Below are 144179 nucleotides of genomic sequence, written 5' to 3'. Positions count from 1 at the left end.
CGACAACCCAGCCTTTCCCCCGGGTCTTTTCCTAAAAGATCCTGCCCCGGAGACCCTCGGCTCCCCAGCCAGAGCACAGAAATTCTTCCTAAATGGGTCTTTCCTCTCTTTCCCGACACTTGTCACTACTCTACCTAACTACGACATTCCCTTTTACAAATACTTGCAAATAAGACATTTCCTCCAACCCTCCAACCAAAATTCTCCCTGGCACAGAGACCTCACGCCGTTTGAATTGCTTTGCGCCTCAACAGAACCACAAGGCCATCTCATTTCCTCAAATTACGCACTATTGTTCTCAGGCCACAAAATTAAAGATGACACCCTTATACAACAATGGGAAAAAGACCTAGCCATAGACCTCACCCCCTCAGAGTGGGAACACATATTTACCCTCATGCACAAGGGCTCCATTAATGTCACGACGCAGGAGAATAGATACAAAATTTTCTCAAAATGGTACCGGACCCCCGACAAAATACACCACTTCCACCCCTCTGTCCCTTCTACCTGCTGGAGGTGTAATACCGCTAGAGGTACTCTACTTCACATCTGGTGGGAGTGTCCCCTTCTCCAACCCTTCTGGTCAGACATTCATGAATTAATCTCCCGAATCACCACATATATTGCAGACTTCTCCCCCGCCAGATACTTATTGCACCACAGACGAGGGTCCCCCTCCTCCTACAAAAAGACCCTAACTATACACCTGATTAATGCAGCCAACCTTTGCATACCGGCACGTTGGAGGAACCCCTTCCCCCCCCACAGTTCAAGAATGGACTTGCAGGGTAGACCGAATAGCGGAAATGGAGCAACTCATCGCTCAAGCAGCGGATACTCCTACCAAATTTCAGGCCACGTGGGCCTGTTGGACTGAGTATAGAAGCTCACAAAAGCAACAGGCCTTGGCCCAACCAACCCCTCAGACCCCCTGAGAGGCACACACGACAAGTGCACTAGTGTCCACTTTTGTTAACACACCCGCCCCTACTGTCCCCCCTCTCCCTATACCGCCCCCCACCAAAGATATAGACCTGACACTCTCAGGGAACCTAATGCTTGCCGTATACATGCATATCATAAACGCCTTTTACTCAACAGCAACTTCATAGATTCCCCCTTTGAGCGACTGATTCATCCTCGGTCCGCCCTACACCTTGGACGACCTCAACTCCTTGTACTGGTTTTGCATTCCAGGCAACAGACCGTTAGGTTAACTACTATTCATGCCTTGTCAGGTATCCCGTTCTCGTTCACAGCTAAGATCCCGTCAGGGGTGAACGGAAGCGGGATTGCTTATAAGGCGGTCTGGCCCTGCTCTGCAAACCGCACCCGCTCACTCTCTATCTGCATTTGCCTCCATAGTGGTAAGTGGCGATCCCTACTTTGTTAGACTGTTGAGCCTCATGCAGGATTACTAAGATATATATTGGCTCATGTTTATACTCTGCTGTTCTATAAGCGCATGCTACCCATTGTTTGTTTCTTTCTCTAAGATGTATGGCAAACATTACATGTTAACCTGTAAAATTTCAATAAAATCTTTTGAAAAAAAAAAAAAAGATCTAGCGTGCCTTTCAAAAGTATTCACCCCCCTTGGCTTTTTACCTATTTTGTTACATTACAGCCTTTAGTTTTTTTAATCTGAATTCTATGTGATGGATCAGAACACAATAGTCTAAGTTGGTGAAGTAAAATTAGAAAAAATATATACATAAAACTATTTTTCAGAAATAAAAAACTGATAATTGGCATGTGCGTATGTATTCACCCCCTTTGTTATGAAGCCCATAAAAAGCTCTGGTGCAAACAATTACCTTCAGAAGTCACATAATTAGTGAAATGATGTCCACCTGTGTGCAATCCAAGTGTCACGTGATCTGTCATTACATATACAGACCTTTTTGAAAGGCCCCAGAGGCTGCAACACCTAAGCAAGAGGCACCACTAACCAAACACTGCCATGAAGACCAAGGAGCTCTCCAAACAAGTAAGGGACAATGTTGTTGAGAAGTACAAGTCAGGGTTAGGTTATAAAAAAATATCCAAATCTCTGATGATTCCTAGAAGCACCATCAAATCTATCATAACCAAATGGAAAGAACATGGCACAACAGCAAACCTGCCAAGAGACGGCCGCACACCAAAACTCACAGACCGGGCAAGGAGGGCGTTAATAAGAGAGGCAGTACAGAGACCTAAGGTAACCCTGGAGGAGCTGCAGGGTTCCAGAGCAGAGACTGGAGTATCTGTACATAGAACGACAATAAGCCGTACGCTCAAAAGAGTTGGGCTTTATGGCAAAGTGGCCAGAAGAAAGCCATTACTTTCAGCAAAAAACAAAATGGCATGTTTTGAGTTTGCGAAAAGGCATGTGGGAGACTCCCAAAATGTATGGAGGAAGGTGCTCTGGTCTGATGAGACCAAAAGTGAACTTTTTGGTCATCAAAGAAAACGCTATTTTTGGCGCAAACACAACTCAAAGCCCAGACCTCAATCCAATAGAAAATGTGTGGTCAGACTTAAAGATTGCTCTTCACAAGCGCAAACCATCCAACTTGAAGAAGCTGGAGCAGTTTTGCAAGGAATGGGCAAAAATCCCAGTGGTAAGATGTGGCAAGCTCATAGAGACTTATCCAAAGCGACTTGGAGCTGTGATAGCCACAAAAGGTGGCTCTACAAAGTATTGACTTTAAGGGGGGTGAATAGTTATGCACATCGACTTTTTCTGTTATTTTGTCCTATTTGTTGTTTGCTTCACAATAATTAAAAAAAACATCTTCAAAGTTGTGGGCATGTTCTGTAAATTAAATGATAAACAAAAAAGGATAAATGGCGCAAGAACATACAAACAAGCTAAAATGAAGTACAGAATAAAAAGGGGGAATGTGACCTAAATAAGCAAGATCAGAAATGAAAAAAATATATATATGGGGACTCTGCAAAACCGTCCAGGGGATAATAGTTAATGAAAAATATATGTGTATAAAATGATAGTCACTGACAATATGTAAATCACAAGAATCTGATACTAAGCACCAGCGGCAGCTCACTTGCGAGTGGAAGCAGACAACTCTGAAAAGATAATGTGAAAAAAAGGCAAGAAGCGCCAATCTGAGTGCAGTATCAGTAAAAACTTTAATAGGGTTATATAAAAGAACGACAGCCAAATGGCTACTCACAAAACTGGGGTTAATAAAAGCAAGGACACATGGTGGGTCCAGGGATGTCCTCCTCAGATGTTGAAAAAGTGCATGGTGCAGGTTCGAATGGAGGCGCTCTCAGCGTTGTGATGTGCGGGTGGTCCGAGGGGTCCCTGCTAGGTGCTGGGCTGCAATAGCGATGAAAGTGTCCGCAAGGAGAGCCGGCATCTAAAGGGACATTAGGAGCCAGAGCCGTAGCAGTAGACCGGAACCGGATGAAGACAGGCGTGGAGCGTAAACACTGATCCAGGAGCCAAACAGCGGAAATGACGTGTGGACGTGTCAGATGACGCGTTTCAATGCTTCCGCATTTTCTTCAGATCCACACGTCACTTCCGCTGTTTGGCTCCTGGATCAGTGTTTGCGCTCCACACCTGTCTTCATCCGGTTCCGGTCTACTGCTACGGCTCTGGCTCTGGCTCCTAATGTCTGTTTAGATGCCGGCTCTCCTTGCGGACACTTCCATCGCTATTGCAGCCCAGCACCTAGCAGGGCCTCCTCAGACCACCCGCACATCACAACGCTGAGAGCGCCTCCACTTGAACCTGCACCATGCACTTTTTCAACATCTGAGGAGGACGCCCCTGGACCCACAATTTGTCCTTGCTTTTATTAACCCCAGTTTTGTGAGTAGCCATTTGGCTGTTGTTCTTTTATATAACCCTATTAAAGTTTTTAATGATACTGCACTCAGATTGGCGCTTCTTGCGTTTTGTAAATTAAATGATGCAAATCCTCAAACAATCCATGTTAATTGCAGGTTGTGAGGCAACAAAACACGAAAAATGGCAAGGGGGGGTGAATACTTTTGCAAGGCATTGTATACCTATTTGCTCGTAACTTAAGGTATAAATATATGTTTGATTCAGAATGTAAAGTAAACTGAAAAAGAAGTATCAGAAAAAGTTAAGGGCTTCACTATGAAAGACTTTTAAGCTCTGAGAGACTTGATGATTCTATATGATGAGGGAAAGATAGACCTTGACCCCCCACTTGAGGTAACAAATGACACTTCTGAATCTAACATGCACAGGGTGAAAAAATTGAAGTCTAAATCAGGTCACCTCCCTGAACTATCCCTGTCCAAATGTGTGGATGTTCCTCCAAAAATCCATTAGGGATCTCAAGAATGTGCAATGGCCATCCTTTTCCTCTCCATCTTCTAATATTTCTGATCAACAACTACTTGCACTGCAACAACTCAAAACGCAAACACAAATAGTAATTAAAAAATCAGGCAAAGGTGGCAACATCGTCTTGATGTTCCACCTACAATACCAATGTATGTGTTATGATATACTAAACAATAGGGAATGGTATTGCCCTATTGATTCGCAAACGGTGTCCTCATTTGAGAGCGATTTTCGAGATCTCTGTACTCAGGCCAATATCAAAGGACTGATTCACAAAGATACTTTGGAATATCTGGTCAACCCCTTCCCACGGACCCCCACATTCCACACTTTGCCTAAGGTCCATAAAAATGTAAACTGCCCACTAGGAAGACCTATTATTTCCGGTATTGGATCTTTATCTGAATGTGCAAGTAGATATGTTGATTCATTTCTCCTTCCACATGTAACTAGTTTGCCATCCTTTATTAAGGATACACCTTATCTACTCAGACATGTGAAGGGTACTCATGTCCCTCCGGGTGCCGTGCTCGTTGCTATCGATATTGAGTCTTTGTATTCGAGTATCCCACACAAGCAGGGCGTCCGAATAGAATCCTTCCTCATGGAGGAAGATAGACATTCTTGGCCACTAAATCGCTTCGTTTTAGATCTATTGTCTTTTATCTTGACCAAAAATTACTTTGTTTTAATGGAAGACTGTACCTGCAGGTGCAGGGGGTAGCCATAAGCACATGTTGCGCTCCATCTTACGCCAATCTCTATTTAGGGGGATGGGATAGAGAAGTTTTCTCCAGCGATATATATGTGCCCCGGCTCCCTTGCATCCTGTGTTGGTTCAAGTACATTGATGATTTGTTGGTCATCTGGACCGGCACAGAGAGGGATCTACATGCGTTTATGGAACAATTGAATTGTAATTGTTACAATCTAAAATTCACATATATAGTGAATGAGTCAAAAATATACTTTCTTGATCTCAATATCTCGATATTGAGATCAATATAGTGTCCCAGAGGGTTACATGCAATCTGATCTCTACTGCAAGCTGACTGCCGGAAACACCCTACTCCATGCCAGCAGCTTGCATCCAAGTTCGCTGATTCAGAGCATTCCATATGCCCAGTTTCTCCACCTACGGAGGAACTGTACTTCTGATATAGATTTAAAAAAACAGGCAGACCTGATATGTGAAAGGTTACTGGCACAAGGGTATTCCCGTACACTCCTGAGATACTCTTACAATAGGGCATGGACAAAAACAAGAGGGTCCTTATTGTACAATAAAAACGTAATCCCCAAACCGTGGGTTTGGTCACAAGGTTCTCTACTCATGAACCACAGTTGCGAACACTGATTGCAAAAAACTGCCATTTCCTTACTGAGGATTATACCATTTCCAAATATGTAAGATCCACTCCAGAGCTGATCTTCAGATGAGTGTCCACCCTAAGAGAACAACTAACTTCCAGTCATTATGTACCACATAAAGACAGCAATTCCTCACCACAAGGCACTTATCGGTGTGTCAGCTGTCCATATTGTCCATGGATTAAGGAAGGCCAGGGTATTAGACTACCAAATGGTCAATGGCATAGATCTAAAACCTTTGCCAATTGCTCCACTAATGAAGTCATGTCATGCAGATGTGGTGTATTCTACATCGGCAAGATTGTCACGCCTGTCACTAGACATATAGGCGTATAACAAAAATACAATACTGAAATGGTCTCCTTTGTCCTTGAGGTGGTTCCAACAAACCCCAGAGGGGGAAATTGGGACAAAATCATAGTCCAACGCGAGACGCTCTGGATAGAGTGCCTCAACGCAATGACTCCACCGGGCTTGAATAAGGCTAATTCATACAAACCCCTTTTGTAATATTTTCCTTTGTTTTGTGTTGTCTGTGTTTACTTATCTTTTTTTCTTTTTCATCTCTTCTTTCTCCATGATAAGCAATTGTTTGAGGATTTTTAGGGATCACGTGTTAGACAGACTTAAATGAATGTAACCAGTATGTTTATTAAAGATGTCTTATGATTTAATGTTTTTATTTTTATCTTTTTTATATGTTTGTGATATGCCCCTGCTGTGTTGTATATGCCCCTATTTGGGTCATCCTGATGCATTTTGGAGCATCATATCCTTTTGGGCCCCCCATTATTGTTGTTTAGGTCATGGGCATGACCTTCTCCATCATGGCTGCCCCTTACTCACTGCCCTAGAGCACGGAGTCTGCACGGCGGCCTGGGATTATGGTTCTCCCTGGCGGGCATGCAGCCCTTAGGGGGAGCGTGCATAGTTGCTTGGCAATGCCTGGGCCCTGTTGTCTTGATGGCAATGCACTCATGATCGTGATATGCAAGGTGCCGTTTTTGGACAACGCGCATGCGCCGTTTCAGCACATGCGCACTCTGGGTCCAGTGACGTCAGACACTGGATAGGAGCTCATCTGTGCACAGGCACATAAATAGAGAGGAGATGACATGTTTATCATCTCCACATTCATTGGGGCAGTGTTCAACCAAAAAAAAAAAACAATCCCATATACACAAACCTACACCCACAGTTGATCCAGAGGAAGGCAAAAAACCCCAGCAAAGCATTCTCCAATTTTCTACAGCAGGGGAAAAAATTCCTTCCTGATCTCCCGAGAAGCAATCGGATTTTCCCTGGATCAACTTTACCTATAAATGTTAGTACCCAGTTATATTGTGTACATTTAGGAAATAATCCAGGCCTTTTTTAACGCAATCAACTGAGCTTGCCAGAACCACCTCTGGAGGCATTCTATTCCACATTTTCACAGCTCCTACTGTAAAAAACCTTTCCGTATTTTGAGATGAAATCTTTTTCCTCTAGACATAAAGAGTGCCTCCTAGTCCTCTGTGATGACCTTAAAGTAAATAACTCAACACCAAGTTCATGATATGGACCACCTATGTATTTGTACATGTTGATCATATCCCCCTTAATCTCCTCTTCTCAAGAGGGAATATATTCAGTTCCTCTAATCTTTCCTAATAGTTGAGCTCCTCCATGCCTCTTAACAGTTTGGTTGCTCTTCTCTGCACTTTCTCCAGTTCCCCGATATCCTTTTTGAGAACTGGTGCCCAAAACTGAACTGCATATTCCAGATGATGTCTTACTAATGATTTGTACAGGGGCAAAATTATAGCTTTTTCTCTCTGGAGTCCATTCCTCTCTTAATACATGAAAGGACTTAACTTGCCTTGGAAGCCGCAGCTTGGCATTGCATGCTATTATTGATCAGATGTAAATGGAAATCTCCCAGGAAGAGGTGCCCTTGTGATCACATATGGTACTCTTGTAGCTCATAACCCTCTCTTTGTTGGCAACTAGACACTGTAGACACAGGAGAACTCCTCCAACTGTGTGGTATGTGGTTCATCATTGCCCAATGTGGAAGCCATCAGTTTTAATCAAGGAAGGATTAAGCCATTTAGCACTCAAATAAAGAAAGTGTACTTAGCCATCCATGTGGATCTTGAAAAGTATAAGCTGCACTTGTAATAATGGAAGTTTATGAGTCCATATCCAGAGAGATCTTGGTCCCTTAGAAGAAAGGAGGAGGTAGGGGAGGAGGTATCCCAGAGGCTGGCAGCATGAGAGCAAAGCTGGACACCTGACTAGTTTCGCCAGTCACGTCGGCTGCTTCAGATGCAACTGTCACCCATCTATGTGAAAAATGTTGTTTGAGCTTTACATAATGGAACACAAAGCGCAAACATTTCCAGTGCCCATATGACTATGATCTTTTATTAGGGTTTACTATACATAATTATAAATGGGTATTATTTTGATAGCGTGAGGAATTGTTAGAACTTCTAGAAGTGTTTCTCCAGTCCTCACTTAATGTCCTGAAGATGCAGAAAAAGAAACGAGGAGTAAGTGTCACCTCACCAGAATAGCAAATAAAAAATGTTTAAAAAGTTTAGCTTAAGAAAACAAGTATAACCTCTGTATAACCTTTGTACAACCTTTTTCAAATTTAATAAAGAAACATTGGAATGAAACATTTTTTATGAAACACCACAAAAATTGTTAAAGTCTCCCGCTCCTGTGTACACACGCACACATGAACCTAGACACGTGCATTGGTTGTGCAGACTTAAGAAATACAATTGTGCCACAGATATTAGGTATCATCGTGCATGCTGGAGTAAGAGCAACTATTCTAGGGCCACTGAACTCCAGGGAAAGTAAAAATCCTCCCTTGCAGTAGGGCTGGTATATGCAGTGCAGCATAGGGAGGAATGCAAAGACCTGTACATTAGTGAAGGAAGTAACCTCTCTACAAATGGACGGCTTAACGTAGGTGGGCAAATTCTACTGGTCAAGGCTCAACAGTTTTGCTACACTTACAAAAGGACATTCTTTAGAGGACAGTACAGTGCACATTTTGGACAGAGAGAACAAATTATTCTCAAGAGGAATGAACAAGGCCATCTACATCAAACCGGAACAGCCATCATTGAACAGGTGTGGGGGTGTTCAAAACCATCTGTCTTCCACATGCCTTGTACAACTCTGCCCCAAGCTAAATCACTAATCTTGTCTCCAAATACCACTCAAACTGTCCTCTCTGCTCCTCCCAATACATCCTGCTCTCTCTTTCTCTTGTCTCCTTCTCCCATGCTCATCTTGAGAACTTCTCCAGAGCCTCTCCCATCCTCTGGAACTCTCTACCTCAATCTGTCAGGCTATCTCCTACTCTGACCAACCTTTGAAATCCCTGAAAACTCCATTAGCTCATCCCCCACAGTCATTACCATTTGTACCACTTGCTCCACCCTACTAGATTGTGAGCTCTTATGAGCAGAGCCTGCTTAACCCTCATATATTTTATCTTACTAAAATTATACTGTCTCCCTTTGGATCGTAAAGTGCTGCGCAAACTGTTGGCACTGCTGTAAAAAAATCCTGTATAATAATACTAATAAGGATAATAATAATGCTGTTTTAACTTCTCTAGCCTGGAGCTTTAACAACAATTCAAACCTGCAGCCATGTACATTGAAGAATTAACACCTGTGAAATTTCCCTTATACTAAAGATGGGAGTATTTAACTAGAAAAAACATTTGCCTTTCCATGGTGATTGGATCGTGGTGTCAGTGCTACCCATTGGGTACAAATGCTGGGGTATTGAAAAAAGGGAATTGTCCCCCATAAGGGGTTTTCTAGGCAGCAGAAGGGTATGAAGATGATATTGTATAGTTTAAAAATTATTGAGCTTTATTAATAGCATAATCTCAAAGAGTGACAATAATAGTCAAAATAGGAGTGGTGATACAGGAGATAACACAAGTGAAACTGGCACAATAATACACAAGGTTCAAGCGCTAAAGTAGGATGTTAATTCTGATGCGTTTCAACCCCCTCGGGTCTTCTTCAGAGTATTTGGGCGCTGTAGGGAAATTTGCATTTATTGAGATTCATGGATATAACCATAAAATAAAATAAGGAATAGTAGGTATACATTTATCGGTATAGTTACCAATCATATTGTGTTAAGCGATTTCTCCTGAGCCTAAAATTCTCCAAAAACTCCCTCACTCAGTCCCAGCAGGGGGCCCCGGCCAGCCACCACATCGACAGAGGGAGCCAACTGCTCATGCGTGTCTTGCGAGGAGTCACAAAAGTGGATAAATTCCCAAGGCCAGGGAGGGGCGTGAGGGCAAACGAGCAGCACCTGCAGTCGAAGCATCAAGTAACAGTGCTATCAGTGCATTTCGTTTAGCACAGATAGAAGTATATGTATCATTACCAATCGTATAATATTAGAAGTAATAAGTCTGTTTATAAAATTATTTTGCATTTTTAACTGTTATATATATTTCTAGGACCAACAGCATGTAGTTATTCACATACTCAGGTAAAATGAAAATAGTAACTGTAAAAAGATATAGGTGTCAGTGTGTCAAAAATGGATGGCGGTAAGTATGTTGTATAGTGAGATTGAAATAGAGAGAATAGCATGATAAATGGAACAAGAATAATGCCCCGTACACACGGTCGGATTTTTCGATGGAAAATGTGTGATAGGACCTTGTTGTCGGAAATTCCGACCGTGTGTAGGCTCCATCACACATTTTCCATAGGAATTTCCGAGACACAAAGTTTGAGAGCTTGCTATAAAATTTTCCGACAACAAAACCCGTTGTTGGAAATGCCGATCGTGTGTACACAAATCCGAAGCACAAAGTGCCACGCATGCTCAGAATAAATGAAGAGAGGAAGGCTATTGGCTACTGCCCCGTTTATAGTACCGATGTACCTGTTTTACGTCACCGCGTTCAGAACGATCAGATTTTGTGTGACCCTGTGTATGCAAGACAAGTTTGAGCCAACATCCGTCGGAAAAAATCCATGGATTTTGTTGTCGGAATGTTCGATCAATGTCCGACCGTGTGTACAGGGCATAAGGATGTAAAAACATACAAGAAGAAATAAAAGAAAGGTGAATGGGAAGGGAAGGAAGAAGACCCAGACACGTGAGGGGTGAAAGGGAGGGACGGAAAAAAAAAAGGGGGGGGTGCGGGGGTGGGAAAGAGTGGCAGGAAGGAGGAGGGACGGGTGGAGTGGGGAAGGGAAGATTGGGGAAAGGGAAGAAAGGGGCCAGAGAGAAAGAGCTCAAAGAAAGGATGTAGAGAAATTAGGGAAATGGTGAAAAGTGAAAAGACAGTGAAGTGTGAAAATGGTGCAAGTGAGGGAATGAAAGTATAGATAGAAGAGGAGTCCAATAGTTGGGAAAGTGTGAAGAAGATGTGAATGCAGTGAACAGGGCCAAAAAGAGGCCACAATTGCAATGAAAAACAAGGAAAACAGAACAAAACATTATAAAGTGAGTGATAAGAGAGTGTGAAATGCTTCAGTGATTAACGCTGGCAAACATAAAAAGTGAATAATAGGTTGTGTGAAATAGGTTGTGTGAAAGAGAAAGAGAAATAGAACAACAATGGAAATGAATCACAATGTAGAGGTTCCACAATGGTAAGATAGGTGTTATAGGTAGATGGAGTCAATTAAGTTATGAAGGCACTTGTAATTACCTGTCTCCAGATTGTTGGTCAATAAGCACCTGCAGCTCGACTAGGCAACCAACCAGCGGCTAGCCTTCCTTATATAATGATGAAACATTGGGGGGATCACTAGTCTATCCCTACTATCCCATCAGGATGGACAAATTGACCAACAATCTGGAGACAGGTAATTACAAGTACCTTCATAACTTAATTGACTCCATCTACCTGTAACTCTTTATTTTAACAAAAAAAATGACCGTAAAAGTTGCTCACACTCTAATGCCCCGTACACACGGTCGGATTTTCCGATGGAAAATGTCCGATCGGAGCGTGTTGTCGGAAATTCCGACCGTGTGTGGGCTCCATCGGACATTTTACATCGGATTTTCTGACACACAAAGTTGGAGAGCAGGAGATAAAATTTTCCGACAACAAAATCCGATCACGTCAATTACGACCGTGTGTGGCCTGTTCCGACGCACAAAGTGCCACGCATGCTCAGAAGAAATTCCGAGACGGGACAGCTCGTTCTGGTAAACTTAGCGTTCGCAATGGATACAGCACTTTCGTCACGCTGCAATGTTAAAAATGGTTTAATACAGCGCACTCTCTTCTTCTTTATAATGTGACAAGAATTAAGTAGTTTTGCTGCTCATATTCACACACACTTCTCACAAACTTATTTCGTTACTATTTATCGGGATTCCCTCAATATATTTTGATTTCTCACATCTGACAACATATTTTTGTATATTTTTTATTTATTTTTTGGTTTTAATGTAGAATCTTTTTTTGTGTTTCTATTTTTTTTTTTTTTTTTTGCGATTTTGATTTGTACTCCAGAAAATGTTTGTGTGTGTTTTTTGTGACAAGTTCCCACAACACCATTGATATGTTGTTCTATTTAATCTGTAGGAGATTGTTTGGTGTTGTTGTCCCTTGTTAATTTCACATTTTATGTTAGAAATGTACCTGAATCCTCACCAACAAACTGTCATTTTTGGATGAAAACACACACAGGAGAGTAGAATTTACCCAAAAAATTTATTAAGGGGTCACAACTAAACAAAGAGGGAGGCAACGCTGGAGAAACTGCAGAAGTGGGTGAAGCCTTGGACCCCCAGGGCAGACATCAATTATTTAAAAGCAAAATTGGTGGCCTGAGGAGTCCATATCTAAGGGAGGACAGTCTGGTCCAGAAGTCCCAGAGATCCGGAAAGCAGCAGATGACATCTGTGTCCCCAGGCTGTGGTCATACGAGAGACTGCATCTTCTGTCAGACCAGACTGAACCCAGGGTCATCACTCTTTGGTCTTCTTTCCACGCCTCCTTCCACGCGGTGGTTGTGGTGGTGGAGTTGTGGCAGCAGGAGGAGGAGGAGGAGGATCGTCCATCTCAATGACATCCGTCTTGGGTGTTAGTTCCCCACTCAACCCCTTACGTAGGACTTTATAAATCAGGTCCTCAGAGAGCCTGCGTTGACCCTCCTGCATGCCCTGCAATTTTGTGGCAGCCATGCAGGCAAAGGCCTCTTCAGGACTGGGGAAGGCTCAGAGGGACGCAGAAGCCTCCTGGATCAGCCTGTATGCCGAATCCTGCACGGGACTCGGAGTCGTCTTCCTGACTCGTTTATGTGGCAGGCGGAGGGGAGGGACCTGAGACTCAGTCAGGCTGCGACTGGTCCCAGGCTTCTCTTGGCTGCCACTTAGCCCCGCCTCCTCCTGGCTGCCACTAATCCCCGCCTCCTCCTGACTGCCACATTCCACAAACTCCTCCTGGCTGAGGTCTTCCTGTGTATGAAAAAGGGACATAGTTTTAGTATTTTTTCAATCAATCACACACAATTTTCACCTCCTGACTGCTGCAAATTGAATGTTAACAAATATAACAGACTATCATTCTGAGCCCAGCATTTTTCATTCTTGTCCCAATTTTGGGTGCTCACTACTGTCTATTGATATGTAAAACACTTTTTTCAATCAGCAATTAGTGATCAATACTAACATCTAGTAAACATCATTTATTTATTGACCAGAAATCTGTAGAAGAATGCTATACCTGACTCCAGCTGGGCTCCTCCATTTCTTCCTGGCTGGAAGGCCCAGGTTGGACATCGGAAGCCTCAGCTGGTATGGAAGGAAGAGTGGAAGGAAGAGTAGAGAGTGATTCCCTGACTTCAGTGTGGTCTGACAGAAATCGCAGTCTCTCATAGTACCACAGCCTGGGGACATAAACGTCATCTGCTGCAGCTCCGGACCTCTGGGAATCTGTGACCTTCTTGCGCTCCCTAAGATAAGTGCTCCTCAGGCCACCAATTTTAGCTTTTAAATAAGGGATGGTTGCTGTGGGGACCACCGGCTTCACCAACTCCAGCAGTTTCTCCAGCGCTGCCTGCCTCTTTTGTTTGTGGTTATAGTGGGGGTGTCTCACTTGCCACAGACAGGGCAGCTCCCTGTACTTGTCTATGAACAGGGGCAGGAAATTGTGGTCATTGAACCCATCCATTTTCTCTGCAAGACACAACATAAGATAAACCCTAATGTCAGGCCAAACTCCCCTAATCTTGTTACAATATAGGCTTCCATTTCGAAGCAGTATAGGCGCAAGTTTAGATCTTACCTTCGTTATCATGATCGGCGTCTCCGATGCTCCTTCCTCCGCTCACAGATCGTACGTAAGACGCACGTGTGTTACGCTTTATACACACTGCGCATGCGTATAACTCCGCCCACCCCCGACGTTCTTTCTAGTCTATTCCCCGCCCCTTTTCGTTCGGCGCAGTGGGGGAAGAGCACATGGCGGATAGACAGCAGGTGCGTGCTAATTGTAGCAATGAGGAGGAGGAGGGGGAGGAAAGGCCGGAGCCTGAAACGTCCCGATCCAGAAGGAGATTTAAGGACTCAAATATGTCCTTTGGGGAGATGTTGGAGATGGTGGACATCCTGAAGAAGGCCGACTATGATGGAAAGTATGGGCCTTACCCCAACCACAATCTCAGAAAGGCCAAGATCATGGCGAAAGTGGTCAGGAGTCTGCACCGGAAATTCGGGGTGCGACGATCGAAAAGATCAGCTCAGGAAGCGGTGGTCGGACCTGAAATTACGAGAACATGAGCAGTACAGAAAGATCCGGAGAGTGCTGCAAAAAAGTAAGTAGTTGTGCTGTGTTCCTATTGTTTTTGTGTTTATTACGTTCGTGCTGCTCCATGTGCTTTTAGGAACTGTTGTACAGTTTAAAATGGCAACTTTCATGTTCATGGGCACATTATTCGTTCGGATCAAACATTTTTCGTTCCAAATATAAAATAACATTGTTTAGCCCATATGCATTTGGCCACCATTTTGACGCCCTATACTTGTCTTCAAAGAATTGGGATGTGTAGATGGCTTTGTTACTAGAATGAAATGCAAACTAGATTGTGTGTAAGGAGAGGACACTGAGCAGCTGTTTTCACATCTGGACACTGGAGCACTAGTGTGGGACAAAAGAACACCATTTTTATTAGGGGGGCCACACAGGTGCTCCAGTGTATACTATAGGGGGGTCTCCATCTGTGAAGCTTGTACCAAACAGGTAAAGTATTGCAGGTTGACAAAGGGCATTAAAAAAGCTACATGTTGGAACTCTGATAAAATAGATAATTGTACCCCACTTCCAAGCAATGTTTCATCTTTATAGTTCTGACATTAAATATCTGTGTGCTAATTATACCATTTTGTTTGACATAGAGGAGAAAAGACTTGGAGGACACCCCTCATCTGAGGAGACCAGAGCCCCCCCCTCTCTTGAAGAAGGTGAAATCCCCCCAACACAAGCTGAGCAGGAGGATGAAGATGTGGTGGAACTAGTCACCACAACAGGTGAGTGTCTGCGACCACAGGCTCCGATAAGAGATGAATGGCGGCATTTTTTTAAACCAAATTTATTTTGGGGTTCCTCTCTTTTTAGGTGATCGTGAGGTTGTGGATGAAGATCCTTTCACATCCGAAAGTGCCCAGATCCTGATCGGGGAGATCATGGGGTGTAATTTACAATTGGAAAACATTCTTGCAAAACATCAATGATGTTATTCCAAAATATAAAAACACCATTGATGTTTTGGGGCGAGTTTAAAACCCCTCCAAATCACTTTCTTCTTTTGTGTGCTACAATGTGCTAAATGCTTTTGTGATTTTTCCCAAAGCCAAATTTGGAGGATGCACACAGTGTGTCAACATGTGCTATCTGCCATCACGGGAGATCAATGGACGCGTTTTGGGGGTGCAACCCCTTCCTCAATAATAAAGTAGCGGTGAGGAAGGGCTTGCTCCCCCAAAACACATCCCTTGATCCCCCGTGATGGCAGCTAGCACATGTTGACATTGGGAAATTTGTGTGCATCTTCCAAATTTGGCTTTTCCAGGGGTGATTTCCCCCCATCTGAACGCAATATCAAACACAGTTCCTAAATACTCATGTCTGATATTGCCTTCAAGTTCTACCAAATGTGAACTTTGTAAGATCAAGATTTGTGTCTTTCTTGTTGGTTTTACACAGGCCTGTTTTCTATAAAATGGACATTTTAATTTTGGATAATGCCACCACCAAAATTGGTATACAACAAACATGTTGGTTTGTCAGCAAAACCTTTGGTAAATGCACATGTGATTGTGCAGGTATTAAAAAGATTGTTAATCAAGAATGTGTGGATTATTGTCTCAACGCTACAACACTTTTGGGGTGATGTAATTGTTGTTTTATGAGAAAATGGGGGTTATTTCCTAAGGGCAAATCCACTTTGCACTACAAGTGCAGTTTCAGTGCAGTTGCAAGTGCACTTGTAGTGAAATGTGTTTTTGCATTTAGTAAATAACAGCCAACAGTGCTTTGTATAAGGTTACACAATCACGCCATTTTCTGCACTCAACACATTTCTGTCAGGGTCAGCTCAAACAAACACAAGCAGTAAATGTCCAGAAAGATTTTTCTTTTTTTTTTTAATTTGAAAAAGGCTTCACATATTGTCTGGCATATTGATAGCCCCCCTACCCGCAAAGAACTCCAGGTAGCGTAACCGGACATCACGGGCACTCAGGGAGGGCAAGCCAGGACGGCCATTTTCAAGCGCCGTCAGTGTGGTTTGATGTAGGATTCCGGCCTCAGGCCCAACTGAGCCAGCATAGTTGGCCGAATGTTTCCGTAAAAAGTTATGGAGAACACAGCACGCAAGTATTATATGGTTCAGTTTATACTCCGCCATATGGATAGGTGTCAGAAATAGGCGGAACCGGCTGGCCAGGATTCCAAATGTGTTCTCCACCACTCTTCGGGCTCTGGCCAGCTGGTATTTAAAATCTCTCTGTTCCGGGGTGAGGGTCCTCATCGGGAATGGCCGCATCAGGTGGTCCCCCAGCCCAAATGCTTCATCAGCAACGAACACAAATGGGAGTCCTTCCACATTGTCCTCTGGAGCTGGCAAGTCCAAGCTGCCATTCTGGAGACACCTGTAGAACTCCGTCTGGGTGATGACTCCACCATCGGACATCCGGCCATTCTTCCCCACGTCCACATACAGGAAGTCGTAATTAGCCGACACCACCGCCAACATCACTATACTATTGAACCCCTTATAGTTGAAATAGTATGACCCCGAGTTGGGTGGTGGGACAATGTGGACGTGTTTCCCATCAATTGCCCCTCCGCAGTTAGGAAAGTCCCACCGCTGGGCAAAGTGGGAGGCCACAGTCTGCCATTCCTGTGGCGTGGAAGGAAACTGTTGAGGAAAAAACAATAAACATTACTATTTTTACTCTGAAACATGGCAAGCAGATTAGACACAAACATTATGGGGCAACCTCCATATAGCATTTAGTAAGGGGAATTTAACAAGGCCAAAGTATAAGGTACACCTATCATATTCCCCCTCCCCCCCTCTCATGGGCCATTTCTAACATTATGGGGTGTGTGTAAATCTTGGACAGGTAACCCTCTTCACTTCATTGAGAGATGAATGCCTAAATAATGGGTATTACTTGGAACAGCCCCTCCTTAGTTACACTATTGGCAGCCCACTGGACAGGTAAGAAGTGTCATAATACAAAGATATAAATACACATTGTACACATTTGAGGACATTTGGACATTCTGCTATTACCTATCAAGATAATAATAGGATACAAAAACTTTAAACAGTACCATTGGAAAGTATACAGGCAGGCCCTTGCACTACATGCTTTGGGTAATTCATCCATAAATATGACCAGTAAAGAGGTGGGTATAGTCTGTATGGGTTTGGCAAAGTCAGCAGATAGATGATTGAGGATAGAGAATTGGGATCAGCTGACTTAGCAGTTGGGGGTTGGGAGGGTTACTAAAAATTATTCGGGGACACCACAAAAAAAAGCCTCTGGCACTCTGCCTGAATTTAAATCAAAAATTACATTTCCAAACATTTTAGGGGGTGTTTGGGGTAAAGCACTACTATGGAGCTGATAAAATACATTGTTAAGTGACTACATGAGGTGAGTATAGGGCAGGAGACACCATGCTGGGGAGGTTAGTGAAGGGCAAATATGTATGAAGGACCTAAAATAATAATTACCTAAAAATCCAGCATGCATGAGGACAAAGGGGACATTCACAGCATATTACAATCATGGTAATTAGGGAATGAGGAAAGAAATACAATATATTAGCAAACATTCAATACAATAAAATGTGATATAAAAGGATAAAAATCTTACCTTCATATACTCCTTCTGCAGGACCTGGATGATGGCAGAACAGGTCTCTGGGATAATGATCCCCAGAGCCTGGGGCGAGATGCCTGTCGAGAACTTCAAGTCCTGCAGACTTCTCCCTGTGGCCAAATACCGCAAGGTAGCGACCAACCTCTGCTCCGGAGTGATGGCTTGCCTCATGCAGGTATCCTGCCTGCTAATATAAGGGGTCAGCGAAGCCAACAGACGGTGAAACACGGGGTCCGTCATCCTGAGAAAGTTCCTGAAATCATCAGGATTATTCCCACGGATCTCACGGAGCAAAGGCATATGAGAGAACTGGTCACGCTGAAGCAACCAATTCTTGGTCCATGAACTCCTCCCCACCCTGTTCATGGACTGGACTTGTGTCAAAGTCAGGACCCCAACACCAAGCCCCCGCACAGCACGAACTCTACGAGGAGTACGCATATGAAACATGGCTAGAAAACAGTCGGCTGCTCAGAACGAAGTAACAGAACGCACTGAAGAACAGCAAGGCCTGTGAAGAGCGACCTGAAAAACAGCAACGAGCAGGCAAGATCACACAGAAAACTCTGATACGAACTGACTGCACGCACTGAAGAGCAGATACAAACCCACAAGCACAAACTGAATGGCAGAAAACGACCTGAAAGCCACGAGTCTGAAAAAGCGCGAATCGTCTCTCACCAAACTTTTACTAACACGAGATTAGCAAAAGGAGCCCAAAGGGTGCCGCGCTTGGTTCTGAACCGGCCTTTTCTAGTCTCGTCGTACGTGGTGTACGTGACCGCGTTGTTGGCGATCGGAAATTCCGACAACTTTGTGCGACCGTGTGTAGGCAAAACAAGTTTGAGCCAACATCCATCGGAAAAAATCCTAGGATTTTGTTGTGGGAATGTCTGAACAAAGTCCGACCGTGTGTACGCCCTATAACAGTTAGATGACAGTTGGTTGCTCGCTGCCACTCCTCCACTTCAGAGGCTCTGGCCGTAGCCTATATAACATAAAGAAATAGAAAACTATCCCAGGGAGATCAGCAGATTGGATATCCCTGGGATAAAGACAGCTACTTGTGGTCAGAGAGGGCAGTCAAAAGGGCAATATATAAAAATAAGTATCAAATTTTATTAATGATTTAAACAAAGAAAACACAGATATATAAAAATGATGTTACTTTCCAATAGGACTAGTAAACCATAAGTCCTCTGAGACCAATCATAAAATGGTACACTGAGTGTATAAGTTTACAGATGGTGTATCAATGAGACAGATAACAAGACAGTGACTGACAATACACACACAGTGACAGACAAATACCACATGCAGTGCAGGCGCCTGAAGTGATCCACACTTGCATAGGAGCCCCAATGGCTAATCGCCAACTGGACCTATAATATTATAGGTCCAGTAACTATTGCTTCCAACTGCATCTTTAACCTTTCCCTGACCTATGGCTCCACATATAGGATTGTATCTATTTAGTCAGCTTTAGGTTACCAGTACCCCCGGGGACCACCCTTGCATAGCAACCCCTATATTTTTTTGTATATTTCTACAACCCCTGGCAAAAATTATGGAATCACCAGTCCCGGAGGATGTTCCTTCAGTTGTTTATTGTTGTACAAAAAAAGCAGATCACAGACATGGCCAAAAACTAAAGGCATTTCAAATGGCAACTTTCTGGCTTTAAGAAACACTAAAGGAAATCAAGAAAAATAATTGTGGTGGCCAGTAACAGTTAGATTTATAGAACAAGCACAGGGAATAAATTATGGAATCACTCAGTTCTGAGGAAAAAATTATGGAATCACCCTGTAAATTTTCATTACAAACACTAACACCTGCATCAGATTAAATCTGCTTGTTAGTATGTAGGTAAAAAGGAGTGATCACACCTTGGAGAGCTGTTGCAACAAGTGCACTGACATATAGCATGGCTCCAACACCAGAGATGTCAATTGAAAAAAAGGAGAGGATTATCAAACTCCTTAAAGAGGGTAAATCATCATGCAGTGTTGCACAAGATGTTGGTTGTTCACAGTCGGCTGTGTCTAAAACATGGACCAAATACAAACAACATGGGAAAGTGGTTAAAGGCAAGCATACTGGTAGACCAAGGATGACATCAAAGCGTCAAGACAGAAAACTTAAAGCAATATGCCTTGAAAACAGAAAATGTACAACAAAACAAATGAGGAACAAATGGGAGGAAACTGGAGTCAACATCTGTGACCGAACTGTAAGAAACTGCCTAAAGGAAATGGGATTTACATACAGAAAAGCTAAAAGAAAGCCATCTCTAACACCTAAACACAAAAAAACAAGTTTACAATGGGCTAAGGAAAGGCAATCGTGGACTGTGGATGATTGGATGAAAGTCATATTCAGTGATGAATCTCCAATCTGCATTGGGCAAGGTGATGATGCTGGAACTTTTGTTTGGTGCCGTTCCAATGAGATTTATGCAGACGACTGTCTGAAGAAAACATGCAAATTTCCACAGTCAATTATGATATGGGGCTGCATGTCAGGTAAAGGCACTGGGGAGATGGCTGTCATTAAATCTTCAATAAATGCACAGGTTTACATTGAAATTTTGGACACTTTTCTTATCCCATCTATTGAAAGGATGTTTGGGGATGATGAAATCATTTATCAAGATGATAATGCATCTTGCCATAGAGCAAAAACTGTGAAAACATTCCTTGAAGAAAGACACATTAGGTCAAGGTCATGCCCTGCAAACAGTCCGAATCTAAATCCAATTGAAAATCTGTGGTGGAAGTTAAAGAAAATGGTCCATGACAAGGCTCCAACCTGCAAAGATGATTTGGCAACAGCAATCAGAGAAGGCTGGAGACAGATTGATGAAGAGTACTGTTTATCACTCATTAAGTCAATGCCTCAGAGACTGCAAGCAGTTATAAAAGCTAGAGGTGGTGCAACAAAGTACTAGTGATGTGTTGGGGTGTTATTTTGTTTGTTTGTTTTTCATGATTCCATAATTTTTTCCTCAGAGTTGAGTGATTCCATAATTTATTCCCTGTGCTTGTTCTATAAATCTAACTGTTACTGTCCACCGCAATTATTTTTCTTGATTTCCTTTAGTGTTTCTTAAAGCCAGAAAGTTGCCATTTGAAATGCCTTTAGTTTTTGGCCATGTCTGTGATCTGCTTTTTTTCTACAACAATAAACAACTGAAGGAACATCCTCAGGGACTGGTGATTCCATAATTTTTGCCAGGGGTTGTAAAACCATATTTATTGGCGATTAGCCATTGGGGCTCCTATGCAAGTGTGGATCACTTCAGGCGCCTGCAATGCATGTGGTATTTGTCTGTCACTGTGTGTGTATTGTCAGTCACTGTCTTGTTATCTGTCTTATTGATACACCATCTGTAAACTTATACACTCGGTGTACCATTTTATGATTGGTCTCAGAGGACTTATGGTTTACTAGTCCTATTGGAAAGTAACATCATTTTTATATATCTGTGTTTTCTTTGTTTAAATCATTAATAAAATTTGATACTTATTTTTATATATTGCCCTTTTGACTGCCCTCTCTGACCACAAGTAGCTGTCTTTATCCCAGGGATATCCAATCTGCTGATCTCCCTAGGATAGTCTTCTATATCTACCTGTAACACCTATCCTACCATTGTGGAACCTCTACATTGTGATTCATTTCCATTGTTGTTCTATTTCTATTTCTCTTTCACACAACCTATTATTCACTTTTTACAGTATGTTTGCCAGCCTTAACACACCATCATTGATGCATTTCACACTCTCTTATCAATCACCTCATAACGTTTTGTTCTGTTTTCCTTGTTTTTCATTGCACTTTTGGCCTCTTTTTGGCCCTGTTCACTGCATTCACATCTTCTTCACTCTTTCCCAACTATTGGGCTCCTCTCCTATCTATACTTTCATTCCCCCACTTGCACCCTTTTCACACTTCACTCTCTTTTCACTTTTCCCCATTTCCCCAATTTCTCTACATCCTTTCTTTGAGCTCTTTCTCTCTGGCCCCTTTCTTCCCCTTCCCCAATATTCCCTTCCCCACTCCACCCATCCCTCCTCCTTCCTGCCACTCTTTCCTGCCCCCCCCCCTTTTTTCTTTTTTTTCCGCCCCTCGCTTTCATCCCTCACGTGTCTGGGTCCTCTTCTTCCTTCCCTTCCCATTCGCCTTTTTTTATTTCTTCTTTTATGTTTTTACATTCTTATTCTTGTTCCATTTATCATGCTATTCTCTCTATTTCAATCTCACTATACAACATACTTACCACCATCCATTTTTGACACACTGACACCTATATCTATTTACAGTTACTATTTTCATTTTACCTTCACAAGAGTATGTGAATAACTACATGCTGTTGGTCCTAGAAATATAGATAACAGTTAAAAATGCTAAATAATTTTATAAACAGACTTATTACTTCTAATATTATACGATTGGTAATGATACATATACTTCTATCCGTGCTAAACGAAACGCACTGATAGCACTGTTACTTGATGCTTCGACTGAAGGTGCTGCTCGCTTGCCCTCATGCCCCTCCCTGGCCTTGGGAATTTATCCACTTTTGTGACTCCTCGCAAGACACGCACGAGCAGTTGGCTCCCTCTGTCGATGTGGTGGCTGGCTGGGGCCCCCTGCTGGGACTGAGTGAGGGAGTTTTTGGAGAATTTTAGGCTCAGGAGAAATCGCTTAACACGATGTGATTGGTAACTATACCGATAAATGTATACCTACTATTCCTTATTTATTTTATGGTTATATCCATGAATCTCAATAAATGCAAATTTCCCTACAGCGCCCGAATCCTTTGAAGAAGACCCGAGGGGGTTGAAACGCAACAGGATTTAACATCCTACTTTAGCACTTGAACCTTGTATATTATTGTGCCAGTTTCACTTGTGTTATCTCCTGTATCACCGCTCCTATTTTGACTATTATTGTCACTCTTTGAGATTATGCTATTAATAAAGCTCAAAAATTTTTAAACCATACAATATCATCTTCATACCCTTCTGCTGCCTAGAAAACCCCTTATGGGGGACAATTCCCTTTTTTTCACATTACTCGGGGTGTGCAGCATCCAAATCTTCTCATCATGTGTCTTCCCTGTTCCAAATGCTGGGGTATTTTCCTGACACTCATTGGAACTGAAGAAGTGGCTTAGATAAGCTATGAAACATCTTCAACATTACATAACAAGTCCACTTGAATGTGACAAACTACTACTAGACAGTCTGATTGGTATATCATTCACACACATTTGCTCCTTGAGACCAATAATGATTGATATATAGTATGGAGGAAACAAGTAAATTTGCTTTTACAAACTGTTTTCCTGTCCACTTGTTAAGTGTTATTTAAGTTCCTGTGGGTTTCTTTGCATTTTGTGGTTGTGGTTTGTTAACTGTGCATGCAAAATACACCTATACGGTTTTGTGAGACTCTTACAAGCCGCATGACTTTAACATGGAGGACGAAAATAAACTGACCAGCTGTTAACTACAAAATGTGCTTTATTGCATTGAATCTTTTATCAGTTTTCTAAATTATTGCATTTGTTACTTTGAAAAACAAGTATAAAGTAGTAGTAGGGTTTAAAAAAAACTAATCAGACATGTGGCAGAGGGGTGTCCTTGTTCTAAAACGTGTCTCTCTCGTCTCTAAAATTTAGGACACTTCCTGACTAGCAGAAGTGTTTGTCTTGTCAGAATGGCTGGTCAAAACTACAAATTCTTCAGATGGTAAAAAAGTAGGCATATATGTATTTTAGGGATGAGCCCGATGTTCACCTGTTTGCTGAACAGCAAACAATATGTGGTGTTCGCGGCAAATTCGAAAACCGCTGGAACACCGTTAAAGTCTGTGTTACACTAACATGAAAAATCAAAAGTGCTAATTTTAAAGGCTAATATGCAAGTTATTGTCATAAAAAGTGTTTGAGGACCCGGGGGACATGTTTCAATGCAATTTTTTTTTTTTAAAACGGACGTTTTTTCAGGAGCAATGATTTTTTTTAATGCTTAAATTGAAACAATAAAAATGAAATAATCCTTTAAATATCATACCTGGGGGGTACCTATAGTATGCCTGTAAAGTGGCGCATTTTTCCTGTGTTTAGAACAATACCACAGCAAAATGACATTTCTAAAGGAAAAAATGTCATTTAAAACTGTAATGTATTGTCGGGTCTCAGCAATATAGATAAAACTCATTGAAAAAAAAGCATGGGTTCCCCCCCAGTCCATTAACAGGCCCTTCTGGGGTCTGGTATGAATATTAAGGGGAAAAACTCTAACATCACCTGACAATACAAAAGAGGCTAGTGTGGCTGCACACCCCGAAGTAAATATTACCAAAAAAGGCTGTAGAGATTCCCCGTGGGGTTTTTCAGCAGCAATTATCAAAATGGAAAATTTTTTGTAAAAAATGTTTTTTATTAGAAAAATACTCCGAGCATAGTTTAACCGCTTCAATACCAGGCATTTAGACACCTTCCCGCCCAGACCAATTTTCAGCTTTCAGTGCTGTCGCAATTTGAATGACAATTGCGCGGTCATGTTACACTGTACCCAAACAAATTTTTTATCATTTTGTTCCCACAAATAGAGCTTTCTTTTGGTGGTATTTGATCACCTCTGCGGTTTTTATTTTTTGCGCAACAAATAAAAAAAGACTGAAAATTTTGAAAAAAAACAAGTTTTTCTTTGTTTCTGTTAAAACTTTTTGTAAATAAGTACGTTTTCTTCTTCAATGACGGGCACTGATATGGCTGCACTGACGGGCACTGATACGGCGGCACTGATGGGCACCGATGAGGTGGCACCAATGAGGTGGCACTGATGAGGTGGCACTGACGGGCACTGATGATGGGCACTGATAGGCGGCACTGATGGGCACTGATAGGCGGCACTGATGGGCACTGATAGGTGGCACTGATGGGCACTGATAGGTGGCACTGGTATGCGGCACTGATGGGCACTCATAGGTGGCACGGATGGGCACTTATAGGCGGCACTGATGGGCACTCATAGGTGGCATTGATGGGCACTCGTAGGTGGCATTAATGGTTACTTATGGGTGGCACTGATAGTTGGCACAGATGGGCACGGATGGGCACTGATAGATGGGCACTGATGGGCACGGATGGGCACTGACAGGTGGCATAAACGGACACTGATGGGTGGCACTGATGGCATTGCTTGTTTTCAGTGATGCCCCTAAGGGTGGCATTGCTGGGCATCACTGCAACATAATTGTGCCAATCAGTGCCCATTTGTGGGCACTGATTGGCACAGCTTTGGCACACTGGGCACATGTGGATGGCCATGGGGTACATACCTGGCCATCCACATGTTGCCCCTTCCCTGGTGGTCCTAGTGGCGATCCCTGGTGGTCCAGTGTGGTGATCTGAGGGGGGGCTGTGCTGATAAACAATCAGCACAGACCCCCCCTGCCAGGAGAGCCGCCGATCGGCTCTCCTCTACTCGCGTCTGTCAGACGCGAGTGAGGAAGAGCCGATCAACGGCTCTTCCTATTGACAGCGTGATCAGCCGTGATTGGACACGGCTGATCACGTGGTAAAGAGCCTCCGCCGGAGGCTTTTTACCAAGATCAGTGTAGCGGTGTGTCAGACTGACACACCGCTCCACCGATCGCCGCGATGCGCGCCCCCGGGGGCGCGCTGCGGCATGTTATCCTGCTGGACGTCATATGACGTCCAGTCAGGATAACACAACCACTTCCCGGACGTCAATCCGCTATAGGGCAGGCGGGAAGTGGTTAAAGAATACAGAAATTTAAAATATGAGCTCCGGTTTCACACATAGCAAGACATATTGGGTACATGTGCCAATCAAGCAGATAATTTGTCGCATAGTAGGTTGCAGGGAGTGTATAAGTACTACCACTCCAAGCAATGTCATTTGTGATTATGGTAGGTGTTGCCAATAATAGAGGAGACCCCAATGAATTTCGACGTTTATAAGGTCATTGTCTTCCTCAGGGGGTCCTTTAAGCTCTGTAAAGGCATCAAAGAAAAGTGATCATATATTCTTTGTATATCATTAGATGTAAATATTCTATAGTAATCACTTGATATTTACCTTTAGTACCGTATATGCTCGTTTAACCAGAGATATCTTAAAAACACTGAAGAAATCGAAGAAATTCCCCACTCCTGATGCTGGACTCCCGTTATACCGTTGTCCCTGCCTGCGCCTCAAAGGGAAACAAAGCCAACCCGTGGGGCTTACGAGCGATCACAGGTATGTGGCTCTCCTCCACAAATGGAGGGGGAAGCAGGAAAAACTAAAAATTTTCCAATACACCAGTACTATGGTGTATAGTAGATTAAATATAGTTACAGTATTGCCCAACATTTACGCCAATAAACATTTAAATATTTTTGGTGATACACACAGGCTACCTGGCTTTATATTGCCATATGAATATAGACTCTTAGATACTCAATATCTTGCTGTCACATTAACCTTTCTCTATACCCAAGCAAACTAATTTACATATTTGACATATAGTCTTTTGAAAGACAGATAAGATACTAAGAAACTTTTTTCATTATGATAAATTTATAGGTGTCCGTTTTTTTCCTGCTTCCCCCTCCATTTGTGGAGGAGAGCCACATACCTGTGATCGCTCGTAAGCCCCACGGGTTGGCTTTGTTCCCCTTTGAGGCGCAGGCAGGGACAACGGTATAACGGAGTCCAGCATCAGGAGTGGGGGATTTCTTCGATTCCTTCAGTGTTTTTAAGATATCTCCGGTTAAACAAGCATAGACGGTACTAAAGGTAAATATCAGGTGATTACTATAGAATATTTACATCTAATTATATACAAAGAATATATGATCACTTTTTCTTTGATGCCCTTACAGAGCTTAAAGGACCCCCTGAGGAAGACAATGACCTTATAAACGTCGAAATGCATTGGGGTCTCCTCTATTATTGGCAAGCACTACCATAATCACAAATGACATTGCTTGGAGTGGTAGTACTTATACACTCCCTGCAACCTACTATGCGACAAATTATCTGCTTGATTGGCACATGTACCCAATATGTCTTGCTATGTGTGAAACCGGAGCTCATATTTTAAATTTCTGTATTCTTTAAACTATGTTCGGAGTATTTTTCTAATAAAAACATTTTTTACAAAAAAATTTCCATTTTGATAATTGCTGCTGAATATTAAGGGGAACCCCGAACCAAAATTAAAGAAAAAAATTGCGTGGGGGTCCCCCTAATATCCATACCAGGTCTGATATGGAAATTAAGGGGAACCCGGCACCAAATTAAAAAAAAATGGCATAGGGGTCTCCCCCCAAAATACATACCAGACCCTTATCCGAGCACGCAACCTGGCAGGCCGCAGGAAAAGGGGGGGACGAGAGAGCGCCCCTCCCTCCTGAACTGTACCAGGCCACATTCCCTCAACATGGGGGGGTCTGACCCCAAAGCACCTTGTCCCCATGTTGATGGGGACAAGGGCTTCATCCCCACAACCCTTGCCCGGTGGTTGTGGGGGTATGCGGGTGGGGGGCTTATCGGAATCTGGAAGCCCCCTTTAACAAGGGACCCCCAGATCCCGGCCTCCCCCTATGTGAATTGGTAATGGGGTACATTGTACTTCTACCATTTCACAAAAAAAGAGTTAAGAATGGTAAAAAAGACAAGAGACAGCTTGGGACAAGTCCTTTATTAAACAATAAAAATGTCCCGCAATGTAAATTCACGCTGCTCGATGGACCGAAAAAAAAAAGCCGCAACTGCTCCGCCTCCATGACCGGTGGCCCCGCCCTCCTCTGGTGCCACGGGGAAGCCCCAGTGGTGTCAGAGGGGGTGGGGTCACCGTTTACATCACAGAGAAGAAGCATCAGTTGGCAGGAGCCTCCCATGGAGGCAGAATGGTTGCAGCTTTTTGTTTTTGTTTTTCGGTCCATCAGGCGGACCGAAAAACAAAAACAATTGTGGGAACATTTTCATTGTGGGACATTTTTATTCTTTTATTTTTTAATAAAGGACTTGTCCCAAACTCTCTTGTCTTTTTTACCATTTTTGACACTTTTTTTGTGAAATTGTAGAGGTACCCCATTACCAGTTCACGTAGGTGGGAGGCCGGGATCTGAGGGTCCCCTTGTTAAAGGGGGCTTCCAGATTCCGATAAGCCCCCCGCCCGCATACCCCCACAACCACTGGGCAAGGATTGTGGGGATGAGGCCCTTGTCCCCATCAACATGGGAGCAAGGTGTTTTAGGGTCAGACCGCAAAGCACCCTCCCCATGTTGAGGGCATGTGGCCTGGTACGGTTCAGGAGGGGGGGGGCACTCTTTCTTCCCCCCTCTTTTCCTGCGGCCTGCCAGGTTGCATGTTTGGATAAGGGTCTGGTATGAATTTTGGGGGGGACCCCTACGCCATTTTTTAAAAAAAATTTTGGCATGGGGTTCCCCTTAATTTCCATATCAGACCCAAAGGGCCTAGTAATGGACTGGGGGGGGGAGCCCATGCTCTTTTTTTAATGAGGTTTATCTATATTGCCGGGACCTGACAGTTCATTACAGCCGCGATTAGTTTTAAATGACAATTTTTCTTTTAGAAATGTCATTTTGTTGTGGTACTGTTCTAAACACGGGAAAAATGCACCACTTTGCAGGTATACTATAGACACCCCCCAGGCACGGTATTTAAAGAAATATTTCATTTTTATTGCTTCACTTTAAGCATTAAAAAAAATAACTGCTACCGAAAAAACGTCAGTTTTCAAAAAAATGTTTTGCATTGATACATGTCCCCTGGGGCAGGACACCTGGTCCCCAAACACTTTTTATGACAATAACTTGCATATAACCCTTTAAAAAGAGCACTTTTGATTTTTCATGTTCGTGTCCCATAGACTTTAACGGTGTTCGTGTGTTCTGTCGAATTTTTTGCCAGTTCGGTATGTTCTGGTGCGAACTGAACCGGGGGGTGTTCGACTCATCCCTAATCTATTTATGTATTTATCTTATTGCCTAAAGTTCAGCTTTAAAATAACAATTTCCTGAACACACTCTGGGCTGCACCAAACCTTGGCTTCCTAGAACACATGCAAATTAAACATTATATAACCCATATTTAATGCAAAACAGACCTTTCCAAAGCTTTAACCCCATTTGAAAACCTATGCCTAAGCCACATGCCCCAAGGTCATGTCATCTCCAGGATTCACAATATGCTCTGGGACAATACCCAGGCTGATGAGGGAATAGCCTGCAAGGCCTGGGCTAAAGATTTAGACACAAACCTGACAAACACCGCCTGGGAAAAATATACCGAAACGTACACAAGGGCTTCATAAATGTCTCTATCCAAGAGAACAATTATAAAATGATTTCATGATGGTACTTAACCCCCTCTATTTTACACAGATTTAATGCATCCAGCTCAGATAAATGCTGGAGATGCGGACAAGCACCGGGAGATCTCTTACACATATGGTGGAACTGCCAAACTATTCACGCCTATTGGAAACAGGTCCATGAACTAATCAATAACCACATACTCTCTGGAATTTACACCTGCACAGTTCTTACTCCATCACCATGAATCAAACGACACAGCATACTATATGTCATTGGCCATGATGCTAGTAAATGCAGCTAAAAAGTGCATACCCACACTATGGGGTACACCCAGAGTCCCCTCCATTTCAGATTGGTATACAATAATAAATAAAATTGCAGAAATGGAGGAACTCATCTTAATTTCTCGGAATTGTCTGCATAAATTCACTACTTTATGGGCTTGCTGGACCCATTTTCGATCCTCCAAAGACTACCTGCAAATCATGAATCTTCCTCCCCCCTAAAACAACGCCCTCTATATACAAAAGGAGTCTAAGACAAAATTATACTCTACTTGACGTTAATACTATACCCGTAAACGCAGCCTGTCATGCTGACAATATACAAATACCTCATCCTAAAAAACTTACTCGTCCCTCCCAATACGAACACATACATACATGTACAAGTACGCAGACTTAAACCCAGTAACACATATAACCACCACAACACACCTCTTACCTCCCTTTCAACCTCTCAAATCCTCTTCCATACCTACTCTCATTTAGTTCCCCCCTGCCATCCACTTTCCCCCCCCCATTAATTTCTTAAACAAGACCACATCTGAATACAATTGTTGTGCTGGACAAACGTATAAACATTAAAGTAGATAACCCCAATGCAGAGTCTACTTTGCAATCGCCACATATTAGCCAAGGCATCTAACCAAGACACATATATGAAAGGAGTATGGGAAGCAACATATACAACCTAGACGTCATACGCTCCATTTACATAATTGGTTACATCCTCCTGCTGGAACCGCTGAAGTGTTACCCGTTGTTATTGTTATCATTGCAACCCATTATTGTTCTTAATGTCTTACTTGTCACCTATCTTTTTTGATAAGATCTGGTCATGTTTTTATGAACGTACCCACCTTTCTATTGTTCTTGTAATCTTTCTTTCCTTTTACTCAATAAAAGAAGATTGGAAAATAAATAAATAAATAAATAAATAAATAACAATTTCCATTTCAGCTTCCAGAAATTGCCAACCACCCTAAGCCATTTACAGAAGTCCCTTAATCAAGATTCCACAGATCAGCAAGGAAAAAAATGCTTCTACATAGGGTCATGGCTACTTAGGGTTCTATAGTTCAGGGGGCTCAAACAGTTAGATATAGGCCCAACGAGGTGTGGGGGGGGGGGGGTCATATCAGATCCCTGGGACACCAAAAAAGTCCTACTTTTGCACCTTTGAAAATATCAAAAGAATACATATTTTCTTGTACAAAGGTTTTTATTAAACATAAAAATCGTCAAGAAAAATACAAAAAAACAGTGGTGAGCGCACCATGTAAACACATCTGCAATAAGATTGCGGATATATAACAGGCATAACAATATTAGACATAACAAATCTTACACGGTCTTGAGGTTCAGGAGAGTTTGCATGAGGTCTGCGGATTTTATGAATATATCAACCTGATAAATCATTGCAAGGGGTGCTTAAGATTAGAAAAATACCCATTACAGATTGGATAGACTATGGATGTTTAGTGTCTTGATGAAAAAGACCATATGGCGCTGAGTAGCAAATTTTCATGTCATTAGAATGGTTGCTCATCAGTTGTCCAACCTGACAGGGGTTGGTCTGTAAATCAGAGAAATCGCGAGAAAGAATATAAGAAGGGAGATTCGAAAGAGGAAAGGCCAAGGAAAGAGGAAAGAAAATAGTGTAGCAGAGGAGAGAGAAGAAGAAGAGGGTGGAGGGAGCGGGGGGAGGGGGGTCCCCGGGGCTGGAGGACGGAGGCATCTCAAAGCGAGAGTAGCACAGGATCAAATCTAGAAGGGTGGGCATGAGACACCCAAGGCTGCCATGTCCGAAGGAATTTATCATGCGTGTCAGATAGGACAGCTGTCAATTTTTCGTTAATCATAATATCATTTACACGATTCTTGAAGCTGAGAACTGGGGTTTTCCAAGCCTTTGCTATGGTCAGTTTAGGTGCAGTAAAAATATGCGACGCCAGTTGGCGTTCCGGTCTCAGTAATTCTATGATTGGTTTCCCCAAGAGAGCTTCATAGGGATCCCTTCTTATATTTGTATTGAAGAGGTTACGGAGAAGAGCATAAATTCTGACCCACAGTCTGCAAACCTTGGGACATTTCCACCAGATATGTGCCATTGTTCCCTCCTGGGTGCACCCACGAAAGCATAAGGGGGAATAGGATGGAATAAAGCTCGCAAGTCTAGCTGGGGTATAATACCATCGATAGAGTATTTTGTAGGCGTTTTCTAGATGTAACACATTCTTGGAGCATTTGGATAGAGCAGCAGTCATGTCCTGCCAGTCTTCCGGATCTAGTTTTTTCCCCAATTCTGCCTCCCACTGGAGATGATATGGCCTCAGGGGTGGTTTCCTGGAGCCTATTATGGCTGCGTATATTAAAGAGATCAGACCTGAGGATTGGGGTCGTGATCTGCATAAGCTTTCGAAAGGGGTCAACGTATAGGGAGATGGTTGCGATTTAATGAGTTGTTGTAGGAAATGCCGAATCTGCATGTAGCTGTAGTGCTCCCTAAGGGGAATATCGTGGGAGGACCGCAATGCTGCGAATGGGATAATCCTGGTAGGGGTAAACATAGAGTGGATATCTACAAAACCATTCTCGGACCACCACGTGAATTGCATCGGGTTATCACGCCCAGGTGGAAATAGCGGGCAGTGAAGGAGGTGGAGTAGAGGAAGATGCGGGGAAATCAGGTTCGCTGAGTATTTAATCGAATCCCATAACTTAAGTGAGTGAGCCAAACAGGGGCCTATATTGGTTGGGCGGTGAGCTTTGGGAAGCCAAGGGATAGAGGCCAGTGGTATCGGGTGAGCGTCCACCAGGTCGACGACGGCCCACAACGGCATCTGCTGTTTTTCATGGAGATGTGATAGCGGGGCAATAGCCGCCGCCGTGTAGTAAGCTTGCAGATTAGGAACCGAGAGGCCGCCATCGACCCTGCGGGCATACAGCACCCGTTTATTGATTCTGGGTCTGGTGGAACCCCATATAAATTGCATTATTTTCCGTTGTTGAATGCGTATAATATGGGGTGGAACATGGACCGGTAGGACCCTGAAATAATAGAGTAGTTTTGGGAGATAGGTCATTCGTATAGTTACAATCCTTCCGAACCAGGATAGTGGGAGGGCAGACCAAGAGTTGAGCATTGCTGTCAACTTCGCAAAGAGCGAGGGGAAGTTAGCCTGGTAGAGGTTTGAGTAACTCGGGGTAAGTTTGATCCCCAGGTAGGGTAGGGAGGTCAGCCAGTGAAAGGAAAAAGTAGCTTTTAAGTGTTCTAGTTCAAGGGGCGCTAGATTAATTGACATCGCTTTGGACTTAGAGGGATTGACAACTAGGCCCGAGATCGCGGCAAAGGTGTTTAAGAGGGATAGTAGGTTGGGCAAGGTGATTCTAGGCTTGGTAATAGTCAGCAGGATATCATCCGCAAACAGGGATAATTTATGAGGGGAGCTCGCAATTTCTACCCCCTCTATGTCCGGGTGAGATCGAATCGCCTCAGCCAGAGGTTCCAGTGCCAATATAAATAGAAGTGGAGAGAGGGGGCAGCCTTGACGGGTCCCTCTTAGGATAGGAAAGGTGGGTGACTCAAATCCATAATATTTCACTTTAGCTTGGGGGGTGTCATAAATAGCTAAAACCCATTTCATAAAGGACGCACCAAACCCATAGCGGTTTAATACCTGTATAAGATAGGGCCAGGACAGGGTGTCGAAAGCTTTAGTGATGTCCAGAGACAAAAACATTGTCTCCAGAGATCTGTTGTGTACAATGTGTTGTATTTGTAGGAGGCGTCGGATAGCGTCACCAGCCTGTCTCCCCGGGACAAAGCCCACCTGGTCTTTTTTTATTAGCCGTGGAAGGAAGGAGTTAAGGCGTTTGGCCAGAATTTTTGTCAAAACCTTCATGTCTATGTTGATCAGGGAGATTGGCCTAAAGTTGGCCCAGGAGGAGTGGTCTTTGTCAGGCTTGGGGATCATCACTATGTTGGCTGTTAGTAGATTTGGTGTGAAAGAATGACCATCTTTAACTGAGTTATACATATTTGTGAGGTGGGGAGCGATGACATCAGCTAATTTCCGATAGTAAAGAGCCGAGAAACCATCACGGCCTGTTTTTTTACCTTCTTTCAATTCTTTAATACATTGAAGGACTTCTGAGACTTGAATGTCTCGGTCCATGAGTGATTTGTGGGTCTCAGATAGAGAAGGTAAAGAAAGATTGGTCAAAAAGTCATTGGGGGATTGGGGGGAAAGATGGTCAGGAGATGAGTAAAGTTTTGTGAGACGGTATCTAAATTCATCTAGAACACGTTGTGGGTTTCCCGTTAGGATGTTGTGGCGAGTGCGCAGGGTGATGGGAGTGAATTTCGGGGTGAAGGTACGTAATCTATTGGACAACATTGCATTGGGTTTATTGGCCTTGGCATAACATTTTTGTCTGGCCCAGCGTAGTGTGCGCTCTGCGTCATCTGTTAAGCATAAGTCTAAATCTGTATGAGCCTTATCAAGGAGCCTGCGATTATCTGGAGTGGGAGATTGTTTAAAGGTCTCGGAAAAGGTCTCCAATTGGTGCTCTAACGTTCGGCGGACTTGCGCCCTTTCCCGTTTACATCGGGATGCGATCCTAATTACATGGCCTCGAAGGACTGCTTTATAAGCTTCCCAAAGTGTGACCGGGGATGAGACCGACCCTACATTGAGTTTAAAATATTCCTCGGAAGTGTCTTGGATATCTTTAAAAATGTCTTTGAAGGAGAGGAGAGAGTCATTCATGATCCAGGGGGAGTGTTGGGGTTTGCTCAAAATTGAGTGGAGCACTGTTACAATAGGGTCATGATCTGTCCATGGAGTGGCAAGCACAGAGCATGAATCTACTAGTGAGAGGTGTTTTCTTAGCACAAACATGTGATCTATTCTAGAGTGAGAGTTATGGGGATGTGAGTAGTGGGTGAAGTCCCTACCCCTGGGGTGCAATTCCCTCCACACGTCTACCAGATCGTGAGATTGTAGGGAGTATTTAAATATTTTGGCGGCAGGGGAGGGAGACTTATGATCCGGTGGGTAGTTGTCGATAGAGGGATTCAATGACACATTAGAATCTCCTGCTAGCAGGAGGGTACCCTTCTGGTGCGACTTCAAGAGGGAACAGATGTGGGTCAAGAAGGGTCCCGGATTTCTATTTGGGGCATAATAAGACATTATGGTTACATCGTTGTCCTGAACTGTGCCTTGAACTATTAAATACCTGCCATCTGGGTCAGCGATCTGTTTACTGCAAACAAACGGAACAGATTTGTGTATAGCAATCAGGACTCCTCTTTGCTTAGTAGGGCCGTTAGCTAAATAGACCTGGGGGTAGTCTGCGGCAAAGTATTTAGGGCAGGAGGTGGAAGAGAAATGCGTTTCCTGTAGGCACGCAATGTCTATCTTTTGTTGTTTGAGATATTTAAATATCTTGACCCTCTTTTGAGGAGAGTTCATGCCCTGAACATTCAGGGATAACCAGTGGAGGGTCATGGAATCAAGGGTGTGCTGCTATGTAAAACTCTATTCGCGAACCCCGGGGACCAAAAGGGGAGAGTGGGGGAGGAGAGGAGAGAGAAAGTAGCAAGAGGCAGGAGAGAAAAAAGGAGAGCATACGGTTTAAATTTACCGAAATACATTTGAAGTAGGGTGTGTAATGTAAACCAAATTGCATCAAGTTGTGAACTCTGAGGTTCACGGTGGAGTGGGTCGTTGGCCAAGACTTTCGTCGCAGCCAAGTACCTACTTATGGGGGGGAGCAGTGGTCCGCTGGAACCACCGGCCGGATCATAGAAAAATAATTACAAGTTAAACAGTATGTTAGCACAGAGCCTAAACAAAAAAAAAAAAAAAAAAAAAGAAAATCTGATTATGATTCAATCTTTAAGAACCATGTGAAGCCCTTCTGTTAACAATGTATATGGGAAGGAGCATAAAAAAGAAGGAAAACAACCAAGAAGAGTATAAAAATAACTCTAATCAAACAACAAGGTTTCTTTACCTGCAACTTCAGGACCCCAGGCGGCAGCGGGCAAAAACATGCCGCCGCCGGGTGGGCCAAAAGACCCACTCAGGCAGTGCCCACCCACGGGTCCCCCGCACCACCAGGCGTGGGCGAGGGACCCGTGGGCAGGAACAAAGACCACAGCCGCCCCGCCCAACCAATCAAAAGATACGTCTTACAGGGGTGTGTTACTCCTTAACGATATACTAGTCCCGGAGACATTGGTGCAAGGGAATAAAAAGGAGGATAAATAAAAAGTAAATAAATAAAATTGGGGAGAGGATAGTATAACAAGCCAGTTCCTGTCTTTCTAGAAAACAGCCGTATGGGAAAAGGGTAGTGGCTTTCCAAAACTCATGCTGCTAAGTATTGCCTGAAGGGGGGGTCAACATCCCTGACTGCCATCACACAACTGGGGCAGTCTATAGCGGGACGCATCACCTTAACTGACGAGCCAGGTTTAATAGATGGTGCAGGAAGAGCAGGGAGTTCTCTTCAGCGTAGCACGTTTGTTCCGGGAGCAAGTGGTTGCGGGCAGGCCAAGTTCGTCGGTCATACCTAGGGTCCGGGCTGCATAGAAACAAGTTAAGTCACTCAAAGAGGTGTTGTAGAAGCGGTTTCAGCCATTGTTGGACTTGTGGAACCTTTGGGCCTGAAGATCCCTTAACGCCTGCGATCCGAGCATAGATCGCTGGGAGACCTGTGAGAGCTGGCGAGAAGGCCCGGCAGTTCCAGGTTTAGAGGAAGAGGACGATGCTTCCGCAGGGGATGAGGGCAAATCTAGGTGTAATTCCTGAAAGTGGCGTCTCAACTCAGACTGGGAGGTAGCATGGAACTGGCGGCCCAGATAAGAAAATGATAGCTTAAAGGGGAACCCCCATCTGTACCTGATCCCCTGGGTTTGCAGAATCTGCAGGTAGGGTTTGAGGCCCCGTCTTCTGGCGATTGTAACTGGCGATAGGGCAGCAAACAGTTGTAGGGGGTTACCTTGAAAGGAGATGTTTTGTTGTTCTCTGGCGGCTTGTAAGAGTTTCTCCTTAGTACGGTAAAAATGGAATTTAATGATAACGTCTCTCGGTGGGCCGTCAGAGGGTTTAGGGGCTAGGGAGCGGTGTATGCGATCAAATTCCAATCTGTCAACCGGAATCCCAGGGGCCAGTTCCTGAAAAAAGGCAGTTGCTGTACCTTGTAAATCAGTGATGTTCTCAGGGATGCCACGGATGCGGAGATTGTCCCTGCGAGCTCTGTTTTCTGCCTCCTCCAGCTTATCCTTTAAAAGTTCAATCTCAGCATTCATTTTGTCTACTTCTTCCTCATGTCCCTCTAGTACTGTAGTGGCCAGGTCCATACGCTGTTCTAGCTGGTTAGTGCGGTGGCCTATCTCTTTGAGCCCCCTCACCATGTCAGAGGAGAGCTTGCGGGAGGCCACGGTGATCTCGTCCCTGACTATGCTGCGGAATTTAGCTAGCATGTTATCTGTGTCTGTGGGGAGAGGACTCACCAGGACTGAGGGGAACTGCTGCAGGCTGTCAGCTGGAGATGCAGGATCCTCTGCAGAGTGCTGCGTGGTATCGTCTGGCTCTGGGGGGTCGGGCGCCATCTTGCCTCTCACCTTCCCTGGGGCTGGAGCAGGCCTGTGAGCTTGCCGGTTCCTGGGCTTCGTTTTAGCCGCTTTATACATCCCCAGAAGCGGCCCGAGGGGATCCGGGAGCCGCCGCTGTGTGTGTCAGGCGGCGATATGCGCTCTGTGCTTTGTACGGCCGGTTATTGTGTGCCAGCGGCGCGGAGCGGAGATCTCAAGCAGCCATCTCCTTCACTCGCGCGAATGCGCCCCAAAAGAATACATATTTTCTTTTATTATACTGAGAAATAATAAAGAATCAATCCACCCATATTTTACAGTTGGACTGTTCAGCCCCCGGCTTACTATGGCTTAAATAGTTCAACAGATCCCCCTGAGATAATTCCTTTTTTAGCTCCATCTGTAACATTTTTACATAGTTGAAATAAATAAATCAATAGAAAAGAAGAGTTTGAACTCTTCATACTGGGAACAGTAGATGTGCGTAGTTGGAAGCTTGAGAGCTTCAAACAGACCTCTCCAATTGAGTCCATGAAAGATATTAATGACTGTCAGGTGGTTTATATATATGTAGAGTTAAAAGTATATTTTAAATAATATATAGAGAGATTGAGATAGAGTATTGATGTCTATGTCCCTGGTAGGTAAGATTCACTGTCTCTATATGTCCTGACCACCATTGTCACTGATTGTCACTGAGGCAGAAAGTGATGGGTATTTTTTATAACTGTCACCAGAACAAAATCTGAAGTGAAATCTTCCAATGGGGGACACCAGTTTTAGTGACAACTGTCCAAGAGGGGAATTCCACTCTTTTTGTAGAGACTTCTTCTCCCTTCCCAAAGCATTTGCAGGACAGGATGTGAAGGGAAATCTCCCCAGCGAGCTAGAGACAGCAAAACACAAACTGACAGGAATGTTAAAACCTTCCCTATGCCACCCAAAACAGCAACACAAGAAAATGTTTGGCTATACGTATGCTTCAATGGTCCAGCTTCTACCGAAGACTGAAATATCGCTTTTCAGTGGACAGACACTTTAGCCCATTTTCTGCCATTGACATAAGTCCCATGCTGGTGGCTGGGGGGGCTGTTGACTTTCAGGTAGAAGTTTCCACAGACCCCACGGTACATCCACCCCTGTCTGTGAGATTCCCCCCTACCATGTTTCTCGGATTCCGTTGTCTCATCTGCAGGCCAGGGACCTGCATGGCAGCTGTAGAGGGTAGAGAGACCAGCGAACACTTGTTTGCTGATCTACCCCAGAAACCCCAGATAATAAGAACCCGGAAGCTATAAAGATTTCATCCCGTCGCTTTTCCTGGCTGCTGTGTCCAGGGACTAAGCTAAAAGATTATGATCTACACGCCCCTGGGGTCTCATAAAGAGAACCTGTCAAACTAAAAATGCTTTTACATAGGGGGGCTATTAGATAAAGTTAAGTGAAAAAAAGGGTAAAAAAAATTACAGTTACACACAAACATGTATATATGTAAATGCAAAGGTTGGGGGCACCCATGTACAAAAACATCAATTGCACCACACATATTACATATCACTGCAGACATAAGAGTGACAGCAATAATTCTCATTTTACATTTATTCACAGTTAACTCCAAACTGATGTCCTGTAAAGGGTTTTAAAACGATTCTTATGGAAAATTTGGATACCAAAGTTTGGTGTTGTTTCTCAGCTGCACAATATTTTAAGGCTTGACATCTTGGGTATCTATTTACGCTAAGCAACCTCTTTTTATATTTTACCCAAAAAATGGGTAATATATTAATTTCTTACTGGGTAATAGTTCATTTTTTACTGACAATTTGCGCTTGATAAATTTTTGCTCTAAAATATAGACTGCTATCAATGTATTCTCCAGGGTGTCTGCTTTCAGAAAATATATAATGTTTGGGGGGTTTAACTAATTTTCAAGCATAGAATGCTTTTTTTTTAATAAGTATGCAAAAACAAAATAAAAATGCAAGGCAGCAAAAGGGACACTTGCACACTTTGTCAACTTCTTAGAAGCACACACACCAGTGCATTACAAAAATGTTCTGTAAAACAATGTTTTACTAAGCACCACCGCAAACACTGCAATATGTACTGCAGACTGGTGCGTCGCCATTTATTTTAAATAGCACCCTAATGCACCAACACGATGCACTGAAGCTCACATGAGATCTAGCACACAGCAACATACAGATGTGGGTGATCTGTGTATTGCAGTGCGTTGCTTTAAAAAAAAAGTGTCATTCATAATTTTAAATGAATGGGATTCTTAACACAATGCATGCAAAAGCTGAGATAACATTAAAGCTGAACTCCGGGCAAAACAATACATATATCTGCCATATATAGCCATTTCGTAGCTTACCTTAACCAGCTTTATACCAGCATGTTTCTTAAAGTGGCTGTAAAGGAAGAAGTTTTTTTATCTATGCAGTAAGGAAAAAAAACCTTCTGTATGTAGCCCCCCGCAGCCCCCCTAAATACATGAAAAACAGAAATGGAAGGCGCGCACACCTAGTGCATTACCAAAGATAATTTAATAATAAAAATGTTTTATATAAAAGTGGGTACTCACAAAATGCAACTGACAAAAGGCCATAAAAACAATGCATGGACATGCACAAAGTATAACATGTTTATTATTTTATTAAAAGAAAAAAACAAAGCTTTACAATCACTTTCATTTTTTTTTTTAAATGTGGCAAAAAAATAAATCAACTTGGATTGTCTACTTTAAAAAAAGGGGTCATTTTGAAGGTGTTTGCACTGTCCTGATATTTTTATTTGATATTTTTTTGCAAAAGAAAGTAAGGGAAACATTTTTGGCCCCTTTTTCTTCATCCACTTGACCTAGGAAGATTTAACCCCCCCCTTCATGACGGGGCCATTTTTTGTGATACGACACTGCGTTACTTTAACTGACAATTGCGCGGTCGTGCAACGCTGTACATAAATAAAATTGTGTCATTTTTTCCCCACAAATAGAACTTTCTTTTGGTGGTATTTGATCACCTCTGACAATTTTGAAAAAAAAAATTATATATTTTTTACTTCCTGTTATAAAACATATCCAATAATTTTTTTCAAAAATCAGAATTCTTCATAAATTTAGTCAATATGTAGTCTGCTACATATTTTTGGTAAAAAAAATCCCAAAAAGCGTATATTGATTGGTTTGCACAAAAGTTATAGCATCTACAAACTATGGTACATATACTGGATTTTTACTAATATATACAGTCTCGGATTGACAAAAAAAAGGAAAAGAAAAAAAAAAAAAAAAAGAGAGAGACTGTTAACCCCTGCTTCACCTTCCTATAATGTATTGTTTACTGATTGGTCTGCTGGAAGTTCCAGTCCCATGGCCACACCCACATGCTCTCCATTGTGTATATATAGCTGTCCTCCTCTAGAGGGCAGCAGGCCAATAGAAGGAGCAGTCAGCTCCGAGCGAGTAGCCTTTCATCACTGCAGCCCCGATTGACAAGATTCCAGCCCTGCCTAGGTCCAATCAGACGCCGGTGACATCACTTCCTGTTCCACGGTCCATGCTGGTCTGTGTGGAGCTGCTTGGTTCCTTGGAGAAACACTGTGATCCATTCCAGCCAGCTGCTCGATCCTTTCCAGCTATCCGGAACAGCGGTGGGACCCACAGAGCCATATGGAATGCCAGGACTGCACTTTACTTTGACGAGCATGCATTTTCTATCATCTTGTAAGGGTTTTTAATCTTATCCTATTAAAGTCATCATTTTAATACTACACTCAGGTCGGCGCCTCCCCCTCCCTGTTTTTTCCTTACATGTCTTGCAGAGTTCTGGACACACTCTAAAGGATGCCTTCCTTTTTAACCCTTAATACCCCTTTCTATGGATACATCACCATCCAGCAATTACAGCCACAGACTATACACCTAAAGATTACTCCATCTGGAGCGCCAGATAAACACTGACTATACTGCTAAATGAGGAGGAATGAGGGACAGAGGGACATTGCTCCAAATCAGGGACAGTCCCTCCAAATCAGGGACAGTTGGGAGCTATGCAGTTGTACCAAAACGCCTACGCAGGACTACCATGGTAAAATGACCCCCATAGTCTTCACTCATGCAGGGCTGACATAAATATCTGCGTGGATTGTTTATTAGATCCCTCTGTATTTCTCCTCCCTGACTGTGACAGTGGCTTGGCAATAGGGGGTGGTGACATGGAGAAAAGAACCCCCCTGTCACTGCCCAAGTGTGTCTCTACAGTCCCAAAGGTTGATGGGATATCTAGTTCTGTGAGGTAAATGGGGCTCTATTGGAAATGACTTGTGGCCCCACACAGGACCCTCCGCCCAGCATCCAGCCATGGCAAGGATTTTGGCCATTACTAGTGATGTTATTGGTAGTTAAAATCTTAATCTTTTTTAATCTAATTAGCCATTTTACAATGGACTGATGATGGGGAGAAGAGGATCTGGAGTAGGGTGAGGTAGACTCTGGAGTTCATCTCTAAGGCAATGCAATGGTGTGAATGGGCCCTAAGGCTCACCAATGGGAAAACATTCTACCTGGCACACATTGGTCTGCTGTCCTCCAGCCTGATAACAAACCTCAAACCCAACCTCCTGTTACGTCATGTTAGGCATATCTGGGTCAACGTGTATAAAGCTCTATTTACAATATCTCTACTACACTAAATCTGAGTGCGGAAAGGGTGGGGGTGTAACTTCTTCATGAAGAGATATTTCCGATGTGTAGATGAGAGTTTGTTCTTTTCTAAGGTTTTTTTTTCTGCAGCTCCAATTGTATAGAGCATGACACTTGTTTACTTCGTGCTGATCTCCGGGGGTAAGGAAAAATTTAAACAAGTTTTTGTTTTTTTAATATATATAATTAGTAATGTATAATTTATGTTTATTTCAGTTCTAGGTAGATGCTGGTGGCTTCAGCCACCCATCTACATATTATATCAACGATTGGGGAGTCATCTCATATCACCCACAATTTTTAGTGGGAATTTATTGCAAGTATACAGACTGCTAATTTTGCTTGAAATTTGGCAAAGTGAAAATTCCTGTGGATTCATTTAGCAAACAATGTTATATAGCACTGTCATGGTAATCCCTCTTAGTCCAATGCCCCAATTGCCCCAAGTATATGTAAACTTAACCACTAAACTCCCATTAAGGCTTTAACATGTTAATTTAAGGAAAGTAATGTTTAATGTTTATTATCTTAAAATCTGCAGCATTATTTAAATAATATGTGTCGATTCTGCCATGAAGGTCCTTGTTCCGGCAATTCCTGTTATAGGGTGACAACTATCTGTGAATGTTTCCTAAATGTACCCTTGCCTTGTCACCCTGCAAAGGGGCTTCTGATGCAGACTACAAGTGGTGGTTTCAACATGCATTATTCAAGGCATGGTTCTCTGTTGTCACCATAAGGAACACCATGAAACCATTGCTGGAGTGCGTGCAAAACAATTTGCAACATTAATCCCGCAAAGGTGTTTAGTGATATTGGACAGAATTTTTTACAGAGGATCTCTGTATAATGCATTACTGCACACGGTGTAGGGCTCATCACTAAGCCGGTTTCACCTTAACCGCTTGCCGACCAGCCGCCGGAGTTATACTGCAGCAGAATGGCACGGGCAGGCGAATCATCATCATATTACATCAGCTCTTAAGGCAGCCAATAGGGGCACCCGCTGCTCGCCTGCTGCTCGCCCCCTCCCGCCATCGCTCATAACACAGCGAGAACCGGGATCTCTGTGTCTCCCAGTTCTCTGAGGGGAGAAATGACAGATTGTCTGTTCATACAGAGTATGAACAGAGATCTGTCATCTCCCCTAGTCAGTCCCCTCCCCCCTTCAGTTAGAACACACATTAGGGAGCACATTAACCCCTTGATCGCCCCCTAGTGGTTAACCCCTTCATTGCCAGTGACATTTTTAAAGTAATCAGTGCATTTTTATAGCACTGATCGCTGTATTATTGCCAGGACTAGTAAAAAAAAAAATAAATAAAAATGATAAATCTATCCCTTATTTTGTAGACGCTATAACTTTTGCGCTTATTGCGTTTTTTTTTTTTACCAAAAATATGTAGAAGAATACATATCAGCCTAAACTGAGAAAAAATGTGCTTTAAAAAAAAATGGGGATATTTATTATAGCAAAAAGTACAAAATATTGTGTTTTTTTCAAAATTGTCGCTCTTTTTTTGTTTATAGCGCAAAAAATAAAACCGCAGAGATGATCAAATACCACCAAAAGAAAGTTCTATTTGTGGGGAAAAACAGACATCAATTTTGTTTAGGTACAACGTCGCACAACCGCGCAATTGTCAGTTAAAGTGAAGTAGTGCCGAATCGCAAAAAGTGCTCTGGTCAGGAAGGGGGTAAAATCTTCCGGGGCTGAAGTGGTTAAATTGATTGTAAGGGTGTTTGTTTGTTTTTTAAATAACAAACATATCATACTTACCTCCACTGTGCAGATCGTTTGGCACAGAGTGGCCCCGAACCTCGTCTTCTGGGGGTCCCGCGGTGGCTCTCGCGGCTCCTCCCCACAACAGATAACCCCCTCGGGAAAGTGCTTAGCCGAGGGGGTTACCTTGTGGGTGCGCTCCCAAATCCAGCATTCGGCGTCCATAGCTGCCGAATGTATGACTCAGCCCCGCCCCCCCTGTCATTGGATTTGATTGACAGCAGGAGCCAATGGCTGCGCTGCTATCAATCTATCCAATCAAGAGCCGAGAACCCCAGGCAGAGAGACAGCGCGTCCCCATGGGTCAAGTTCCAGGGTTCAGGTAAGTAAAACGGGGGGGGGGGGCTGGGGGGCCAGTCACTGTCAGGTGTTTTTTCACCTTAATGCATAGGATGCATTAAGGTGAAAAAAACATGAAGGATTACAACCCCTTCAATGTTGACTTTCACATGAACATGCAAACAAGAGGAGAGTTACCCCCACGCATGCACAGGTGTGGAGGCCCACCCACAAGTTGCTTCTGTTGCTACTGTCCAGTCACAGTGTGGGGGAGGGACAAGACCTACAAGTATTACTTAATTGCAGCAATGAAAAATCAGGTCTCCTGTTCTGCCAGACAGGGCTGTACTATGTAGCCAAACTGTAAATCTCAGAATGAATGGACTGAAATACACATCCTTTGACAGGTAAACCAACTTCCTTATATGCATTTCACCTTTGTAGCTATTTGCCTGGAGTTCAGTTGTAATCACTTATTTTAGTCTTTTCTCTCATAGCAGCACACAGATATGATCTTGGTATAATTTGGGAGAGTCCTTTGTGTTACAGGCTTATTTGTAGTTCAGTAGGATTGGTTTTCCTTGGATTTAGTCAGCATACTGTCAATATGAACAATCTGACCAAAGAATATTCTCCATTTTTCATACTTATACTATATTAACCACTTCAATACTGGGCACTTATACACCTTCCTGCCCAGACCAATTTTTAGCTTTCAGCACTGTCGCACTTTGAATGACAATTGTGCGGTCATTCTACACTGTACCCAAACTAAATTTTTATCAATTTTTTCCCTCAAATAGAGCTTTCTTTTGGTGGTATTTGATCACCTCTGGGATTTTTATTTTCTGCTAAAAAAAAAGACAGAAAAAAAAAAAAAAGTTTGTTTTTTTGTTTCTGTTACAAAACTTTGCAAATAAGTAAGTTTTCTCCTTCACTGATGGGCACTTATAAGGCGGCACTGATGGGCACCAATGAAGTGGCACTGATGAGGTGGCACTGATAGGCACCAATGATGGGCACTAATATGCGGCACTGATGGGGCACTGATAGGTGGCACTGATGGGCACTGATAGGTGGCACTGATGGGTACACATAGGTGGCACTGATGGGCACTGCAAAGGCGGCACAGATAAATGGAAAATTGATCCTCTTACGGGACTTTAAAGGGGACACCTACTCATGAGTAATAAGGAGTATAAATAGTATAGGTTTGTTGCAATAAATTTAGGTATTTATTAGGGTGTAAATCTGGATAGGTCTAAGGTACAAAGGGTACTCATACATAGGATACAGGATGCATAATACAAACACAAAAATTGTATACCAATACAGTATGCGGAGATCCACAATCATAGAACTCCGGTACATATGGAACACACATACGGGGAGTACCTGACGCGTTTCAAGATAAACTTCCTCAGGGGTGTCTGACTGGAATCAGCAAACAAAAAGATATGTCTATAAATCAAAAAGACAGTTATAAACCAATTGTACGGTGATATATATTCAAAATCAGCATAAACATTAAAAGAGGTATAACTCTTGTGGTACAGACATATAGTATGCATATATGATCTAACTAGAAAAAACAGTGAGGTACTGACCATATAGTATTGCTTGAGGGACATGTATTTGGGTACTGCATCCAATAAAATCATTCGAAAGGAGGGGGGTGGAGGGGATAAAACACCACTGAACTTCAGTATATAGCTCACTCCAAATCCACATCTAGCAGGCCTAGTGTGCCCAGACCCAGCAGGGCGACCAGGAGGGTATTCCCCAACAGAGGGCGTCAGAGAGCCACCAGATGAGTGGAGTGATCCAAGGTGAGCTCTATTCTGTGAAGGATCCAAGGTGAGCTCCTTCACAGATTGGAGTTCACCTTGGATCACTCCACTCAACTGGTGGCTCTCTGATGCCCTCTGTTGGGGAATACCCCCCTGGTCGCCCCGCTGGGTCTGGGCACACTAGGCCTGCTAGACGTGAATTGGGAGCGAGCTATATACTGAAGTTCAGTGGTGTTTTATCTCCTCCACCCCCCTCCTTTCAAATGATTTTATTGGATGCAGTACCCAAATACATGTCCCTCAAGCAATACTTTATGGTCAGTACCTCACTGTTTTTTCTAGTTAGATCATATATGCATACTATATGTCTGTACCACAAGAGCTATACCTCTTTTGATGTTTATGATGTTTATGCTGATTTTGAATATATATCACCGTACAATTGGTTTATAACTGTCTTTTTGATTTATAGACATACCTTTTTGTTTGCTGATTCCAATCAGACACCCCCGAGGAAGTGTTTATCTCAAAACGCGTCGTGTACTCCCCGTATGTGTGTTCCATATGTACCGGAGTTCTATGATTGTGGATCTCTGCATACAGTATTGCTATACAATTTTTGTGTTTGTATTATGCATCCTGTATCCTATGTACGTGTACCCTTTGTACCTTAGACCTATCCAGATTTACACCCTAATAAATACCTAAATTAATTGCAACAAACCTATACTATTTATACTCCTTATTACTCATGAGTAGGTGTCCCCTTTAAAGTCCCGTAAGAGGATCAATTTTCCATTTACCTTGATGCATTTGGGTTGTGGGTCCACCATACTCGCTAGACCAACATCGCACCACCCCTCTTTTTATCCACTGAAAGGTGGCACAGATGGGCACTGATAGGCAGCATGGGTGGGGACTGATCTGTGGCACAGATGGGCACTGATAGGTGGCATGGATGGGCACTGATAGGTGGCAAGGATGGGCATTGATGGGCACTGATAGGTGGCACTGATGTACACTAATTGATGGTACGGATGGATGTCAATCAGTGCCAAACAATAATGCCTGCCAATCTGTGATGCCCATTGTGGGCATTGATTGGCATCCATTCTGGGCACTGATTGGTACCCCTGGTGGTCTAGGATGGCATACCTGGTGGTGACATCCCTGGTGGTCCTAGTGGCATCCCTGGTGGTCCAGTGTGGGCATCCTCGGGGGGCCTGTGCTGATAATCAATCAGCACAGACCCCCCCCCTGTCAGAGGAGCAGCCGATCAGGTCTCCTCTACTCGCGTCTGACAGACGCAAGTGAGGAAAAGTCGATCAACGGCTCTTCCTGTTTACACTGTGATCTGTCGTGATCATGTGGTAAAGAGTCTCGGTCAGAGACTGTTTACCTAGATTGGTGTTGCAGTGTGTCAGGATATTGAAACCACTTTGTCTCCGTAATTTTTCTATATGGCGGGCGGCAAGTGGTTAAATAAATCCAAGAAACCTTTCCAGTCTATTGATTGCAGTCAAGTTGTACCATATGTTGAGAACTTTCCACACATACACACAGACACTCCGTAGTGGAGAATTACTAAAACAGGTGCATGCGGAATCTGGTGCAGCTCTGCATATTAACCAATCAGCTTCCAGCTTTTATTGTCAGAGCTTAATTGAACAAGCTGAAGTTAGAAGCTGATTGGTTACTATGTACAGCTGCACCAGATTCTGAGTGCTCCAGTTTTAGTAAATCGCCCCCAATGCCTTGTTTAAAGCAGCTCCAGAAGAGTGGAGGCTACAGTGGCACCTGATCCTCTATACATCAAAAATATTTTCAGTGATAAGTATGGAATGAATACAAATGGTGTCCAGAATAGTGAAAATGTTATTTACCTTAATGTCTTATATATATTTACTGTATGGCAGTAAAAAAATGTAAAATGTAGGTAAATAGTAACAATATAAAAGAAACGAGCAATAGTAACAATATGCAAACTACAAAAGGGAGAATTGATACAATATGCTGGCAACAAACGGGCAATCATTACAATACAGGGAATTTGCTACAATACAGTGCCTTGCAAAAGTATTCACCCCCTTGGCTTTTTACCTATTTTGTTAGATTACAGCCTTTAGTTCAATGTTTTTTTTTAATCTGAATTATATGTGATGGATCAGAACACAATAGTCTAAGTTGGTGAAGTAAAATTAGAAAAATATATACATAAAACTATTTTTCAGAAATAAAGACCAATTACCTTCAGAAGTCACATAATTAGTGAAATGATGTCCACCTGTGTGCAATCTAAGTGTCACATGATCTGTCATTATATATACACACCTTTTTGAAAGGCCCCAGAGGCGGCAACACCTAAGCAAGAGGCACCACTAACCAAACACTGCCATGAAGACCAAGGAACTCTCCAAACAAGTAAGGGACAATGTTGTTGAGAAGTACAAGTCAGGGTTAGGTTTTAAAAAAAATATCCAAATCTTTGATGATCCCTAGGAGCACCATCAAATCTATCATAATCAAATGGAAAGAACATGGCACAACAGCAAACCTGCCAAGAGGCGGCCACACACCAAAACTCAAGGGCAAGGAGCGCATTAATTAGAGAGGCAGCACAGAGACCTAAGGTAACCCTGGAGGAACTGCAGAGTTCCACAGCAGAGACTGTATTATCTGTACATAGGACGACAATAAGCCGTACGCTCCATAGAGTTGGGCTTTATGGCAGAGTGGCCAGAAGAAAGCCATTACTTTCAGCAAAAAAACAAAATGCCATGTTTTGAGTTTGCGAAAAGGCATGTGGGAGACTCCCAAAATGTATGGAGGAAGGTGCTCTGGTCTGATGAGACTAAAATGTAACTTTTTGGCCATCAAAGAAAATGCTATGTCTGGCGCAAACCCAACACATCACATCACCCAAAGAACACCATCCCCACAGTGAAACATGGTAGTGGCAGCACCATGCTGTGGGGCTGTTTTTCAGCAGTCAGGACTGGAAAACTGGTTAGAGTTGAGGGAAAGTTGGATGGTACTAAATACAGGGATATTCTTGAGCAAAACCTGTACCACTCTGTGTGTGATTTGAGGCTAGGACGGAGGTTCACCTTCCAGCAGGACAATGACCTCAAACACACTGCTAAAGGTGTTCTGCGAACACCGAACAATATGTGGTGTTCGGGGCAAATTCGAAAGCCGCAAGAACACTGTTAAATTCTATGGGATACTAACATGAAAAAAAAGGCTTATATGCAAGTTATTGTCATAAAACGTGTTTGGGGACCTGGGTCCTGCCCCAGGCGACATGTATCAATGCAAATTTTTTTTTAAAAACGACAGTTTTTTCGGGAGCAGTGATTTTTTTAATGCTTAAAGTGAAACAATAAAAATGAAATATTCCTTTAAATATTGTGCCTGGGGGGTGTCTATAGTATTTTTCCCATGTTTCTAAAGGAAAAATTTTAAATTGATCGTGGCTGTAATGAATTGTTGGGTCTCGGCAATATAGATAAAACGCATAACTCATTGAATAAAATAGCATGGGATCCCCCGTCCCAGTCCATTACCAGGCCCTTTGGGTCTGGTATGAATATTAAGGGGAACCCCGAACCAAAATGAAAAAAAAGATTGTGTAGGGGTCCCCCTAAAATTAATACCAGGCCCTTCAGGTCTGATATGGAAATTAAGGGGAACCCTGCGCCAAATTTTAAAAAAATGGCGTAGGGGTCCCCCCAAAAATCCATACCAGACCCTTCAGGTCTGGTATGGATTTTAAGGGGAACTCTGAGCCAAAATAAAAAAAATGGCGTAGGGGCCCCCCGACATCCACACCAGACCCTTATCCAAGCACGCAAACTGGCAGGCCGCCGGAAAAGAGGGGGGACGAGAGAGCGCCCCCCCTTCCTGAACCATACCAGGCCACATGCCCTCAACATGGGGAGGATGCTTTGGAGTAGCCCCCCAAAGCACCTTGTCCCCATGTTGATAGGGACAAGGGCCTCATCCCTTGCCCGGTGGTTGTGGGGGTCTGCGGGCGGGGGGGCTTATCAGAATCTGGAAGCCCCCTTTAACAAGGGGACCACCAGATCCCAACCCCCTGTGTGAAATGGTAACAGGGTACAAATGTACCCCTACCATTTCACAAAAAAAGTGTCAAAATGTTAAAAAATGACAAAACCCGGCTTGGGGACAAGTGCTTTATTAAAAAATAAAAATGTCCCACAATGTCCATTCATCCATTCATCTTCTTGTATCTCGCTGCGACAGACTGAAAAAGAAAAAAAAAACTGCTACCGACCCGCCTCCATGGGAGGCTCCCGCCGTGTGACTCTTCTTCACCTTTGACAGTTCTTATATAACTGAGGGCAGGGCCACCCGGTGATGTACCCGGGTGACCCCGCCCCCTCTGATGCCATGGGGACTTCCCCATGGCCTCCCCGTGGAGTCAGAGGGGGGTGGAGTCACCCGTTTACGTAACCGGTGTATATATATATATATATATATATATATATATATATATATATATATATATATATAGTTTAAAACTTTGGGTGGGTTATTGCCTTTACTTTGTCCTCACTATTAGACTGGAATAGTGTCAGAGTGGACTCGCTGTTCTCCACTGATATCCATTTATATATATATACCATTTTTATATATATATATATATATATATATATATATATATATATATATATACACCATAGTTTGTGGACTCTATAACATTCCTAAATTTCATAAAGAAGGGGGATTTTTTGTATAACAGAAACAAAGAATTTTATTTTTTTCGTTTTTTTTTTCATTTATTTAGCAAACAATAAAAAACCCAGTGGTAATGAAATACCACCAAAAGAAAGCTCTATTTAAGTGAAAAAAACGATAAAAATGTTATATGTGTACAGTGTTGCATGACCGCACAATTATCATTCAAAGTGCGTCAGCACTGAAAGCTGAAAATTGACTGGTCAAGAAAGGGGTGAAAGTGCCCAGTATTGTAGTAGTTAAACAGTGCATTAAGATCGGGTTGTAAGTTAGAGACTCCCTGTAAAGATGTTCTTCCACTACATAGCTTGGTGTCATCTGAAAACACTGAAATGGTACTTTTAATCCTAATCTCTATATCACCTACAGTATAAATAGGTTGTATGTAAGGGTCCCAACACTGAACCCTGGGGTACACTGCTGATAACCTTAGACCATTCAGAGTATGAATAATTAAAGTGGAGGTCCACCACAAAAAATAATTGCACCAAAAAAATCCCTAAAAAATTGGAAGAAAAAAAATAATTTTTTAACTCACCTGAAATGGCTGTTGCTAGGCAGTCTTCCTAATCTGCCTCTTCCTACGCCGCGGTGATGTTCTGTCTTCTCCTCCCCGCGTTGTCTTCTGGGGAATGGGGTGCGGTGTGTTATGGGAACTGTGTGTGTCCCACAACACATCGCGTCCCATTCACAGAGTGCTGCGCGACTCGCGTATGCGCAGTAGGAAACGGGCAGTGAAGCCGTTAGTTAGGATGACAGTGCCGGGACCCGAGAGCCGAGGGACGGGTCGGCCTCGGGCGGCCCACATCGCGGGCACCCAGGACAGGTAAGTGTGCTTATTTAAAGTCAGCAGCTACAGTGTTTGTAGCTGCTGACTTTAACATTTTTTTTTCCCGGCCGGAACCCCCTTTAACTAATACTCCCTGAATACAGTCTTTTAGCCATTTTTCTATCCATTTGAGCCTGTAGGCTTTACTGTACACAGTAGCCGTATGTGAAACGCTTTTGCAAAATCCAAGTATACTATATTCACAACCAGTTTTAGCTTACCTCTGCATAAAAAGAAATCAGCAACTGAGTATTGAAAACATTTTCCAAAGTGTTAAAGAAAACTTCAATCTACACCAACACCATTTCATCTGGCCCTCGCACCTCTCTTGAACTTCTCTGCCACATTCTGTGCTTCTCCTGCCAGATCCTGTGCCTCCTTCAGATCTAGCACCCCCTCGTCTCGGTCTTCCCTGGTCTCGCCATTCAGTTGGCTCCAACCCTTCTGGTCATCTTCTAGACCCTGCACTTTCTGTTTCTCTGCTTCATCCCCAGCTTCTTCCTGGCAGCAGCACAAGGTAAGGGGGTGCACTGTGATGTAAGGGAGGGCAGGGGACTCTTGACTTCTGATGGTGGGCGGCTCTTGACATCTGATGTAAGGGGGGTGTGGTGCTCTGGACATCTAGTCTTACAACTGGCACTTTGAGAGCAACCATAATGCCGGTGCGGCCCGCAATTAATTGGAGTTTAACACCCCTGATCTACACCATTTAAGAATGCCATTTAAATATTAACAAAAATAAATAGTTTAATATGTGTTGCATTTTCACTGTCCTGGAAAATTACTTTTACCTACAAAATAAGAACATTTGCAAGGTTTTATTATATAGTATATTGGGGAAGAGTGATTGTGTGCAACGTATATTGAGCCTAAGGTTCACTTTGTTTTTACAGCTGTTGGGATATTTCTATATCAGCCCCAGGACATCATCTTTGTACCTGCCAGTGGCACTGTGGATATCTTCTGCATCTCTAATACTACAAATGTATTAAATGACATGGGAAGAATTTTCTGGTATTGGAAGACGTGGAAAGATGGAGATATGCTGACAAGAGTTGCATCGTGTGCGCCTATGAGCCCACAAACCTATTCCTGTAAAGTGGACACAAATGGCCATACTATAACATTATTCAACATTCAGCCTGAGGACTCTGGAATGTATTACTGTTCACATCTTCATTTAAGATCATTGGTCTTTGCTAATGGAACAATGTTAATCGCTGGAGGTAAACTGTGCTCCCTTTCAGAACTGTATTACATAATTAATTTAGAACATACAAGTGTATGCATACACAACGATCCTAATCTTTGTCCATTTGCAGCTATGTTTTTGTAAAAACTTGAATGAGAGACAGAAGAAGGATGGGTAGATGAGTAGGATGAGGACTCCAGAAGTGAGATTTGCCTGTCACTGCCACTTAGAGCTGTGGTGAACTCTAATGCCGCATACACACGGTAAATGTTCAATGTGAGCTTGTTATCGGAAAGTCCGACCTTGTGTATGCTCCATCGAACATTTGCTGTCGGAATTTCCGCACACAAATGTTTGAGAGCTGGTTCCCAAATTTTCTGCCAACAAAACTTTTTTGTCGGAAAGTCCAATTGTGTGTACACAAGTCCGTCGCACAAAAGTTCACGCATGATCTGAACCAAGCAGAAGGAGCCGCACTGGCTATTGAACTTCCCTTTTGTCGGCTCGTTATACGTCTTGTACATCACTGCGTTCCCACGTTCAGAATTTTTGGCCATTTGTGTGACCGTGTGTATGCAAGACAAGTTGGAGCCAACAACCTTTGAACGAAATTCTACGGTTTTGTTGTTGGAAAGTCCGATCGTGTGTACGGGGCATTACCCTTCCAAGGCTATAAATTAAGATAGGATTCCAAAACGAGGAGTGATTACACCCAGAAAGGTTCTACATAATAGTAAAGCTAGGAATTCTGATTGGCAGATAGTGGAAATGGGATTCAGCCTGCTTTTATTTTAGTTTTGGGTCTACTAACTTTTTAAAATGTAATTATAGCCTAAACTTTTTCATTTTTTTTTTTCATTTGACAGGGATAAACAAATTAGTTGTTTTTATTGCTATTTGTGTCCCTCTCTTATTTTCTTTTAATTTCCTCTCCTAGAGATGCAATAGAAAGTGAGACAAAATTTCTCTAAACCATTCAACCATCAAATTTGGGATTTTCTATCTTCTACCTATCTATCTTCTTTTCTATCTTCTATCTTTTCTACCTTCTGTCTGGTGAAAATGGTCATCAAGGCAAACAGAAAGGGTAAATCTCCATAGACAGCAGGTTCTTATCCAGTGCTGTCTGATATCCTTCAATTAGTCCGCCTATATAAAAGACCCGATAGGAAGCCCAATGGTTAAAGGAAGGAGCGTACATGGTAGGCTGGCAATGCCACTGCTAATGGTAGGGTAGAGGTTTAATGTTGTGAGCCTGCAACAGGAGTCTGGCAGGATCTCCAGATGATACACCTAGAAACAGAGTCACAAGAAATTATAAAAAAAAAACAAAAAAAAACTATAAAGTAAGGCACAATGCTAAACATATGAAAAATGGATTTGCATCCACTTCAGCCCCGGAAGGTTTTACCCCCTTCCTGACCAGAGCACTTTTTACAATTCGGCACTGCGTCGCTTTAACTGCTAATTGCGCGGTCATGCAATGCTGTACCCAAACGAAATTTGCGTCCTTTTCTTCCCACAAATAGAGCTTTCTTTTGATGGTATTTGATCACCTCTGCCGTTTTTATTTTTTGTGCTATACACGGAAAAAGACCGAAAATTTTGAAAAAAAATGATATTTTCTACTTTTTGTTCTAAAAAAAATCCAATAAACTCAATTTTAGTCATACATTTAGGCCAAAATGTATTCGGCCACATGTCTTTGGTAAAAAAAATGTCAATAAGTGTATATTTATTGGTTTGCGCAAAAGTTATAGCGTCTACAAACTAGGGTACATTTTCTGGAATTTACACAGCCTTTACTTTATGACTGCCTATGTCGTTTCTTGAGGTGCTAAAATGGCAGGGCAGTACAAAACCCCCACAAATGACCCCATTTTGGAAAGTAGACACCCCAAGGAATTTGCTGAGAGGCATGTTGAGCCCATTGAATATTCATTTTTTTTGTCCCAAGTGATTGAATAATGACAAAAAAAAAAAAAAAAAAATTACAAAAAGTTGTCATTAAATGATATATTGCTCACACAGGCCATGGGCATATGTGGAATTGCACCCCAAAATACATTTAGCTGCTTCTCCTGAGTACGGGGATACCACATGTGTGGGACTTTTTGGGAGCCTAGCCGCGTACGGGGCCCCGAAAACCAATCACTGCCTTCAGGATTTCTAAGGGCGTACATTTTTGATTTTACTCCTCACTACCTATCACAGTTTTGAAGGCCATAAAATGCCCAGATGACATAAAACCCCCCCAAATGACCCCATTTTGGAAAGTAGACACCCCAAGCTATTTGCTTTGAGGCATGTTGAGTCCATGGAATGTTTTATATTTTGACACAAGTTGCGGGAAAGTGACAAATTTTTTTTTTTTTTTTTTTGCACAAAGTTGTCACTAAATGATATATTGCTCACACAGGCCATGGGCATATGTGGAATTGCACCCCAAAATACATTAAGCTGCTTCTCCTGAGTATGGGGATACCACATGTGTGGGACTTTTTGGGAGCCTAGCCGCGTACAGGACCCCGAAAACCAATCACCGCCTTCAGGATTTCTAAGGGCGTACATTTTTGATTTTACTCCTCACTGCCTATCACAGTTTCGGAGGTCATGGAATGCCCAGGTGGCACAAACCCCCCCCCAAATGACCCCATTTTGGAAAGTAGACACCCCAAGCTATTTGCTGAAAGGCATGGTGAGTATTTTGCAGCTCTCATTTGTTTTTGAAAATAAAGAAAGACGAGAAAAAAAAATTTTTTTTTTCTTTTTTCAATTTTCAAAACTTTGTGACAAAAAGTGAGGTCTGCAAAATACTCACTATACCTCTCATCAAATAGCTTGGGGTGTCTACTTTCCAAAATGGGGTCATTTGGGGTTTTTTTTTGCCACCTGGGCATTCCATGGCCTCCGAAACTGTGATAGGCAGTGAAGAGTGAAATCAAAAATTTACGGCCTTAGAAAGCCTGAAGGCGGTGCTTGGTTTTCGGGGTCCCGTACGCGGCTAGGCTCCCAAAAAGTCTCACACATGTGGTATCCCCGTACTCAGGAGAAGCAACAGAATGTATTTTGGGGTGTAATTTCACATATTCCCATGGCATGTTTGAGCAATATATCATTTAGTGACAACTTTGCGCAAAAAAAAATAAAAAAAATAAAAAATTGTCTCTTTCCCGCAACTTGTGTCACAATATAAATTATTCCATGGACTCAACATGACTCTCAGCAAATAGCTTGGGGTGTCTACTTTCCAAAATGGGGTCATTTGGGGGGGTTTTGAACTGTCCTGGCATTTTATGCACAACATCTAGAAGCTTATGTCACACATCACCCATTCTTCTAACCACTTGAAGACAAAGCCCTTTCTGACACTTATTGTTTACATAAAAAAATAATTTTTTTTGCAAGAAAATTACTTTGAACCCCCAAACATTATATATTTTTTTTAAAGCAAATGCCCTACAGATTAAAATGGTGGGTGTTTCATTTTTTTTTTTTCACACAGTATTTGCGCAGCGATTTTTCAAACGCATTTTTTGGGGAAAAAACACACTTTTTTACATTTTAATGCACTAAAACACACTATATTGCCCAAATGTTTGATGAAATAAAAAAGATGATCTTAGGCCGAGTACATGGATACCAAACATGACATGCTTTAAAATTGCGCACAAACGTGCAGTGGCAACAAACTAAATACATTTTTAAAAGCCTTTAAAAGCCTTTACAGGTTACCACTTTAGATTTACAGAGGAGGTCTACTGCTAAACTTACTGCCCTCGATCTGACCTTCGCGGCGATACCTCACATGCATGGTGCAATTGCTGTTTACATTTGACGCCAGACCGACGCTTGCGTTCGCCTTAGCGCGAGAGCAGGGGGGACAGGGGTGCTTTTTTTCTTTTTTTTTTTTTTTCTTTATTATTATTATTTTTTTATCTTATTTTTAAACTGTTCCTTTCATTTTTTTTTTTAAATCATTTTTATTGTTATCTCAGGGAATGTAAATATCCCCTATCATAGCAATAGGTAGTGACAGGTACTCTTTTTTGCAAAAATTGGGGTCTATTAGACCCTAGATCTCTCCTCTGCCCTCAAAGCATCTGACCACACCAAGATCGGTGTGATAAAATGCTTTCCCAATTTCCCAATGGCGCTGTTTACATCCGGCGAAATCTAAGTCATAAAATGCTCGTAGCTTCCGGTTTCTTAGGCCATAGAGATGTTTGGAGCCACTCTGGTCTCTGATCAGCTCTATGGTCAGCTGGCTGAATCACTGGCTGCATTCTCAGGTTCCCTGTTGAGACAGGAGAGCCAGAGAAAAACACGGAAGACGTTGGGGGGGGGGATTCCCTCCCACTGCTTGTAAAAGCAGTCTAGAGGCTAATTAGCCGCTAGGATTGCTTTTACATGAAAGCTGACCGCTGGCTGAAAAGAATGATACCAAGATGATACCTAAACCTGCAGGCATCATTCTGGTATAACCACTCAAAGTCGTGAATGGCGTACCTGAAGACAAAAAAATGGTTAACAATAAAGCACAGTAAACGGTAAGGTATAAAAAATTGCATACCTGAAAAGCAAACATGATAAAACATAATAACAATAAAACATTGCAGAATAGAATACAGTAAAAAAGAGCAGAACAATAGAGAGAGAGAATAGAGAGAGAGAAAGAACAATAAAACGACAACTATTTTTTTTTTATTTTATATTTTTGTATGTTTTTTTTTTTTACACTTTTTTTTGTAACTAACTTTTATAACTGTAACCGGTTCCAGGTTCGGGTCTCTCAAAATGCGATGGCATCTTGGGAGACCCTGTGAAAGTGTGTCCTAGTCTGTGCAATGCTGTACCCTACGCTAATAGTCAACTAGTGCATGGTAGCGTTCAAAACATTCACCAATGCAAAGACCAGGATTGTCAGGACAGGAGGGACAATAATAGTGGGTGTCACGCCTATATCCGCGCTTGCTGCAGACAGGACATCTTTTTTGGGGGGTTCGTTGGGTAGGGGTACTCGGGAGGACATAAAGAAAATGCCTCTCATGCAGCTGACTGCATTTGGTTGGGGATGTGAATGGGGGAAGTACGGGCGCTGCAGAAGCGGTGGGTTCCCAATTAGGATTGGCGAATGCAGCAGGAAGGGCACTATGGGCACGACGGGCCTGTGTTTGTCTTTTTGGTGGCAGCGGGACACTACTTGTGCTTGCCACCTCACCAGCTTGAACTGCACTTATGGGACTCGCCACGTCACCAAGTGTTACTGCAGTGCTGGTTTGACTACGACCGGGGTGTACTAGGCCGCTGGCGCTTGCCAGTTCACCAAAACACTACCAAAAAAACTGTTAGCGATCGCAGGGATCAGGCCTGACTCTGCGAACGCTGCAGTTATGCGTTTAGTGTTTTGTAAGTGACAGTGATCGATCGATACTGCACTTGGGTGGGCTGGGCTGGGTCGGGCGGAGGGGCAAAACGCAGGTGCTAGCAGGTATCTGGGCTGATCACGCTAACACTGCGTTTGTGGGAACCCTAAACTGCTGGGGACGCTAGTATAGATCTGATCAGATCAGATATTGATCCGATCAGATACTATACCACTAAGGGAGGCGTATGCTGCGTGCGTGGGTGTTAGCGGTACTGGCGCTAACCTGACGCTGCCTGGGGCTGGTGCTTGCCAGTTCACCAAAACGCTACCAAAAAAACTGTTAGCGATCGCAGGGATCAGGCCTGACTCTGCGAACGCTGCAGTTATGCGGTTAGTGTTTTGTAAGTGACAGTGATTGATCGATACTGCACTTGGGTGGGCTGGGCCGGGCGGACGGGAAAAACTCAGGTGCTAGCAGGTATCTGGGCTGATCCCACTAACACTGCGTTTTTGGGAACCCTAAACTGCTGGGGACGCTAGTATAGATCTGATCCGATCAGATACTATACCACTAAGGGAGGTGTACGGTGCGTGCGTGGGTGTTAGCGGTACTGGCGCTAATCTGACGCTGCCTGGGGCTGGTGCTTGCCAGTTCACCAAAACGCTACCAAAAAAACTGTTAGCGATCGCAGGGATCAGGCCTGACTATGCGAACGCTGCAGTTATGCGTTTAGTGTTTTGTAAGTGACAGTGATCGATCGATACTGCACTTGGGTGGGCTGGGCCGGGCGGAGGGGCAAAACGCAGGTGCTAGCGGGTATCTGGGCTGATCCCGCTAACGCTGCGTTTTCGGGAACCCTAAACTGCTGGGGACGCTAGTATAGATCTGATTGGATCAGATATTGATCCGATCAGATACTATACCACTAAGGGAGGCGTATGCTGCGTGCGTGGGTGTTAGCGGTACTGGCGCTAATCTGACGCTGCCTGGGGCGACGCATATCACTGCCGGGCGATCAGGGGGCTAAACCTTTATTCAGTAATAATCGGCGGGTGCCCTGACACTATAAAAAATAAACAAACTAACCAGCGTCACCCGTAACGGTTATACGGTGATCAGTGGTGAAAGGGTTAACTAGGGGGCAATCAAGGGGTTAAAACATTTATTAGGTAGTATATGGGGGTCCCCAACGCTATAAAACGCTGACGGCGAACCTAAATATTTACGTCCCTAACTAGCGTCACCAGCGACACTAATACAGCGATCAGAAAAATGATCGCTTAGCAACACTGGTGACAGGGGGTGATCAAGGGGTTAAAACTTTATTAGGGGGGTTAGGGGGGTATCCTAGACCTAAAGGGGGCCTAACACTCACTACCCTAACACACTAACTGTCACAAACTGACACTATGCAGTAATCAGAAAAAAAAAAAAAAAAAAAACCTGCTTGGTGTCAGTTTGTGACAGGGGGGGGGTGATCGGGGGGGATCGGGGGGCGATCGGGGGGGGGATCGGGGTGTAATGTGTGCCTGGCATGTTCTACTGTGTGTGTTTGTGTTGTGCACTCACAGTTCAGTCTTCTCTCCTCGGCCCGGAACAGAAAATACCGAGCCGAGGAGAGATGACATCATTTCCTCTGCCTCTGTGTACAATACAGAGGCAGGGAAATGATCCCATTGGCTGGGAGCGATCGCGAGGGGGGGGCCACGAATGGATGGCCTCCCCCTCACCTCCGATCGCCGGGGGAGATTTGCCGACCGCCGCAGGCACCGGGGGGGGGTCCGATCGGACCCCCCACCCGCGGGCAGGCAGGGACGTACAGGTAAGCCCTTTTGCCTGCCCGTGCCGCTCTGTCGACGTACAGCGTCGTGCGGCGGTCGGCAAGTGGTTAAAGCTGAATTCCAAATATGGACCAATGTATGTACACATGTTCAATACCTGGTAAATCTCTGTAGAAGTAGAAAATCACTGTAGTAGCCACCGCTATATCAGTGATCCTTGCTGGGGGTCACCCGCTTAGCACGGGCACCATTCAGAGAATGCTTTTCATTTTCATAACAATTCTCTGCATTCTGCAGAAAGTAACCAGCTATGGAATATACATACTTTCATTGGTCAAAAATGGACCAATGTAACTACGAAAAAAATCCATAGCTGGAATTCCGTTTTCATAGAGTGAGAAAAGAGTTACATTTTTGTTAGGTTTTTTTTTTTGGCCTGTGACCCTATCTGCGGCAGGGAAACAGACTGCAAAAAAATAATGTCAGAAATTTTAACGCTTCCTCACTGCTTGTGTTCCTGTTGTTGAGAATTTCTAAAACTTTACTGACCTTGTGGGGAATCTCTGTAATAGGGATACAAATGGCAGTATAAACTGATAGACTCTAACCCTTTTCTGCTCTGTCCAAAGGAAAAACAAAATGTTTGGCTAGCTGGGCTTTAATTTGATAACATTCATACATTTTGGATTGAAATGTTGTAGAAAGTTCAGTAATTGGATGTTGGTAATCTCACATTTTCAGATAATTCCAACACCAACAATATTGGTTATCTCCTGATTACTTCACAGCAACCTACTCCTAACAGTACTATCCAGCTGGCCTGTATAGTGAGAATGTCTCTTCATAAAGGCCATGTGACCTGGAACATCTCTGGAACACGTCACATGGGCAGAAGAACCTATACAAAGCTCTCTGATGGTACATGGACATTATTAAACCTCCTCACCCTTCCCAGAGACAGCTGGAACTATGGAAACAATGTGACCTGTGAAGTCTGGTTCAGCTCTTCTCCTGTCAAGATCCATGGGACAATACAACACAGAGGTAATGATGGGCTTGTCTTTTTTACCTTCAAGACAACCACTGCCTTGCTAAAGAAGATTTTTTACCTTATGTATTGCAACTCAAAGAGGATATGCATTTCTAGACAAAATCTTTAGATAGCCTTGCAATAAACTATGGACCACTAGAGTCCTCTGAATATTTATTTTTTTGCGCTATAAACAAAAAAAAAAAAAACATTTTGAAAAAAAAAAAAACATTTTTTTTTATTTTCTGCTATAAAACATATCCAATAAAAAAATGTAAAAAAATCAAATGTCTTCAACAATTTAGGCCAATACATATTCTGCTACATATTTTTGGTAATCCCAAAAATCCCAATAAGCGTATATTGATTGGTTTGCGTAAAAGTTATTTTTTTTTATATTGTTATTTTTTTACTAGTAATGACGGCGATCAGCAGCTTATAGCGGGACTGCGATATTGCGGCAGGCAGTCGGGACACTAATTTTTTGGTGACACTAATAAAGTGTTAATTTTTGTTTTTTAAATGCCACTTTTATTACTATTATAAGGAATGTAAGAATCCCTTGTAATAGAAAAAAAGCATGACAGGAACTCTTAAATATGAGATCAGAGGGTCAAAAAGACCTCAGATCTCATATTTCTACTAAAATACAATAAAAAAATAAAAAAAATAAAAACTGTCATTTAAAAAAATAATTGAAAAAAAATGGCCCTTTAAGAGCTATGGGCGGAAGTGACGGCTTGACGTCGCTTCCGCCCTGCATTGTTATGGAGAATGGAGAATTGGATGCGGGTTTCCAATTCGCATGACATGAGAGTGTGACTGGTTCTCAATGTAGCCAGTTCACACACCTCCGGGGCGGCCACGGTCCGCATTTGGAAAGGGTCCTGTGCGTCTTTGGCTCCGAATCACATGCAAATTTAGGCAAAAACTCTGACCTGATTCACACCTGAAATGGTGAACAGGGATGCACTGGACCCTCTGCTGTGAGCTGCGGCCATAGCATGTGTGAACCCAACCTTAAAGAGCAAGTCTACCTTTGTGATAGAAATAAAAAGTATCTGTTTGTGGTTAATTCAATGCAATCAGCCCAGGACATCAATGTGATATAGTATTTGCCTTCATAAAATATCTTGAAGTACGCACAAAAAAAATGCACAATTACATAAAATAAGGCATACTCTGTATTTCTTTAATTCTGTATGTTAGAAAATTGTAGGCTACCCATGCACTTCTGAAAGGACACTGGTTATGCTTTATTTAACCTCTGACCTCCAGAAGATTTACCTCCTTCATGACCAGGCCAATAAGCATATATTGATTGGTTTGGGCAAAAGTTATAGTGTCTACAAAATATAGTATATGTATACTGGAATTGTTATTTATTTTATTTTTTTTCTACTACCTAAAAGCTCCTACCTAAAACTAGCGGCACTTTACCGCTAACGCGGCCTGTGCCCCAGTGTGAAAGTAGCCTTAGGGGGCTGGAGGAAAAATCAATGGACTACAAGTGCAGTGACATCACCTCACTTGTGCTTCATTAAGATCTAAGAGTCCCTCTGCCGCGGTGGCTGAGGGGACTTTAGCCCCTCCTTTCAGAGATCTTTGTGAATGAATTTAACGACCACAACAAATTCAAGAAATGACAGGAGCCTGCATGGAAAATAACTCTCAAATGAGTGGGTACAAATTAGCTAAACTTAATTTTATAAACTATGGGGATAGGGGGATGCTGTAAAGAGTGATAGTGTAAAGTGATTTTGGTGCACATTATTTTTGCACTTTTTTTCTTTGAAATGATGCAGAAATGTACTGACAACAAAAGGCCAACTTGATAAGAAATGTAATGTAAATGTAATTCAGTAATGTTTTTGTTTTTTTGTTTTTTTACCTTTTATAGGGCACCCATTCCCTGCCCCCCTTCCCATTTTCACAAATATTGGCAGTTGTTAGCCTCCAGGCCAGGGAGCACAGGACACTGTGAGCAGGAGCCATAATTTGCCCAAAGTGTAGGTGTTGGAGGAGAATATGAGACCTGGAAGTTGTTTGCAAACTCATCAAATGACGAATCCACATGTTACCCCTAGTCATGCAGACAGTTTTTGTGCTTAGACAACTTTGATGATCCCAGTGCAGCCTGCAGGGAACATTAGAAAGAGGGACAGATGCTTGATTTGCCTGGATAGAGAAGCAAATGTAAGATGTTTAAAAAGTTCAGTTATTCTTCAATATTCATCCAAATTGGTCTAGATGGTTTTAAGAATAAGAAACGCTGAACAAATCAACCATTTTTGTTTTCAAAGGTGTAAAAACTATAAGTTTTGGCTCATGCTACAGCTGGCTATCTAGTGTGATAACCATAGTTCTTCTTCTGGTTGGAGTTGCTTATGTCCATCTCACTTGGATGAAAAGGAAATCAGTTAACACAAGTAAGTTCTGTAAAATGTAATGTTGGCCACCTGTCTGACATTTAAAGTGGATCTTGCAGCAAAATATAAGGTCTGTTTATTAGATCAAGCACCCCCCCCCCCCCTTGTAAAAATTGCTATAGATGCTAGCCTCTATCACATGGCATGCCACCTGACAAGAGTGTTGATTCGGTGCCGCCATGGCCCTCTTAAGCAATGGGTTCAGGTGGAACAGACTCTATCAGGGATTCAGCTGGACACGGTTCCGTGGTGTCATGCGGACTTGCCCGCCTGGGTTCTCCTCATCCTACGGTCAGGGAGACCTGGTGGGTTTGTTCCAAGGCATTTTGGGACTTCTCCATCGCTCAAACTCACTCTCCACTTACTCCCATAGTCAGTAACTCGGCCTTCAGTCCTGGCCTACAAGATTCTAGATTCCAAAACTTGAAAGCAGTAAGGTCATTCCAGGCTCGTCATTCTATTGTAAATGGTCATTGGTTGACCAGACAGCAAATCATGGATGGCCCAATATTCGCAGGATTGTCCTTTTGGCAAAAACTACAGCTATCCCGCTTCCTCTGAGCCCTACCTTCCCCAGATTCCTTCAGGTGACCTCTCACTTCATTCAAACTTCTTTGCTTGGACCACTCTCCTTTGTATCATGCGGTGTCTCTACATACCATTTTCTGATTTCCCCAACTCCAGATTTTAAACCTCATTACATTACAAAATGGGAAAATGATCTAGGGGTCGATTTTACAGATAAGCAGGTGGAGAGAATTCTGATGTTCTCTTGCAAAACATCGATCTGTGCTAAGCACCAAGAATCTGGGTTTAAGATTCTGACCCAGTGATACTAGGTGCCGGTGAAGATCTATAGGATGTTCCCCCAATGCTCGGACCTTTGTTGGCGTGGAGAAGAATCTGGATCACTCCTGCACATCTTCTGGTCCTGCCGCCTTCTCCAATCGTTTTGGACGGCGGTGCACCCAAAAATTCACAGACCATGAGCTTCCGAAGGACCCTGTATTCTTCCTTCTGCATCACCATAGTTTTTTGAGCAAGGTATACAGACAATTTAATCTACCTCTCCTGCTTACAGCGGCGAAGAGCTTCATTCCACTTTTTTGGAAGCAGACACAGTCGCCATCTATAACTGTCTGGTTGAAAAAGGTGGCTGAAATCAACGAAATGGAGGACTTGGTGGCCACGGAAAGGGGTCTCCAGGAGAAGTTTAAAAAAAAATGGTTCTACTCACACAAATTTGTTTACTCTGAGAAGTACACGGATCTGCTGAAGTAAATCCTACTACCTGAATATTTTGTATTGATATGACTTGATATGGCCTGGAGCGTTGGCGGAGTGACTGTCCCTTTTTGTCCCTTAATCCACCTCACCCCCCCCCCTCTTTTTTTTGTTTTTATTTCTTCCTTCTCTTCCCCTCTCTCTCTTTTATTCTTCTGATTTGCTTTTCTTCTTTTGATAGTATAATAAAGGTATGTACCTTGTATAAAATTCACACGGGGTACAGAGATGTCCTAGACCTGGTATTCCACTTCCTTGGCGTGTGCATATATTTGCTTGTAACGGCTTGTACTGTGTAAAACTTTTTCTGAATGTATTCAAGTTTAACATAAAACTATAACTACGGTCTTGGTAACTACCGTGTGCTGCTCTAAAGTAAAGTATTGGAAAAAAAAAGAAAAAAAATGCTATAGATTATAAGGGCAAAAATCTACACATAGGAAAAGTCAGATTTCAGGCATCCCTTGGAACAACAATGTCATTTTTGGTGCGATACTCCCAATAGGAACACGTCTAAAGGAATGCAGACCCAGCAGCTTTTCTCATTAGTGCCCTGAAGCTGCCACAGCTGTATGATAATTATGAAACCACTCACATTAGACTCACTTTTCCACAGGGGCACAGAGAAACACACAGGGATTTCTTCAGAATAAAAAAAGGTAGGAATCTGCAACAACTTTTGTTAAAATCCTTGCAATGAACATAGATCACCCAGAGGGGAATGTTTTTTTCTCAACAAAAGTGGAGTTATGATTTAAAAGTGCATTTTTACCTTTATAACCTATAATGATTTTACAGGGGTAGAGGAACCTGATCTAATAAACAGACCTTGCATTTTACTGCAAACTCCACTTCAGCCACTTTAAGCTAAATAATTGAATATTGAATTGAATATTCTAGGATGTACACAATGCTGTCAAGAGTATTGGGACACCTGCCTTTACACGCACATGAACTTTAATGGCATCCCAGTCTTAGTCCGTAGGGTTCAATATTGAGTTGGCCCTCCCTTTACAGCTATAACAGCTTCAACTCTTCTGGAAAGGCTGTCCACAAGATTTAGGAGTGTGTCTATGGGAATGTTTGACCATTCTTCCAGAAGCGCATTTGTGAGGCCAGGCACTGATGTTAGATGAGAATGCCTGGCTCTCAGTCTGCGCTCTAATTCATCCTAAAGGTGTTCTATCGAGTTAAAATCAGGACTCTGTGCAGGCCAGTCAAGTTCCTCCACCTCAAACTCGCTCATCCATGTCTTTATAGACCTTGCTTTGTGCACTGGTGTGCAGTCATGTTGGAACAGGAAGGGGCCGTCCCCAAACTGTTTCCACAAAGTTGGGAGCATGAAATCATCCAAAATGTCTTGGTAAGCTGCCTTAAAAGTTCCCTTCACTGAAACTAAGAGGCCAAGCCTAACTAAAAAAAAACAACCCCACACTATAATCCCCCCTTCACCAAATGATTTGGACCAGTGCACAAAGCAAGGTCCATAAAGACATGGATGAGCAAGTTTGGGGTGGAGGAACTTGACTGGCCTGCACAGACTCCTGACCTCAACCTGATAGAACACCTTTGGGGTGAATTAGAGCAGAGAATGTGAGCCAGACCTTCTCGTCCAACATCAGTGCCTGACCTCATAAATGCGCTTCTGGAAGAATGGTCAAACATTCCCATAGACACACTCCTAAACCTTGTGGACAGCCTTCCCAGAAGAGTTGAAGCTGTTATAGCTGCAAAGGGTGGGCCAACTCAATATTGAACCCTACGGACTAAGGCCCCTTTCACACGTGCGGACCGTATGTCCGTATTTCATCCATCCGTTTTCGGATGAAATACAGACATACATGCATCCCTATGGGATAGCGGGTGTCAGCGGATAAACATCCGCTGACACCCGATATCATCCGTCCCCGCTATGGTCCGATTCTGCAGACGGAGGAAAATTCTATTTTTCTATCCGTCTGCAGAGCGGATCGGATGAACACGGACAGACGTTCCGTGTTCATCCGATTCCCCCATAGGGGAGAGCGGAGATCTGACAGGGTGGTCCCTGCACAGTGTGCAGGGACCTCCCTGTCATCCGCCGGCTCAGCGGGGATTAACAGAGTGATCCCCACTGAGCAAGCGGATGTTCACGGGGCGGATCATCACGGATCCGTCCCGTGTGAAAGGGGCCTTAGACTGGGGTGCCATTAAAGTTAATTTGCGTATAAAGGCAGGTGTCAGAATACTTCTGACAATATAGCGTATCTTCGATTGCCTTTTATTAATTTGCAAACATCTATGCCAGGCTTTGTATTACAACTATCACTTTAGCTTCATTGTAAATTGCATAAATTGTAGAATAATGTATATCTTTAAAACTACTTTTCTTTTAAACTAGCACTGGTCAAAATAAAACATTTTACATCGGAAAAAAAAAGTGCAAGACAATACTTCTAAAAGAAAGCCTAGTTTGATCCTAAAAAAAAAAAAACAAGTGTATGTATTACTGCATCATCTTAAAGGGGTTGTAAACCTTCGTTTTTTTTTTCACCTTACGTGGAGGTCCACCCTTAAATAAAAAAAATTGCATGGAAAAATATCTAAAAAAAATAGAGGAAAAAAAAAATTTTTTTTACTTACGTGAAATGGCTGTTGCTAGGCAGTCTTCCTAATCTGCCTCTTCCTACACCGCGGTGATCTTCAGTCTTCTGCTCCCCGCATTGTCTTCTGGGAAATGGGGCGCGGTGTGTTATGGGAACTGTTTGTGTCCCACAACGCATCGCGTCCTATTCACAAAGTGCCGCGCCGCTCGCACGTGCGCAGTAGGAAACTGGCAGTGAAGCTGCAAGGCTCCACTGCCTGTTTCCCTTACTTAGGATGGCGGTGCCGGGACCCGAAAGCTGAGTGACGGATCGGCCTCGGGCGGCCGACATCGCGGGCACCCAGGACATGTAAGTCTACTTATTTAAAGTCAGCAGCTACAGTGTTTGTAGCTGCTGACTTTAAAAAAAAATTTTCGCTGGCCGGAATCCCGCTTTAATGCATCCTATACATTAAGGTGAAAAAACACCTGTCAGTGACCGACCCCTTTAAATTTTCTGAACCCTCGAACTTGACCCGTTGGGGACACGCTGTCTCTCTGCCGGGGTTCCCAGCTCTTGATAGGATAGATTGATAGCAGCGCAGCCATTGGCTCCCGCTGCTGTCAATCATATCCAATGACACAAGCGCCGGGGCGGGGCCGAGTCTTGCATTCGGCCTCTATGGACGCTGAATGCTGGACTCGGGAGCGCACCCGCAAGGTAACCCCCTCAGGGAAGCGCTTCTCCAAGGGGGTTATCAGATGTGGGGAGGAGCCGCCAGAGCCGCCGGGGGACCCCAGAAGAGCAGGTTTGGGGCCACTCTGAGCAAAACGAGCTGCACAGTGGAGGTAAGTATGATATGTTGTTGTTTTTTTTTTTTTTTTATTTTACTTTTACAATCACTTTAAGTAATCGCAAAGAACAACAGGCCCATAGTGGAATAGTGTAAATGTAGAAATTGCTTTGGTCTATAAGAGGTACGGTAAATGGTTACCTGAGCTGACGTGGTTAAAAATGTTTTCTAATTAAAGACCAATAAATGCTATAAAAATACATTTTAAAAATGCATAAACATTACATTCAATTTTTGCTCCCTGTTTTTGGGTGCTGTTAGCTTTCAGGAGAGGTCTCCTGGGAAGGACAACAAGCCCTACACTGACCTTAAACTCATCCCATAACCTAACCAAAATCCTCACCTTAACCTGTCTCTTAGCCCTAATCTCACCTAATCGTACCTTCCCTTCTGTGCAATGTCAAGCACAACCCCAGCGAAAGAGTTGTATTGTACTTTGGATTTTTTTCTCCATTAGAGAGGTTTTTCCCTCACTTCTTGTCCTTGTGACCCCAAGAAATGGGGTGCACTTGTCAATGGGACAGGAAGACCCAGACGGCATTAAAAACATTTTAAAACATTTTCAGTAACGCTTTACTACTTTGCTATGAGTATTTTTATCTGTGGCCATGTTGAAGAAATTTCCTAATAAAAGGAAATCTCTTCATTGGGCACACAGACCGCAATATTAACCTAACAGATATTTAACCTAACAGATATTGTAACCCCTCTATACAAAATTAAAAATATAAAAACGATTATTTTTAGCAAGGACAATTTTGAGTGTATGTTGCTTTTGACCAAATATTTTTTTGATATAATGTCCACATTATACATGCTTATTTTTCCAAAATTTTGATATTGAATTAAAATGTGGGATTCGTAGATTAATCACTAGAGGCAAGGTAGATTATCCTCTACGAAGACTCTGTCCTGCAGCTTAACAGCTCATGAAAAAAGGCTGATTTACTACTTTAATTTATTATTGAATTACATGATAATTACTGTAGTTAATTGAAGTAAATATTCACACAATTTTTTGAGTAAAAATGTTAAAATCTTTTTAGTATATCAGCCCCAAGATCTCAGCCACAAAAGGAGCGCATTGATTTCATTGATTCACCAACTCACAGTGATTGACTTACTGAAACCGTTTATTGACCCAAAAAACCCCCCACAGATTCTGTTTCTTTAAAGCATGTTACACAGCACAGTGCTTGTGCTGTGTAATTTGGCACCACTTAACACCTGTAATACCTGGCTGATCCTGACCCTCCTCTCTACATACAGACTACGATAATCATGGCTGCTGAGCCCTGACACCGTGGTCTGCTTGCGTGCCTCTGTCATCCTCAGCCTGCTCTTCTATACTGTCTGTCTCCTCTGTCCTTCCCCACCCTCCCCACCCTCCCTTCCCTCTTTGCGTGTCACCTAGTGACAGTGCCGCCCCTTCCTGCTGCAGGAATAACCAATATATTAGTATACTATTCATTCTGTATCCTAATATAGTGCCCCCCTGTCTCTGTGTTTCATGAAAAAAGTACCTCCTTCACCTTATCTCACGGTGGCTCCCCGTGATCACATGACCGGTCTCCTCGCATCCCGCTGACATCAGCAGGGAAATTTCGGCCCCGTCCGCTGCTTCTGCAAGACAGGCAGAGAGGAGACACAGCCGGTTACATGAGCTCCGGTACCCGCCATGAGATACGGTGAAGGAGGTATTTTTTTAATGAAACAGAGACAGCGGGGCACTGTATTAGGATACAGAATGGATTGTGTAAATTCCTGAAAGTGGGTTAACAACCACTTTAAGGCAAATAGACTGAGCACTTTGCAAGTGCAGGTGCTCTAGAGCTTAGTAAATAAGGGGGTAATCTAATGACTTCCAACACCTAATCGTTTACAAGCATAAATGCAGTATTTTTATGTTCCTTAACCCCTTCCCGTCCGCGCTATAGCTGAATGACGGCTACAGCATGGACCTACTTTGCTGGGAGGGCGTCAATAGTTGTCCCCCCATGCTCGAGCGGCCTGCACGCCCCCTGCAGGGCGCGTGCGGCGTGCTCTATTATCAGCAAGTCTATGAGACTTACCTGATCACAGATCGAAGTAAAGGGTCGATCCCGGCCCCTTACCACGTGATCAGCTGTCAGCTAATGGCAGCTTCTCATGTGATGTAAACGGAGCCAGTAATAGGCTATTTTTTCTCCTCACGCTATTAAAGTAAAAGCCGATCACCGGCGGCTGTCAGAGGGACATCGGTCCCGATAAAGGAGAGCAGCCGCGGAGTCATCTGTGCCCACCAGTGTCACCTGCCAGTGCCACCTACCAGTGCACAACAGTGCCACCTACCAGTGCCCACAGTGCCACCCATCAGTGCCCACAGTGCCACCTATCAGTGCCCACAATACCATCTATCAATGCCCACAGTGCTACCTATCAATATCACCAATCAGTGCCTCATCACCAGTGCTGCCTATCAATGCCACCTACCAGTGCCCATCAGTGCCACCTTTTAGTGCCCATCAGTGCCATCTATCAGTGCTACCTATCAGTGACACCTACCAGTGCCCATCAGTGCCACCCATCAGTGCCACCTATCAGGGCCCATCAGTGCCACCTCATCAGTGCTGTCTTATCAGTGCCGCTTTATCTGTGCCTACAAATGCCGACTTATCTGTGCCTATCAGTGCAGACTATCAGTGCCCATCAGTGCAGCCTCATCAGCGCATATCAATGAAGGAGAAAAATTACCTGTTTGCAAAATTATATAATGAACTTTGAAAAAATTTCCGTCTTTTTTTGTTAGTTTAGCAAAAAATAAAAACCTAGTGGTGATCAAATACCACCAAAAGAAAGCTCTATTTGTGTGAAAAAAAAAATATGAAAATTTCAATTGGGTACAGTGTTGCATGACCACGCAATTGTCATTCAAAGTGTGACATCGCTGAAAGCTGAAAACTGGCCTAGGCAGGAGGGGGGGTTTAAGTGCCCAGTAAGCAAGTGGTTAAATGTGTATGTGTATTGTTTGCATAGTGAAACTTCATCTCATTTACTAAGCTCTTGGGCAACTGCACTTGCAAAGTGATTAGTCTATTTGCCACAGACTTGCTTTGTGAGAAGCATCAATAAACCACAACCATTATGAAACACTGTAAATCAGGAAGCAGAGCCTGCTTATGTAATGAGCAAATATGGCTGCATATATATATATATATATATATATATATATATATATATATTGTTACAAACCATGCATAATACGTTTTTTCGACATCAGCAAACATCAGCACACATTAGTGAAATGATTACCTTATAACTTTCCCCCCCCACAACTTATAATGTAGAGACTATTCATAGACGATTGCATAATGCTGTGGATGGGAGATGAGGAACCTCTTCGTGAATTTTTGGAGAAATTAAATAGTAACGAAAAAAACATAAAACTTACCTATGAATTGAGTACCAAATCGGTGCATTTCTTGGACCTAGATTTAGAATTAACAAGTAATGGAATTTTAACAAAAAACTTTTTAAACCAGTTGAAAGGAACAGTTTTATCCCTGTGGACAGTTGTCACTTTGATCCTTGGCTCATTGGCTCATTAACATTCCAAAGGGACAATTCATACGATTGAGAAGGAATTGCACTGAAAAAAGCACTTTTTTGGAGCAGGCTGGGACTGTCGGGAAAAAGTTTATCCAAAAAGGCTATAACAAGCACTTTATAGAAGAAAAATTTAAGGCGGTCTCGGAGATCACTAGGGATGAATTAGTTCAAGATAAAGTAAAAGAACACATACAGTGGCAAGACATTCCGATGATTATGGACTTCAACATTCAGCATCGACAGATTGAACGAATTTTTAAAAAGCACTGGCCACTTTTTCTAGCTGACCAACAATTGAGGAACATATTACCAGAAAAACCATGATTTGTTTACAGAAGGGCACCCACGCTGAGAGACTTAATCGCAAAAAATGTTTTAGACCCTCCCGAAAAAAATCACAAGAATTGTCTTTTTTCCAGAGGAAAGGCTTTTATCCCTGCAAGCGGTGCTATGCATGTAAAAACACCAAACAAAATGGACATAAATGCACAGATTTTAAAGCTACGAGCGATAATACACAATATGAGATTAAGGATTTTATGACATGTAAAAGTGAAGGGGGCGTGTATGTATTACAATGTCCATGCTCGTTACAATATATAGGCAGAACGAAAAGACCGATGTGGAAACGCATCAGAGAGCACATACAAAACATAGTAAAAGGATTCCCCAAACATAGTGTTTCACGCCATTTCTCACATCACAATAAAAATCCAGCACTTTTGAAATTTTGGGCAATTGAAAGATTTAGACCCCATTGGCGGGGTAGCAATAAAGTGAGGGAATTAAGCAAGCAGGAATCCAAATGGATATTTAATATACGCACTCTCACGCCATCAGGTTTAAACATAGATTTTGACTTGAATTGTTTTATATCCGATTTTTAATTCATGATATATGATCTTACTATAATGTTAACATGTCCTCGGTTTTTCCTAACTCTTTCCTAATTTTGTTTTAAATATTATATGTATGTTATAATATTCATATTATCAATTTAGGTTTTAACATACGTATTTTAAAAATAAATTTGTATCTAATGACAGTGGAATTTAAAATTTTATGTACCGGTAATGGTTTTAGATTTAAGATTAGGGAAGGTGCAATTCCAATTATATCCTTAAGAGGGAGCTTCCCAATCATATTTAATACAGTGTATATGCAGCGAACACTATTTTAATTTTAAACATATGATTTTATATATTTTTTAGTTTATGTTGTAATAAATGTTATTAATGTACTAGAGAATTAAGAATCATGCTGCAATACGCAGGTTTTAATGGGCATTTGAATGTAAAGGAGATCGCTCTAATGAAATGATGATGCATTGACTCCCAGGGTTACCATGGCCACCAGCACACACACTATAAGTATCTCGCAGTCTAATGACATGGGCACCCTTGAAAAAGTCATGTGTCTGTGACGCAACACGTCGGGAGGAGGAGCCTGTGATGTTTCCAGCAGTGGCTGTGTGTGAGCACTGACGGTGGATGAGGAGCCTCCAGCGCAAAGCTGTATGCAGCTGATCATTGTAATCTTTATGCCATCTTGCGAATGGGGATATGTGAGTGAAACTAGTATCCTAGCATTTAGTACCATTCTGCTGTGATCTCTGCGCAATGGATTTGTTTGCTTTATTTTTCATGTCATGGAAATGAGCTGGCAACTGGGAAAATCATAGTAAACGCCACCGGTGACGGAGTGGTGATAGCGACAGCAAATCTGCTACTATTTTATTTCACAGTAGACTCGGCACTGAACTTCACTAATTTTGATCTATTCATCAGTTGAACTTTGGAGTATTTATTGTTGGTGCACATAAGTAATTTATTAATTTATATATTTATATTTTCTGGCGACTTTAATTAAGGATTATTGTGGTATTTTATTCATAGGTGTTTTATAAGGGTGAATTATTAGGAGGATTATTTATTCACAATTAGCTTATATATATTTATTCATTTATGTCTTATTACTTATTGAGTTAAACACCAAGGTGCAATAATAAGAGGTTAATATCAGCGCAATTATTCACATACACAATTATCCACTTGTCACCTACAATTAATTGCAGCTCTATTATTTGGATATCTCTTATTAATCAAATTTTTTATATCATTTTATCCACGTCAGCGCTTTAGTATCTTCACAAACCTTATAACCTTATTTGCAATGATATCTAAAATTAATTTAAAAGACTATACCTTCTTTTTAACCCCTTGCCGACCACCTGCCGCAGTATGTACTGCGGCAAGGTGACAAGGCTGTGCGAAATGGCATACCTGTACAACTTCACTGCTGTTATGCAGGCGATCACTGACTGTAAGTCCAAGCTTACCGGGAAAATCGATTCCCTGCAGCTGGAAATGGCTCTCATTCGCAAAGATGCAGATAAAATCCGCACGCGGTTGACTGAAATTGAACGCCGGCTAGGTGACTCAGAAGACCTTCTCCAGGAACATTTAGCTAACCTACACTCCTTTAAGACTAAGGAAAAACCTCGGGCAGAAGACACTGAAAATAAAAATAGGAGGACCAGCCTCGGCATCGTGGGCTTACCTGAGGGGGCAGAAGATCCCGCAGCCTTCACTGAACAGTTATTTTGCTCCCTGCTCCCCCAGGCCTAATTTTTGGCCCACTTTGTAGTAGAGAGGGCACACAGGATGCCTGCAGCCCCCCAGTGTACCTTTATACTGAGGCTCCTCAACTTCCGTGATAGAGACCTAGTGCTGAGAGAGAGGCCAGGAAAGCTGATGTCCTGCGATATGAGGCCACCAAACTGATGATATTCCTGGACTACTCTGTGGATACCCAAAGGCACCGACAATCCTTTGATCAGGTTAAACTTAACCTCGGGAACAGAATGATGAAATGCAGCATGCTTTTCCCGGCCCGACTGCGGATACAAGATGGAGAGACAGTCCGGTTTTTTACCTCTCCTGAAGATGCTTTTAGATGGCTGGATACTCTCCTCAGAGGCTGAACCATCCTCTACTACATTTATTACCCAGCTTTGTTTCATCTTTACAGTGGGAACCCTGTGGCCTTACACTATCCCTGTAGCCATGCGAAGTATGGGCCCTATTGCTGCATGCACACTTCTTTTTGTTCCAAGTTCTGCTGCCTGGGGACCCGGATGCAGCCCGATGGACTGGATGTTGTAACCCCTAGGTCTCTGGTTGGCCCTAGTTATTAATCAGTCTTCGGAACAGCTTACAGACCCTTGTTTATGTTTGCAACACACTTCAAGATTTATGCCCCCAGAACTCATTGGATGACCCTCTGATTTGCAGGAACTGTATATCCTTGTTGCTTATCTTCCTTTTTGCTGGTACAAGCAGACTCTTCTATGTTGGAACTGCGATGGCTTGTTAATGCTGTCATCTCTGGTGCTCCACGGTGCACTTACCTCATTGGCAGTAGCCATGTTTGGTTGTGGGATCCAAGCGCACCCTAGGTTTTGGAGGGGGCGCGGCTATTGTTGGTTTTCATTTTTTAAGTTTTTTGCTGTTACGTTATGTTTCTTTTTAAGGCACACTGCATTGCTGTTTTGTCTGTCCTGGGGCCGTGAGCGGTTCTGCTTGAATCCCCCTTCAGATAATCAATGTATGTCTAAGATATATGACATGTCTGTTTCCTGCGATTATCAGGTGGAGATCAGGAGTATGTTCATATTCCCCACAATCTGACATGGCTTCCTTATCTGTGATCACCTGGAATGTCAGGGGTCTAAATTCTAATATCAAACGCTCCCTTGTCTTTACATATATGAAAAAATATCACCCCGTGTCTGCATTTTGCAGTAAACTCATCTAACGGGGAGTAGAATCCTTGCACTCAAAAAAGCCCTGGGTAGGCTCATACTATCATTCCACATATTTCTCATATTCCCGAAGAGTCAGTGTCCAAGTTTTCAAATCTTTACAGTTTACTCTCTCTGATCTCCACCTGGATACTGAGGGTAGATATGTGGTGCTCCATGCACTCTGTAAAAACTTGGATCTGATAATTGTATTCCCCCACCAGCTTACAGTTGAGACATGCGGTACAATCACAGTTCCCTGAGACAGTGCTAAAATCTCACCCTGTGGAAAGTTTTTTTAATCTCTAGCTATGTGCAGAGCCGTCTTAAAGGCAGGGCAAATGGGGCAGCTGCCCTGGGCTCTGTCATTGTTGTGGGGCCCAAAGCAGCTGCCTCATACTTGCCAGCTATCCTGGTTTAAATTCCCTTGTACCTTGAAGTTTTAGTCCCGTGCTGTGTCCCGATATCTTAGTGTGAAGTGTAGCTACTAATGCTGCCCAGCTCTACCCTATTGTGTACAGATGACTCACCTGCAGTCCCTGTATTTACACGTAAATAACCGGCATTGATATGTAAATAGTGATGGCATTCATATGTAAATGTACACAGTCCGGCGGCATTTATGTGTAAATAGAGGCGGCATTCATACGTATATTATGCCCCCCCTGAGGTCATATCCACTATCACGTGGGGCATGCTTGAAAGTCCTGCCTGCAACTGTGGTCATTCAGCCTAACATCAGCAAGTTCTGAAAAGGTAAGAAAATTGGTGGGGGAGAGGGTAGTGTGCAATTGCACAGTTTGGGTGCACAGGTAAGCAAGGAGGGGATGTATAGAGGTAAGTGTAGCTCTGGTAGATTTTCAGTCTACCGCTTATAGGTAAATTTAGTGGGTTATTTGTTCATACATAGTCAGATTTAGCCTCTGTTCCAGTTTGGCTGTGTTGCATGTAGTTTCACACTGTGCCTGTGGGTGTCGTTGTCTCCATGGACCGGTGTTGTAAAGGCAACACGTTAAAGCGTATGAGTGCTCCTCTGTCCCGGGGATAACTCGGTGGAGGTGGTCCTCCGAGTTGCATTCTGGGAGAGGGTATTTATGGGACAGACGTCATGTTTTGGGGTTCGTCTTTCATTCCACCTGCTGGCCCTCCTGGCCGACAGGTATGTGCTAGGAGTACTACCGCATGGTCCTCCGACCGGGAGGCCCACGTTGCTGCAGCGTGTGGATGGGCCCAGAAGCCTGTCTGGTCCTGTGCTGTCTGTCCTACAGGAAGAAGCTGGACAACTGAGAAGATCCCAGGGGAGGACCCATCATGGAAGGATCATGCAGAGTGCTGGTCTGGAGAGGGGCCTGGTGACTCAGTTGGAGGACGTATCCTAAAGTTATCCTACCGCATAGTACTGCCGGGTCGGCTTAAAGGTTCTAGTGCTGTGTTTGCTATCCATCGTAAACCATTACATCCTGTGGCAGAGGATCGTACGTGTTTCTATTACATTCAAGTTGGTGGCAGAGACTTTTGTTCGTGCTACGTACTGGCTGCTAGGTTAGTGAGAGAAACCTATCTGGGCGGGCAAAGATTCAACTCTAAAATAATGGCACTGCTGTGTATCTGTTAAAGGGCAGCATGTTTCTGTGGTGTCAGGAAAGCAATTTTGCATGCATTCCCAACTAGGGATGAGCTTCGTGTTCGAGTCGAACCCATGTTCGACTCCAACATCGGCTGTTCGCCAGTTCGCCGAATTGCGAACGATATGGGCCGTTCGCGCCAAATTCGTGTGGCGCGTCACGGCCCATAATTCACTGCGGCATCGCAGTGCATTGCTTGCTGATGATTGGCCAAGCATGCACTATGACCCGCATGCTTGGCCAATCACAGCGCCGCCTGAACAGAGAGCCATAATTGGCCAAAGCCAAGGAGGCTTTGGCCAATTATGGCTCAGGGGATTTAGTACACGCCCCACACTATATAAGGCCGCCTGCACGGCGGCCCTGTGTAGTGTGTGTTCCGGCGTTCATTGAGAGAGAGAGAGAGACAGACAGTGTCATTTGATTTGAGTTAGATAGATTAGGCAGAACAGTCAGTCAGTTAGCTGCACTTACAGTGTATTGTGTATATATATGCATCCCAGGTGTTGCATATATATATATATACACTGTATTCAGTTTAGCTAGATCCGTTCCTGTTATCTTCTAGACTATTTACATTTAGTGCAGTGCGTCCTGCTCACAGTGTTCAGCTAGATCCGTTCCTGTTATCTTCTAGACTATTTACATTTAGTGCAGTGCGTCCTGCTCACAGCGTTCAGCTAGATCCGTTCCTGTTATCTTCTAGACTATTTACATTTAGTGCAGTGCGTCCTGCTCACAGTGTTCAGCTAGATCCATTCCTGTTATCTTCCTACTGACAGGCAGGCTTGTCTGGTTACAGTATATAAAGCTACCTGAAGAAAATTACTGGTGTTCTATTTGATCCTATTAGTACCACGGTCAGGCAGCTAAACTATTTACATTTAGTACAGTGCGTCCTGCTCACAGTGTTCAGCTAGATCCGTTCCTGTTATCTTCCTACTGACAGGCAGGCTTGTCTGGTTACAGTATATAAAGCTACCTGAAGAAAATTACAGGTGTTCTATTTGATCCTATTAGTACCACGGTCAGGCAGCTAGACTATTTACATTTAGTGCAGTGCGTCCTGCTCACAGTGTTCAGCTAGATCCGTTCCTGTTATCTTCCTACTGACAGGCAGGCTTGTCTGGTTACAGTATATAAAGCTACCTGAAGAAAATTACTGGTGTTCTATTTGATCCTATTAGTACCACGGTCAGGCAGCTAGACTATTTACATTTAGTACAGTGCGTCCTGCTCACAGTGTTCAGCTAGATCCGTTCCTGTTATCTTCCTACTGACAGGCAGGCTTGTCTGGTTACAGTATATAAAGCTACCTGAAGAAAATTACTGGTGTTCTATTTGATCCTATTAGTACCACGGTCAGGCAGCTAGACTATTTACATTTAGTACAGTGCGTCCTGCTCACAGTGTTCAGCTAGATCCGTTCCTGTTATCTTCCTACTGACAGGCAGGCTTGTCTGGTTACAGTATATAAAGCTACCTGAAGAAAATTACTGGTGTTCTATTTGATCCTATTAGTACCACGGTCAGGCAGCTAGACTATTTACATTTAGTACAGTGCGTCCTGCTCACAGTGTTCAGCTAGATCCGTTCCTGTTATCTTCCTACTGACAGGCAGGCTTGTCTGGTTACAGTATATAAAGCTACCTGAAGAAAATTACTGGTGTTCTATTTGATCCTATTAGTACCACGGTCAGGCAGCTAGACTATTTACATTTAGTACAGTGCGTCCTGCTCACAGTGTTCAGCTAGATCCGTTTCTGTTATCTTCCTACTGACAGGCAGGCTTGTCTGGTTACAGTATATAAAGCTACCTGAAGAAAATTACTGGTGTTCTATTTGATCCTATTAGTACCACGGTCAGGCAGCTAGACTATTTACATTTAGTACAGTGCGTCCTGCTCACAGTGTTCAGCTAGATCAGTTCCTGTTATCTTCCTACTGACAGGCAGGCTTGTCTGGTTACAGTATATAAAGCTACCTGAAGAAAATTACTGGTGTTCTATTTGATCCTATTAGTACCACGGTCAGGCAGCTAGACTATTTACATTTAGTACAGTGCGTCCTGCTCACAGTGTTCAGCTAGATCCGTTCCTGTTATCTTCCTACTGACAGGCAGGCTTGTCTGGTTACAGTATATAAAGCTACCTGAAGAAAATTACTGGTGTTCTATCCCAGCTTAGTGCAGCTACAGGCCATTAGTATGTCTGGAAGGCCAAGAAGGAGAGGCAGACAGTCACAAGCCAATAAGAGAGGGCAAGCAGGCTCTGTGTCTAGTGCTGGTCGTGGAGACGGTGCATCCTCATCAGCACGTGGCCATGGGACACGCTTGGCCTTTTTTTCGGCAGCTGGCCGTGTTGAGCCGCAACATGCGGAAGACTTGGTCGAGTGGATGACCAAGCCGTCCTCATCCTCCTCATCCTCTCTCACCCATGCCCAGGGTGCTTTGTCTGGCAAAGCAGCGGCCTCTTCCCTCAGCTCAATGTCATCAGTGACTCCTTCCCTAGCTCCACCATGTCCTCATGAGGATTCCCTCGAACTGTTTGACCACAGTGTTGGGTACATGCTCCAGGAGGATGCCCAGCGTTTAGAAGGCTCTGATGATGATACTGAGCTCGATGAAGGCAGTAACATGAGCACGGACAGAGGGGGTGCCCAAGAAGGACAGCAATCTGGCAGTCATGCTCCCCCTGCTGCAGCATACTGCCAGGTTTGCTCCAGTGATGAGGAGGGAGGGGATGATGAGGTCACTGACTCAACGTGGGTGCCTGATAGGAGCGAGGAGGAGGAGGAGGCGGCACATCACCAACGAGGCAGGATGCCCTCCAGGGGCCAGCCTAAGGGCAGCACATTGACTGCATCACACCCCAAAGCTCCACATGTGCAGGGCGCTGCAGTCTCTGCGCGTTATTCAAAAAATTCTTTGGTGTGGGCCTTTTTTGAGACGAGTGCATCAGATCGCACCGCTGCTATTTGCAACATATGTCTCAAGCGTATCTCACGTGGCCAAAACATCTCCCGCTTGGGTACCACATGCTTGACCAGACATATGTTGACCTGCCATGCAGTTCGTTGGCAAGCGTATCTAAAAGACCCACACCAAAGAACAAAGAGGATCTCTCCTTGCTCCTCATCAGCTGAGATTTCCAACCCCACTAGACCTCCAGTCCTCTCTGAGACCTGCAGTGAGAGGAATGAAGGTGTAGAATTAAGTGTGTCACAGCCAAGTACTTGTGGGCAATCTGCTTTTGGTACACCGACGTCAGATTGTACCAGGCAAATTTCCCTGCCCCAGCTGCTGCACCGCCGAAAGAAGTTTGCTCCCAGCCATCCACATGCCCAGCGGTTGAATGCTAGCTTGGCAAAATTGCTAGCACTTCAACTGCTGCCTTTTCAGTTGGTAGACTCTGCCCCCTTCCGTGAGTTTGTGGAATGTGCGGTTCCTCAGTGGCAGGTACCCAAACGCCACTTTTTCTCAGGGAAGGCGATTCCGGCTCTCTACCGGCATGTGGAAGGCAATGTCCATGCCTCGCTGGACAGGGCGGTCAGCAGTAAGGTGCATATTACCGCTGACTCATGGTCCAGCAGGCATGGACAGGGACGTTACCTAAGTTTCACGGCACATTGGGTGACTCTGCTGGCAGCTGGGAAGGATGCAGGACAAGGTGCAGTAGTGTTGAAGGTTGTTCCGCCACCACGCCTCCAAAATGCTGATTGTGACACACCTCTCTCCTCCACCCCCTCCTCTTCTTCTTCCTCCATGGCCTCTTCCTCGGAAGTCGTTCAAGGGGCTACGCAAGTACGCAGGCCAAAAGATGCCATGCGGTGCTTGAGCTGGTGTGCTTGGGGGACAGGAGCCACACTGGGGCAGAGGTTCTGTCAGCTCTGCAGGGGCAGGTTCAGAGGTGGTTGACGCCACGCCAACTTAAGGCAGGAATGGTGGTTTGCGACAATGGCACCAACCTCCTCTCTGCCCTCCGACAGGGACAGATGACCCATGTGCCCTGTTTGGCTCACGTCCTTAACTTGGTGGTGCAGCGGTTCTTGGGCAGGTACCCGGGCTTACAGGATGTCCTGAGGCAGGCCAGGAAAGTCTGTGTGCATTTCCGCCGGTCATATAATGCCAGTGCTCGGCTGACGGACCTCCAAAAGGAGTTTAACCTGCCCAAGAACCGCCTAATCTGTGACATGCCCACCAGGTGGAACTCAAAGTTGGCCATGCTGCAGCGGCTGCACACGCAGCAGAGGGCCATCAATGAGTACCTGTGCGACTATGGCACCAGGACAGGGTCAGGGGAGCTTGTTTTTTTTTCCTCACGCCAGTGGGCCATGATCAGGGATGCATGCACTGTCCTGTCACCATTCGAGGAGGCCACGAGGATGGTGATCAGTGACAGTGCATGCATCAGTGACACTGTCCCCCTTGTCCACCTGTTGGAGCACACGCTGCGTGGAATAATGGACAGGGCACTTGAGGCAGAACAGAGGCAGGAAGAGGAGGACTTCCTTAGCTCTCAAGGCCCCCTTTATCCAGACAGTGTTCCTGCGTGCCCGCCGATCACACAGGAAGAGGACGAGGAGGAGGAGGAGGAGGAGGAGGAAGATTGTGTCAGTATGGAGGTGGAGCCTGGCACTCAGCATCAGCAGCAGTCTTTAAGGGATCAGTCCCAAGAAACACATGGACTTGGAGGGAGGAGGTGGCTGCGGACGTTGTCGTCCTTAGTGACCCAGAGGACTCCGGACCGAATGCCTCAGCAAACCTACGCTGCATGGCCTCCCTGATCCTGCAAAGCCTGCGTAAGGATCCTCGTATTCGTGGTATCAAGGAGAAGGACCAATACTGGCTGGCAACCCTTCTTGATCCACGTTACAAGGGTAAGGTTGCGGACCTTATCTTGCCATCGCAGAGGGAGCAGAGGATGAAACATCTTCGGGAGGCCTTGCAGAAAGGTCTGTGCAATGCGTTCCCAGAGACTGGGAGGTTACAAACTCCTGTTTCTGGACAACGTGTTGCTGAGGCTTCGGTCAGTCAAAGAAGGAGCGGTGGAGAAGGTGGCCGTCTGACCGATGCGTTCAGACAATTTTTTGGTCCGCAGCCCCAGGGTATGATCGGTTCCAGCAACCATCGCCAGCGTCTGTTTTACATGGTGCAGGAATACCTAGGGGCAAGATCAGACTTGGACACCTTTCCCACCGAAAATCCTCTGGGTTACTGGGTCTTGAGGATGGATCACTGGCCAGAGCTTGCACAGTATGCAATTGAGCTACTGGCCTGTCCTGCATCCAGCGTTCTTTCGGAACGCACATTCAGTGCTGCTGGAGGCGTGGTAACCGATCACAGGGTGTGTCTGTCCACCGACTCGGTCGATCGGCTGACCTTCATAAAAATGAATCAGTCTTGGATCACCACCAGCTACCAAGCACCTGATGCTGATGTAACCGAATAATTTTTTTTGAAATCTCAGATCCCTTCAAAGACTGCCTATGCTGATGCTGAGTGACTATCCCTGAGTAATTATCCTCTTCCTCCTCAATCATCACGCTGATAGCTTGTAAGAACATTTTTGGTTCTGTGCGCCACCACCAGTGCCTAAGGCACAATTTTTCAGCCCCTGTTTAACAGGGGCGTGTAATTACAATTTTTGATGTAATACTTTGCAGCAGGGCTCGTTCCTGCATTCCAACTAGAGTGTCTGTGAGGGGTTGCAGTGTTGTGGCACCAGCACCAGTGCCTAAGGCCCAATTTTTCTGCCCCTGTCTAACAGGGGCGTGTAATTACAATTTTTGATGCAATACTTTGCAGCAGGGCTCGTTCCTGCGTTCCAACTAGAGTGTCTGTGAGGGGTTGCAGTGTTGTGGCACCAGCACCAGTGCCTAAGGCCCAATTTTTCTGCCCCTGTCTAACAGGGGCGTGTAATTACAATTTTTGATGCAATACTTTGCAGCAGGGCTCGTTCCTGCGTTCCAACTAGAGTGTCTGTGAGGGGTTGCAGTGTTGTGGCACCACAGCACCAGTGCCTGAGGCCTAATTTTTCAGCTCCTGTTCAACAGGGGCATGTAATTACAATTCTTGATCTAATATTTCACAGCAGGGCCCTGTGAGGGCTTACAGTGTTGTGGCCACAGCAACACCTAAGGCCCAAATTTCTGCTGAGTATATAGGGCAGGACCCTACTTTCAAACATCTAACTTACAAACGACTCCTACTTGCAAACGGAAGGAGACAACAGGAAGTGAGATGAAATCTACCCCTAGGAAGGGAAATTCTCTCCTGTAAGAGTTAATATGGGAAAACAATTTCTCCTTTCCACTGATGCTTTCCAATCCTTGTTCCACAAAAAACCCAAATTTTCAAAAAACATTTTTCATTGGGACAAAAAGTGAGGTGAAATCTTCTGAAGAGGAGGAAAGACAGCAAAACAAATGTCACAGGTGTGATAACCCTTCCCTATGTTTTCCAAAAAGCTTAAAAAAGATTTTTTGGCTGGAGCTAAACGCGTTAAAAATGTACCCGTTCAAAATTACAAAGAGATTCTACTTAACAACAAACCTACAGTCCCTGTCTTGTTTGCACCGCCTGTATACTGCTGTTCAGAGTATATAGGGCCTTTCCTTATTTTAATTTGGGTGCGGGGTTCCCCTTAATATCCATACAAGACCCAAAGGGCCTGGTAATGGACTGGGGGGTACCCATGCCGTTTGTCTCACTGATTTTCATCCATATTGCCATGACCCGACATGACATTAAACCCGCAAGCAGTTTTAAATGAGATTTTTTCCTTTAAAAATGACATTTGGTGCAGGGACTGTTCTAAACACGGGAAACACGCGTCACTTTACAGGCATACTATAGACACCCCCCAGGTACGATATTTAAAGGAATATTTCACTTTTTTTTTTTTTACTTTAAGCATCATTAAAATCACTGCTCTCGAAAAAACGGCCGTTTTTAAAAGTTTTTTTTGCATTGATACATGTCCCCTGGGGTAGGACCCAGGTCCCCAAACCCTTTTTAGGACAATACCATGCAAATTAGCCTTTAAAATGAGCACTTTTGATTTCGAACGTTCGAGTCCCATAGAAGTCAATGGGGTTCTAACGTTCGTGCGAACTTTTGGTCCGTTCGCAGGTTCTGGTGCGATCCGAACCGGGGGGTGTTCGGCTCATCCCTATTCCCAACACACACAAATGTGAACGCAGGCTAAATACATTGGTGGTCAGTGTAAATCTTCTCATTACATTGGGGCTTGGTGTAGAATCCTTTCATTCACACTAGTGGCCAGTGTGAAGGTCCCCCTTACATTAGTGGTCAGTGTAAATCGCTCCTTACATTGGTGGTTACTGTGAATGCTCCTATTACATTAGTGGTTAGTGTAAATACCCTCTTTACATTGGTGGTCATTGTAAACCTTCTCTTTACATTGGGGCTTGGGGTACAATCCTTTTATTCACACTAGTGGCCAGTGTGAAGGTCTCCCTTACATTAGTGGTCAGTGTAAATCCCACCTTACATTGGTGGTTACTGTGTATGCTCCTATTACATTAGTGGTCAGTGTAAACCCCTATTAAATTGGTGGCTAGTGTTGAAACTCCTCTTTATATTGGTAGTCGGTAAAAAAAATCAGCATTGCCATTGATTACACACACACACTCTCCCCTCCCCCAGCAGTGACACTGATCCCAGGAGTTCTAGGATCCCTAGGAGTTTTCTGTCTATTGAGGGGTCCCCTCACCACCCCTGTCCATGGTGTTCAGGCAGGTGAAGAGCGAAATTGCATGGGGGGGGGGGGGGGTAAGAAATTTTTTGCCCAGGGTCCAATCATTATTAAAGACGGCCCTAGCTATGCGGATAGGATCCCACTGTCCCTTTACCTGAGAATTTACTCTGGAGATACGGGTAAAGTTACACTAAAGTTTACTAAATGGCAGGTAGATATCCCTTCTAGATTCGGAAAGACTGGAATGAAGGAATTCAGCAATATATTCCGTTAATGATCTCCACCCGAGACAGATACACTCAGCTGCTGTCCCAAATGCCTCACAGATGTTGGAACATTTATTCATGTGGTTTGGCTGTACCCCCTCATACAGAAATTCTGGAGAGATGTAATGTATGAAATCAATACTGTAGTTGACTTGAAAGTAGGTCTTGATCCTCGGGTTCTACTTCTAGGTATATGCGACACCTAAACATATACAGTTGTTTGTATTTTACATGACCTTTTATGCCAGAAAGGCCATTCTAACCAAGTGGAAGCAGACTGACCCCCCCACAGTCTCACAGTGGAGATCAACCTTAGATGCTGTTCTACCTCTCTATAAACTCACGTATATGAGCGGCAATTGCCTTAAAAAGTTCACCAAAATCTGGGGTGAATGGGTGAAATCTAGATCCATAGCCATCGACTAATTGATGTTCTATTTCAGTGGTTCTCAACTCCAGTCCTCGGGACCCACCAACAGGCCAGATTTTAAGTATTACCTTGGGGAGATGTAGACTAGAATACTGCAATCACTAAGCAGCAAATTATATCACCTGTGATGTATTTCAGTTATCTTGCAAACCTGGCCTGTTAGTGGGTCCTGAGGACAGGAGTTGAGAACCACTGTTCTAATCCATTACTAACAGATTGATTCATGTGCTATTGTGTGTAATGTTATTCTCTCTCTTACCCCCCCCTCCTCCCCCCACTCCCCTCTCCCTTTCGACCCATGCTGCCCCCTCCCATTTCCTCATCTGAATTATACCTTTCCTATGCAATCACACTTGGTAATACTCTAAATCCCCATATACACGATCAGATTTTCCAACAACAAAACCATGGAATTTTGTCCGAAGTGTGTTGGCTCAAACTTGTCTTGGCATACACACGGTCACACAAATGTTGGCCAACAATTATGAACGTAGTGATGTACTACATTACTATGTGGTTTTTCAGCTCTTTAGCGCCACCCTTTGGGCTCCTTCTGCTAATTTCATGTTAGTAGAAGTTTGGTGAGTGTTGATTCGCGCTTTTCTTTTCGCATTTTTCATTTCGTGCTTCTCAGTTAGTTTCTGAACGGCCATTCGCTAACCAGACATGTTGCGGAATCGGAGGAGATAACCTGTTATTTATTATTGGCCTTGGAGTTATTGCTTTGACATTTTTTTTTTGGTTAAATAATGATTTGATTCGGTATATTTTCTATATTTTTGGATGCATAGAATGCACTTTTTGGTTAAGTTCTATTGGCAGATAGCATGTCTAATTTTATTTTTATTATTTTTTTAATGAACAATAAAAACATTGTGGAGAATAATACTTGACTTTATTTTTTACTTCATATGACAGTTTGGGAGTAGGCAGTTACATTTTAAAAAATACAATGTAAAATTGACAAGGGACACCAACATAATTGTAACTTTGTTCTTAAAAACTATGGGATAATGGTGTTGTGATAACTTGCACAAATAAAAAAAAAACCAAAAAAAAAACCATAATAATATTATTCTTGATATCACTAGAAAAAAAAAGCCTTTGAAAATTCCTTTGCAATAACTCAATCAGTATCACCAGCAAAGCAGCTTCATTATTATCCCATTAAAGAAGAAGAGAATGTGCGCTGCATTTGGAGATTTCATAATTTGCCACGTCACGAATGTTAATTCTCCATTACAAACGCTAGTTTACAAGACCAACCTCTTCTGGCTCGTCCTTGCTTCCGAGCATGCGTGTTTGTACTTTGGACTTTTGTCCGACGAACTTGTGTACACACGATCAGAAAGTCTGACAACACACATTTGTTGGCGGAAAGTCTGACAACAATTGTCCGATGGAGCATACACACGCTCGGATTGTCCGCTAACAAGCTCACATCCAACATTTCCCGTTGGAAAGTCCGATTGTGTGTACACAGCTTTATGCTTTAAAGTCGTTGTAAACCCTTACAGACCACTTTTACCTACAGGTAAGCCTAGATTAAGGCTTACCTGTAGGTGCAAGAAATATCTCTTAAACTTACACGGTTTAGGAGATATTTGCAAAAGACAGGCACCAATGTCTACGGCGCATGCGCCGTAGACAACGGCACGCAGGCGCACTCAGCGTGCCGTTTCTAATGGCGATCATGCCGTTCGTGGCAGCTCCTGCGCGCATGCACGGGAGTGACGTCATCGTGGCTCTGGCCAATCACAGCGCCGGAGCCGCGACACCTGGAAGGATGATGGACGCTTCGTGGAAGAGGGGACAGCGGTGACACAGCAGACTCCTGTGTCAGGTAAGTGACACATAATGAGCTACTATGTGATGCATAGCAGCCCATTATGCTTCACCTTTGCAGGGAAACAAAGAGGAAGTAAAACCCATCAGGATTTACTTCCTCTTTAAATTCTAAGGTTCGACTTTTCTATAGATATATGTCTTAACGACCTCACCTAATTTGATTATACGAAGTACTGTCTTGAATAATATGCCTTAGAGTTCTCTATGATGTTTTCATATTCATTTTTTACATTTTGAAAAATAAAAACATTTCTGTTAAAATAACGCAGTGCCGTATCGCAAAAAATGGCCTGGTCATTAAAGGGTTGAAAACTTTCGGTCCTTAACTAGTTAAACACACTCTTGTACCTAATGGGAACTGTACAAATGTAACAGGTAGCTTAGTTTGCTATAGAGGAGCATCTATATTTCTGACACTCTCCATGTATATAATCACCCACTGCAATATTATCAGTTCATCTTCCAGTTAAGAAAAATAAGCAAATAATCTGATAAATCAATCTAATCATTAACTATAGACAGTTGTTTTTATACATATATGTCTTAGTATCATCTTTTTGCTGCTTTGTCTTCTAAAAAGGGCAAAAGCAGGCAGAACTGCAAATGGAATGTTTCTAAATGAAATTGTAGACACTGTCTACGCACAGGATGTAGTCTTTCTGACCACACACATTAGCCTAGCTATTTTAATATACTCCGGTGGTCAGGTCACTGTTAAAACCTTAAATGTCATAGCGTGTTCTAGAAGGTGAGAGTGGCACACCTCAGATGAATACTGGCAAGGGTAGTCATATTTTTTTAAATTTTTTTTTTAGTCTTATATATTTTTGAAAATAATTTAACTTGTCCTGCATGGTCATGATTTTAAAATGAATTTTGACTATGGCAATTTTTACATAGTTACATTGACCAATGCTTTGACCAGTGTTAATATGAATGTGCCATACCTGTGGAATCCTCGTGGAAGTATTCAGATCCCATGCAAACCGTCTACACTGCTGCGTACTGAATACAGGGGGTCACCCACTTGACACGGGCGCCATTCTGAGAACACTTTTCATTTTCTCAATAATTGCTTAGTGTTCTCTGATTGTATGAGGTGAAGATTGTGACGTCACTGCCAAACATCTCCACCTCGTCCAGAGAACGCTTTACATTAATTGAAAAAATTGAGATATGTCTACTACAGTGATTTTCAAGCTTCCACGGGGATCACACAGTTATGGTATATGCATACATACGTTCATAGTCTAAGTTGGACCAATGTAACTATGTAAAAATTGGTCACCCCACAATAGGGATAAAACTTTTTTGCAGAAGCGAGTTTAACAAGACACTTGGCCACTCATTAAAATTAGAAGAAAAGAGGTTTAACCTTTACCTACATAGAGGGTTAAGAGCGGCAAGAATGTGGAATTCCCTTCCACAGGCGGTGGTCTCAGTGGGGAGCATCGATAGTTTAAAAAAAACTATTAAATAAGCACCTGAACGACCCCAACATACAGGGATATACAATGTAATACTGACATATAATCACACACATAGGTTGGACTTGATGGACTTGTGTCTTTTTTCAACCTCATCTACTATGTAACTATATCTAGAATCCATCTTTAAAAATCAGTTTGTTTGTAAAACAATTATATACAATTATAGATTAATGGTAATAGAATGTACCTGTTACTAGAGGCAAGGTAGCTTAGATAAGGTAACCATAAAGTAACCAAGAAGTACTTTAACCTCCCTGGCGGTAATCCCGAGTCTGGCGAATTTTCACTACCAAAAGCGGTAACCCCCAAGCCACACTCGGGATTGCATCTCAGTATCCTAGGAAAGTTACTTACCTTGTCCCCAGGATTCTGCAATGTCTCCCCACTGTGTCTATGGGTTCTGTCCTCCGCCCGATGTCCTATGTGCCGGGCTACGTTTCCTGCGAGCGTCGCAACGCATGGGGGCGGAGCCCAGCGGCAAATTCAAAAAGTCCAAAAAACATAACACATACAGTACACTGTAATCCTACAGATTACATTACTGTATCAAATTATTTCACCTCCTTTTTGTCCCTAATGATTTGTCCAGTGCCCTGCATGCAGTTTTATATTATAAAAACTGTTCTTTCTGCCTGGAAACTGGAGATTGTCCATAGCAACCAAAACCGTCCATTTACATCAAAAGTGGTTTTAGACCAGCAAGAAAACAGCGATAATAAATTAGAATCACTCGCAGAATTGAGCGATAGTGATTTGTGGGGAGATCCGTCATCAAACACTGAAAAGTAATGACAGCGACAATTCTGCAACTGAGCAAATTTCAGTGTTTTAATTTGATTACATTATTGAATAAATTTTATTATTATTTGTTATAATTATTTATAGTTATTTACTATATTATAATTTATGATTTTGTGTTTCAAACTTTATCATACCCGGGATGTCTATTAGACTCGGTGTTGGACACTGGTTTGGACAGGTTTAAGTGAGTTATTCCTAAGAATTACAGGCCTACAATATAAAACGGAAAATTTCAATGCGAAACAATGTACTGCTTTGAGACGCAAGAATCTGACATAATCATACCACCAGGGAGGATAAAACTGCAATTTCTATAATACTTGCACTTTAATAAGGTTGAGAACCTTACACATTTGTAACAAGTGTTGAGTTGGGATGAGCGAATGGTTCATCTGATTTTGGGCGTCTGGGATTGGGCAGATGAGCAGATTTTTAAAAATTCTCAGTATTTCCTGACCTACCAGGAAAAAATATTTGCTCTCCCCTCCATGGAGTTAACTCGTAAGGGAGATCATCCATGGCCCTTCCCAGTTTATTTCCTCACCAAATGCATGCTTCCTTGTCTAGAACATGGGTCTTCTGCCTTCACTTTTACCTCCAGTTGGAGAAAAAAATAAATGAATTGGTATTTAGGTACACACAGAATTTTTCAGGATTTTCATGTTTAATAGATTGTTATTGAAAAATTTATAAGTACAAAACATAGTGTAAAAAGACTTTTTGTAATTGCCGAGAAGGAGTTAGACAGCTGGAACGTAGCTGTCAAGGATGTGATAACATCCAGAAGTATAAATAGCATATTAACAAACAACACTTGTAGCCTACAAGTTAGGGTAGGTATCAGTGAGCCAGGCATCTTTGTCGCAGGCCATGAATCAATAAGCAGATTATAACATCAAGTCTGAGTAACTACACCATGATCTGCAACAATAAAATAAGAAAGAAAGAGGTAAGAAGGAAGTTCATGGTAGGAAGGTGGGAAAGAGAGGGGGGAGTGGAGACCAGCGTCCCAAAGCCAGACTTTTTTAATAAAATAAAGCTCTCTGTGGACAGTGATGGGTGGGCATATTGTATCCACGGGGTCCAAATCTGGGAGAATTTATTTTGCGCGTCCAGCGGGATACTAGTCAGTTTCTCGTTAACAAGAACCCAGCGATCCGCTGACAAACTTCGTCAAAGGAAACAAATTGTTTCTTACAGGCTTTGGCAATAGTTTGTTTTGCTGCTAACAAAATGTAAGTCACCAATTTAAATTGGGTTTTAGTAAAATTGGTGGGGGTTTATGGTGTAATAAGACATACCAAGGGTCTTTGGGGAAAGGGTGATCAAACAAATAATGTATGAGCTTCAAGACCTTGGTCCAAAACCATGTAGAGTTTTTCAGGATTTTCTGCCCACTGCCATGCACAATGATGGCAGTTAATTACAGGAATACAGTGCCTTGCAAAAGTATTTACCCCCTTAGGCAATTTTTAGTGTTTTGTTACATTACAGCCTTTAGTTCAATGTTTTATTAATCTGAATTATATGTGATGGATCAGAACACAATAGTCTAAGTTGGTGAAGTAAAATTTAAAAAAATATATGCATAAAACTATTTTTCAGAAATAAAAAACTGATAATTGGCATGTGCGTATGTATTCACCCCCTTTGCCCATAAAAATCTCTGGTGCAACCAATTACATTCAGAAGTCACATAATTAGTGAAATGATGTCCACCTGTGGGCAATCTAAGTGTCACATGATCTGCCATTACATATACACACCTTTTTGAAAGGCCCCAGAGGCTGCAACACCTAAGCAAGAGGCACCACTAACCAAACACTGCCATGAAGACCAAGGAACTCTCCAAACAAGTAAGGAACAATGTTGTTGAAAAGTACAAGTCAGGGTTAGGTTTTAAAAAAAATATCCAAATCTTTGATGATCCCTAGGAGCACCATCAAATCTATCATAACCAAATGGAAAGAACATGGCACAACAGCAAACCTGCCAAGAGACGGCCGCATACCAAAACTTACGGACTGGGCAAGGAGAGCATTAATCAGAGAGGCAGCACAGAGACCTAAGGTAACCTTGGAGGAGCTGTACATACGACGACAATAAGCTGTATGCTCCATAGTGTTGGGCTTTATGGCAGAGTGGCCAGAAGAAAGCTATTACTTTCAGCAAAACACAAAATGCCATGTTTCCGGTTTGTGAAAAGGCATGTGGGAGATACGCCCATATCCCCTATATTAGGACGCCAGGGACAGCCAAAGGCAGCATTTCATTACTGGCTTTCAATAGAGAGGTACCTTAAGACCAAAGCTCTCTGCTACCAATCATCTGGAACCTCATCTGCACATGCTACACAACTAACTTAAGGTATTTTTCATCTGCAATTTTTTCACTTTTTTATCTCTCTGGGGATGCACTCTCCCCGAGAATTATCATTACCTTTTTCATTCAAATATTGTTTATGTTTTTCAGCCCTTTTGCTTTTATGGCTGCCAAATATTGGTCTTTTAAAATATACCGTTCTGCCCCGTAGAGGATGTTGAGCGGTACAGGCATTTGGTGATTAGGGCCCCTGTCAGCACTGAAAAAACATCTTTATGCAGCTACATGCTAAATGTAAGTCGCATTTGTTTTTCTCCAATTGAAATGCGGTTTTTCTAAATATAGGCGATATGTGTGTATATATACAACCAGTAACTATGTTATTTTTTGAAATCTTAGAATGTGATGCAATCCTTCCCTGAGGAAGACTTTGCTAAGACAATAAAAAGTTGAAACGCGTTGGAAATCTGCTATTGGACGCCATCGTATCAACTGGGGTGGTGTTTGTATTTAGCAGTAGGATGCATCATTTAATTTTCATGTCATTTGATGTTCTTTTTTAATCATACGATACTCTAAAACATTTACTTTGTATGTTCACTTGTATTCTATTCCTTTTTTTTTGTATCAATAAAAATTACTTTTAATATAATATATAATTTTTTCATCAATACATTGCCTTAAAAATTCCACATTGAGGTAGATTTTGTTTTTCTTAAGGCATGTGGGAGACTACCAAAATGTATGGAGGAAGGTGCTCTGGTCTGATGAGACTAAAATTAAACTTTTTGGCCATCGAAGAAAATGCTATGTCTGGTGCAAATCCAACACATCACATCATCCAAAGAACACCATCCCCACATTGAAACATGGTGGTGGCAGCATCATGCTGTGGGGATGTTTTTCAGCAGTTGGGACTGGGAATGCCGCGTACACACGGTCAGACTTTCCGGCATACTTGGTCCGGCGGACCAGAGTGTGCCGGACAATCTGCCCGTGTTTAGGCTCCGGCAGACTTTTCCGGTGGACTTTTTCCCAAAAGCCCGCCGGACCTAGATTTGAAACATGTTTTAAATCTTTCCGTCGGACTCAGTTTCGGGCGGAAAGTCCGCTCGACTTTGTGCTGGTCCGACAGAAAGCCCGCTCGTGTGTATGCTGGTCCAACGGACCAGGGATATTCTTGAGCAAAACCTGTACCACTCTGTGTGTGATTTGAGGCTAGGACAGAGGTTTACCTTCCAGCAGGACAATGACCCCAAACACACTGCTAAAGAAACACTTGAGTGGTTTTAGGGGAAACATGTAAATGTGTTGGAATGGCCTAGTCAAAGCCCAGACTTCAATCCAATAGAAAATCTGTGGTCAGACTTAAAGATTGCTGTTCACAAGCGCAAACCATCCACCTTCAAGGAGCTGGAGCAGTTTTGCAAGGAGTAATGGGCAAAAATCCCAGTGGTAAGATGTGGCAAGCTCATAGAGACTTATCCAAAGCGACTTGGAGCTGTGATAGCCGCAAAAAGTGGCTCTACAAAGTATTGACTTTAGGGGGGTGAATAGTTATGCACATTTACTTTTTTTCTGTTATATTGTCCTATTTGTTGTTTGCTTCACAATAAAAAAAAAATCTTCAAATTTTTGGGCATGTTCTGTAAATTAAATGATGCAAATCCTCAAACAATCCATGTTAATTCCAGGTTGTGAGGCAACAAAACACGAAACATGCCAAGGGGGGTGAATACTTTTGCAAGGCACTGTATCTGAACAATTGTAACAGATTGTAATGTCAGACTGATGGAGAAGAAAATGTAAAAAAGTAATAATCTTAAATTGTTAGTAAAAGCTAATTCTAGCTATTCTTGAAAACATTGCCTCCCCCTTCCTCCATGCATAACCTGTATCAAAAAGATTGGTGTACTTCCTTTTCTTTTTACCCGGTCTTGTCACATGATTTAGCAGCTCTAGCTTCCCTGAGTAAGGAAATTCTTGACAACAGCTGTGAATGCCTGGGACCTGTATGTTTCGATTCCCATTTTTTTTTTTTGTCATTCCTGTCCTCTGCCGGAGCCATTTACTTAAAATATATGTGAACCCTTGCCTATTAAAGCAACCCATTCCGTTTAAAAAAGAAATGCAAGGCAAAACATTTCTGTATACATATAAAAAAATATATATATATAAATATATTTTTTACCTTTTTAGTTCTTAGTTTCATAAGGGGCTTAGAGAGGTGGGGTGGAGACTGCAGGGGGCATGTCAGAAGGAGACAGAGAAACAGCAATATACTGATCTTCCCAGTAAAGAGCTGTGCGGGGGCGGGGGGATTGTGTCAGCACAAGTCTGACCATTGGAGGACAGGCAGGCTGTTTTCCCTGCACAGCCAGAAAATTACCACACTGGGATAGATGTGCTCTCATGCCTAGTGTGGTCAGTTTGAAATAGGAAAGCAAGGGAACTGGCAGGATCATCATGAATTTCACACAAAGGAAGCAATCCAAGGAGGACAAGATACTTTTTAACACACAGTACAACATATCGGGAATATGAAATGGGGTAACAAACACTTTAAGAAGAGTTAACCCCCATACACACTATACAACTTTTGTTTTCAGATTATCTTCAGATTTACCAAAACCATGTAGTGCAAGGGCCTGTCTGATTGCATACAAATTGAAACTCCTAAGGTTTGACCTCATATTATATGGTTTTGGTCAATCTGAAAGAAAAAAAAAATCGACAGAAAATTGGATAGTGTGTGTCAAGCTTTAAGCCTCGTACACACGGTACGATTGTTGGCCAACTGAGCATCTGATTTTTGCCAAAAGGGCGTGTGCCAGGATCTTGTCTTTAAATCATGCTATATCGGGATACTTTGATATATTTTCTCCCCTACATATAGAGCTGCGCTTTGACCACAAGAGAGAGCAGTTGTTCCAAAACGACACTGCAAACTGAGGGCATGAAAAAAATCTAAAAAAATAAAATAAAATAACATAAAATGATAACATACAGTATCTGCTTATATTTTTTAGGTCAGAGGCTGAATGCCTCCAGAAGCTGGGACTTTAATAATGAGGTATGTTCACATAAATTAGATTGAATAATCATAATAATTCTACTGTATGCCTGCATGACATAAGACCATTTACTTCACTACAGAAACAAAAACAGCACTGAAGAATAAAGCTAGTTTTCACCACTGACAATCATGTCACTGTGTGTGTGGAGGTGGAACAGTCATTGCTGAATCAAAGCACATGGTGTATAATAGCTAATATGTGTATTAATATAAAAAAAACAAAAAACAAAAAAAACAGGATTCTCATTCTTCTTCAGGATGATCTCTCATTCAGTGTCAATAAAAATAAAATATGTGATTTCTCATCAAATACATCTCATTAAAGGGAATTAAAAAGGCTGAATACCCTGTTTTAACTTAAAGTGTTATCTGTCAGTCTACATTTCTTCCCAGCACTGTACTAGCAGTGGTCAGAAGTCCTAGAAGAAACAGGAAATTGTTTTTAAAAATTTAGATGGCATATCCAGACAACATATACTGCATTTTGCTTTAGTGCATTGAATAGAGATAAGAAAAATAGAGAAACTCAGAATGAACAAGCAGAATGCCCACAGATGCCAAAGCAGGTCTACCACTGTTCATTGCTTTCTAGAGCAGGGGGTCTCACCGTTTTCTGTACAAGGACCACATTGTATATTTTACAAATGTTTGCAGGCTAGAAAAAAAAGTTTTGGAAAAAAATGTAAATAATTTAAATGCATTAATAAACATGCTCCAAGAGATAACTTTTAATCAGAAGTCCCCTCTGTCACATCATAGTCCCCCCATTCACATCAGAAGCCCCCCTTTATATCAAATCCCCCTTACACATCAGAAGACCTTTTTCACATGAGAAGTCTCCCTTTTCACATAATAGTCCCCCTTCACATCCAGGGCTGGATTAACATAGGGGCTATTGGAGTTGCAGCTCCAGGCCCCTTACCTAAAGATTTTTTGGCCCATTTGCCCAAAAAAACCCCCCAAAAAACCCAAACAATCGACTTCGTGTCGTGGCTCGGCAACCAGGGGTCACAGAGACCCCAAATTTGGGGGTTGCGTAGCTGAAGACCTACAGTCTACGGTTCCGGAGATACGGGGCTCCTTGCGCAGCCTGTCAGAAGCTACATACAGAGCGGCCAGTTTAAATACAAGCTGACACACTCTGTTTGCAGCAGACTGAGAGGATGAGCTCACAGTGCCTCTCCTCACTTCTTGTCAAAGGCACTGAGCTCAATGGACAGCTTGGAGCCTGCAGAGCTTGACAGGCAGCACCGCCTGTCAAACTCACCTATTGATTTCAATGAGGCCACTCTGCAACTGCAAGCCAAACTCGCTCGCAGTAGCAGCATAGTCCAACAATGTAAAACTACCATTCAGCAATGTAAAAAACAAGGAGGCGGCAATAGCACCTCATGAACGCCTGTCAGCTGTTGCTATACCACTCGTTGTAAAGCAATCCACCACATATCACTTTTCAGAGGGCAGTAAGCATTCCTGCAAATGTGAAAGAAACTTGAAACACATCATCCATTTCACACTCACCACCAACCAGGTCACACCCCAGCCACTTCCCATGTTAGCCACCTCCCTTCAACTTATATCACAGGTGATCATTTCCTAACCTGCAGATGACAGACCCTACTCCAAAAGATATTACTCCTAGTTACTCCCGCCACCCGCTGATTGATATTCCTTCATGACCACCTCACACCCCCCTGCTGACAGACTTCTCTCCCCAGCCTGTCCCTACATACCCTCACACCTGCTGATCTGTGGATGGGGGAATCACTCCCGAAGTGTTATTGTGTTCTGCCAGTGGGGAGCCTTCCCTACCCACAGAATACAATGATCAGTGCTGCTAACTATAGCTGGCAGCACTGATTGTTTGGGGAAAAACCGGATAGGCTGGTTGTACTCAAGTTGATTAATAGATTGAGTTCCTAAACATCCATCCACAAACCTTTACATTTTTCCTTGCGAGATTTATTCATCCTCCTCACCTGTACATAGTGCCTGCTGTCATACCCTCCACACTCTTCTCCTGTACATACTGCTCACTGTTAAACCCTCCACACTTCTCTCCTGTACATACTGCTCACTGTCATACCCTCCACACTTCTCCCCTATACATAGTGCCAGCTGTTATATACTTCTCTCCTGTACATAATGCCCGCTGTCATACCCTCCACACTCCTCTCCTGTACATACTCCTCACTGTAATACCCTCCACACTCCTCTCCTGTACATACTGCTCACTGTCATACCCTCCACACTTCTCCCCTATACATAGTGCCAGCTGTTATATACTTCTCTCCTGTACATAGTGCCCGCTGTCATACCCTCCACACTCCTCTCCTGTACATACTGCTCACTGTCATACCCTCCACACTCCTCTCCTGTACATACTGCCCACTGTCATACCCTCCACATTCCTCTACTGTACATACTACCCTCTGTCATACCCCCACACTCCTCTCCTGTACATACTGCCCACTGTCATATCCTTAGCACTCTTCTCCTGTACATACTGTCCACTGTCTTACCCTCCCACTCTTCTTCTGTACATACTGCTCACTGTCATACCCTCCACATTCCTCTCCTGTGCATACTGCCCACTGTCATACCCTCCACACTCCTCTCCTGTGCATACTGCCCACTGCCATACCCCCCACACTCCTCTCCTGTACATACTGCTCACTGTCTTACCCTCCACACTTGTCTCCTGTACATACTGCTAAGTAATCATACCGTCCACACTCCTCTCCTGTACATACTGCCCACTGTCATATCCTTCACACTCCTCTCCTGTAAATACTACCCACTTTCATAAACTTCTCTACTCTACATAGTGCCGGCTGTCATACCCTCCACAATTCTCTCCTGTGCATACTACCCACTATCATACCATCCACACACCTCTCCTGTAAATACTGCCCACTGTGATACCCTCCACACTCCTCTCCTGTACCTACTGCCCACTGTCATACTCTCCACACTCCTCTCCTGCACATACTGCCAATTGTCTTTCTCTCCACACTCCTCTCCTGTACATACTGCCCCCATAATACCTTCCACACTCCTCTCCTCTACATACTGCCCCTATCATTACCTCCGCACTCCTCTCCTGTACATAGTGCCCCCTGCCATACCCTCCACACTCCTCTCCTGTACATAATGCCCACTGTTATACCCTCCACATTCCTCTCCCTCACCTGCACATACTTTCCACTTTTATACCATCCATACTCCTGCCCTATGCCTCTTACCCACAAAAAGAGTTCTTTAAAATTATATTGAATCTCCTCAATGTTACCAGCTCTAGAATGAACACACTTTTGTTAGTTAAGGAAACTCTAAAGGAAATCTTCTTAGTCCAAATATTTGTTCTGCCCATTATTAGTAGTCATTTAATTTTGTGATTACTACTGTGATGTATAGAGAAAAATAGGGGATGTCAGCTACTCTACGTATACCACTGGTAAAAAAAGTGTCCCTGAAAATATTTTTGAAATGTTGGCAATTATGCACTTGGGCACTGCCCAAGGGCCACCGGGTCAGTAGGGGGCCCCATGAGAGGCTCCTAAGATCCTGTGATATTAAAGCGGTAGTAAACTTTGCTAACATTACTACTTTTTAGAGGTCCTGAGGTAGGTTATGCAATAATGTACAAGTATGCACAGCATTTTAGCACATTAGGGTACACTTACCTGTCAGGCTGAGCCCTCTAGCACTGCTCTTTGATCAATCCGGTGGGTCCTGCGCGCTTCCATCTTCACTCGGTCCTTCTTCTGGGTTTTGTGCCTTCGGTCACTTGCCTTGGCCAGGCCGCGTTGCTGTCACACCCATGCATGCTCATGCGCATCCTCTCTCTCTCACTCATCTTCCCTCCCTTACCCCTCACCCTCTCTCATACCCTTTCTCTCTCTTTCTCATCCTCCCTCTCTCTATTTAATTTAATTTGTTATAACAAAAAATTGTTTGCATTTTTATTTTTATTTATTTTTTTATAAAAAAGCCCCACCAAAATCCTCAGCACCAGGTCCATGATGTTCTTAATCCGGCCCTGTTCACATCAGAAACCCCCTTTCACAACATAGTCCCTCCTTCATATCAGAAGTTCCTCTTACACATCAGAAGTCCCCATTTTCACATCATAGTCCCCCACCTTCACATCAGAAGCCCCCTTTCACAACATGTGTAAGCCCCCCTTACACATCAGAAGTCTTGCTTTTTACATCATAGTCCCCTCTTCACTTAAGAAGCCCCCCTTTCACATAAGAGCTCTCCTTATACATCAGAAGCCCCCCTTTACATCAGAGCCCTCCTTCACACATCAGAAATCCCCCCTTTCACATCATAGTCCCCCCTTCACAGAATTCCCCCTTAACATTAGAGACCCTCGTACACAGAATCTACACATTCGAGTCACATCAGAGTCCTTAGTCCTCTTGTCCTAACCTACAATCTTCACCACAGTGGCAGCATGTCCCAGAGCAGGAGGTGGAGCAGGTCTGGACAGAGGGCAGGTCGTCTTCTGAGTGCTAGGGTGGCCCTGGATTGCCGCTGGCCTGGATTAGAGTCATGTGCTTCTATGGTGGAGTTAGGCCAGCTGTCAGCAGCATAGCAATGAATGACGCCATGGGGGTTATTTACTAAAACTTTAAAATGGTAAATCTGGTGCAACTCTGCATAGAAACCACTCAGCTTTCAGGTTTTATTGTCGAAGCTTAATTGAACAAGCTGAAATTGGAAGGTGATTGAATACCATGCACAGCTGCACCCATTTCTGAGTGCACCAGTCTTAGTAAATCTCCCCCCATGTGTCCTGGTTACTCAGTGTGATTGGCTGTCATGATGCTGGCAGCTGGCTCGCGCGCAGCATGGAAATAGACTGCACAAATACGGGATAAGTTGTTGCAGGAGAGGCAAAACCTTGTAGGTTCTGACATGCTACAAGGTTTTGTCTCTCCTACAACAACTTATCCCGTATTTGTGCCCATGGGCTGTAGTTCAGACACTCCTGATCTAAAGAATCGTACTATTCAAGCATGCTTTCATATTTTCTATAGAAGATCTAAGCTAGTCCAACAGTATTGGTAGTTACCAAGTAATTCTTATGTGGACTTCACTTTAAACTTTGTAATGTGTACGTTACTTGTTGCTGTACCTGAGAGTAATATAGTTGGCTTGAAAGAAAACCATGGGATCATAGTTAATCAGTGAACTGTATTCAAGTGTAGAGTAACACCCAACGTAGACTCTACTTGAGATCTGTATATTGATACAGGCTACCCACCACGAGAAGTCCTTATATGTGTGTTTTGACTACATGATCACCTTAATGTTTTGCTTTTTTCTTTGTGTAGGGTGAAATTGTTTATACGGAATTAAATCTTCACATGCTTAGTGAAAACCAAGCGTAAGAATATCCAACAGGCTCCAAGAACTTGTGTTGGGAACGTAAGAGTCCAAGATTTACTCTCAGTGGATTTGAAAAAGGGACCTGGAGATTACTTGTACCATTATTTTATATTTCAATATGTTTATTGAACAGTATTGTATAAAGCTCAAGTGACAAAAACAGGAATGAAAATTGAGCACCCTCAAGTAGTGCTACTTTTTCAAAGAATCATAAATTTAGGACCTTTGGATAATAGACAGAGAAAACACAACGTAAAATGCGTTTGGCGGGAGTACCAATTAACATAGCCATGTAACACAATATGTAACAAAAAATATTAAGTCATTCACTGAAAAGTAAAAAAAATACATTTCCAAACGAGTAGGGACCGGTTACAGGTTGTCCCATCAAGCTACTTTAACTTATAGCATTAGGAATGACTTGCACAGGGAGAAAAATGTATGTTGTAAGGAACAGAGGGGAGGAAAGAAAGAGGGGGGGGGATTGGGAAGGGTAGGGAGGGGGAGGGGAAAAGGGAATCCCTGTATACATTTCTACTAATATCATGTCAGCATAGAGATATATGTTCTGTCATAGCATCTTATAGTTAGCAATAATAGCCAGATCAACATGAATTTTAAGAAACGAAAAAAGAAAAGAAAAGAAAAAGAGAAAAGGAAATAAATCGAGAGAAAGAAAAAAGGAAAGAAGAAAAAAGAGAGAGGAAAGAGGGAGGAAAGAAAGAAGAGGGTCAGCGCTTTAAGGTGTAGCTAGATAACCAATCCATGGGTCCCAGGTTGCATTAGTAGAATTGAGAAGGACACAGGTAAGTCTGTCGTTAACCATGTGAGCTTAGCCCCCGGGTCAGTAAGGATAGTGTATACTGTACATATCCTTCCCCGTAAAAGGCCCCTCGTTTGGCAAGATAATTCAAAATTTGTAAGTACAAGGGGTCCACCCAACCGGTTAAGTTTAGATCGTACAAAGGAAATAATTATATCGAAATAGTTCGCCGGAGGGCATCTGAAATGTGTCTTTAAGATGTTGTATCAAGTGCGGTTGATCCCCATTAAGGTAGTCTCCTATCCTAAGGAGCCCTTTATTGAGAAACCATAGAAATAGCAATGGAGTCATTTCGGGGGAGAATTCAGGGTTAAAGAATATAGGAGCTAGTGGAGTATGTGGGGAGGACAGAAGCTTACGATGTTGTACTCTGTCCTAGACTGCTAGTGAATGAGACAGGGTAGGGCACAAAATAGGAGGGCGAAGACGGCTAGGGAGCCACATTAGAGAACCTATAGCGAAAGGATGGCATGAGAGGGCCTCAATAGAGACCCAGAGGGATGTAGATCCTTTGGCCATTGTGTAAGAAAGCTGGGTTATTTGAGCCGCTTGGTAATAAGCTTGTAGATTAGGGAGGCCAAGGCCACCAGACTGTTTTGAGATGTACAGTGTCAATTTATTAATTCGAGGTTTCTTATTATTCCAAATAAAACGGAGGACGTCCATTTCCAGCCGCTGTATATCTCCCCTTGGAACCGCAATCGGTAAAGTCCTAAAATAATAGAGTAACCTAGGTAGGAAAGTCATCTTAATAGTATTGATTCTACCAAACCAGGACAAGGGATAGTCTGCCCATCCTTGAAGATCCTCCCGGAGACGATGGAAAAGTGGGGGATAATTAGCCCGCTAGAGAGTATCGATCGAGGGTTTCAGTCGGATACCTAAATATGGAAGGGAGCTTTGTGCCCATTGGAAATTATAGGTGTTTCGTAAAGTCGAGACCGTCGAGGGGGGTAAAGAGATATTAAGGGCCGTCGTCTTTTGAATATTTAAAGAGAGCCCTAAAATCTGGGAAAATTGGTGGAACAGGGTCAAAAGATTAGGTAGGGTTGATTGAGAATTTGTGACATACATGAGGATGTCATCGGCAAACAGGGAACATTTATGTTCCCGCTGCCCACAACCTATGCCACGTATATTAGGATGAGATCGAATTGCTACAGCTAGGGGTTCAACTGCTAGGGCGAATAACAATGCGGAAAGCGGACAACCCTGTCTCATTCCTCAGTGGATAGGAAACGATGCTGATCTATAACCTGGGCCAACGGGTTACTATAAAGTTGTTTAAGCAATAAGATAAAGGCATAGCCAAATCTGTAAGCCTCCAGGATAGTAAATAAGTAGTCCCAATTTAAGCTATCAAAGGCCTTATGAAGGTCCAGTGAAAGAAGTAATAGTTCCCTCAATACAGGGGCATCCCATTTAGAATGTACCGCAGAGATCAACGCTATGGAGCGACGAATCTGATCCAATGTTTGGCGTTCAGTTATAAAGCCAGATTGATCTTTGTTAATGTTGTATCATTATTTTACCTTACATTTATTTGATTGTTTATTTTCTAAATTGTAAGATAAGTATTATTGCTAATATACATAGTTACATAGTAGGTGAGGTTGAAAAAAAGACACAAGTCCATCAAGACACATAGAAAGAATATGAATGATTAATCAACAATAAAGATATCTTTTAGGTTTGGAAGTTGGTTGCTGATAAAGAAGAGACCTATTAGAATTGAATATAGTATAACAATTTTTATTATACACAGAGGCATAATTTGAAGGACAATTGTTGAAAGACACTTCTACATTACCATACAGATAAACATTTTTTTGAACAGAGTTTCCAGCCAAATCTATGTGAGAGAGACAATAGTACAAAGTATATTACATAGTTGGTAAGGTTGAATAAAGACACCAGTCCATCCAGTTCAACCTGTGAGTGTGTGCATGCATTTATGTCACTACCACTTCCCATATCCCTGTCCATTGTGTACAATAAGCATGTGCCCATCTAATAGTTTTTAAAATCAGGTACACTTCCTGCCAAAACCACAGATTGTGGAAGGGAGTTCCACATCCTTACACTCTAATGCCCCGTATACACGGTCGGACTTTGCTCGGACATTCCGACAACAAAATCCTAGGATTTTTTCCGATGGATGTTGGCTCAAACTTGTCTTGCATACACACGGTCACACAAAGTTGTTTTAAAATCCGATCATTCTGAATGTGGTAACGTAAAACACGTACGTCGGGACTATAAACGGGGCAGTGGCCAATAGCTTTCATCTCTTTATTTATTCTGAGCATGTGTGGCACTTTGAATCAAAAGGTGATGTCCATATGTGGTAGATGGAAATCTTTATATATGATAATTGACCAGAATCAGTCCCAGAGAGAAGCCCATGAATGGACACAACCAGACTTGGTGGTAAAGATGAAAGAGACACTACACTCAGTGATCCGCCACCACACAAATATTGCGCTTACCACAAGGCAAGCAAAAACCAGCCTATGTTCCGTCCTGGTATGGGAAAATCCAGCTGGTGTGACTTGACTGCATACAGCGTGGCTAAGAGGATGTAGCAAGGACCCCAAACTCTCGTCTCACAGGCATGTGAATGAAAAGAAACTGACCATAGTGTAATACTGGCAGGAAAGTTTAATAAAAAAAGGTAGAATATGTATGGACTTATATATATTTTTCTGATTATCGCAATGTTTCACATACATACATGAATTTTCTAACAGAGGTTTTTGGGACATCGATATAAGAATATTTCACATATCTTATTAATATATATTTTAGCGCGGTTATTTCTTTTTCTTTTGTCATTTTGGTGCACATCTCACTGTTTAACTGCTGCTTTTTGGGGGGCTTATCGATTTAGTGGTAGCGCAGTATTTTTTCTTCTTTTTTATGCGTGGCACTTTGTCCGTCGGATTTGTGTACACACGATCGGAATTTCCGACAACGGATTTTGTTGTCGGAAAATTTTATATCCTGCTCTCAAACTTTGTGTGTCGGAAATTCCTATGGAAAATGTGTGATGGAGCCTACACACGGTCGGAATTTCCGACAACAAGGTCCTATCACACATTTTCCGTCGGAAAATCCGACCGTGTGTACAGGGTATAACAGTTGAAAAAATGAGGTTAAACCGCTTCTCGTCCAAATTCATTGAGAGACCACATATCTTCTTGAGCTACCTGAGACTGAATCGTTTCCTCCCTATGCTAGAGTCCCCTTTTAGATATTTGTACATTGAAATCATCTTTTCTCCAGGGAGAATATGTTTAATATTTGTAGTCATTCCTCAAAACTGTGGTTCTCTAGCCTCCTTATTAACTTTGTTACCCTTCTCTGGACTCTCTCCAGTTCCAGCACATCCAGCACATTATTGTATAGCTACTGTCTGATCTCCAAGACTATTTTCTCTTAGCAATTCCTCAAAAACCCTTACCCAGGACCATCCTAAATCTTGTTTTCTTCAAACCTCTTGGTTTCCTTACTTCTCACTGCTTCCACCTCTCCCTTTCTGATAGTAATTTCCCGTAAAGCATATTTATACTTTTGCAGTCAACCTTGCTCCAATTCACACAACATACCTTACATTTTTTTTTTTTACCTTTTAGGTGTCATGGCTGATTGTAAACATATCTGGAGAGTCTCAGTGCCTCTGTTCCTGCACAGACCGGGGATTCGCTGAGCTATCCCTCATTAACATACAGTGCAGGAGGTCAATTTCCAAATGTTTAAGCTTTTGTTAGAATAATATTCAAATAAATGACAATGAAGAACTGTAAGCACAGTACAGAAAGGATTAATTATGTTACTCATTACTCCACAGCCCCTTCCTAAACATTACAAAGCAATTTGGCTACAAGAGTGGAAATACACTTTAGTCCCCCTTTCCATTGTCAAAAGTCATTTGCCATGTGAAATACCCTGATCATCATATCAGACTACTTCTTCGGTGACTGTGTTGCCATTATGGCATGGTAAAGGTAAGCAGGTGTTATCTTCCCTTTTAGAGAAACCCCTCTTGCAATTATGTAAAGGATGGAGATAGTGTCCCTATAAATGCTAGCTATGGGTGGAGCCCAAGTAGAGTGGGGTATGGGAGCAGATCATCCCTGTACAGCACATGTAATTCAGCTAAGAAAGCCAGAGTGGAGATGCCCAGCTGTGCAGTTTAAACAAGTGGAACAGATGAATATTTTCTCAGAAGCAAGTGGAGTCACCTTATCACCTCTCAGCTGTGGGTTTGTGAGGTGGTGCATAGAGAACTTGTGGCCTGGGACTGAGGAGCTGTGTGGTGAGCTGAATGTTCTGAATTGCTTATTATAGAACGTGGGAAGATGGCTAACCTGATAAATAGTGTCTTGCACTAATGTAATTATACTGCCAATAATGTCGCTTGCACAGGGGCGTATCATTAAATCAGTGGGTCCATGTGCAAGATCCAAACTGGGCCCCCCTATGCAGTGTGAAAGAAAAAGCTGCGGCGCGCAAAGCAAAAAGACAAAAAGTGGGTGTGGGTTAAGTTGCATTACATATTAGGCTTGGCTTAAAGGGGTGTGCTTAAATAGATTCTGAGATGACTTACATAGTTAAAAATGTGGTAATCTTAACTAAGGAGTACCTGGGTCCTGGCCCTGCTGAGTGACTCCAATCACCAGGACCAGGACCCAGGTACTCCCACTGCCACTCTATACACCTGGGCTGAGGGGATCTCTCTTACTCTCTGCCACTCCACTCAGCACGGTCACCAGGTACTCACGAGTCTCCTGTTCCCAGCCACCACAGTCGCCATCGTGTCAGTACGGACTGGAGCAGCTTTCAATTCAGTCCTCACATCGGCAACCAGCTTTCTGTCTTCACAGCTAAAGCCCTTGCAATTTATAGAGTGTGCCAATGCCAGGACAAGGTCATCCATTGCCCAGGGCAAACTCCTCACCCCCGTCATATACCCCCTTCTAGCACAAACCCTCACTCCCCATACCCCCCTTACAACATTAATCCCCCCAAACCCCTCCTAGCAAAAATCCCTCTACCAGCACAAATCCTCACCCTCATATAACCCCTTCCAGTACAAATCTCCCCTCTCAGCACATACCCCCCCCCCCCAGAACAAACCCTTGCCTCCACCTCCCCTTTCCCAGTACAAATCCCCTGTCTCAGCACAAATCCCTTCACATCTCCCATTCCCAACATAAATCCCCCCTCTCAGCACAAATTCTCCTCCTCCCAGCACAAATCCTCCCCCATCTCCCCCTCCCAGCATAAACCCCCCCTCTCAGCACAAATCCTCCCCCATCTCCCCCTCCCAGCATAAATTCCCCCTCTCAGCACAAATCCTCCCCCTCCAAGCACCATTGCTCCCCATCTCCCCCTCCCAGCATAAAGTCCCCCTCCCAGCATAACCCCTCCTCTCAGCGCAAATCCTCCCCCATTTCCCCCTCCCAGCATAAATTCCCCCTCTCAGCACAAATCCTCCCCCTCCCAGCACAAATCCTCCCCCTCCCAGCACAAATCCTCCCCATCTCCCCCTCCCAGCATAAAGCCCCCCTCCCAGCATAAACCCCCTCTCTGAACAAATCCTCCCCCATCTCCCCCTCTCAACACAAATCCTCCCCATCTCCCTCTCCCAGCATACATTTCCCCCTCCCAGCATAAATCCCCTCTCTCAGCACAAATCCTCTCCCATCTCCCCTACCCAGCACAAATTCCCCCTCTCAGCACAAATCCTCCCCAATCTCCCCTTCCAGTACAAATCTCCCCTCTCAGCACATATCCCCCCCCCCCCCAGAACAAACCCTTGCCTCCACCTCCCCTTTCCCAGTACAAATCCCCTGTCTCAGCACAAATCCCTTCACATCTCCCATTCCCAACATAAATCCCCCCTCTCAGCACAAATTCTCCTCCTCCCAGCACAAATCCTCCCCCATCTCCCCCTCCCAGCATAAACCCCCCCTCTCAGCACAAATCCTCCCCCATCTCCCCCTCCCAGCATAAATTCCCCCTCTCAGCACAAATCCTCCCCCTCCAAGCACCATTGCTCCCCATATCCCCCTCCCAGCATAAAGTCCCCCTCCCAGCATAACCCCCCCTCTCAGCGCAAATCCTCCCCCATTTCCCCCTCCCAGCATAAATTCCCCCTCTCAGCACAAATCCTCCCCCTCCCAGCACAAATCCTCCCCCTCCCAGCACAAATCCTCCCCATCTCCCCCTCCCAGCATAAAGCCCCCCTCCCAGCATAAACCCCCTCTCTGAACAAATCCTCCCCCATCTCCCCCTCTCAACACAAATCCTCCCCATCTCCCTCTCCCAGCATACATTTCCCCCTCCCAGCATAAATCCCCTCTCTCAGCACAAATCCTCTCCCATCTCCCCTACCCAGCACAAATTCCCCCTCTCAGCACAAATCCTCCCCAATCTCCCCTTCCAGCATAAATCTCCCCTCTCAACACAAATCCTCCCCCATCTCAAACCAGTGCCTCCTTCTCCCCCTTCCCAGTACAAAAGCCCCCTCAGCTCCTCCTCCTGTTCTATAGGAGCAGTCTGCTATGCTGTGACTTGTAGTGCCCTAGACTACAGGGGACTGAAGAATGGCAGCCCACTATTCTGGGACTTGTAGTGCCCTCTGTGGGGGACTGAGGTTTCTAGAGCACTACAAGTCCTAGCATAGGAGGCTGCCATTCCTAGGTCCACCACAGAGGGCACTACAACCCCCAGCAGAGCGGGCTGCCATCAGTTCTCAAAACACAGCATGAGGAGACCGCAGCCTTTCACCCCCATACATTCGCTCGCTTGCTGCTATATACTGCATCCCTCCCAACTCTCACCTTATAATAGTGTCCTCTTGGTGGCCCCTCTCCGAGGGCTGGGCAGTATGTCTCACTGCATGGTGGGGCGGTGGGCAGGATTTTCCCATGTCAGTAGACAGGTCCCGGCTCCTGGCGCAGCACAGAAGGCTGCAGATCGCTCTGCACCAGCCGAGCATCTCAGTGGCTGTGGGTGGCGGCGGCGGAGGCCACAGCTGGATCTATAGACCGGGCATTGGAAGCTGCGGCCGCTGGCGCTGTGTGTGTGCACATGCTCCATGTGGGCAGAGTGTGACAGGGCACAGTGGGCCCCCCTGGCCTTGGGGGCCCATGTGCACTGCACACCCTGCACACATAGATGATACGCCACTGCGCTTGCATATTGCTGGTGCTCTGCGCTAAATATTCAGTGATAATGTCAGTGATACTGTGAAGATGCGATACTGTGCTGGAGATTTATGTGAGAAGTGCTGCAGTAGAGTGTTGAACTGCATCTAAGAGTGGACATTCCTTTATTCTGAATACTAAGGCCTCTGGCCAGGGATGTAATGAGTGGGCCTGTGACCTGGAGAAATATGCCCAATATGGTGGACCCAAAGACAGATATGTGGGATCTCTCTCTAAGAAGGAGCAGGGCGGGACCTGAGACAACATGGCACCAATTGCTGTCCCATCCAGGTCGCCTACAAGCATGTGGATGTCAATCATGCCATTCATCAACAGGCAATTCTATGAAAAAAATCTCAATTGAATCACATAAAAGTAAGAATCCTCCCAAGATATACACAGCTTATGAAATGACTCCCTACCACCTAGTTAATTAATCATTGAAGTCTTCCTTATAAAATTTACTTGGAGTCTGTGCAACCAAATGGCCTGAAGGAGAGGCTTTATATGCAGTGCCTTGCAAAAGTACTCACCCCCCCCCCCCGGCATTTTTTGTGTTTTGTTACATTACAGCCTTTAGTTCAATGTTTTTTTGTAATCTGAAGTATATGTGATGGATCAGAACACAATAGTCTAAGTTGGTGAAGTAAAATTAGAAAAATATATACATAAAACTATTTTTCAGAAATAAAAAACTGCTAATTGGCATGTGCGTATGTATTCACCCCCTTTGTTATGAAGCCCATAAAAAGCTCTGGTGCAACTAATTGCCTTCAGAAGTCACATAATTAGTGATATGATGTTCACCTGTGTGCAATCTAAGTGTCACATGATCTGTCATTACATATACAGACCTTTTTTAAAGGCCCCAGAGGCTGCAACACCTAAGCAAGAGGCACCACTAACCAAACACTGTCATGAAGACCAAGGAACTCTCCAAACAAGTAAGGGACAATGTTGTTGAGAAGTACAAGTCAGGGTTAGGTTATAAAAAAATATCCAAATCTTTGATGATCCCTAGGAGCACCATCAAATCTATCATAACCAAATGGAAAGAACATGGCACAACTGCAAACCTGCCAAGAGACGGCTGCACACCAAAACTCACGGACCGGGCAAGGAGGGCATTAATCAGAGAGGCAGCACAGAGACCTAAGGTAACCCTGGAGGAGCTGCAGAGTTCCACAGCAGTATCTGTACATAGGACGACAATAAGCCGTACGCTCCATAGAGTTGGGCTTTATGGCAGAGTGGCCAGAAGAAAGCCATTACTTTCAGCAAAAAACAAAATGGCACTTTTTGGGTTTGCGAAAAGGCATGTGGGAGACTACCAAAATGTATGGAGGAAGGTGCTCTGGTCGGATGAGACAAAAATTTAACTTTTTGGCCATAAAAGTAAACGCTACGTCTGGCGCAAATCCAACACATCACATCACTCAAAGAATACCATCCCCACAGTGAAACATGGTGGTGGCAGCATTATGCTGTGGGGATGTTTTTCAGCAGTCGGGACTGGGAAACTGGTCAGAGTTGAGGGAAAGATGAATGTTGCTAAATACAGGGATATTCTTGAGCAAAACCTGTACCACTCTGTGTATGATTTGAGGCTAGGATGGAGGTTCACCTTCCAGCAGGAAAATGACCCCAAACACACTGCTAAAGCAACACTTGAGTGGTTTAACCACTTGCCGACCGCCTCACGCAGATATACTGCGGCAGAATGGCACAGGCAAGTAAAATCACGAACCTGGTATGTGATCTGCCTCCCGCGGGCGGGGGGTCCTATCGGACCCCCCCACGGTGCTCGAGGCAGTCGGCTTCTGTCCCCGAGCGATCAGAGGTGAGGGGGAGGCCATCCATTCGTGGCCCCCCCTCGCGATCGCTCCCATCCAATGTAATCCTTCCTCTGCTGCTGTATAGTAAACAGCGGCAGAGGAAGTGATGTCATCTCTTCTTGGCTCGGTATTTTCTGTTCCGGCGCTGAGGAGAGAAGACATTGATGTGAGTGCACAACACACACACACAGTAGAACATGCCAGGCATACTTTTCACCCCCCATCACCCCTGATTACCCCCTGATCAACCCCCAATCACCCCCCCGTCACAGTGACACCAAGCAGTTTTTTTTGTTTTTTTTTCTGATTACTGCATTGGTGTCAGTTTGTGACAGGTATAAGTGGGGCGTTTTGCCCCTCCGCCCAGCCCAGCCCAAGTGCAGTTTCGATCGATCACTGTCACTTACAAAACACTAAACGCATACCTGCAGCGTTCACAGAGTCAGGCCTGATCCCTGCGATCGCTAACAAGTTTTTTTTGGTAGCGTTTTGGTGAACTTGCAAGCACCAGCGGCCTAGTACCGTGACGTGGCGAGTCCCATAAGTGCAGTTCAGGCTGGTGAGGTGACGTGGCGAGTCCCATAAGTGCAGTTCAAGCTGGTGAGGTGGCAAGCACAAGTAGTGTCCCGCTGCCACCAAGAAGAAGACAAACACAGGCCCGTCGTGCCCATAATGCCCTTCCTGCTGCATTCGCCAATCCTAATTGGAAAGTAGACACCCCAAGCTATTTGCTGAGAGGCATGTCGCGTCCATTGGATATTTTATATTGTGACACAAGTTGCGGGAAAAAGACAAATTTTGTTTTGTTTTTTTTTTTTACACAAAGTTGTCACTAAATGATATATTGCTTAAACATGCCGTGGGAATATGTGAAATTACACCCCAAAATACATTCTGTTGCTTCTCTTGAGTACGGGGATACCACATTGTGAGACTTTTTGGGAGCCTAGATGCATACGGGACCCCGAAAACCAAGCACCGCCTTCAGGATTTCTAAGGGCGTAAATTTTTGATTTCACTCTTCACTGCCTATCACAGTTTCGGAGGCCATGGAATGCCCAGGTGGCACAAAACCCCCCCAAATGACGCTATTTTGGAAAATAGACACCCCAAGCTATTTGCTGAGAGGTATAGTGAGTATATTGCAGACCTCACTTTTTGTCACAAAGTTTTGAAAATTAAAAAAAGAAAAAAAGATTTTTTTATCTTGTCTTTCTTCATTTTCAAAAACAAATGAGAGCTGCAAAATACTCACCATGCCTCCCAGCAAATAGCTTGGGGTGTCTACTTTCCAAAATAGGGTCATTGGGGGGGGGGGGGGTTGTGCCACCTGGGCATTCCATGGCCTCCGAAACTGTGATAGGCAGTGAAGAGTGAAATCAAAAATTTACACCCTTAGAAATCCTGAAGGCGGTGCTTGGTTTTCGGGGCCCCGTACGCGGCTAGGCTCCCTAAAAATGTCCCACACATGTGGTATCCCCATACTCAGGAGAAGCAGCTAAATATATTTTGGGGTGCAATTCCACATATGCCCATGGCCTGTGTGAGCAATATATCATTTAGTGACAACTTTGTGCAAAAAAAAAAAAAAATTGTCAAATTCCTGCAACTTGTGTCAAAATATAAAATATTCCATGGACTCAACATGCTTCTCAGCAAATAGCTTGGGGTGTCTAATTTCCAAAATGGGGTCATTTGGGGGGTTTTGTGCAATCTGGACATTTTATGGCCTTCAAAACTGTGATAGGTAGTGAGGATTTTCAAAGACAAACAGTCAGCTCAAAAACCATCAGAAAAAACAAAGCTGCGGAACACTAAAGGCAAATATATAAGTCCTTTCACGTAATGCAATATAAAATATATAGTGCAGCGCTGAAAATACTAATCAATAATCATAAATGTCCGTAGATGGAAAAACAAAAGGTGTCAGCGGTGATGCAGGGTGCTTCATGCAAATCCAAAGTGCTCTTAAATCCGTGCTCCCCCTCTTGCCAGTCAAACCGCTCACCTTGTTATAGGGACCCCTGAACTAACAGGAAGGTCTCATAAGCGTTCAACACTTATTAGTGGTCAGGGTGGTATCTTGACTGGAAAGCCGGAAACCTCTTCCTTAATAAGGCTTAGCAATTTTCATCTAGATATGCATGAAATAAATAAAGAAAATACATAGTGCTCTCTGTATAACTAGAAAAACGATTCCTTTTATTAAAAGACAGGTACTCACATATGTAGCACTATAAGCAGTGCTAGGAATTAAGACGCATGTTAGTTACAGATGACAATGAATGATAAGGCGGCTGCAGTGACGTCTAAACCGGGATATAAAACCAATCCGCACGCGTATCGTCCAGCAGGACTTCCTCAGCGGTCTCCAAGCTCCTCTCAGCTTTGATATCAAAGCTGAGAGGAGCTTGAAGCTGGAAGGACCCCTGTTACCTATGACTTGATCCTGCTGGGAAAATCGATGGAGTAGAGTATCCTGGAATAATTAAGGAAAAAGAAGTTGCAAGAAAACAGTATGAAACAGCTGTTTCTAGAGGACAAACAGCTGGACTTGTCAGATTACTGTAGATATACACGAACAACAAGGCATCAGCTTTTTAGATGCCAAGGCATCATTTATAACAAATGATTTGCAGCCAGCCATCAAAAAAACCTTTGCGGGAGAAAAGTGCTTGCTGATCATGGATTTGCAGTCTTACTTCTGCTGGGAGAAAATAATAGAAGGAAAATTCCACCTGGATAGTGCTGCTTTTTGATGGATGAGGGGTTCCAGAGAGCTGAATTTGCAGGATGAGCCTGGGAATATTTCCACATGCCTATCTTTTAACGTCATCTGGTAAGCAGACTACCTTATCACGTGGTGCCGAGTGCTCCCCTATAAACGCATTATAGCTGGTGATTGGATTATCCCCATCTTTTGCTCTTCATTGGACATTTTATCAATTGCTATTTTAGCGCCGCTTTTACAGATTTTGGACTTTTTTGTGTGGACATCAACCAACTATGCTGGCTGCATATATTTTTGAATTGTTATAGATTAGCGCAGATTTCTTCCTGTTATTCTACAAATCCCAGTGGTAAGATGTGGCAAGCTCATAGAGACATATCCAAAGTAACTTGGAGCTGTGATAGCTGCAAAAGGTGGCTCTACAAAGTATTGACTTTAGGGGGATGAATAGTTATGCACATTGACTTTTTCTGTTATTTTGTCCTATTTGTTGTTTGCTTCACAATAAAAAAACATCTTCAAAGCTGTGGGCATATTCTGTAAATTATCCTCAAACAATCTATGTTAATTCCAGGTTGTGAGGCAACAAAACCTGAAAAATGCCAAGGGGGGTGAATACTTTTGCAAGGCACTGTATTCCTACTGGGGACAGGGAGTGTTGAAAAATCTCTCCCAATGGGGAGACAGGCAAAAATCTAAAACACATTCCTAGTAGTGAGAAAAGGTTAGAAATCCTGACATTATTTGTATTGCTGCCAGTGTCTTTCTGGCTAACCATATGCCCCATTTATTGTACTGACATCACAGGGACAATAAATAAAATATGACCTTTCCAATAGGGTCTTGTTAGTGCCCTTCTTCAGATGTTCTGAAATGGCTCTGAGACCCACACATACACAGTATTACAAAGAGGAGCAAAACAATACAGCCATTATATAGATCAGATCCTAGGAGTGTTATTGGGGTAATTGATTTGGAGATACAAAGTCTGTAGGCATACTTCTCACCTATGTCTGACTCCCTTTGAATTGTCTATAGACCAGAAAAACAATGAAATCATTCATAAAACACAATATTTTTGACACTTGAGTAATGATTTCCTTTGTAAATGGTTAGGGTATACTGATAGTACTTAGAGTTTACAATTGTAGTTGGGGGTAATTGACTAGAACTTAAGAAGCCCAGGCACACCTCTCATCTCATTTTGACTTAGTAAGAATAAGTATCCTAATGAAATGTCCATATGTCTGTGATCAAATGCTTATGTGAAAAAAAAAACAAAACAAACAAATAAAATCATAGCAGCACCTAAATTCACGTCCCCTACAGATAAGGGCCACTACAGCACCAGTTTTGTTGTTGTTAGTTGTGAATCTTTGGATCTATGGCTCATCTACCTAACATGGTACATATACATACTGTGGGTTTCAGAACCTTCTTCAGAATAAAGCCTGTAGATGGGCCTTGTTGGTTCTTAAGAAGGTTGCATCATTATTAGCTTAAGTTAGCCAACAAAGGGTATTATTTAAGCTCCAAACTTTATGTATTAATGGCTAACATTGTACAAGATTCCTCTACTGCTACTTCTCAAAGATAATAAGATGACATTTGATTTGTTATTTTAGGCAACAGTGAAACTTTAGCTTCCAGTTTCTTGTAGGGTTGCCACCCGTCCGGGATTCACCCGGACAGTCTGGGTTTTGAATGATGTGTACAGGATTCAGACTCCCTGAAATCTGGACACATCATTCAGAGTGGACTGTGGCCCCCCAACTTAGGCGTGCCTGGGCACACCCTAATCACCCAGTGTGGTGCAGATTACCTCTGATGCCTGGGTTGCACACACCTATGCTCCCAACCCCAACTAAGCGAGTACCACAACCGCGAAGTGCATAGGCCCCCTTCCCCCTTCTTTCTCCTGCCTCTGAGCGAGAGAGTACACTATTGTAAGAGGTGGTTTTATTGTCATCCTGGCATGGTAAAGGGAAGCAGGTGTTATCTTCCCTTTTAGAGAAACCCCTCTTGCAATTATGTAAAGGATGGAGATAGTGTCCCTATAAATGCTAGCTATGGGTGGGACCCAAGTAGAGTGGGGTATGGGAGCAGATCATCCCTGTACAGCACATGTAATTCAGCTAAGAACGCCAGAGTGGAGATGCCCAGCTGTGCAGTTTAAACAAGTGGAACAGATGAATATTTTCTCAGAAGCAAGTGGAGTCACCTTACCACCTCTCAGCTGTGGGTTTGTGAGGTGGTGCATAGAGAACTTGTGGCCTGGGACTGAGGAGCTGTGTGGTGAGCTGAATGTTCTGAATTGCTTATTATAGAAGGTGGGAAGATGGCTAACCTGATAAATAGTGTCTTGCACTAATGTAATTATACTGCCAATAATGACGCTTGCACAGGGGCGTATCATGAAATCAGTGGGCCCGTGTGCAAGATCCAAAGTGGGCCCCCCTATGCAGTGTGAAAGAAAAAGCTGCGGCGCGCAAAGCAAAAAGGCAAAAAGTGAACATATTAGACTTGGCTTAAAGGGGTGTGGGTAAATAGAGTCTTATATGACTTACATACAGTAGTTAAGAATGTGGTAATCTTAACTAAGGAGTACCTGGGTCCTGGCCCTGCTGAATGACTCCAATCACCAGGACCAGGACCCAGGTACTCCCACTACCACTATACGCCTGGGCTGAGGGGATCTCTCTTACTAAAGAAACATGTATGTGTGTGTGCCACTCCACTCAGCAGGGTCACCAGGTACTCACCAGTCTGGTGTTCCCAGCCACCACAGTCGCCACCACGTCAGTACAGGCTGGAGCAGCTTCCAATCCAGTCCTCACATCGGCACCCAGCTTTCTCTCTTCACAGCTCTGCCCTTGCAATTTATGGAGTGTGTCAATGCCATGACAAGGTCATCCATTGCCCAGGGCAAACTCTCCACCCCCCATATACCCCCTTCTAGCACAAACCCTCACTCCCCATATCCCCCTTACAACATAAATCCCCCCAAAACCCCTCCATTCACAAATTATCTTACTCCCAATTCCCCCTCTCAGCACAGACCCCCTCCATCTCCCCCTACTAGCAAAAATCCCCCTTCCAGCACAAATCCTCACCCTCATATTACCCCTTCCAGTACAAATCTCCCCTCTCAGCACATATCGCCCCTCAGAACAAACCCTTGCCTCCACCACCCCTTTCCTAGCACAAATCCCCTCTCTCGACACAAATCCCCCCACATCACCCATTCCCAACATAAATCCCCCTCTCAGCACAAATCCTCCTCCCTCCAGCACAAATCCTCCCCCGTCTCCCCTTCCCAACATAAAGTCCCCCTCCCAGCATAAACCCCCCCCCCCTCTCAGCACAAATCCTCCCCCATCTCCCCCTCCCAGCATAAATTGCCCTTCTCAGCACAAATCCTCCCTCTCCTAGCACAAATCCTCCCCCATCTCCCCCTCCCAGCATAAAGCCCCCCCCCAGCATAAACCCCCTCTCTGCACAAATCCTCCCCCATCTCCCCCTCTCAATACAAATCCTCCTCATCTTCCTCTCCCAGTATAAATTTCCCCTCTCAGCACAAATCCTATCCCTGTTAGCACAAATCCTCCCCCATTTCCCCCTCCCAGCATAAATCCCCTCTCTCAGCACAAATCCTCTCCTATCTCCCCCTCCCAGCACAAATTCCCCCTCTCAGCACAAATCCTCCCCCATCTCCCCCTTCCAGCATAAATCTCCCCTGTCAGCACAAATCCTCCCCCCTTTCCCCCTCCCAGCATAAATCCCCTCTCTCAGCACAAATCCTCCCCCATTTCCCCCTCCCAGCATAAATCTCCCCTCTCAGCACAAATCCTCCCCCATCTCAAACCAGTGCCTCCCTCTCCCCCTCTTCCCAGTACAAATTCCCCTTCAGCTCCTCCTCCTGTTCTATAAGAGCAGTCCGATATGCTGTGACTTGTAGTGCCTTAGACTACAGGGGACTGAAGAATGGCAGCCCACTATGCTGGGACTTGTAGTGCCCTCTGTGGGGGACTAAGGTTTCCTCAATCCCTCCAGTCTAGAGCACTACAAGTCCTAGCATAGGAGGCTGCCATTCTTAGGTCCACCACAGAGGGCACTACAACTCCCAGCAGAGCGGGCTACCATCAGTCCTCAAAACACAGCATGATGAGGAGACCACAGCCTTTCACCCCCATACACTCGCTTGCTTGCTGCCATGTACTGCATCCCTCCCAACTCTCACCTTATAATAGTGTCCTCCTGGTGGCCCCACTCTGGAGGCTGGGCAGCATGTCTCACTGCATGGTGGGGCAGTGGGCAGGATTCCCCCACGTCAGTAGACAGGTCCCGGCTCCCGGTATAGTATCCTATTGAAATGTCCATATGCCTGTGATCAAAAGCTTACGTGAAAAAAAAAATCAATTAAAATCATAGCAGCACCTAAAATTCATGTCCCCTACAGATAAGAGCCACTACAGCACCAGTTTTGTTGTTGTTAGTTGTGAATCTATGGATCTATGGCTCATCTACCTAACATGGTACATATACATACTGTGGGTTTCAGAACCATCTTCAGAATAAAGCCTGTAGATGGGCCTTGTTGGTTCTTGAAAGGTTGCATCTTTATTAGCTTAAGTTAGCCAACAAAGGGTATTATTTAAGCTCCAAACTTTATGCATTAATGGCTAACATTGCACAAGATTCCTCTACTGCTACTTCTCAAAGATTATAAGATAAATTTTGATTTGTTATTTTAAGCAACAGCGAAACTTTAGCTTCCAGTTTCTTGTAGAGTTGCCACCCGTCCGGGATTCACCCGGACAGTCTGGGTTTTGAATCATGTGTACAGGATTCAGACTCCCTGAAACCTAGACACATCATTCAGAGCGGACTGTGGCCCCCCAACTTAGGTGTGCCTGGGCACACTCTAATCACCCAGTGTGGTGCAGATTTCCTCTGCAGCCCGGGTTGCACACACCTATGCTCCCGACCCCAACTAACCGAGTACCACAACCGCCAAGTGCATAGGCCTCCTTCCTCCCTTCTCTCTCCTGCCTCTGAGCGAGTAAGTACACTATGGTAAGAGGGACTCAGATGCAAGGGTGCTCTAAGGACTCTGATGTAAGGGGGGCTTTGGGAACCATGATTTAAAGTGGAATGCTGGGAATTCTGATGTAAGTTGGGTTTTTGGTGAAACCCCTTATCATCAGAGTTCCATTTTACACCAATGTTCCCCCTTAAAAAATAAGTTAAAAATTGCAGTGTGCCGCTAAAGTGTTTGGGTTTGGTTTTTGAAGAAAAGGTGGCAACCCTAGTTTCTTGTCTCCATTTTGTTAGACCGATCTTGTGTGGTTGCTGTATGAGCACCATTGTAGAGCATGTAAATGGCCGGTCTGTATTCCACCGGAGAAGAACTCATGCCTAGATAAACACTGTGATGGTTTAACAGTAACTGTTTTGACTGAAGTAGAGTATACATGGACAAAATATGGTCCAGTTGAGTAGGAATTTGCCAATTTTCACTCCCTGTGTACCCTTGTCAGCTCAGCAGAAGCTGGTCTAATGAAGAAGCTGGCTTCTGTCGATCGGTCCTGCTGGAAAACCAGCATGCAATCAGCGCATGCAGCCAATGGCTGTAGCACTGATCAATATATTATAACAGGGGGGAGTCCCTGCTATCAGAACACAATAGCGCAGTAGAAGAGACCCCTGCATCCACATCACTTGTGTGGATATCAGGATTTGTCTGTTTTTTTTTTTCATTCAACCCACTGGCTGTCCAAAAAAACAAAGAGAAACAAACTCAAGGTATATACCCTGTCTGAGGCTGGCCATAAATGGGTCTTTTTTTTTCTGAAGAGCCAGTGGGCTGATTGAAAAATATAAAGGGATTCTTACATCTGCACAAGTGAGGTGGATAGAGGGAGCCTCCTCCGCTGTGCTAATGTGTTCTGACAACGGTGACTCCTCCTCTGTGGAAATACACTGCAGCCACTGATCGAATTAAAATTTTCTAACATTCCTGTTTGACAGAATGACAGATTGACTTCTGCCAAGCAAGAACAGCACTAGATGGACTTAAATTGGGCGGGTCCCTGTTGAACCAGCCAATTTCTATCCATCTATAACCAGTTTAAAAGTGGTCATTTATAGGCGTGGCGTCGTTATTTGAATTTTTTTGTAATACAAATAAAATACATGTAGATCAGCTTAATGTAAATAATCCTATTGTATGTATGATTTGGAATTACGGTATATACTGTACATACATGGAGGGAAGCCATATTTGCTCATTGCCTACACTGGCTCTATTTTCCACTTAGCAATTTTCCACTTAACACAGTTCTTTATTGCTTAATTACAACTAATGCATGTTCATTTTTAAGTGGGGAGTACCACCATTCCTGAGTTAGAGATTAGTACACATAAATATATAGCGAGACCTATATTGGACTTTATAGGTACTCCACTCATATTCCAAACAGTGGCATTGCTAAAAAAAAGTGTATATTTTTTTCACCAAATTATTGAATCTTATAAAAAAGGCTGTTTCTCATTGTAAATGATGTTAAAGTACTGTATATCCTGCAGAAACCCATTATTGATGCGTTATAAACATATTAATCCATTCATTTAATATAAGGATTCTTAGTGTCAACCAATGATAGCACTGCACTGGACTGTCAATGCATTTCATGAAACAATGGTCCACTTCTTCAGGAGAAGCTGAAGGTTAACAGATCTACAAAATCTAATAATGTGATTGACATATTACCTCATTGGGCAAACAGGTAATCCTATATGTCAACATACTTAGCTCCACTCCAAATAGAGAAGAGTATGGGGTCATCACAGAGGGGTGGCAGGTGATCTCAGGTTGGATGAATCACAGCCCTGGATCAGAGGTCCCCCCACATGTAACTGGAGTTGGTGAAGGGCCTGGAAGGGGGACTTGGGTGGGTGTATCTGGCTTCACAAGGTAAAGGGGGAAAACTCAACAGGATTGGTTAGAGGGTTCTGTTTAAAAAAAAACATTTCAGCCCAAAAAGGGGTTGAACTGCATACACTAAAAATGTTAAAATATGGAATGCCAGCCAAATTCATTTGTGTGTGAACCCATACACACCCAGAAAGAGTAGAAGAGCCAAAGAAGACAACCAAGGTAGCAAGCCAATGTTATCTGTGAATATCATACAGGGATCATATAAGGTAATTATTTTAATCAATTTGCAAAGTCCAAGTACGCCCCCTGCAGTTGGTCACCATGGTCAAATAACCGACCCACCTTCAGCAGAAAGAAAATATGTCTCTACTGCTTCTGCTCACAGTTCAAGCTTTTGAGTCAGCATGAAAGCAATGTATGGACGGAATCATAACTTAGTAGTTGTTAAGCAGATAGGCTATTTATTTGAGCTCCTTAAAGCTAATATTTGGCTTTGCCCATACAGGACAAAGCAGTGCGTTTGCTTTAACGTGCAAGGTTTGGCAGCATAATAGCCAGGACATGTTTTTTAAAATAAATAACTGAAACTGTTTTAACTAAAAACAATAAACTAAACAGAATTTTGATGCATACATTTGCAAATGCATACAACAGGTTACCCATTGTGTGATAACCTCAAGAACAAAGGTGACAGACAGTACTGAGCAGAAAGAAAGGTTACATTTTTCCAAAGTTCACTTCCTCTCATAGCATAATCACCAGTAAAACATATCCAAACCTAATAATAAAAATATAATGTATTACAGCATATCAATACTTAGTTATGGTGGCTGCATTTTGTTTCTTTTTTTCAGTTTTTTCTTTTTTCCATGCTTTTTTAATTTATTTACAGCTGGTGATCTTGCTAGTAACACACTTTCTGTGCTAGGGTAACAACGCTCACTGTACTGAAATAATAGAGAAGCAATGTTGTCACCCTAGGACAGCACTACATAGTACCTCCCTCTCTCCTCCATAATTAAGGATTGGGGTTAGCCCACAGTAGAAATGTGAAATTTGTTCCAAAATTTTTGTTATTCAGAGATTCAGATGTATCCAAATTTCTGACTTACAATAGTAATGAATTTCAATGAATCGGAAATAAATTATTATAAAACAAAAAAAATAACAAAATAACGAATTTGAAGAAGTTGAAAATGAATTCAAATTAGAAATAAAATTTGAAAATGAGTTAAAAAAAAATGAACATTAATTTGAATTTGAATCTTTTCTTTTCTATTTTTATCATTATCTTATTTCACTTTTATAGCCTACTGTATTTATTGCAACATGTTTCCATTTCAAAGTCATTTTCGAATTTGAAATGGAAACATATTACAATAAATACAGTAGGGTATAAAAGTGAAAGAAGATGATGATAAGAATAGAAAAGAATAAAGTAGAAAAAAAAAAATAGAATAGATTAGAATGAAATTCAAACAGATTAAAAAATTAAGAATATAGTAACCAAATCAGAATATATGAGACGAATCCCAAAAACGAATCATTCTAACATAACGAATATGACAAAATTTAATTATTAACTTAATAAATGGATCCAAAATGAAAAAAGAAAATTGGTCGTACACACAGCTATTTATATAGTAACAACACTTTAAATATTGCACATTCACATCAGTTCCTGCCCTCAAGGAGCTTACAATCTAAGGTCCCTAACTCACGTGCGTAGATACACATACTAGGACCATTTGGAAAGAAGACACTTTAAGCTACCAGCATGTCTTTGGAGTGTGGGAGGAAACCAAAGGACCCAGGGTAAATCCACGCAAGCACAAGGAGAACATGCAAACTCCATTCATTTAGGCAAAGAAGTACAATAACTCAAAGCAACCAATCACAACTGTTGTAAGCTCTATTTGCTGCACACGTTAGGTGCTTTTTGTTCTAATAAGTTATTAAATAAGACAGCAGTTGCATTATTCAATTAAATACTTCTAATTAATATGCACTAATTCTCAAAGTGTATGTAATTGTGAACATTTTTGTTAAAGTTTTGGACAGAGTAAGGAATGATTTAAACACCTGTTAAGTTTTTAATACTCTGATCTAGAGATTGAAGTGCTACACCAAAGTTTATTCTAAATATTAATTGGTACAGCAGCCAATGCGGTTCAGGGGCCCAACATCGCCCATTTCATCAGGGCTTAACAGAATATGGTGCCAACACTCTAGGACTCAAGGAGTAACTGATGCATTAGGATATGTGTGTTCACATTGCAACATAGTGATGTTCAGCGACTGGTTTGAAAAGTTTTTATGGCCATTGCAAAGCTGGGGAGATTTGCCTCAGCACTTTTCCTGGTGACCATCGCCACTAATGCCGCGTACGGAATTTCCGTAAGAAATAACTTGGATGGTTTTTCTGACGGAATTCCACTCAAGCTTGCCTTGCATACACACGGTCACACAAAAGTTCATGGAACTTTTGACCGTCAAGAACGCGGTGACGTACAACACTACGACAAGCCGAGAAAATTAAGTTCAATGCTTCCGAGCATGCATTGAATTGTTTCTAAGCATGCGTCGTTTTTTGTGCATCTGAATTGCATACAGATGATCACATTTTTGGATAGGAACTTTTCCCGACCGAAAAATAGAGAACATGCACTCAATCTTTTGCTGGCTGGAATTCCGCCAGCAAAAGACCGATGGAGCATACACATCGCATTTTCTGTCAAAAAGCTCTCGGCATTTCCGATCGTGTGTACGCGGCATTAAGAACGGCAGGGAAAACATTTGAGTTGCCATTGGAGAAAGAGGAGATGGAAAATCTACGCCTGCCCCTATGACAACTCTATAATTATGCTCCCTTGGTAGTGTATTCCTATAAGTTGCATAGCGCTCCAACGCAAGTGCATTGCTTTAGTGTGTTAGGGTGCTATTGAATTTGAATAGTATCATGCATACCGCAACTCATATTTGTGAGGCTGGCCTAATGAATAAGAGCTGTTTGTTACGTTAAATATTAAAGTAGAACTAAAGTCAAAACTTTTTTTTTTTCATTTTGGATAGAAGAAGGGTTGTACAGTATAGTAGTAATGGGGTATATGGTGCAATAAGTGTTGTGTGTACTTAAATGTCTATGCAGAACAGCAAAAACTTCATAGAGCTCAACTAGAGCCCTCAGGGTAACTTTATGCTGATCTGAATGCAACTTATGCAGTACCTCTGAAGGATCTAAAGTCTCTCTAGGCAAACAGATACGAAGAACAGCTGGGCACAATCTTAGTGTAGTATATTAACAGATTTATTGTGGTGAAAAGACAAATGGCAACTCCCATTGTGACATGTAAAATCAGGCTCATCACATAGTAAGGGCTTTCGATGGACTCTCACAACAACAGGGAACCTCAGACCAGGATTGAAACCTTGGATGGATGGATACACCCTCAAGACCAAGAGAATACATCGGGGGCACCAAACTAAGTGCAGCATTAATAGTACTTAAAAACACTAGTACGTTAGCAACTCACATGGGGAGAAGAAATGGCACTTTTTGTGTGTAATCTGTGAGTGGTCGGTTCATGCATCTGGAATGGGGTCGTCCATGCCTCTTTCTCAAGCACTCAAGCTTGAGAAAGAGGCTTGGTCAGCAATGAAATGCATAGCTCCGCCCCCCTGAAATCCTGATGACATCACTTCTGGTCTGTTTTGCATCCCACAAGAAGCCTTCCGCCATCTTGTTGGTTTCCACTTCTTCATCTAAGCTGTCATCCAGCCTGATGTCCGGGCTTTCCAGGCTGCAAGTTCTAGGAAGAGGCTCCCCATCTTAGATGCTAAAGCTCAAGCTTGAGAAAGAGGCTTGGTCAGCAATGAAATGCATAGCTCCGCCCCCCTAAAATCCTGATGACATCACTTCTGGTCTGTTCTGCATCCCACAAGAAGCCTTCCGCCATCTTGTTGGTTTCCACTTCTTCATCTAAGCTGTCATCCAGCCTGATGTCCGGGCTTTCCAGGCTGCAAGTTCTAGGAAGAGGCTCCCCATCTTAGATGCATGAGCCGGCCACTCACGGATTACATTTAAAAAGTGCAATTTTTTCTTCCCATGTGAGTGGCTAATTTACTAGTGTTTCTCAGTACATTAAATGTAGTTTTGTGCTCCCCAGTGTGTTCTCTTGGTCCTGCAGGTGTATCCATTCACCCAGTTTTCTATCCTGGACTGAGGTTCCCTGTTGTGTCTATTGGAAGCCGTTACTATGCAATGAGCCTGGTTTTAACTATCACAATGTGAGTTTCCATTTGTCTTTTCACCACATTAAATCTGTTAAAATACTACACTCAGATTGCGCCCTGCTATTCTTCTTATCTAAGGGAGGGTTATAACCCATTTTAGTTTTTTTACTGCCATCTATGTCTCATATTGGGAGGATTCCCTTTACTTTCTGTCCTATAGCCAAAACAGGAAGTGACAGGAAATCCATCCTAAGGGAATTGCCTGGTTGTTAACAGAGCTAGTGTCCCTATTGGAAGATGTTCCTGTTCTGCTGACACCTCAAAATGTAATGGTCACCAGAACAAACAAAGAAGATGGATCTCCCTAGAGGGGACAAAAATAGCAGTAAAAGTCTGACAGGTGTTCTAATCCCTCTCCACTCTATCCAAAACTAAAAAAGTTTTCACTTTAGTTATACTTTAAAGCCCATTATTTTGTCCTTCCCGCTTGATGCCAACATATTTTGCAAAATTACTTACATGTAAAAACTGTAAGTTTTTCAAATCCCTAGTAAGGTTAAAAGAACTATACAATGCAGAAGCTGACTGGTTCAGGACACATACTCCCCTACTCCCAGTGTAATTTCAGTTCTACGAGGGATTCTGGGAGAATAATAATAATAAGAAATAAAAATATAGTGGGTTATACAAATGATACTGTATTTTTAAATACATTTAATGAATTTACAAAAATACAATTGGACCAAAGAACGTCTTTTATATTTGCCTGGAGTTCTGCCTTAATCATTGGCATTTCTCTACAATGTTTAATAGAATATATTTTCTAAAAATTAAAATAAGATAATAATACAATAAAGAGATCCAGGGTTTGGCGATTGTTAAATGATCTTCTTGTACTCCAGGTAGATGCTGATGGAGAATTAGGAGTTGAGCTTTCTTCTTCCATAAGTTAGTGCGTGGGCATTCAGTTCTGCATATGCAATTTCATCCTGCATAGAACAAAAGGACTAGTTCAAATAATAAAGTCACATTGAAGATAAAGAAAATTCTTTTTAACTTTTCAGAAAATGTAAGTGTGCAGTCACTGATGTTAAAGCTGAACTAAGCCCCTAAAAATAATGGGTGGTAGAGCTTTTTTTGCAGAAGAGACTTTACATATTTCTTGTGCCAAACAAAAATCTTTCCCCTAGCTTTTTTTTATGTAATTTGTTTTATTTTGAAACTGTACATTGCCTACAGCACAAGGTCAGTCTGCCATAATGGACAAGCATGTCTACTTGAAAATTATAAAAGAGCTGCTACTCTTTGACATGCTGCAATTCCATTTTAGATTTTCACTAGGAAAAGTAGGAGGGGAGAAGCACCCGCTGCCCAATTGTCCAAAGGAATACAAATTTGATGGTAGAATAAAAGATGTTTACTGACAAGTGTATCAAGCCAATGCGTTTACAGAAATGAACTTCCCCTTCTTCAGGGCCGTTGCTGTCAACTGTTAAATTGGAAAGATTACCAAGCCGGGTATATATTTACAGTGTTCTGGAGGCCACAGTGGCAAAATGACAGCTGTGATTGCAACAACAGCCTTTCCTCTTACATTTCTTAGTCTATATGAGGGAACCATAAGGCCGGACCAAAAAGGCAGCAGCCCACACCCCAAAAAAGGGATACTGCAATTATCCTACATTAGGCACAATTTACTGGATTGCTGAATTTCCCTGAGCCCCTGAGTCATCCATGCGGCTCCAGCCTTCAGGTACTGTCAGCTTTTCAATCCAAGTCTCTGCATGACCATCAACTGTCTGCTGTATGCCCTGGTGAACATCTGTATTTATTTTTTAACAATAATACAAAGTTTATACTTTGCTTCTGAGGGTTCTATTTATGTCTGTTGATCAGCGCTGTTCACCCCTTGGATTGTATTTTCTGCCCTCATCTGTCTATGAGTTTTGGACAGCAGTGACCATAGCTTTACTTATTTTTTCTTTTTGGTCTTTCACTTGGCTTTTGGTCTGTGCGCCTGGACTTTTGTTTTTAGTACAATCTACTGGAGGAACTGTGTGACTTGCCCACACTATCACCCATCTACCACTAGGAACTGAACTAAGTCCAGTGTGGTCTCCAGCACAAATGAGGCACAATTTTACATTTTCACTCTACCTAAAACTGATATTGTTGTGTTTGGTAGAATTTCTCCTGTATCTCAGGGGACTCTATAGGTGAGATCTCTGTGCTGAGTTCCTAGGTTTAATTATGGCCTGCTGTGGCCATTATGGGGGGCTTGCACCATCCTGTTCTTTTGTTTTTTTACATTTTATATTTAGGAAAATATAAGAGTGGGAACTAGCATACACAACGGTGGAAAGGAACAGGAGTTAGAAATTCCTGCAGTTGGATGTTACTGTCAGAGTAGTGAAGACGTAAGAAGGCAGGGGCTGGCTCAACCCACCAGGCTCCACCATGTAGAGAACCATGATTGTGCAATGGGCAAATCATTTTTAGCAGTGCTTATTTAACAGCATTCACTTACATCATAATTTCCATCAGTCTCCCTCTCTTCATCACCTGCAAGAATAAAATATTTAAACATTAACAGATATCCAGGGCAAGTCTGCAATCATTTACATAAATGGTTCTATTCTGGAACAGAACGTGGTGTACAGTTCAGGATTAAGGTATCATGCATACATTATTTTCCCTTCTCCCTGTTGAAAATATTGTTGTTTTGGCAAATACCGATTATTATAGGTTAGTGAATTTATATCACTCTTGATACGATTCAGTCCATGAAGATGTTTTATCAATTCTCTAAAAAGGAAAGTTTAAAAAGCTGGAAGAGCCCTTATGTGTAGGAATTCAAAGGTTAGGTTGACTAAGGTGGGACAAGAAAATGAGATTGCAAAATGCTTGGTTTACCTAAATCTGTCAAGATTGCTAAACCTCTTGGAGTTATCTGCAATCATGATTGAAGCTTGTGGAGAATATGTTTCTCTGTCTTGGCACCTACAGACAAAGCAACTGACACCAATGCTGGCTGTTATTTCTGTGGAAACTGGCACCAATGCTGGGGGTTATTTCAGTGGAAAATGGCACCAATGCTGGGGTTTATTATGGAAACCTGCACCAAATCTGGGGTTATAATTACAGAAACTGGCACCAATGCTGGGGATTAGGGATGAGCCGAACACCCCCCGATTCGGTTCGCACCAGAACCTGCGAACGGACCGAAAATTTGCACGAATGTTAAACGTCTCATTGACATCTATGGGACTCGAATGTTCGAAATCAAAAGTGCTAATTTTAAAGGCTAATTTTCATGGTATTGTCCTAAAAAGGGTTTGGGGACCCGGGTCCTGCCCCAGGGGACATGTATCAATGCAAAAAAAACTTTTAAAAAGGGACGTTTTTTCAGGAGCAGTGATTTTAATGATGCTTAAAGTAAAAAAAAAAAAAGTGAAATATTCCTTTAAATATCGTACCTGGGGGGTGTCTATAGTATGCCTGTAAAGTGGCGCGTGTTTCCCATGCTTAGAACAGTCCCTGCACAAAATGACATTTTTAAACGAAAAAAGTCATTTAAAACTGCTTGCGGCTTTAATGTAATGTCGGGTCCTGGCAATATGGATGAAAATCAGTGAGACAAACGGCATGGGTACCCTCCAGTCCATTACCAGGCCCTTTGGGTCCTGTATGGACATTAAGGGAACCCCGCACCCAAATTAAAAAAAGGAAAGGCGTGGGGCCCCCAGGCCCTATATACTCTGAACAGCAGTATACAGGTGGTGCAAACAAGACAGGGACTGTAGGTTTGTTGTTAAGTAGAATCTGTTTGTATTTTTGAACTGGTACATTTTTAAAGTGTAGCTCCAGCCAAAAAATCTGTTTTTAAGCTTTTTGGAAAACATAGGGAAGAGTTATCACCCCTGTGACATTCGTTTTGCTGTCTGTGCTCCTCTTCAGAAGATTTCACCTCACTTTTTGTCCCAATGACAAATGTTTTTTGAAAATTTGGGGTTTTTAGTGAAACAAGGATTGGTGATAAAGCATCAGTGGAAAGGAGAAAAGTTTTTCCAGTATTAACTCTTACAGTAGAGAATTTCCCTTCCTATGGGGTAGATTCCATCTTACTTCTTGTTGTCTCCTTCCATTTGCAAGTAGGAGTCATTTGTAAGTTGGATGTTTGAAAGTAGGGGCCTGCCCTATACACTCAGCAGAAATTTGGGCCTTAGGTGTTGTTGTGGCCTCAACACTGTAAGCCCTCACAGGGCCCTGCTGTGAAATATTCGATCAAGAATTGTAATTACATTCCCCTGTTGAACAGGGCCAGAGAAATTGGGCCTTTGGTGATGGTGGTGGTGGTGCTGGTGCCACAACACTGTAATTCCTCACAGTTACTCTTGGTGGGCGCTGGAACGGGCCCTGCTGTAAAATATTATATCAAGAATTGTAATTACATGCCCCTGTTAAACAGGGGCTGAAAAATTGGGCCTTAGGCACTGGTGCTGGTGCCACAACACTGCAACCCCTTACAGATACTCTAGTTGGAATGCAGGAACGAGCCCTGCTGCAAAGTATTGCATCAAAAATTTTAAATACATGCTCCTGTTAAACAGGGGCTTAAAAATTGGGCCTTAGGCACTGGTGGCGGCGCCCAGAACCAAAAATGTTCTTACAAGCTATCAGCATGATCATTGAGGAGGAAGAGGATAATTACTCAGCATAACAGGATAGTCACTCAGCATCAGCATAGGCAGTCTTTAAAGGGATCTGACATTTAAAAAAAAATTATTTGGTTACATCAGCATCAGGTGCACTAAGCTGGGATATATATATATATATATATATATATATATATATATATATATATATATATATATATATATATATATATATATATATACTAATACTGCAGCTAGCAAAATCAACTGCCTGTCTGTAGTATGAGAACACCACCAACCTTCTACAGGTAGCTTTAGCTGCACACTGTGCAGAGGTCGCACTACACTAACGTGTAAATAATTTAGCTGCCTGCGGTAGTGATAGGATCAGGAAAACACCACCAACCTTCTACAGGTAGCTTTAGCTGAACACTGTGCAGAGGTCGCACTACACTAACGTGTAAATCATTTAGCTGCCTTTGGTAGTGATAGGATCAGGAAAACACCACCAACCTTCTATAGGTAGCTTTAGCTGAACACTGTTCAGAGGACGCACTACACTAACTTGTAGCTTTAACTGAACACTGTGCAGAGGTCGCACTACACTAACTTGTAGCTTTAGCTGAACACTGTGCAGAGGACGCACTACACTAACTTGTAGCTTTAGCTGAACACTGTGCAGAGGTCGCACTAAACTAACTTGTAGCTTTAGCTGAACACTGTGAGGAGGATGCACTACACTAACTTGTAGCTTTAGCTGAACACTGTGCAGAGGTCACACTAAACTAACTTGTAGCTTTAGCTGAACACTGAGGAGGATGCACTACACTAACTTGTAGCTTTAGCTGAACACTGTGAGGGGGACGCACTACACTAACTTGTAGCTTTAGCTGAACACTGTGCAGAGGTCACACTAAACTAACTTGTAGCTTTAGCTGAACACTGTGAGGAGGACGCACTACACTAACTTGTAGCTTTAGCTGAACACTGTGAGGAGGACGCACTACACTAACTTGTAGCTTTAGCAGAACACTGTGAGGAGGACCACCACACTAACTTGTAGCTTTAGCTGAACACTGTGAGGAGGACGCACTACACTAACTTGTAGCTTTAGCTGAACACTGTGCAGAGGTCACACTAAACTAACTTGTAGCTTTAGCTGAACACTGTGAGGAGGATGCACTACACTAACTTGTAGCTTTAGCTGAACACTGAGGAGGACGCACTACACTAACTTGTAGCTTTAGCTGAACACTGTGAGGAGGTCACACTAAACTAACTTGTAGCTTTAGCTGAACACTGTGTGGAGGACCCACCACACTAACTTGTAGCTTTAGCTGAACACTGTGAGGAGAACGCACTACACTAACTGTAAATAGTCTAGCTGCCTGACTGTGGTACTAATAGGATCAAAAGAACATCAGCAATTTTCTTCAGGTAGCTGTAAATACTGTAACAACACAAGCCTGCCTGTCAGTAGGAAGATAACAGGAACAGATCTAGCTAAACTGAATACAGTGTATATATATATATATATATATATATATATATATACACACACACAACACCTGGGATGCATATATATATACACAATATACTGTAAGTGCAGCTAACTGACTGACTGTCCTGCCTAATCTATCTAACTTAAATCAAATGACACTGTCTCTCCCTCTGTCTATCTCTCTGTCAAGCCGGAACACACTACACAGAGCCGCCATGCAGGTGGCCTTATATAGTGTGGGGCGTGTTCTAAACCCCCTGAGCCATAATTGGCCAAAGCCACCCTGGCTTTGGCCAATTACAGCTCTCTCTACAGACGGCGCTGTGATTGGCCAAGCATGCGGATCATAGTGCATGCTTGGCTAATCATCAGCCAGCAATGCACTGCGATGCCGCAGTGAATTATGGACCGTGACGCACCACATGAATTTGGCGCAAACGGCCCATATCGTTCGCAATTCGGTGAACGATCGAACAGCCGATGTTCAAGTCGAACATGGGTTCGACTCGAACATGAAGCTCATCCCTACTGGGGATTATTAATGCAGAAACTGGCACCAATGCAGGAGGTTATTACAGAAACTGGCACCAATTTTGGAGGTTATTATTGGGGAAACTGACACCAATGCCACGGGTATTGATGTGGAAACTGATACCAATGTTTGGGGTTATTATTGCTGGTACTGAACCCAGTTTAGGGGGCTATTATTGCAATTACTGACATCAATGCTTATCAATGGGGCTTATTGTACTCCTATTAGTGTACCTTGTGGTAAAAGTTAAAGCAGGATTAATATTTTACATACATAGTATGCATCCACACACAACAGGCCTATAAAAAGAACCACTGGAACTACTAAAATATATACTGTTAAAAAATGTGAATGAGTTATGTTTTGAATGAACTAAACCTAATTTAATTTAAAATGTTTTAAATATGTTCTTTTCTTGAAAAGACACTGACTAATTCATAATAAAAAGGGAGGGGATGTGCCTTTTGGCATTTTCACCCTGGCTACCGGTTGACCTTGTCCCGGAACTGTCCCAGAGACAAGAAGGAAAGATAAGAAAGAGAAAATTAAAGAGAAAAAAAATCTTTTGCAAAACATGAATTGTATTCCTTTTAAAGATAAATAAAATATACATACTTTTTAATTTGTTATGAAGCCTTGAGCCATATGTCCTGGTAAAATGAGCAACGAAGGGCAATAGCAACAGGCATCCAAATATCAGTGCAGATATCAGCCAATACCGACATTTAGTTGAAAAATCAGCTGTCGTCGTCCACAAGGCAATTATTTTGGAAAAAAGAAATGTGAATTTAATCAAATAAAGTGAACATTGCAAGAAGAATATTTAAAGGATAACTATACAATTAGTAATTTCAGCTTTTTAGTTGACCATCAACAAAGGGGTGAGGGAGGCTGAACACAAATGTAACAGAGGGCATTTTACTGAACATTAATGTAACAGGGAAACTATACTGGTCACCAGTGTAACAAGGTACATTAGACTGATCACCAATGTAAAGGGGGCCCCTAAACTGACAACCAGCATAATAAGGGGGGGCTACACAGATTGCCAATGTAACAGGGAGAACAATGCTGACCACCAATATAATGAAAAGCATTTTACTGACAAACAATGTAACTGGGGGCACTACTTGATCACAAATAAAAGAAAGGGCATTTACCTGAGCACCAATAAAATGGTGGACACCACTGGTTTTCTCAAGGTTTGTGAGACTTCATCGGAAGGCAAGTGCCTCCTCTATTAAGAACATTCACAGTGGTGGCATGATTGGCCTTGTCAAACTTGCTTTGCCAGTGCCTTAACAGACAAAAGGGAACACACTCTGGGAAACTGATGCTTTATGAAATCCTACCAGCTCTCTAACAGGGTGCAGAGGGCTTAATAAAGTACTAAAGGCTCCTGTCCAAACAAACACCAATTATAGTTAATATGTGATGCGCAAGCATCATAAAGTAACTTCCTTTACCTTCCCTGACTGAGCCAAATCTTTCTTCAATTGTGTCTACCTTGTTCCCCCTCCTAGACACTGCAGCTTACAGTTGGAGCTAACAGCTGCAGCAACAGAGGCAGTGCTGCCAATCCAGAAGGCAATGAGCATGGACTAGGTGTAGCTAGATATGATTGACAAGCTATGGGCTTGTGAATCAGCATTGGCAAAGTTGATGACTACACCCCCTACAGCATTTGTTTCTTCCCACTATAGTGCAAACATGTTCTGTTCTGGAGACCAGTGGCTTTTTTGGGCTTTTTTTTTTAAATGTGACTTGGTCCAGATTCACTTTAGCATTCAGGTTCTGTAGTTTTTGTTTAATTAAAGGCTTATCTTTAAATCTTTTTGCTTATTATTATTTTTTTTATAAAAGGTTATCTCTCTACCTTTTTCTGGAATCCACCATTGGACCTGGATAGGAGAGGAATTGCACCAAACTTCACAGATCACATTATCTCTGTAGCTCCATGATTGACTTGATAGTGAGATCAGGTTTACACAAGTCCAATTTCCATCATGGTCTTCTCTACAGATGATTTTACCTTTGTGACATACTCCGGAGACATTCCAGGTCCATTGAGTGATGTTACAACTCACATTTACTGCACATGCCAGCTGCATGATGTTGGAAGGAGGAAGCAGAAAAGGAGCCAGTAGCACAACAGGGCTGTTTGACCTGGGACTATCTAAAGGCATGTATGGAGAAGAATTAACAAAGTCAGTTATTCCAGTCAAATCTTGTACATTTATTACACTTATTACAATGGGGAATTTCTAAGACAAATGGAAATCTATTTGTTCGAGAACCCTCTCTATTTTAGTGCTCTCTCCCAAACCCACTATAAAGAAGAGCAGGCCCCTTTCCCTCTGTTGGCAGTAAATCCTGGCAGATTAAAGCCTGATCATAAAAAATACAATAATTTCATCCTCATACCTTGTCATGTTACAACCAAAAACCTAAATGTATTTTATTGGATTTTTATGTGATACACGAACACAAAGTGGCACATAATTGTGAAGTGGATAGAAAGTGATAAATGGTTTTCAATTTGTTTTACAAATAAATATGTGAAAAGTGTGGTGTGCATTTGTATTTAGCACCCCTGAGTCAATACTTTGTAGAACCCCCTTTCACTGCAATTATAGCTGCAAGTCTTTTTGGGGATATCTCTACCAGCTTTGCACATCTAGAGAGTGACATTTTTGCCCATTTTTCTTTGCAAAATAGCTCAGGCTCTGTCAGATTGGATGGAAAGCATCTGTGAGCAGCAATTTTCTAATTTTGCCACAGATTCTCAATTGGATTTAGGTCTGGAATTTGACTGGGCCATTCTAACACATGAATATTCTTTGATCTAAACCATTCCATTGTAGCTCTGGCTGTATGTTTAGGGTCATTGTCCTGCTGGAAGGTGAACCTCAGCCCCAGTTTCAAGTCTTTTGCAGACTCTAACAGGTTTTCTTTTAGGATTGCCCTTTATTTAGCTCCATCCATCTTCTTATCAACTCTGACCAGCTTCACTGTCCTTGCTGTAGAAAAGCATCCCCACAACATGATGCTGCCACCACTATGTTTCACAGTGGGGATGGTGTGTTCAGGGTGATGTGAAGTGTTCGTTTTCCACCACACATGACGTTTTACTTTTAGGCAAAAAGTACAATTTTGGTCTCATCTGACCAGAGCACCTTTTTCCACATGTTTTCTGTGTCCCCCACATGGCTTCTCGCACACTGCAAATGGGACTTCTTGGCTTTCTTTCAACAATAGTTTTTTTCTTGCCACTCTTCCATAAAGGCCAGATTTGTGGAGTGCACGACTAATAGTTGTCATGTGGACAGATTCTCCCACCTGAGCTGTGGATCTCTGCAGCTCCTCCAGAATTACCATGGGCCTCTTGGCTGCTTCTCTGTTTAATGCTCTCCTTGCCCGGCCTGTCAGTTTAGGTTGACTGCCATGTCTTGGTAGGTTTTCAGTTGTCCCATACGCTTTCCATTTTCGGATGATGGATTGAACAGTGCTCTGTGAGATGTTCAAAGCTTAGCATATTTTTTTTTAACTTAGCCCTGCTTTAACCACTTGCCGACCACCCGCGGTCCTTATCCTGCGGCAGGTCGGCACGTTTCAGCAAGCCTTCGTAGCTATACGTCGCCTGCTGCATTGCGGGGGTGCCGATGTTCGCGACCACCGGTCGCGATGACCGCCGCCCACGAGCGAGCGCTCACACACACACATCCCTGTTGTGTTCTGAGAGGAGATGCAGATCGTGAGTTCCTAATAGCTAGGAACCACGATCTGTCATCTCCTATAGTCAGTCCCCTCCCCCTACAGTTAGAACACACAGTCAGGGAACACAGTTAACCCCTTTATCGCCCCCTAGTGTTAACCCCTTCCCTGCCAGTGACATTTATACAGTAATGAGTGCATTTTTATAGCACTGATCGCTGTATAATTGTCAATCGTCCCAAAAATGTGTCCAAAGTGTCTGATGTGTCCGCCATAATGTCGCAGTCACAATAAAAATCACAGATCGCTACCATTACTAGCAAAAATAAAAATAATAAAAATGCCATAAATCTATCCCCTATTTTGTAGACACAATAACTTTTGTGCAAACCAATCAATATATGCCTATTGCAATTTTTTTACTACAAATATGTAGAAGAATACATATCGGCCTAAACTGAGAAAAAAATTAGCTTATTTAAAAAAAAATGGGGATATTTATTATAGCAAAATTACAAAATATTGTGTTTTTTTCAAAATTGTCGCTCTTTTTTTGTTTATAGCGCAAAAAATAAAAACCGCAGAGATGATCAAATACCACCAAAAGAAAGCTCTATTTGTGGGAAAAAAAGGACGTTAATTTTGTTTGGGGGCAGCATCGCACAACCGCGCAATTTTCAGTTAAAGCGAAGCAGTAACGTATAGCAAAAAATGCTCTGGTCATTGAGCAGCCAAATCTTCTGGGGCTGAAGTGGTTAAACTTCTCCACAGCTTTATCCCTGACCAGTCTGGTGTGTTCCTTGGCCTTCATGATGCTGTTTGTTCACTAAGGTTCTCTACCTCTAAGTGCTTCACAGAACAGCTGTATTTATACTGAAATTAAATTACACACAGGTAGACTCTATTCACTAATTAGGTGAATTCTGAAGGCTATTGGTTGCACTAGATTTTAGTTAGGGGTATCAGAGTAAAGGGGGATGAATACAAATGCATGTCACACTTTTCACATATTTATTTGTAAAAAAAATTGAAAACCATTTATTATTTTCCTTACACTTCACAATTATGTGCCACTTTGTGTTGGTCTATCACATAAAATCCTAATAAAATACATTTACGTTTTGGTTGTAACATGACAAAATGTGGAAAATGTCAAGGGGTATGAATACTTTTTCAAGGTACTGTATATAGTGGAATACACAATTGAAATGCATGAGTTCTTTTACCCTCTAATAAAATGTTATTCTGTTCTTATACCCCTGCAAGACATCAATGCCAGGTCCCAACCATTTACTTGTCTCTAACGCAATCAAAGCAAATAAAAAAAATTGTTTAAACTGTAATTGGATTGTGAAGAAATCTCAGCTTGTAAATTAGGTATGTTCTATGTTCTCTTCTCTAATTAGCATTCTCTGTTTCTGAGATTCACAGCATTGTAGAATGCTGTGAGCTCTGCTTTACAGGGGATCACAGGAAGCTCGTATAACAATAGATTTAGGTATTTCTGGTATATAAAGTGCAATTCCACCTTTACACCAATAATTTAAAGATGCATTTCCAACATGCGCCCAATTACTCCTGGCCCCACTGCACTTATCTGCTGTGCTATTAATCTTCTGCCATCTACATCTACTGATCCACACAATTTTAAACTCCATACACAGACATGAAGGCTGTGTAGCAGCAGAAGGTTGGCAATGGCTAGTGGTCAATGGTCAGAGCAGTGATGTGACCAGTTAGAGCCCTTGTGTCCAACCTGCAGCCCAAGATCCCAATGTGGCCCTTTGGTACATGTTGTGCAGCCCTCGGACCTCAGCAGTCTCTTGTGAGAACATTCATTAAGTTAATAGTATTAATATTTACTAGCCTCATGCATACCTTCCAACTTTTTGAAATGAGAATGAGAAACACCTATTTGCCAAAATATGTAGGCATAGGACACACCCCCTGTCACGCCCCATTAAAGGAGAATTCAATTTAAAAAAATGATTAGTTAAACCCACAAGTGCTTTTTTGTTCCACTACAATTCCATTATACTGGCTTATGGAATTTACAAAAGCAGCATTTTACAAATTGGATGAAAGGTTTAGCACTGGGAAACACTTTTTAAAAGATAAATATTGCATTTTATATACAACTATATAGATCAGACCAAAATGAGGGACAAATGAGGAGGACAGAGGGACATTGCTCCAAATCAGGGACAGTTAGACCCCTTTCACACTGGAGGTGTTTTTCAGGCACTTTAGCGCTAAAAATAGCACCTGTAAAGCACCTGAAAGAAGCCTCAGCTGCAAACCCAGTGTGAAAGCCCGAGTGCTTTCACACTGGGGCACTGCGCTGGCAGGGCGTCAGAAAAAGTCCTGCAAGCAGCTTCTTTGCAGTGCATTAAGAGCGGTGAACTCACCGCTCCTAAAGCGTCCCAGCCCATTGAAAACAATGGGGCAGTGCTGCTATACCGCTGGCAAAACACCGATGCAGCGGCGTTTTGCGGGCAGATTTAACCCCTTTTCGGCCGCTAGCGGGGATAAAACCGCCCCGCTAGTGGCCGAGTAGCACCGCTAAAACGATGGTAAAGTGGCGCTAAAAATAGCGCCGCTTTACCGCTGACACCCGGGGCGGCACAGTGTGAAAGGGCTCTTAAGAGCTATGCTCATGTAACATGTTCCCAGTTTCATATTGTCTTCTGCAGCATATCCCCAGCCCAAAATGTACCCTGTCCACACTCTCTGACCCTCCTTTCCTCTATTAGCATAGCTCCCAACTGTCCCCGATTTCGAGGGTCTATCCTTGGTTTGGAACAAAGTCCCTCTGTCCCTCTTTACTTCTCATTTGTCCCTCATTTTGGTCTGATTTATATAGTTGTATATAAAATACACTATTAATCTTTCCAAAAGTGTTTCACAATGCTAAACCTTTCACCCAATTTCTCAATTGCTGCATTTATAAATTTCAAAAGCCAATATAAAAGAATAATAGTAGTAAAAAAACAAAGCAAAAACAAAAACAAAAAAAACACTTGTGGGTTTAACTAATCTTTTTTTTATAATTCTCCTTTAAGGGGGTGTGGCAGGGGGTGTGTCCTATGCCTACATACTTTTGCTAATAGATGTCCCTCGTTCCCATCTCAAAAAGTTGGGAGGTGTGTCTATTAGATCTGCAGTTTCCTACAGTCCTCTCAAGCATTACATATAATGAACATTATGTGCGGCCCTTTAGTGATGTCAGGGGCCGCATTTGAAGCCCCCTTTAGCTCTTAAGCTGACAATCACTTAGATAGAGTATCTTCTGTCCCTGATGTAGGAGACTTTTACAAGTATCTCTTTCTAGGGTGTGGAATGCCTGGTCCCCCTCTGTGGGTCCTTTTTCCAACCCATGGGCCAACAGTGGGCGACCAGGCATCCAGCAGACTGGTAAGTGTATTAGGTGATGAAGGTGATTCAGCTAAAAAAACTTCTGAAAACAGAGAAAGCAGAGATCAGCGCCAGAGGAGTAAATATGAAACCCTTGCCACACACACAAAATATCCTTCACGAATGCAAGGTGTAGTTTTCATTTCAAATATAAAAATTTAAATGATTCTGCAATACGTCGAAGTACAAAGAATCAGAGGTGTTTGCGGTTTCCATGTCTGCCAGAAGGAGGCAGCAATTCACACTACAATATCATTTTTGTAGCCCATAATAAAATGTGTAAATTAAAAGCCATTTTAATTTCTTTGTTAAATGAAACATAAAAGCAGACATTGCAGTAAAATGTAGGTTCCTTTTTTTTTTTATTATAAGCCCTGGATAAAGTGTTATGTATTAGAAGGAAAAAATGCACCTGTAAGGAAAAAAAGTTAGAATAAATCCTCCCATTAAGATTCTTCGGAAACAATGAGTACCCCAAATTTCACAAGAAGACGCTCCCATCCAGCCATGAGATTTGACCTGTGCTGCATTCACCAGGATCTCACATCACCCTTACCTAGGTGCTGCAGGCGAAAGACGGGGTGAGGTAAGCATATTGCCTTTTATTCCCTAAAGGTCTGCTTTAATTCTTCCTTCATCAAACACAAAAACAATGGACTTTCAGTTACACATTTCAGTATTTTTTTTTATTTTTTTCAAGATGGTATCCCTTATATAAAATATCATGAGTTTCACAACTGTTGTACATAAGCACCCATTGTTTCAGGGACAGCGGTCACCACCAGGACATATAGAAGGTAAATTTACTCATCAAGGACAGCAATAAAAGCTTACAGGGGGTCTAATCCTTCACTACTCTTTCCAAAACCAGGAATAAAAATGCATTGACTATGGACTTTAAAAAAATGTATAGTATTTTATAATTAATGTAAGCCATATGGTAGTGAGACCAATGATGCATCACACACCAATATCAAGTCAAATTATTAGTTATTTTTATTTTCCAAAATACAAAATTACAAAAACAAAATGCAATCAGTAGCTGCTTAGACAGTCTAAAAATGTGACAGACTTTACAAGGGGTGTTGCAGAGGACTAGATACACATAACTCCCTACAATGTCTTTAATAGAATAATTTGGCAAATACTTTGGCTTACTAATTATTTGGGGCAACTCAGTGCTCCTCCAAAAAGACCCATGGCCAGACACTTTTTTTATGACCACTGGCTCACATTAAAGTAGTATCTATGATTAAACCTGTGCATCCATATCTCCAACTGCAAACATGTAATGCTGCAGTGTGTCCGCCAGCCTGAAGCTGGCACTGTGGAGCTTTTTTAGGCTGGCAGGAAGCCACTGGGAATTAAGTTGTCCTCTGATTTGGGCTGCAGGTGCCCACCATTTTAAAGTGACTTCTGCATGCAAGATGGATGGGACAACAGCTACCATGTACAGTATATTGAAACAGGGGAGGGTGGGGAAGTAGGGCAATTGCTGAAGTTGACCATACAAATTGTTCCCACCCAAATGGTTATGGTGGACTATCTTGGTACTGATAAACAACAACGTAGTTGATATATAAAAAAATATTTATTACATAAAGGCGGGGGGGGGTCAAGGGGAAAATGGAAAAACCAGGGGGCAAAGATGCAGGGATGACTATGAGGTATGCCAGGGAGCAGAATAACTCACCTGAAAACCAGTAATACAGGTAATCAAATTATTCCGAAACTTCAGGGGAAGACGGTGAGTCCTGATACATTGGAGTGGGCAGTTAGGCAGACAGCGGTATACCCAAATGACTGGCCAGGTCGTATGAGGTGGATGGATAAATAGGGACATGAAAGGGGATTAAGCATCAAACCACAGCCTGGTACAGCATCCCTTGGTATTTACCCAGCCAGAAGCCGAGAGCAGTAAATGAAATCTGCAGAGTAAGAGGATGATTATATACAGTATCTCACAAACGTGAACAGACCCCTCACATTTTTGTAAATATTTTATAATACCTTTTCATGTGACAACACTGAAGAAATGACACTTTGCTACAATGTAAAGTAGTGAGTGTAAAGCTTGCATAACAATGTAAATTTGCTGTCCCCTCAAAATAATTCAACACAGCCATTATTGTCTAAACCCCTGGCAACAAAAGTGAGTACACCCCTAAGGAAAAAAGGCCAAATTGGGCCCAATTAGCCATCCCCCCCAGTGTCATGTGACTTGTTAGCATTACAAGGTCTCAGGTGTTAATGGGGAGTGGATGTGTTAAATTGTTGTGGTGGTATCACTCTCTCATACTGGTCACTGGAAGTTCAACATGGCAACTCATGGCAAAGAACTCTCTGAGGATCTGAAAAAAAGAATTGTTGCTCTATATAAAGGCTATATAAAGATTGCCAAGACTCTGAAACTGAGCTGCAGCATGGTGGCCAAGACCATACAGCGGTTTAACAGGATAGGTTCCACTCAGAACAGGCCTCGCCATGATTGACCAAAGAAGTTGAGTGCATGTGCTCAGTGTCATATCCAGAGGTTGTCTTTGGGAAATAGATGTATGAGTGCTGCCATCATTGCTGCAGAGGTTGAAAGGGTGGGGGGTCAGCCTGTCAGTGCTCAGACCATACGATGGCAAACTGCATTAAATTGGTCTGCATGGCTGTTGTCCCAAAAGGAAGCCTCTTCTAAAGATGATGCAGAAGAAAGCCCGCAGTCTGCTGAAGACAAGCAGACTAAGGACATGGATTACTGGAACCATTTGGTTCAGATGGTGTCAAGCGTGTGCGGCGGCAACCAGGTGAGGAGTACAAAGACAAGTGTGTCTTGCCTACAGTCAAGCATGGAGGTGGGAATGTCATGGTTTGGGGCTGCATGAGTTCTGCCAGCACTGGGGAGCTACAGTTCATTGAGGGAACCATGAATGCCAACATGTACTGTGACATACTGAAGCAGAGCACGATCCTCTCCCTTCGGGGACTGGGCCGCAGGGCAGTATTCCAACATGATAACGACCCCAAACACACCTCCAAGACGACCACTGCCTTGCTAAAGAAGCTGAGGGTAAAGGTGATGGACTGGCCAAGCATGTCTCCAGACCTAAACCCTATTAAGCATCTGTGGGGCATCCTCAAGTGGAAGGTGGAGTAGCGCAAGGTCTCTAACATCCACCAGCTCTGTGATATCATCATGGAGGAGTGGAAGAGGACTCCAGTGGCAACCTGTGAAGCTCTGGTGAACTCCATGCCCATGTACTCACTTTTGTTGACATTAATGGCTGGGTGTTGAGTTATTTTGAGGGGACAGCAAATTTACACTTATACAAGCTGTACACTCACTACTTTACAGTGTAGCAAAATGTAATTTAAAATATTTACAAAAATGTGAGGGGTGTTCTCACTTTTGTGATATACTGTGTGTGTGTATATATGTATATATATATATATATATATATATATATATATATATATATATATATATATATATATATATATATATATATATAAGCTAGATAATTCAGGGCAAAGAGAGCATTGAGAAAGAGAGAGGGGGTACCAGCATATGGACTCTCCCACAGATCGTCAATAGTGTCCTACCTGTCTGTCAGCCTTTATTCATACATCCCCTGGCTCATCCACGGGTCGAGGGCCCGTTAAATGAGCTCCCCAACCCAGGAACATAACACACGGCAACATCTGGCAGTGTCTGACGTCACCGGGTCAGACTCCCCACATTGCGCAGGTGCGCGAAACCACGCTACTGCACAAGCGCGCGCCAGCCGAGCCACTGGGCGGGGAGCCCAGAGCTCGGGCGGAGCAAGAGAAGGATGGACTCCATAGAAGAACATCTTACCCAGGGGAGTCACAAGTCTGCCTCTGGGAAGAAGGATCAAGCAGCCAGGAAACACTGAGCTAGCCGGTAGGGGTTGCAACTCTATACAGATAAACAAAAGGAGGCAGTAAAACAGTTACCACATAAAATACAAAAATTTTTTATACAGCATTATAGACAATGGGAGTATAAGACTCCCATCAGTAGTGATCACTACAGATAAAACATTTCGAAATTGCAAGTAAATTTGGGTTAAAAAATAGGAATGTGCGAATCGGTCACTGTGATGTCATGGCCAGGGGCTAACTGAACAGAATGCCAGGGAAAGCAGCGAGAAGCCCAACCAATAGAGTCAGGAAAGGAAGGGGAGGGAAAGGAGAGATAGAAAAGGTATGTCCTACAAAAATGATTTGTAAGATATCATCTCATTGAGCCCTGGGGGAAAGGTAGCATTGAGACATTCGATCCACATGGTCTCTTTCCCATCATGCCCATCCTGGTCCACTAGTGCGAAATATTCTGTACGCGCAGTACTTGCGCCTACGAAGAAATTGCACACTAGAGACCGACTTTAGTATCCAAGCTAATGCTTTACATGACCGTCTATTACTTAAAGTAAAAATTTAAGGAAATCTTTCAATAAAACACTAGCCCACTCTAGAAGCTCCTTACTGTATACTTAACCCAAACATCCATCGACTGACACTGTCAGATTCATTACCACATATTCTGTCCACCACAAACTACTCAGAGCAATATTATCGAACCATTGGCATCTCTTGCGGAGCACCATGTCCTGAGCAGACATGTCAGATCTACTCCGGAACTAGTGTTCCTTTGAGCCCCCTTGTAAAGAGATCGTTTAACGAATAGCCATTATTCATCATCTAAAAGACCACCGTCTGGACCCAATGGCACCTTTAAGTGCGGGGATTGCTCTCATTGTTCCTGGATTTTTGAGGGTAGGAAGTTTCAGTTACCCAATGGTGAGATTTTCTCTTCACGTACTTTCTCCAACTGTGGTACCAAGGGGGTCATTTATCTCATGTTATGTAGATGTCAAGCGTTCTATGTAGGTAAAACAATTCTAGAACTGAGACAGCGAATTAAGGACCATTTATACTCCTCTGGCGATGGGAAACTTACTACTGTAGGCAGACATATTGGTCTCTATCACCGCTATGAAGTTACAGTCGTCCAATTTTTGTTCCTTGAAGTTGTCCAACAGAGTCCCAGGGGAGGCGTTTGGGACAAAACGATCCTTCAGAAAGAGACCATATGGATCGAACGTCTCAATGCTACCTTTCCCCAGGGCTCAATGAAATGATATCTTACAAATCATTTTGTAGGACATACCTTTTCTATTTCTCCTTTCCCTCCCCTTTCCCTTCCCCCCATCCCCCTTTACCTTCCTTTCCTGACTCTATTGGTTGGGCTTCTCGCTGCTTTCCCTGGCAGTCCGTTCATTCTTGTGACCAATCCGCCCATTCTTGTTTTTTAACCCAAATTTACTGGCAATTTGTGTTTTTTGTCATTTGTGGCAAAATGTTTTATCTGTAGTGATCACTACTGATGGGAGTCTTATACTCCCATTGTCTATAATGCTGTATAAAAAAAAAAAATGTATTTTATGTTGTAACTGTTTTACTGCCTCTTTTTGTCTGTATAGAGTTGCCCCCCCTGACCGGCTGGCTCGGTGTTTCCTGGCAGCTTGATCCTTCTTCCCAGCGACGGACTTGTGACTCCCCTGGGTAAGATGTTCTCCTATGGAGTCCATCCTTCTCTTGGTCCGCCCACTGGCTCGGCCAGCGCTCGCTTACGCAGTAGCGTGGTTTCTCGCACCTGAACATTGTAGGGAGTCTGACCCGGTGACGTCAGCCGCCGCCAGTTGATGGCGTGTGTTACGTTCCCGGGTTGGGAAGCTCATTTAACTGGTCCTCGGCCCGTGGATGAGCGTTGCAGACCTCTTCCCCAGGGGATGTATGAATAAAGGCTGATGGACAGGTATGACACTACTGGCGATCTGTGGGGGAGTCCATATGCTCTCTTTGCCCTGAATTATATATATATATATATATATAATAGGGCTGGGGGAATTAAATATTAATTCCACGATTAATCGTTAATTTTTTTGATTGATCAAAATTTTGATCGGTACTCACATCTCCGCCGGCTTCCGGGTGTTCAGGGAGTTCCGTCGGAGATCCGGTGATGTCACAGACATCGACGTCACCAGACTCCTCCCCCCTTCCCCAAGTGCCTCCATCTGTTAACGAAGGGAAGGGGGGAGGAGTCCGGAGACGTCGATGTCCGTGACATCACCGGACAGTCTGGACAGTGATGTTAAATATGGATGTGATTAAC

The 144179-nt window shown here is 43.0% G+C and overlaps 1 protein-coding gene across 2 annotated transcripts; it reads left to right on the top strand.

Moving 5' to 3' along the window:
- Positions 1-42075: 42075 nt before the first annotated feature.
- Positions 42076-105026, top strand: LOC141117724 (uncharacterized). 2 transcript variants are annotated; one of them, XM_073610733.1, is made up of 7 exons: positions 42076-42225; positions 52420-52752; positions 60610-60912; positions 63202-63327; positions 94951-94994; positions 100343-100436; positions 104856-105026. In XM_073610733.1, exons 1-6 carry the CDS (start codon positions 42192-42194, stop codon positions 100397-100399), a joined length of 897 nt encoding a protein of 298 aa, XP_073466834.1. In that variant the 5' UTR covers positions 42076-42191; the 3' UTR covers positions 100400-100436; positions 104856-105026. The 2 variants fall into 2 exon arrangements, with proteins under 2 accessions (XP_073466834.1, XP_073466835.1); XM_073610734.1 differs by lacking the exons at positions 63202-63327; positions 104856-105026 and having other exon boundaries at positions 100343-103095.
- Positions 105027-144179: the final 39153 nt, after the last annotated feature.

This window comes from Aquarana catesbeiana, linkage group LG13 (genome assembly GCF_042186555.1).
Source record: "Aquarana catesbeiana isolate 2022-GZ linkage group LG13, ASM4218655v1, whole genome shotgun sequence".
In the NCBI taxonomy this organism is placed as follows: Eukaryota; Metazoa; Chordata; class Amphibia; order Anura; family Ranidae; genus Aquarana; species Aquarana catesbeiana.
Note: the sequence above shows the minus strand (reverse complement) of the source record. Positions and strands in the feature narration are given on the sequence as shown.

Coding starts and splice junctions, on each gene's coding strand:
- LOC141117724 (XM_073610733.1), top strand. CDS start 42,192: ATGACACTTGTTTACTTCGTGCTGATCTCCGGGG. Junction 52,753..60,609: donor AACAATGTTAATCGCTGGAG/GTAAACTGTGCT, acceptor TCACATTTTCAG/ATAATTCCAACACCAACAAT. Junction 63,328..94,950: donor AAGGAAATCAGTTAACACAA/GTAAGTTCTGTA, acceptor TATATTTTTTAG/GTCAGAGGCTGAATGCCTCC.